This window comes from Pocillopora verrucosa, chromosome 3 (assembly GCF_036669915.1).
Source record: "Pocillopora verrucosa isolate sample1 chromosome 3, ASM3666991v2, whole genome shotgun sequence".
NCBI lineage: Eukaryota > Metazoa > Cnidaria > Anthozoa > Scleractinia > Pocilloporidae > Pocillopora > Pocillopora verrucosa.
The window spans coordinates 17,428,488-17,572,666 of NC_089314.1; the positions used below are offsets into that span (position 1 = coordinate 17,428,488).

General features: G+C 37.7%; 9 protein-coding genes and 1 long non-coding RNA gene across 13 annotated transcripts in view; 8 read left to right on the forward strand and 2 right to left on the reverse strand.

Annotated features, from left to right (window-relative positions):
• The first annotated feature begins 3,385 nt into the window (after positions 1–3,385).
• On the forward strand, positions 3,386–4,066 carry LOC136279614 (NLR family CARD domain-containing protein 4-like). Its single transcript, XM_066163556.1, has one exon. It carries the CDS (start codon positions 3,386–3,388, stop codon positions 4,064–4,066), a length of 681 nt encoding a protein of 226 aa, XP_066019653.1.
• Positions 4,067–4,448: 382 nt separating this feature from the next.
• On the forward strand, positions 4,449–6,062 carry LOC131775444 (NLR family CARD domain-containing protein 3-like). Its single transcript, XM_066163557.1, has one exon. The coding sequence runs from the start codon at positions 4,449–4,451 to the stop codon at positions 6,060–6,062; it is 1,614 nt and encodes a 537-aa protein (XP_066019654.1).
• Positions 6,063–13,674: 7,612 nt separating this feature from the next.
• LOC131771713 (mitochondrial import inner membrane translocase subunit Tim21-like) lies at positions 13,675–17,844 on the reverse strand. Of its 2 annotated transcripts, none has more exons than XM_066164578.1 (6): positions 17,515–17,844; positions 16,522–16,584; positions 15,888–15,907; positions 15,383–15,456; positions 14,593–14,692; positions 13,675–13,828 (listed from the first exon to the last, which is right to left on the reverse strand). In XM_066164578.1, exons 1-6 carry the CDS (start codon positions 17,798–17,800, stop codon positions 13,739–13,741), a joined length of 633 nt encoding a protein of 210 aa, XP_066020675.1. In that variant the 5' UTR covers positions 17,801–17,844; the 3' UTR covers positions 13,675–13,738. The 2 variants fall into 2 exon arrangements, with proteins under 2 accessions (XP_066020675.1, XP_058943544.2); XM_059087561.2 differs by having other exon boundaries at positions 15,810–15,907.
• Positions 17,845–23,972: 6,128 nt separating this feature from the next.
• Positions 23,973–32,282, forward strand: LOC131771712 (uncharacterized). The gene is made up of 4 exons (XM_059087560.2): positions 23,973–24,095; positions 28,236–28,668; positions 29,417–29,651; positions 30,437–32,282. Exons 2-4 carry the CDS (start codon positions 28,255–28,257, stop codon positions 30,721–30,723), a joined length of 936 nt encoding a protein of 311 aa, XP_058943543.1. The 5' UTR covers positions 23,973–24,095; positions 28,236–28,254; the 3' UTR covers positions 30,724–32,282.
• A 3,137-nt stretch (positions 32,283–35,419) lies between these two features.
• LOC131775441 (uncharacterized) lies at positions 35,420–50,751 on the forward strand. Its single transcript, XM_066164182.1, has 4 exons — positions 35,420–35,630; positions 35,729–35,771; positions 49,383–49,752; positions 50,280–50,751. Exons 1-4 carry the CDS (start codon positions 35,486–35,488, stop codon positions 50,613–50,615), a joined length of 894 nt encoding a protein of 297 aa, XP_066020279.1. The 5' UTR covers positions 35,420–35,485; the 3' UTR covers positions 50,616–50,751.
• Positions 50,752–65,064: 14,313 nt separating this feature from the next.
• Positions 65,065–67,871, forward strand: LOC131780052 (uncharacterized). Its single transcript, XM_059096671.2, has 3 exons — positions 65,065–65,430; positions 66,228–66,438; positions 66,897–67,871. Exons 1-3 carry the CDS (start codon positions 65,092–65,094, stop codon positions 67,160–67,162), a joined length of 816 nt encoding a protein of 271 aa, XP_058952654.2. The 5' UTR covers positions 65,065–65,091; the 3' UTR covers positions 67,163–67,871.
• Positions 67,872–87,951: 20,080 nt separating this feature from the next.
• Positions 87,952–97,703, forward strand: LOC136279815 (uncharacterized). Of its 3 annotated transcripts, XM_066164102.1 has the most exons (7): positions 87,952–88,094; positions 88,664–88,786; positions 92,497–92,653; positions 93,581–93,988; positions 94,129–94,348; positions 94,968–95,077; positions 96,252–97,703. In XM_066164102.1, exons 4-7 carry the CDS (start codon positions 93,593–93,595, stop codon positions 96,435–96,437), a joined length of 912 nt encoding a protein of 303 aa, XP_066020199.1. In that variant the 5' UTR covers positions 87,952–88,094; positions 88,664–88,786; positions 92,497–92,653; positions 93,581–93,592; the 3' UTR covers positions 96,438–97,703. The 3 variants fall into 3 exon arrangements, with proteins under 3 accessions (XP_066020199.1, XP_066020197.1, XP_066020198.1); XM_066164100.1 differs by having other exon boundaries at positions 94,968–96,388; XM_066164101.1 differs by lacking the exon at positions 92,497–92,653 and having other exon boundaries at positions 94,968–96,388.
• Positions 97,704–106,307: 8,604 nt separating this feature from the next.
• On the forward strand, positions 106,308–117,699 carry LOC131777118 (uncharacterized). The gene is made up of 5 exons (XM_066164463.1): positions 106,308–106,443; positions 113,474–113,875; positions 114,148–114,370; positions 114,942–115,037; positions 116,192–117,699. Exons 2-5 carry the CDS (start codon positions 113,492–113,494, stop codon positions 116,353–116,355), a joined length of 867 nt encoding a protein of 288 aa, XP_066020560.1. The 5' UTR covers positions 106,308–106,443; positions 113,474–113,491; the 3' UTR covers positions 116,356–117,699.
• A 22,282-nt stretch (positions 117,700–139,981) lies between these two features.
• LOC136279884 (uncharacterized) overlaps positions 139,982–144,179 on the reverse strand; it is a 5,633-nt gene continuing 1,435 nt past the window's right edge. The window contains exon 3 of the long non-coding RNA XR_010717043.1: positions 139,982–140,099. This is a non-coding gene — a long non-coding RNA (uncharacterized lncRNA). The remainder of the gene's footprint in view (positions 140,100–144,179) is intronic.
• The window catches only part of LOC131781906 (uncharacterized), a 7,383-nt gene continuing 4,478 nt past the window's right edge, over positions 141,275–144,179 (forward strand). The window contains exon 1 of the mRNA XM_066164301.1: positions 141,275–141,422. The gene's annotated coding sequence lies outside the window, so the exon portion shown is untranslated. The remainder of the gene's footprint in view (positions 141,423–144,179) is intronic.

Below are 144,179 nucleotides of genomic sequence, written 5' to 3' on the forward strand. Positions count from 1 at the left end.
AAGGATTATTTTTTTTCTTGACGGAATGGTACTCTTTCTTTTTTCTATTGCCTGCCTTTGGCATGCTGGATTTTGTGAAGCCCTAAGTGAAGTACCGTTTGGTGCCTCTTGCGTCATTGATTCCGAAGATTCCAAGGTATGGGCAGAAGCGATCAAGAACGTCTGGAGGAAAAAAAGAAAGACCTGACTTTTGGAGGCTAAAGACCTACGTAGCTCCTACGACGAGAAATACAGTTGGTCCACACAATGTAAAGCTCTTATTAAGAAGATGATCCACATTGTGAATGGTATGCAGTAAAACATCCCACCTTTTACATAATAAATTGTTCACGTCATTTAAAATGATGATGATGATGATGATGATAATAATGATAATAATGGTAATAATAATAATAATAATGATAATAATAATGTTGACAATGATAATAATTGTTATAATCAAAGCGCTTATAAAAGTGTCAATAATAAAGGGTAAATTTTTTTTGGATCAAGGAGGGTACATTGTGAATTACGCGTAAACATTAGCATTGATTGACTGAAAAGTACGGAAACGAAAATAGAACTAACTTTAATTTTCAAACAGTTACAATTCTGCTTCCTTAAACGAAGAATTTAAAGTAAGAATTTCGATTTCGAAATTTGAGATTATACTATTTATGTAATTGTTTTATCAAAATAGGATATCATTTTATATTTTTATGTTTAGATTTGGTGTACCGAATAACACTGTGTTTTGTAGTGGACACGGGGGTACCTCATTACAATAACCACTTTTTTTTTATAAGAACCTTTTTTAATAAGAGCGTACAGGCTGAAATAAACCAATTTTTTGAGAACATACTGAGAACATACCCAGGCTGAGAGTCAGTCGACAACGTCCTTATTTTTCTTAATTTTATTTTTTGAGAAGTATTTTTAAAGGTAAAACAAATGTAAAATTTGATTTTAAGACGCTGCAGGAAGGTCTAGGAGTGAGGCGCTCCCCGCGGCGCGCTAACCTGTTAATTATTTTCTCACTTTTTTTTTATACTATACCACACAGCTTTAAGAACGTGTTAAGAACGTTTTCAGGCTCAAATCTGAAAAAAAAATTTGAGATCTTTCGGCCTCGGCCCCCATAATAAGGAGATTGTATGAAAAAAAAAGAAAGAAAAAAGAGTGCAGTCCGCAAGGAGGCAGGAAGCAGTCTATGCCAAAAGAGATTGTATAAGTAGTGCCTCTGACAAGTTTTGCTCCTACGATCATTTGAAATGCTCCTTAAGATTTTGCACTTCAGTTGTAAAAATACTCAGCGAGACCACACTTAATAGGATAAAATTGACATGGTTGCGATCGTCACTTGTTATTTCTACCTGTGGTCCGTTGATTGAAAAAGCAAAACTGTGTTCTCGGAATGCGCGCGTGCTCATTTCTCTGATTACGTGATTTTTATGCACAATAGAACGTGCGTGGTGCAAAACTAAGGAATCACCCTAAGATAATGATATTAAAAATGATAATAATAACATTAATAATAATGCCAGTAATGATGATAATTGCTATGATCATAGATAATTATAATATTATCAATGATAATGAGTAAATGTATTTGGATCTAGGAGAGTAAATTGTAATTTGGAAGCGAATTACGCCTAAACAGTAACATTGATTAAATGAATGACAAGTAAAGAAACTAAAATGGAACTAACTTGAATTTTCAAGCAACAAAGTAACAAGCCCGACTGCGATATCGAAATTTGACATTATGATATTTATTTAATTGAAATAGGATGTCACAATTTGAGTTTTTGTATAGGTTTGGTATACCGAATAACATTTTGTATTGTGCAGTGGACAAGAAGGGTACTTTATAGGATTTAGGGTTAGGGCTAAGGTGTAGTAATTTCTTAGGGTTGGGGTTAGGGTAAGTGGACTTTTTTATAAGAGCATTCAGCCCGACATTAACCAATATTTTAATAGTATTCTAAGAACATACCCGGGCTGAGAGTCAGTCAAGAACGTCTTTTTATTTTGCTCTTTTTTTTTGAGAAGTGTAAATAAAGGCAAAAGAAATCGTCGTGAAAATTTGGTGTAACAGGACAATTACCTCAATACTTATGTATATGTTTTAACATTAGGAATGTGGTTTTCCAAGAGAATTTAAACTGCAGTTTATATTCTCGAGGGTTTACTTATTGCGATAGATTACGAGCAGTCCCTCCTTTCCGGCGAAGTCCGGCGCGCGCTGAAAAGGAAGTACTATTCGTTGTCTAATGGCACGATTCACTAAAGAACATGTTAGTTTGTAGTCGACGTTAGTCTGGTCACATTCGAATCGATTTATTGAAATACTAACAATAAAAAACATTTAAAAAAATAGTAACAAAAGAGAGACAGAGAGCGTGTAGTCCGCGGGGTGACAGGAAGCAGTTTATACTGAGAAGAAATTTATGTATCAAGTGACTCTGACAAGTTTTGTTCCAACGATCACCTGAAATACTCATTAAAATACAGCATACCAGTCTTAAAATATGCAGCGCTATCACACATCAAAGGATAAAATTCTCATGGTTGCGACCGTTGCATTTTATCTCTGCACTTTTCATTACTTCAGTTGGATAATAATAGTAACGAGCTTGAATATGCCAATTTTTATCACTGAGTAATTGCATTGACAAAGTAAAGTTCGTTATTCTCCTCTTGTAAATTCGTCTTTTCTCCAGGAGAGAAAGAGAAACAGAGAATCATCCTTTTCATCCAATACTCAAGCAACAAAGAAGATGAAATCCACACATAGTAAGATACTCACCTTTCAGGTACTTCAGGTCTAAAACAGTAATCACACAGCGGGTTAATAAACGTTCTTTATCGGACTTCAAAGCTCAAGCCCCCCTCCCCCCCCCCCCCACAAAAAAAAAAAAAGGAAAAAGAAAAAGAAACTTGGAAGTGCTATGAAGTAGCGGAACTCCAACAGAGGGGTTCTTTTGTGTGTGCAGTATTCTTATATCACTGTCTAACAAAAACCGATTGCAGCATCGCTTTGTCTTTTAAATACTCTTACAGATTCTACTATACTTGCTCTTACTATATCAGCTTAGTAATGATAGAACCGTAAAATTGTGTTAAAAGATGAATCCAATTCCACCATTTTGGAAAATGTAGAAATTATATTCTTTAGTAACGAAAATGTCAAATCTCCACATTAAAGAAGTATCTTTTCGTAGATATTTGTGAGCCAACCAATGTGATTGAGAGGATTCGGCAGCTGCACAAAACCCACGAAGACCGACTCCGGCCAGTTCCTTGGTGTGAAGAATTCAGTTTCAACCTGAATGAGATTTTCACCAGGCTCCGAATTGTAGGAAAAGATAAAACCAGAGGAGAAATGAAAAACGAGATCTTCAACATGACAGCTGTCTTCAAACCACATGAAGAATGCGAAAAGCCACGAACCGTTTTTATCGAGGGGGACCCAAGTATGGGTAAAACAACATATTGTCAAAAGTTGGCATATGACTGGGCAACTACTCAAGAAAACTTGGACAAGTCATTTCCAATGATTGTTCTGCTGCTAGTGCTAAGATGTCAAGATATCAAATCTGACATTTGGGAAGTCATCAGTGACCAACTTCTTCATGATGAAATGGATGAAAAATCGAAGTCAAACTTTTATGAGTTTATTCTTGAAAACCAGTTCAAGGTTTTGTTGGTGCTCGATGGCTTGGATGAAGCAGACCAAAGCAAACAAGAATTGTTCGTAAGACTCGCTCAAAGTAAACTGCTTCCAAATTGCCTTGTTCTTTTCACATCTCGACATGAGTCTGGTAAGGAAGTTAGGCGCCTCTGCGATACTCTGTGGGAGATAGTAGGATTCGCCAAAAACGACGCAGAAAGTTTCATTGGCAAGTACTTTGGCAAGGACGAAGACCTGGCTGAGAAACTTGTCACAGAGATTCGGTCAAGATCAGATTTGTGCAAACTGATATCCAATCCAAAACTTTGCTTTGCATTCTGTGTGAGGATTTTAGAGAAGATTTTCCAACCAGCAGGGAAAATTTGTACATTGAAATTACGCAGTGTGTTTTGAGGAGATAACAAGGAAAGAAAGGATCTCTAAGTCCCTACGAAAGTGAGGATTTAATACAAGTGTACGAAGAAGATCTTTTGTGCTTGGGGAAGCTGGCGTTAACATCTCTTCTTAAAGGCGAGCCATATATTGAAGGAAGTGCAGTTACGGGAAGCAATACAATGGTTCTAACCAAGCTTGGGTTTCTTTCTGTCCAGGCCGGAGGTAGCAGACGGAAGCCTTGCTTCCGTTATGGATTTCCGCACAAAAGTTTTCAAGAATTTTTCGCCGGTTTCTACCTTGCTTCTAAATTCGTACCTGGAGACACTGATTTGGACATTGATGTAACTGACTCAAGATTTTTGCGAGAACTGAGGCATGTTTTCCTTTTCATGGGTGGATTATGGTCTCAAAGTCTGAGGAGAGCGCAATATATCTTTTGCGTTCTATAACTAAACATGCTAACTCGCTAAGCCTCGATACTTCTTCTGATGGATTCAAAGAAGTCAATAGAAGAGTGGAGTCGGCATGTTCTTTCATAAGGGAATGTGCCAAGTACAAGAAAAGCCTCCAGCCCCTGTTGCTGCGTGAAGTTGGGTCTCACTTTGAAATCGTACCTTCATCTTTGAAGAGGTCTCGTCACTTGAATCTTATTCTTGAAAATCTCTCAGGCAATACCACCCTGACAACCTTAAACCTATGCAACTTTGTAATTTGTGACACCGGTGCCGAGTCCTTGCCTAAGTCTCTCTTAGACAACTCAGGTATAACCAATTTAAACCTGAGTCTTAATAACATTGGTCATGATGGTGCTAAGTTCCTCTCTGTAGGTCTTAGAGCCAAAACCACTTTGAATATTTTGAACCTGAGAGGTAACGAAATAAGTGATCCTGGTGCTGCTTCCCTCGCTGAGGCTATTTCAGGCAATAGGACATTAACCAATCTAAACTTAGGTTTCAATTGTATTTCTGACTCTGGTGCTACTTCCCTTTCTAAAGCTCTTTCAAACAATTCAACTTTGACGAATTTAGACTTGAGTGCCGATGACATTGGGATTACTGGTGCTACTTCCCTTTCCGAAGCTCTTTCAAACAACTTAACTTTGACTGATTTGAACTTGAGTGTCAATAAAATTGGGAATACTGGTGCTACTTCCCTTTCTAAAGCTCTTTCAAACTACTCAACTTTGACTGATTTGAACTTGAGTGCCAATAAAATTGGGATTACTGGTGCTACTTCCCTTTCTAAAGCTCTTTCAAACTACTCAACTTTGACTGATTTGAACTTGAGTGCCAATAAAATTGGGAATACTGGTGCTACTTCCCTTTCTAAAGCTCTTTCAAACAACTCATTTTTGACTGATTTGAACTTGAGTGACAATGACATTGGGAATACTGGTGCTAATTCTCTCTCTAAGGCCCTTAGAAAAAACACCACATTGACAAACTTGGACTTAGGGGATAGTGCGATTGATAATTCTGGAGTTGTTTCACTCACTGGGGCTCTTTCGGTGAATATCTCATTGAACTTGAACTTGTCTGGAATTACCTTCAATTATTCTCATGTACTTCCTCATGTTCAAAGCCGTCTTTCTATTACAAGGCATCAGGAAAATGACGGTTGTGCCGATCGTGATGATGGAGATGAGATATTTGATGACGATTCCAATTCCGGGAATAGCATTTATTCTGGTGGAAACGAGTCTTGCAGTGATGAATCCACGGGTGAAACTTGTTCTAGTTGTGACACGTCATCTAATGACGATGAGTCACCAAATAGTGGAGACGAGCAGTTTATTAATGACGCTGATGACGATGATGACTATGATGAAGTTTCTGGTGAGGCTTCCGGGAGTGACGCGTCTCAGACGTCTCAGAGTTACGACTATTTTTCCAGGAGTGACACGTGTTCCAATGTTGACCCGTCTTCCGGTGATAACAAGTCTCACAGTGATAATGAGGAGGACGAACAGCCTATTGGTGATGCTCCTTCTGGAGAAACGTCAGATTCATCTTGATAATAGCCTCTGTAATATTTCCACTGTGATGTAGATTTTCTTTTATTAATTCGAAGTTCTGTAGGAATGGAGATGCTAGTTTTAAACTTTCAAACTTTAATTATTATGGCGCGCAATTGCTGTACAATATTCACTTGAGTTGTTGCACACAAAGTTAGTATGGAACTATAACTGTATTCTGGGGAATGACTGTATCATAATGTCTGTTGGTAACTCTTAAGGCGTCCATAACAAATTCAATATGTTGTAACTAAGACAGGTTGATAGTCATGATCTGGTTGGATAATTCGACGTTGTGTCAATATATTCAGTGTGCACCATCCTGCCAATAAGAAGTTCTCACCTGAAAACTTTGGAGTTTAACGACTATATTTCTTTTCACGATTAAAAATATGTATTCAATTATTCATTTAACTGAGCACAGCGTCTGTTGATAATTGAAAAATGACTGCAACCGAAAATTTCAATTTAGGACGGTTTGTTTCAGAAATTACCAGAATTTCCCCGTTAAAATGTTTCAATGGTAAATGGAGTGACTGGTTTTCAAGATGTGTCAGATTTTTGAGAGAACATCTCCTTTGAGTTATTATCGTTTTCAATCAAACGCGCGGCAAGACGAGGGTGTGATATTTTACTCACAAGTCTCACAATGAAGAAGTTGCGAATATTTTTTTTTTGGTTTGTTTTATATTCTCTTTCGGAGAAAAAAAAAACAGGTCTTGCTTGAACTTCCATAGTTTTACGACGGATTCTAACAGTCTATTAAAATTATAAAGCTATCAACAGTTTTCCCAAATATTCCCTTTGTAGAAAGCGGACGTTAGGACTTTATGTTTGTTCTCAATCAAGCGGGGCGGCATTTAATGACTCAAGGGGTGTGATTTTTTCGCGTGTTAAGTTTTTGCTGGGCTTATGCATTTACGCTACGGTAAACAATTAATAATAATAATAATAATAATAATAATAATAAACTTTATTTACGTGTCAAATAAGATAGCAGTTTCCCACTAAGTAAGGACACCTAAACTAAACTAATCTAATCTCTATAAAACTATGCATTAAAAATTTATTGGAATATGATAAAAGAGCTCTTCCCATATAAAACTACCCTACCCCGAAATAGTAGACCCCATGTTTATAATACCCTACCCTGTATAATAAGATAATAACCTTAATATAATGAGATAATAAGATAATAATAATTACAATAATATGATCTTGATAATATTTAAAATATTTAAGATTTACATAAAATACAGTTCTTGCAATTATTCGAAGAGATTAAACTTTGTATATCTACTTTATGTAAAGCGTTTTCAAATTTTTGCAGCGTTCTTAGTGCTCTTATTTTTCCATCTAACTTAGACCAGATTACTGGACCTAAGTACCTAAGAGAGTGCTTACCATAGCGCGTAGTACTAACTTTAGGGATAATGAAATCATTGTTTCTTAAATTATATTTGTTGTTATTAATAACAAACAGGTTCTTGATATTATTAGGGCACAGATCATTTTTAACTTTAAACATTAACACAGCTATGTCATGTAATCGCCTATTACGTAAGGTTTTTAAATTAGCCCTCTTAAGGAGGTCGCTATATGATGATGTGCTATCACAATAAACAGCTCTAAGGGCCCATTCTTGTACCCTCTCTAATTTTCTAGAATCACTAGCTTTGCAACAATTCCATACAATACTACAGTAAGTTAAATAAGGCAGAATAGCAGCCTTAAAAAGTTGTAATTTAACCTTGGCTGGGATTAACTTCCTTAATCTATTAATTACACCCACCCTTTGACTGCTTTTTTTACAGATGTTACTTATGTGATCAGAAAAATTTAAATTATCATCAATATTTACACCCAATAACTTAATAGAATTATATGATTTAATGGCTGTTCCGTTAACATTTAGCTCTAACTGTTCATCATTTAGTCTACCTCCTTTCAATATCATTGATCCATATTTATCAAAGTTCCCTTTGAGAAAGTTCGTATCGTACCAATTTGTAGCTCTTTGTGCAGTATCCTGTAGTTTTGTTTGTAAAGTATTGATATCCTTGTTGATTTCGTAGAACTGATGGTCATCAGCATATATCCCAATTTTTGAAGGAATTCCGAACGTCAAGTCATTTTGGAAAAGATTCCATAAAAGAGGTCCAAACGAGGACCCTTGAGGGCATCCTTTCTTGACCCTTTTCCAGGAGCTTGCAATTCCACCAATTCTTAGCCTATTATAGCGATCCATAAAATATGATTTCATTAGCTTGATGCTCTCGATTTTAAAGCCATATGCCTCCAGTTTAGCAAGTAATAGAGAATGATGAAGACAATCAAACGCTTTACTCATGTCAGTACTTAACAGGCCAACGCTCATTCGATTATCCAGAGCATTTTTCCAGTCTTCCGTCAATGCTAGTAGTGCCGTTTCACAACTGTATCTCTTCCTGTATGCTGTCAGGCTATCGCTCAAACGTTCATTAAATTCTGCTGTAATCTGATTTGTAAGAAGTTTTTCAAAGGTCTTATTTACCATGATCGCTATACTTACAGGACGGTAATTTTCCATGTTCAAACGATCGTCCTTTTTATAAACAGGCACCCACTCGCTTTTCTTCCAGTTCCTTGGCCAATGACAGCTGGCGATACATTGATTATAAAGAGCGCATAACGGTGTAGCAAGCTCCGAAGAGCCTATCTTAAAAGCAATGGGTGGAATATTATCCCATCCCGAGGCTTTCCTGGGATTTGTGTCTTTCAAGATTTTCTGAACCTCCGGCACTGTTATAATCTTTGAATTGAAATGGTTAGAAATCACCCTTAAATATGCGTTGGTTTACGATAGCTTGAATACTTCGGTGATTTGACAGGTCAGAATCTGAAATATCGCTGGTAGGACCAATGTTATCTGCAATGGTTGAGAAATAATCAGCCATGGTCTCTGCGATATCCAACTTGTTGCTGATTATTGAATCATTGACCTTCAGATTCATGTCCGATGATTCCCTAACCTTTTTTGATCCAAGAAAAGGCATGAATGTTTTATAGAATTCATGTGGCTTACTTCCAAGGTCCTTGGACTTCTTCTCCCAAAAGTCTTTAATTGACTTACGTCTAAGTCGTGTGGCTTCATTCCGTAACTTTTTGTGAAGTTCCCAGTCCTCTTGAGCTTTAGTTTTGTGAAATCTTCCAAGTGCTTTCCTCCTTCTTCTAATTGCCTCCTTCCATTCTGTAGTCATGTAAGCTACGTCCCCATCTCCCCCATGGACCTCGACCATATACCACCTGTTGGGTGGTCATAGCGAGCCTTCCGTACCACTACATATTTCACCTAAGTTATTGCAGTAAACATGCACATGCTGCGTTGTCTCTACCAGAGGAAGCTGTATTTCTTCCTCAACAGAACTAAGGGGAATAACAATTTCCTCTCCTTGTACGTTTAACTTGATCTGAAACAGATCAAAGGATGTGTTAATAAACTGTACTGAGAGGGAATTTTACAAGTTAAAAACTGTCTTGCGCACTTATTCCATACACTCAAATGATAAGTTTAGATCAAGTACTTATAAATTAACTATTAACAATCCTGCACGGAGTTTAGATTTTCAGATATCCGTCGTCATCCGTGTGCACTCTACTGCGGTTTCAAGTCTCAAATAATCGGTTTTCAATACTTTCTCTACTCCAAACGTTTATATGTTTTACTCCAAAAGAATATGAAATATGGTAAAAACGAACATACCTCGATGGGAACAAACTCTTTGAGTCCTTTTAGCGATTGCACCACAAGGTTTTTTATCCTCCTCTTTTTGTTGTCTCTGGCTGCCTTTGTCAACTCGAAGAATCGCATTTGCTAGGCATGAAACGATGCCTTTTTGCGTTCTTGGGATAGGGCGTCATTTAGCTGGACGACCAAGGAGTTGTTCTGATGTCTTAAAAACTCATTTTCGCCTCTCAGTCTCCTGATTTCAGCTTCGTAAACTTCAATAAGTGGTAAGAGCGTTGTAAACGCGCTGGACACGGACGTAACCTTAAACTTTGAGAACATTTCTCTCGCCTAGATAAACGTGAACTAGTCATCTGTTCTTCTGTTAGGTCTTTTATAGGATTGTCGCAATGCTTAGTCAACCAAATCCCTAATGTAAGGCTGCACTTATGTTATGTTAATGTAACCAAACCAAAGTTGATGAAGCGAGAATAAATCTAGAAACTTTTGTTGAACAAAGCGTTGTTGTCGTCATTCATTTAAGTACTTTGAGCCTGCTTGAAGTTGGAGTGACCGTTCTACTTTTAAAAAAGGAAAAGCAGATCTTGCTCGTACAAGACTTTTCTAAAAACTGTCAAAACTGAATTCTAGAAATGTTGTTAAAATGAAATACTGCTGAAAGTAAGTTCTTCGAGGCTTTCGCAGAGCGTGTTTGTTATCACTTTTTATTTGTTCCTTTTGTCTTTTACCTCACGCGTGGCATCTAACGAAGGTGTGATTTTTTTTCATCGCTTTAAGAAGATGTGAAAAGAGTGGGAGAGTATAGCAGGTAATTTAAGCAATTGGCGAAGGGCTAACACTCGAAACGTCAGCTTTTTTACTCTTTACGATGGCCAGTTTACATTTTTAACTCAGTTGTTAACACTTAATTAATTACCTGTTTTTAATTTTGTCTAGTGTTTTCAAAGCACCTCAACGTCACATTGTCACGATAGGATTTCAATCGAGTTTCTGTTAGAAGGCGGTTTATAGCGCGGAAGAAAATTATGGGAGGCGATTGCGCAGCGCTTTATGCAAACTAAGAAAATAGGATAACTTTCGTAGCGCGAAATTTGATTGCCCTAAAATTTGGTAGATGAATCTGACAACGTCAGTGAAGTGATTGAATACACGTAACCTGTTGAGCAAAAAAAAGAGAAAGAAACTAGCAGAACATGACTATGCGAAAAAATCTCACCTCCTGCTATCACACAAAAGGATGAATAGGTATCAATTAGATGTCGGTTTGTGTAAACACAAAAAAATTGTGGGAGGAAATTATTCAGTTTTTCTTGCTTACGAAGCGCGAAATTTAAATATGCTCGGATTGAACAGTCGAGTCGAATGGGAGAAATTGACTTTTTCCACTCGCCATTGTTTTTTTTAACTCCTTTCGTTGAATTGAAATACCGAAAGGGAAAGATACCCGTAAAACTACATGAATAAATGACGCGCGAGGCTTCGGACGTTATTACCAGGTTTAAATCACACGCTAGAGGAAGGAGAATATGAACCTTTTTGTGCACATCAGGAACAAAATCGAGCAAATGACGATAGTCTTCTACATGATTCAACGGCGTGGTAGGCTTTGGACGTTAATACCAGGTTACACATGCTCTCATCACCTTTGTATCGCACAGTGAGCCTCTAATTGAATATGTCTTTGGCAAGTTTTAAGCAATATAGAGGAAAAAACGGTGACATCTCTTTACTTCAGATACGAAAGCTACAGTCGCCCCACCATCCACCCCACCGTAACTATTTGCATTCTAAAAAATCTACCAGAATCACCCCCACGGGGAGGATTTGTCTCATCATCAGCTTTGCCGATGGTTTAAATCTGCCGCTCGTATGATAATCGGAAATTTTGAAAATCTCGCGTATATTTTAAAGCTGTTTCCGCCATTGTTCCAAAGTAGCCATATACGGTCATTGTTAGTCGTTAAACAAAGCCTGCTGGACTTTAAGCTGATCCGGCGAGTGAAAAGCAACGGAGTCAGGAAAAGAAAAAATGTGAGGCGAATGTTCTTCGGCGCGGAGGCTGTCCAGTGCGCTGCACGATCGTCCTTATGCTCTTCTTTTCTCTTATACGAAAAAGGAAAGACAAGACAACAAAAGCGAAAACACGCTGTTGACAACGTTCAGTTTTGCAGCCGTTTTCCTAAAAAGCGAAACTGCCTTTTAATTCGACTAAAACTAAGCCGGGAACTGAAGCTATCGCAATTTGGACAAGCGATTTTTATCATTGTTGTAGGGTTCTCGTATTGCTGAAATTGTACATATTTACAGAGCACCTTCGGGGTATGATTTCGTTGCTCTTCACCAACTAATTATCTCAGTCGTTTACACCAACCTTAGACTTTATTTCATTATCAGTTCATCTGGGACTTAACCGACGAAAGGTTTGCATCGATACTGTAAAGCTTGGCATACAAAGAATATCCTGTTTGATTTCTCTCACCAGGAAGCTTGTATTCCTCTTGCTTAAAAAGGATTCGTTCACCAAGGAAAAGAATAATTCATTACGCTCTAAACTGTGGCTGTTCCACCACCTCGGAGATATGTCCAGAAATGCATGCATCAAAGAAAATGGCGAAAATTCGTCAAAATCGTCACATCCGCCGAGCTGATTTTGCTTCGACGAATTCGACTGGAATTCGTCAAAATAGTCAATTCCGCCATACTGATTTCGCTTTGACGAATTTGATTAAAATCGTGGAAAAGTCTAGAAAAGATACTCTGATCTGCGAGTAATTAACTATCCTATTTGTAAAAACCAATCCCCCCTAGCCCCAGGCCGCGCAGCCATCTATTTAGCTTTGAATTTTCGCGCGGATCTTGCAAATAAGAGAAGTGTGAACTCGCGTCAAAGTATTCGCAAGTACCTTTTTCAGCCGTATTTCAAAAATTGTCTGGTAAATTGCTCTTTCGTCGAGTTTCCCGTGTTCCTTGTGTTATTAGTATTGCCTTTGAACATATTTCTTGTTATTTGTATTTCCTATGTTACTTCCGATCTTGTAATTAGTCGTTCGGATCTTGATGTACTATGTTTGTAATACTTGATTTAGAAACCACCGGTAATGGCGTGGAAATAAACTCCTTTTAAATTTATCGCCGGTGCGTTGGTTATACTATTGATCTAAAAAAGTAATCATCGGTGAAGAAAAAATAACAGCGACAAGAACATAAACAAGTGCTCCAGTCAGTTAAGTCGTTTCGTACCCAGCTCGGTCGTTTCATACCCAAACTAATAAAGTATGTTTTTCATGTTGACAACTGGAGAAAAAATATTAGACATATACGAGTATAAAAAATAAATGTACGAATCAATCAGCGGTTTGTGTACGAACCGACTTAAATTTGGGTTCGAATCGACTGAGTTTGGGTACGAGACCAATGGGCAGGAAACAACCGTGAGCACGAAGCGACCGGATACAAATATAATTAGTCTGAGAGCCGGACTTCAGCTTGGTGTTGAGAGAAATACTAACACGGAAAGGACAAGTGCAATTCACCAGAAACGAAAGGAGACTGGTAATAAACTGGTGGAGATGGTTGATCTCTTGATGGCCGTTCTAGGCTTGCTACCTGTCCCACTTTGCTCACACTTTCATTCGTTTATTTATTTATTTATTTGTTTGCTTTGTTTTTTATTTCGGCGTTTATAACTAATTTAAAAGGGAAAAACGCTTATCGTTTTTTCATGTTTATCCAATTTTGCTATTCGTGGACGTCATACAAAAATAAATGAAAGAAACCAGCACGTCTAATAAGACTGTAAGCCTGTTTAGTTCCATGACGTTGACCAACATTACATACGTCACGGCCCACGTATCACTCAGCCGGCTAAAGATGATTTACTATAAGTTGCTCAATTTGTTGGTTGTCATCACACACTTGGATATGTTGGTTTTTTTTTGCAGGGAACACCTCATCGATTATCCAACACTATGATAGTCTCAGCAGGTGATCCAGAGAGTTCAACGAAGATGAATCGATAGTCAAAGCCCCCTCGTGATCCCTGGAACCGAAAAAGATGAAAATGAACACTTATATCCGTTCTCGTGCAAACTTAAACTGTGCCAGGATCTCAGTCAGCAGAAATAAGCCAGAAAGCAAGCGCGCGAAAAATGTCGAGGATCACGCAAAGAAGAAGTAACCGCTGTTTGTCGCTTGCCACTCTTTCGCATCTCTCCGCTGACTGAGTGCCCAGTGGAACAAGCCAGTGCTAACTACATGTTGAGTGCATTTTACAAGCTCAGGTTACAAGGGAAGGGGGCAGACGATGAGTTGATGCGTGTCACTGATTCTGATGGTCAGAATCAGCCATTTAAAACTGCTATTATTGCTTGAGCGCTCTCTACTTGAGGATTGTAAACCCAACACCAAAAGTTAGAACATTGGCCAATCCGGTTAACATTACTCTGGTTTCATGAGCATCAAACGACTTGGATTACGGCAAATAAACCTAAAAAAGGATGTTAGTTCTTCGCCGCAGGTAACCTCTTGGAAATGTATTACTTTTCCCTGGAAGTTTTCTATTACTCACTTACACCCCTGGATGGAGAGAGGTATCGGGAGAGGAAACACTATTCCTCAAGAACACCACAAAATAACACACTAGGGTTTAAACCCAGACCTATGATATGGAGTCCGCCACAGCACCTGCCAGGACACTGTGACTCCTTGACCAATCACAGAGTATGACCTAACAGAAGCAAGAGTTCTGCAATTCTGCTTTCAACACTCTGCCACCTGCTTCTCAAAACTAGAAATTCAAGTTACCTCTTTCACATCAACATGAACAGTTCCTTTCCGTTTGGGTCCCGACACATAAAACTTGACTCTCATGTAGTTCTCACCATCCACTAAATATTCTTGGTAGCTGTAAGAATTAAAAAAAACTCAATGTGAAAGTATAAAAAGAGTAAAACTGACTGACTCACAAAACTTCCAGAGTATTCCCCTGTGCCTGCAGCTTACAGAAACTCGAAGTATTGCAACTAGGCATGGATGGGTGGGTGAATATGAGTCCATCTCAAATTACCCATTGCAAGTAATTTTTAAGGTTTTCCAGACCGTTTACAAACATCTTGTAATACTCCTGAGTGGATAGAGGAAGTAGGACCATAAAGTGCCATGCCCTTGAACTTGAAAAAATTACCCCTGCCACGGCTTAAACTTAGAAGTTTTGAAACAGAATCCAGTGTGCTAATGCCAAGGCCACTGTACAGTATTTCCTACTGTTACGAAGGAAAATCAGTCAACAAACCCAAAATCAGAGTGAAAGAGAGGTATAAGAGTTCAAGAAAGAACCATGTTTTAGTCTTGACCAGTTTCTACTTACGTGAACATGCACACAATACATGGGCAAGGTGGATAAAAGCTACCAGTGAGTGGTCACTGGTTACCTGATGCTCCAGCAAATGCACATTGCTGCTTATGAAAATACTATCTTCCTGAAAAACCACACTGGAAATATTTTTGTGAATCTCCTGCTGATTCAAATCCCATTTCAAAATTTTGTATTTTCATCATTCTGAGCTCAAAGTATCTGACAGAATACAATAAGTACCTAACATGTCTTCTTCTTCCTCTTGAACTTGTCTCTCCATGTCCCATTATTGGTTCTCCAATTGCTTCAATTACCTGTATTGAGAGGCCATAAGATCAGTAATTATCTGAAAATTAGGACCCATGAACCTACAGAACTAAAAAAGCTAGCCAACAGTTCTAAGTTGTCTGGAGTCCTGATTTAATAGTGGGTTGACAGGAATGACCATCAATTTACCTGAACTCCTGAATGGAGGAAAATAACTAGTATTTTTGTGAGTGGTTATGCCCTAAACGTTAAACCCTCTTAGAATAACATGGTGACATAACAATTGTTCTAACTGAGAAATGTAACAAAGATTTTAAGATGCTGATAAAGGGTCTATGCTTCTTAGTGGTGGTTTTTAAGTTATGTACAGTTCACTCAAGCCAAGTTTTTCATTCCTCACCTCTGCACTTGCTTTGACCTTTTTAAGAGCTTTAGCGTAAACTTTATTTGCACTGAAGCCAAAAAACAACTCACTCACCACGAACCAAATTAAAATACCTGAAAAAAGAATATGCACTGTGTTTCAGCTCCCCACAGCACAAACCCAACTTTTTAACCCTTTCCACCCTAACATCAGTATGCATATCCTCTTTAACATTCTCTAAACATTTCCTAAGGTGCTGAAAAGGAGAATTTGTTGAACAATCAAGAGCTTTTTTCACACATGATCAGTTCCTTTATTCTCCTGACCCTAGTATTTGATTCAGGGGTGATATGGTAAGGAGAAATTAGATGCCAGTCACTCTTAGGGGTTAAAGGGTTAAAAGGACAATAACTGAGGATGAAGGTATTTTTCATAAGTCTCCCCCCCTTTCACTCCCTCCTGAATTTTGCCCACTCGCTTGGAGAAATGTTGTTGTCGATTAGGATTCAGTCATAAAGCTTGCATCTTAACCTTGAAGACCAGCTGATGTATTCTACTGAATACAAATTAAGAATGGGAAAAGTTCTAGCAAGTTTGATAAGATAGGAAGAGCATAAGCAAAAGGCACAATCCTCAAGTCTAGATGCTCAACTATTAATTCCACAGCAGCAGCTTTACCCTTTATATTTCCCTTAGGTCTGGATAAACTAATGAGTAAAAGTGATAATCAGATTATACTGACAGCTACCTGTGATGGCAAATCCAATGAGAATAATACCAAAGTAGCTGACATCTTTTCCAGCCTGTACAACTGGAGCAAAAGAGAAGAAAGAACATTATATAAATAATAAATAAAGTAATTCTAATTTTACTATCAACACAGGAACGCAAAGGAATGTAGAATGAAGGAGAGAAGAGAGTGCAGTTTCCTACTAGAGACATTTTAGCCAACTAATTTTTCGGAAAAAATTTCACTGGTAAGAGTACACATTCCATTCAAATAGGCAGACCCCCTTCCCCCAAATACTTGTCTTTTCTCTTAAACATGCATCCTCTTCCTCTTTCCCCTCTACAGGGTGCAGCTCAAAAGCCAGTTATGAGGATTATTTCTTCTGTTTCTCTACAGTTAAATTGTATGTTTATTGTTGCATAATTGTAATTTTCAAAATAGACTTAGAAAAGCTTCTGACTGTTCAAAAGATGGCAACTTCTTGACATCTGAGATCAGGGGGTATTTAATTTTGATCCCCTTATCCTCACCTAAATTTTTTTTTAGACTGCCTAAGTCTTCTGGAGTAACTGGTGTAAAAGTGAACTATTTTTCAGGAAAGGATGATCAAATTTACTTCCCTTTGGGAGATTTTATGACCTAGACAGGAGATTGAGAGATTTCTCTTGTATTTAGAGACCCGTGGATTGTCCCTAGTAGTGGTTAAACTTTTTAACAGAGAAGTATGGATTTCTATAACTGTTATTTTTATCCTGACTACCAAGGCAATACTACAGAATTATGTTATGACGATATGATATTGAGAGCCTCTAGGCCAAGGTACTCCGCCAAAAGCCAAAATCCAGCCTCAAAAATGGAATTAATGGATTCCTTTGAAATCCTTTTTCTGAATTAAAGATTATTACCTTGATCGCTCCTTTTAGACGAGGGGGTTGGGAAAGAGGTGCGGAATGGAGAGAATTATATTTCAAGGCAACAACATTTTGACGTTGATTAAAATTTTTAGCTAACCTTTAGCACCAACTGTCAGCTGTGTTTGCGGCTGCTCTTGTGATTCGACTAACTCTTGAAAAACGGAACTTTCTTTCTTATCTTGCGATGATTTCGCGGAGAAGAATCTAAGTCGAGGTCTTGGAAATGCACTAGAGCACGTGAACATGTCTTCTCGTCCGACTCCATATTTGCTGAGATCCTGCTTCCGAAAGACTAGAGGAGCAGAAGAGCTCTGTCTTAAGATGATAACTCTTAAGGGAATACCTTTTGGTAAAATGGTGTATACGTTTTTCCATGGAAACATCTTCGAAGCTCAACTTTCAAAAATTCTCCAATATAGACGCCATATTGATTTCTGATTACAATGTATCATGGGAGGCCTCGTCCCAGACTCCTGCAGAGCAAAAACTCAGGACTAACAAATTTGATTTTTTAAAGAACTTGAATGTAAATTGCTGTTTCTGGTGTTTTGTTTGAACGTGGCTTGCATTCATAGGAAAAATTTTAGCTCTCATAAGAGTAAGAATTATTTTGCAATCTACCTCAACAACTGTTAATTCCCAAATTACTGAAATTACTTGCCACCTCTAACTTTTGATAATTTCACGTTGTTGTTTTGTAGAGGACAGCCAAGGAATGTACAAAGTTTTAAAACGCACGTGCTGAGCTATTGTTCTGCCCATTAGATCTTTTGTTTAGTCACGTCTTCGTTGCCGTCGTCGTCGTGATTTGCCCAAGTCCCTATTAATCGGGCGCTACTTTCAACTGAACTAGGAAGCCAATGGTTGAGAGCGATCACCTAGATCACCTCGTTACAGAGATCAATGAAAAGCTTGTGGTGCCACTACCAGGTTTCCAGGCTCAGCTACTTATCCCAGGTAAATGACATTGTATTGGCTACAATAATTTTTGGATCAGGTTCATTTGACCACTCAGTGGTTTAGCACATAAATCACAGATTACTGTTATAGGAAAGCTTGGCCAGTTGACGGAGGAAAAATTGAAGCCGATCCATATGCACTACGGTGGTGATATGGCCATCGATTAGGAAGAGTTCACACTCGAAGTGAACAGATGAAGGTACCGCTAGTATATCAGGGAGCCAACCGATCCTCTCCCACAGACGTTGGTAGAAACTCTAGATGTAGCTAATGCTGCATTCTACCCAGGAATCTATGTATCAGTAAACACGCTCTTGACGTATCCTGTGTCGGCATGCGCTGCTGAGCGCAGCTTTAGTTCGATGAAAAGGTTGGAGACTCCACTACGAAACACGATGGCCGACCATCGCTTTTCATCGTTAGAAATATTTCACATCCACAGGAAAAAGAAATCGGTGTTGAGAGTGTGCTTGACCAGTGTGCACAGCACAAAGAAAGACGCCTCGCTCTTTACTTATAACGAAAAGCGCTGCTGAGCGCATGCTCGAGGATCCACAGCCAAAACAATGTTGTGTTTGCGCCAAGTTTGCTCAAAATAAGGGCGAGACGCTTTGTTCTTTTCTTGTATTCACACAACTATTTTGAACAAGAAATAAAGAACGCAGTATTTTTCGCTCAGTTTACTCAGGTTTCTAGATCATATGTACTTGTGCGCACTTGAAAAAATGACCACGCTACGCGCCTGCGAACAACTGGCTTCCCCATAATATTTCATTAGATGAGAAAAATTATGTCTTTAGAGAACCAATCAAGCTTTTGTTGTTCAATTAACGAAAGGTCTCCAGGTAAATCTATTTTGCACTTTCTCTGTTGACCTCTAACTTTTGAAGAGCTCAACTTCTTTCTCAGTTCGGTTGGCTACTTCCAAATCCTCGTCGTCTGCCGACTGTATCGGTCGTTTTTATACTTCTGAATAATTTTCTTCTGGTAGGGCCTGAATCGTTGGTACAGCACCAGGAAGAAAAATGACTACCACAAACAACAGAATGTTCGCACGGCTCGACGAAATCGGCTATTTTCACTTGAACAAATTTCACAAATTGTCGCCTCAAATATGCGTCATTTGGAAATCTTTGCATTGTATGCCCAGTTTTGTTTTAATCAGTACAAAACTGGACGACACAGCTCTTCACCATAATGAAAAAATTGAATATATTCAAGCAAACTGTAAGTAAAAAAATCATGACAAGACCGGCAAACAACGACTGTGGAGAAGACTCCTATGTGTCTCACACGATTATGAAACGAAACTTTGGAGGTTCCACCCGTAACGTCACAGGAAAGATGGCGAATGTTTCGAATTTGGAAGAGATTTTACGAAGTGAAAATGGACTTTTGAGAAAAAACGAATGGTATCTTTGGTGTACTTGATATATTTACTAAACATCTATGTGAAAAGAAAATGAACGTTTTATGGGTTTACATGCCCTTTAAAACCATCCGCTCCCTCAGCTGCAGTATTGTGTAGACCCCGCAATGATTTCCTCTGTGTGGCCCCTTGAACTTCTAGCACTCTCCACATCGTAGATTTACTTATCGGTTGAAATCCAGTTTCTTTTCGATGATCCATTTATTGATTAATGATGATGCTCTCGGCCACTGTTCGCACCACGTTAGGTATGACAAACTCTTCACCGTTCTCAAGTTTTATGGTGCGAGTATCGTAGGCTACGTCTTGATAGTAATATAGCCTCATAGTGAACTCTTAGAAGTGATTTAGCTGACGCTGTTGTATATGGATTCTATGACGCGGGATTTTTTCAATAGGCGCTCCAGGCCCCTCACTCTTCGCCTGTGCTCTTGCCTTCTTTATTTGTCTATCAGAGAGGTTTTCAAATTGCTGATGTATGCGTTTACGCTCGTTGGCTGAGAATCTATCAGCATAAATACTCATTATTTGAGTCTTAAGTGATTTTGTGGGAGTGTTCTGATAGGCGAATATAAGGGTTTGAAGGCCAATATCAATAGCTGTCTTGCACTTCTGTTCATGGTCTACGACCGCTTGGAATAACGCTTTACCATCTCTTGGAGGCATGACATCGCACACCAGCTGGTACGCTTCCTCAGCTTTTTGAAAAAATTCAGATTTTTTAGGAAAGGAGCATTTTTCCCAAAAATCTACTTGGGATTCCAAATGTGTAATCCTGGGCTTCTTTTACAGCATCAGCGAGGCTATCAATGCACGCACTGAAGACTTGAATTGGATCTTGGACACTTCCTCTCGCTGGTCTGAAATCCTGTATTTCTACGCTTTCGTCAAGCGCCAACACGGCTGAAGGAGTCCACATTTCATCATTGATACTGTGGGATAGCCTGGAAGAACTTGGTAATAGGTGAGCTCATGGCTAGTTTGAACTTCTCTAGAGCAGTATCTTTGCTTGGCCTTCGATAAAAGATATGAAGTTTTAGATGAATGTTTACACTTAACTTGGTAACATGCTTTCAAAGTCAAGTGGGCGCGAGTGATTAAACCTAGCACGCACAAGTGAGAAGTCACGCGAGAGAAAGACATGGCGTCTGTTCTCTCAGATGCTTGCTACAGGCTTTTCGCCGAGAGCCTTGTACGCAGGTTAACTATTTTAGCACTAGGAACATCTCTTTTGTAGTTTACAAAATATCTACAAAAACTGAATCGATACAAACAGAGGTATCTTTCAGTGTGTTTTGCAATTAACGTAACCAAAAGGCAACTACCTTGAGATCCTTGATACAGACAAGGCTCTAGTAAGCCTTGATAAATTACTTAAGTTATTTATTAACAATTACCGTCCGTAGAGCATTTTCATATTGGAAAAAGGTTATGTATCTCAGCTTATGTACACAACAGCATGCATCAATATCAAACGCTATTTATTCGCACAAACTCTTTTACCTCACATAAACGCAGGAATCACTGGCTTCTTTCTCTGTGGATTCCAAAGAGACCCAAGCCTTTTTTTTTGCACAGGAGCATTGTGCTTGTTGCGGCAGTTGATACAAATAACTGGACGTAGGAAAAAGTGGATTAATATACGAACGAGCGATTGGGGAAAAAACGGGAGAGATTGGTTGAAATCAGCCACTTATTTTAAATCACTTGTTCCTACCTGAACCTACGTGAACGAGAACGACATATATCTTAGAAATGGCCTTTGCCCCCTTGGAATCGCTACCAGGGTGTGTCGGATACTGGCACGCTGATCTTTGGCGCCAGAACTTCCCATAGGTGTGCCTATGCTTTGCGCAGACCAACATTTTTGCCATAACTGAGTCTTGTACATCGAACAGGCCAGCCCTTGCTAGGATAAGCTCTCCTTCCGCGACACTCTCTTTTAACAAATGGATTAAGGAGAGATGACTTTCTACTGAGTCAGTACACTGAAGTAAGTTAAACAAACCGGAAACTCATCGTGAGTCTCCGCACGAGCTTTCTAAAGGAATGCGACAGAAAGCTGAACATCTTATTGCGAATACTACTTCATGAATTTAGTGTTGTTAATCAGAGCAAACCAGTACCGAAAGAGGTAATTGGATTACAGCTAATGAGATTACTCACTTTACAACATAGATATGGCTAATTGTTGGAAAAATGAGGTGACACGTTACGAAATGATTTATTTTCGTTAAAAACGCGGGGTCCCTTTCCCTAAAAACTCTCTAAATTTCTGAATAGAACTGTCATAGAGACAGGTGTGCGGACAAAATTTTCTCTTATTCCTGCCGACTAGAATTCTGAGCCAAAAGACGATGTTATCGCTGATTTATTTAGATAGTAGAAGTAATTAAAGATGATTACACAATTGAATTACGTGACAGAGTCACTGGTCACGGTGTATTTTAATGTGCGCTGTTATCGCCGGTTACACTCAATAAAGTCCTGTAGTTTGATTCTGGAATGTTCCTACAGGTTGAATAGCATAAGCTGTCAGAGGTCAAATGTGAAATAGCAGAAGCCAATTATTTAAAAAAAAGAGATTACTATTAAAGGGGGTTGACTGAGCGCTAATCAAATTATGATATTCGATACGTTGTTGATGACGTCTTTCGTCACAAGATAGTGAAATTTGTCAAATTTTGGCCTTTTAAATTGCTAAAAGTATCAATCTGTGTGGTCTAAGAGCTCTGTCCTACTATATTTTCAACTTAAAATGGTCAAAATCTAAGATTTACTGGGCTACTTATGCGAGCTCCGCTTTTAGGCTTGGCTAAATCTATATATTAGAAAACGGTCGGAGTTTGCTCAATGAACTAATTTGCATAATCGGCTGTTACGCTAGCAAAATCGCTAAAAGTTTGAAGTCACCACGGCGAAGAAAATTAATAAGTGCAAGATGTTTTTATATTTTTTTGCTGCCAAACATCTTATTAGTAGAAATCAAGCGGAGTTTCCAATGGTCTGGTCTGGACTTGAGCAATATCAACCAAGAAAGGAGTACTTTTGACCAATTTCAGAAAGCTGTCTAACGAGTGTTTTTAAATAAATTATGACGAACCTCTGAATAAACAAATATCAAAATTAAAATGCTTTTTATTAACCTTACATATCACACAGTTTAATGATATAAGAGACATTTTGCTGCATGCGGTGTGATACGAGGACCGGGCTTTTTAACTTTTGAAATTTTCGATGTCGTAAGCGGTCAAAAAAGGGCCTTTTGCAGCTTTGACTATTGAGAGCTCTAAAAATTTTATTTTAACCTATTTCGAGAAACCAATGTGGTTTAATTTACTTGCTACCAACGATAGATTATTGGGCAAAGTTTGAGGGAAAACTTTGTTCCGACGCGAAATGCCCTGGACCGTTCTTACAGAGATCGCCACTTAAGTGTTTCATAAGCTTCCAGCAACATTTCTTAGATAATAGCAAATAGACATAACAACGCAGCAATGTTTTACTCCATGAATACTACACTCTTTTCGGCAGCGAGTCATTAGTTTACATCACGTCATGAATTTTTTCTTTCCTTTAATCGAGGCTGTTTAAATAACAGTGATGGTCAACAAAGAACATCAACAACAATGAACTGGAGACATTAATTGATTTTTTAAAACAAATTACGTTTCCTGGAAGAGACTGTTTTGCATGCGAGAGACGAGACGCCATTTTGATGTGCGTAAATAAACAGATATTCTACTAAGTGTTTCTGCTTTGAAATTCCGTTAGGACAGATAAGAAGTGATAATCACTTCGTTTGGTTTCGTTCTAAGGAAGAAAACATTTTAAACCTTCCCAGGCATTGGAGTTAGGTTTTTTGTTTTGTTTTGTTTTTTTTTAAAGCACGAAGCACGTTATGAATCACTTTATACTGAAACATTATTATTTTAACTTTGTTTGTTACTTTAAATGGAGTTAGGTTACTGACTCCATTATCTTGTTAATAAATAATGAATGATGTTTTTGAGAACCTGAACGCTAAGGAGTTAATGTTTACCTTTAGACCAATCTAATCTTTAGACATACCCTAATGGCCTTCTACAATTACACTGAGTCTTATTGGAAAAAGATTACCCTTACTGCTGGGTTCTGGGAGTCTTGAGACTGAGACAGCTGCGGGAGGAGAAGGCTTCCAAATAGAACAACAAAGCGTTTTTGGGTTGCTTTAAAGGTGGAAATTCATTTCCTAGCTGTTCAAACTTCATTCAGCTTTCCTTCGTCCTCCTGCTCTTACATTATTTCTGGTAAGTCATTCTATGTCTTCCAGAGTATCTAATCATTTAAGGCAGAGTTTTCGTTTGGTTGGCTTTCGGCACTACACATCGATTACTAGCTGGCACACCCAAGCTCTCTTCGTTATTCGAATTAAGTTTCTCTGCTGCTGACACGATTTAGATTGATCGCTTGTTTCGTTTTAAATGTAAAGATTTATAAAACATATTGTTTTAATGCTCAGCGTGAGGAAATTTCGCTAGGTTCCGACAGGTTTAGCGTATAAGTTATATCATTTCAAATACTATAATCACGCATCTACGCACGAAGATCACGACCACCATTATCATGGGTGGGTAAGAAATAGAACAAAAATCCTCATATCGAGTCAAGCACCTTCATGCGGACATGCTAAAAGGACTGACAAAGCTGAAAAGCACCAGAGGACTTTTAACAAGTTTTTTTTCTTGAAAATATTGAAAGAATTGTAGGGGTCTTGTCATTCAGTAAAAGATTTGAGAGTAAAAAATATGCATAAACTTTCAAAAGACATGTTTCATCGGTTTATTTCTTTTCCAAAAGTATAAGGAGTTATAAAAGAGCTTTCTCTTGTGGTGACAAACTTTGTTTCCTTCAAATGCAAGACTGAGTTGTTTCGCTCTTTATATTTATCGTTGGGTTGTTAGCAGTCAACTATCTTGACATTTATACATAGGAGACCACCATATGACCTGAATGGTATTTCTTTTGGCTAAGAACAAAGCACGTAAAATAACTTGTACTGAGGTAGTTTTCCGATGGGATAATTGCGGCAAAACTTTCTGCAAGTATCACTACGATAGTTATACTGATCAAGAACGTGACCTATTTCATAAGAACGAAACTTCTACGACTTTCAGAAACGTTTCTCAGAAAATAGCCAATAGACATGAAAATGCAACAGTGTTTTATTCCAGGAATACTGCACTCTTTTCACATTTTTATGCAGTCCTTTTCATTAACATGAAGTAACCCTTAGTTGCCATTTGTTGGTAAAACACTTTGATTAACATATAATCATAGCTTCGACGAGAAGAGTGGTTTTACGAAACGCACAATTGTTTTTATATCTTTATTTGCATGCACTCTGCAACTTAAATTTAAGTAGCAGAGCTGTTTTAAGAGCATTTTTACGGAGTTTCCAAGAAAACGATACATCATCACAGAGTGCTTGCAAATAAAGGTATCAAAACAATTATAAGAACTCTTTTCCCGATCGATCGCTTTTTCGGACTGAAACAGTGTGATATGAGTTGGATGTCTTTGAACAAATGCGCTAGCAAGGGAGTAGCGTAAATGTACAGAGACATTTCGTATTTCAAAATTTGCCCTGGTTCCGACAGGTTTAGCATACGATCATGTCATTATAATTGCGCATTTACACTCGAAACGAGCAGAATTAAGCAAAATCCAGATCTAGGTGATGAAGAAATAGAACAAAAATCGTGGTCCGAAAATGTTCAACCGATGTCGAGTTAAGCCTCTTCATATGAATATGCAAAATAGACTTAAAAAGCACCGGAAGATGACTCTTAACTAGATTTTTTCTCGGAAAAGATCTAAGGATGTTTTAATTAAGGCCAAAGCGAAAGCTGCTACTTTTTAAATTACAGGTAGATTTAAAACTCCGAGTTACTGACGGCAGATTGTAAGATCTACGGCTTTGGAACCTGGATCCTGGTCAGATTTGCTGAGTCTACTTAGATAATCTTAGGACGAATAATCAAGAAGAAAACACAACTGTAACTTAAAACTGAACTTTAAAAGCATCAAAGATGGGAAACTTGATATGTTTGTTCTCTGGGAAAACAACTTAAAAAGCTATTTCACTCTCATTGATTGATCGTCTCGAAAATGTTGGGGGAAGGTTGATTAATGTCATCTTTGGACCTTTCTCACGCAAGCCTCATCCTAATAACTCTCTACAACACACTATGATGACGTGCGCGGCCCTCTAAATCGAAGTAACAAAGAGTCTTATTGGAAGAAAATTATCCTTTATAAGTTGCCCGGCTTTTAACTAATGAAAATGCCTTACATTATGAAGATTCGATAGAAAATTGGAAAACTAGAACCAAAACTGGAAATAAATACGAGAATTATTGATGCCTGAATATTCCGAGGGCGCCATTTTGTGTTGCACCAGTGTATGACGCACTACATTAGCCATGATCATAATCAACCAATAGCTCTTTGACATTCAATGGTTTTAGCCCAGGAGTAAGCTCTGATCGTGTAGTTTGATCGTCGGAATGTGAATAATCCTGTTTTACTCAGGTCACAATGAAATTTGTAAACCATCATGTGGTGAAAAATGTCTGGCTTTCTCTCTCTCTCAGATGTTGATTTCATTTGCGCGATACAAATACTTAAAGGAATCAAAGTGAAAGCTGGTCAGCAATGATAGATTGTGATCTTCTTTGGCTATTTCCCATATAAAATTTCTCGTGGAAATAGAGTTTCTATCTGAATCACACGCCAATTTGTTAAACTTTTCTTGGGAGAATGTCCACTTTCAGAGCACCATTTTAAACCCGCCTGTCGCTTGATGTCCGTTAGTCTTTCTTTGAATTGAGCTTTATTGGGTTTATTAGAAATGTTCTTTATATGATATAGATACCTACATAATCATTTTCAAAAACGTTGCAATATCAAAATACGCAGTAAATATATAACCTTACACCTTTAAGTGTCTCTTTTTGATGACAAAAGAAAAGGTTTATATATTCAATATATGTTTTCAACTTTGCAACGTTTTTGAAAACGAAAATAAAAATATATGTATGTATGTATATATACATACCATAAAATTCCGAAAATAAGCCCCGGGGCTCATATTTTTCAAAGGACCTTTTCGGGGGGCTTAGTTTTGGAAGGGGCTTATTATAGGAGGGAAATTTGTGTTTCAAAATTGGTTGGGCCTATAATTGGAGGGAAATTTGTGTCAAAATTTTTTAATGTGCAACTAGTAATACTAGGGTTTTGGCTAGAAATTCGTAACAAATTAATCACACTGAAAATGCCAAGTTCAAACACAACGGCAATAAACTTTATTAAGACGTAAATACAGTAAAAACGGTAACGTAGTTCAGACTCAAAGTTCATGATAACTATGAAAGCTCATATTGTTTGAGGAGCATCAGAGAGAGTTAAGGTGCAGGGTAGCGGGATCGAACTCCCTTGTAAATACTTTGTCTACGAACCCAAGAAATTCAACGCGCGAGTGAAGAACGAACTGCGTAAAAGACAATAAACTTTAGCATGCAATTTATAAGTTGGTGCAAGTTATCATTCTTATGTGTGGTTTGCTTTGGTTTGTTTAATTGAGGATAATTTCTAAATACAAGCCCGCGGGGGCTTATGTTCGGCGGGGCTTATTACAGGAGGTATTTTTGCGTTTCAGATTTGGGGGGCTTCTATACGGAAGGGCTTATACATGAAGGGGCTTATTTCCGGAATTTTACGGTATCATCCTACATACGAATATATTGTGTACTTATTGACTGAGTGGAAGGGCCGGATGGGAACATATTTGGCTCGAGGTCGTGACGCACGGACCGGGTGCAGCGAGATTCGTGCATCATGACCTCGAGCCAAATATGTTCCCTTCCGACCCGACCTTAACCACTTGAGTCAATATGCATTTTATCATATGACCACTGACTAATTTTTGAACGATTCGCAAACTTTTTTTTACTTAAGTAGGACGCGATAGACTGACGGGCGCGGAAAAACCAGATTCTACATCAAAAACCTTTTGTTTGTTTTTTCGAGTCGGAACAAGAAAACACAACTTATCGAAAAACGTGAATTATTTTCTAATTTTTGCTTACCGCCGTCACTCAACAGAAGCGAAAAAATTTTCCTTTTTCTTTTTTCTCTTTTTTGCAACAAAGCAGCACAAGCCCGGCGGGGCCGGACAGGTCATATGATAAACATCCTTATCATCCTATATATTTCTATCACCAAGAGATTCTATATATGTTATAGATTTACTTTGTGTACTTGAGATGTAATTGAGCGGTGTAATTGAGAGCTTTAAGTTGACTAGTATTTCGGCGAAATGGGCTGCAACTTTACTTCAAGGAAGGGACTTGTTATTTACCTTAGCTTGCTTTATGGTCTCTCGATAGGTCGTGAAGTTTTGATACGATGGATACCTTCTTAAATACTTGCCAGATCAGTTTGGAATCTGTAAGACGGTTTATGGAAGAAGCTAACGCTGGCACTCCAGAAGTCGATCAGCGACTGAAAAACTTTAACGAAGTCGTGCTAATTTTATCCAGCTTGATCCAAGATGCAGTCGTAGGCGTCGACCAGGAGTGGCCAGAGCTTGCGAGAAACCTTTGCAAAACACTTCTTTTTGGTGATTGGATGAGGCTGACAATGACAATGGCTTGTCACTCAAGTTTTTTCAATGAGGTAGAAACCCAACAGAAAGCAGATGAAACAAGTAAACTTCCATCACACATGCAAACAAAGGTCGACGAGATAACTGAATACTTGAAAAAATGCCAAGATATTTTGAAGGGGACCGACAAAATAATACATTCCCTAATAGAAAAGGTGAGAATTCACTTAATTACCGTTGGGATCATATTCAATAATCATGTTTGTCGTCTCTGAATATTTTATACTATCGGGCCTCATTCCTATCTCCTCATTCCTCTCAGAATGTAACCAGTTTACTCAATTAATGATTTCTATTTTTGGTTTATTTCACCTACTCTTGGATCCATGGGGTACACCTTAAAAGTCAACTTCAATTCGGCTGACTCGGGAACGCTTGTACATTGTGAGCTCCAAATCTAGGAATATATAGCTTAACCCACGAAGGTTCCTATCTTAAGAAATCCATTATCTGTGTTGAACTGAAATCAATAGCATCTGGAGGCATAAAAGAAGAATTGAAGGACCAGTTGTGTAAATATTTTTTATGCATATTCATATGCAACTCCATAATGTGCTATTATTTTAGGCCAGAATGTACGAATCAACGTTCACGTTGCCTTGGTAACAGCTGATAATAGCACCTGATATACAATTACATTCTTCCGATCTTGTCAAGCAACGAAACCGCAATCATCTCACTTGTGTTATAAATTTGTGATAATTTGAACTTTTGTAGGCAGGGCAGAGTGTGATTCAATGATATGGCTATGAACACAAAAAATTCTCACCCACACGGCTGACGCTCATGGGTATAACATATGGTTCCTATAGAGCGGACTTTGAAATTATCCTCAGGTAATTTAAACTACGTTTTCGGTATGGGATTACTTGTGAATATTGACAGTTTTTAACTATCCTACAGGTACGTGAGGCAAAACGCGCAAATTTCAAGGGAATCCCTGATGAAGATATTCGTACTTTGCAAATGGATGTTGAAGATATGGGATACAACCTGGAGATGAGTAAGAAATACTTGGACAGTGCTTATCAGGCTTTCAACCAGCTCAAGGCAGATATAGACGCAGAAAGGTGGAGCCATCAAGTTAGTGTTGCTGCCATTTCAACTGGATGTCTTGCCATTTTAACGATTGGTGGAGGTTAGTACATGCATAATTTCTGGTGACCAACGTACTGAGCTTAAAATCTTTTGTTTTTCTTAACCTGAACGTGGTGCCATTCATCTCACCAAGGTTTAGAGTTTCCTCAAGATCTTATGGCCGTTTTGAAATTAGTCTTGGCAGCTAGAATTGTGAAATGACATTGGGGGCCCGAATTTGCCAGAAAAACACAAGTCCTTCAGGAAAAATGGCTTCTGTTCGGCCTCATTGTGTAGAGCTCGAGCGAATAAAATTTCAGAAGGAACCAAAGCCTTGTCACTCCAAAAGATTTCCCATAATAAATGTGTATGTTTCATGATAGACAGGTCGCCTAAAAAAATTTTTTAAAACAGTAATTCATGAAGACATTAAATATGCTTTGCAGGTCACCTGTATGTATAATTTATTTACTTATTTATATTTTATTCGCTTTTCGTGTTTCGTTTCTAGAGGTTTTATTGGCTGTCTTTTTGTTGTAACTTGGAATCTGCTTCACCGCGCTGCAAACCATTAACATTACTTTATATAATAGGCTAAATTAGATGCACATTTTGTTTGGCCCTTCCTTACCATCCATTGGAGGACAGACACATTGATGATGTCATCATTAACTGTTTTTTTGCTTCTAAAACAACAAAACAGACGCCCGCCAACATGGAATCTATTTGTTAATCACAGAAATGATTTTGAGTATCCCTTGCTCAGATTTCCCCTTCATTTTTGGCATTCTACGTAATTTCTGGAATATTTCCAGATTGATTTAACTTCATTTTAATACATCCTAGTTGCGTTGAATGTGAATTTTCCAACTGCCAACCAAACCGGAGCCGTTAAGAACTTTAGTGAACGTCTAGGTGAGTTGGAAACAGCGAATCTCGCTTTACTTGGGATCGGAGGTGCGTTTGGAGCGGCGAGTTTAACCCTTTTCATTTATACCTACATAAATTCCTTTGGCAAAAGGCTCGATGAACAGCTTGCAAGGGTCCAGAGTGATTTGCAGAGGGCACAGACAGAGTATGACGTCCAAGAAATTCAATTCAATAAGAAATTGAAAGAACGAATGAAGCGTTAGAGTTCTTACCAATTTACCAATTGAAAGCAATATAGCTAATTTCACTGTTTTTTGGTTACGTTCTCATATTTCCTTGATAAAATACTGGATCGACAAGTTAACTGATATTACATGTAAGGACCAACGGTCATTTTTGTAATTCTCACTATAGACTCCAGTTTCTTTGATCTTTCTTCACTGTGTCACAAATGATCTTATTTCCCTGCAGACTCCTTTTTTGTACAGATAAAAAATGAAACTGAAAAATTTGTTGTCATTTCATTAAAACAAACGAGCCCACAAGGATGCTTTATCATCAAATTGAAAGTTCCAGGTTTTTAATTGAGAGAGAACCTTATAAATCTCCTTTACATGAGTGTTACACAGAACATAAGAGGATTAAAATGTAAAGAGCATCTCCCCTCATTCCAGAAGAGGAATTCTCTGGTGCTCAGCTCTTTAATTTATGACGCTAAAGTTATCTCCCGAGACTGTTTCGTTTTGGACTTTTTATTATTTGTGACAATAGGGTAACAACTAGGATAAACTTTTCTGAAATTCAAAATTCTTTCTTGATGACACAGTCTAAATAACATAGAACAAGCAAACAGAAATTTCAAATCTGGAATTGGAAAAAGGTCAATTTTTTATCTAATAATTGTGTAATTTGTTTTCATAGTCCTACCATTTGGTCTTGCAGTGGTTACCGGAACTGCTTCCTTCTTGGTCTGGATAAAATCGGTTTCTGGAAGACAATATTTTCCGAAACTACATTTTGTTCTAAAAGAAAAAAGTTACTGGAATTTACTGACGGTCTTTCACAATTACTCGCAACTTATGCAAGAAAGGGATCGCGTACTTCTCGGAATAGAAAAATTAGCGAAAGAGTCGTTTTGATTTCTGGCATTATTTTGCTGAAATAAACTTATGATTCAGTTAGTTTGGGAGGTTGATTTGACAAGTATAGTCCTTTTATAGCACTCGTGGCCGAGTGTAAATATGTAATTAAGGATATATTCAAGCCCAATCTAAACGCAACAGGGTTTCATAACATCTCTCTGTTCACCAGGTCAAAAAACCTATCAGTTAGCGTAATGGCTGAACGTTTCATAAACTGGGGTTACTTTAGCACATGGTTTAGCGTTTTATAAATAATGGTAACGGGACCGAGTGAGTCCAATTCTTTCTGTAAACATTCTCGTAACTGACAAGTTTAGCTGGTTTTTTTGGAAGTTTTGAAGATGTAAGGTCTCTTAATTCTTGGTTTTTTTCAAACGAAGTATTTGAATAAGTGATGAAGGCATTAATAAAGTTTATCAGAATATTGTTGTAATATTAAACTAAGAGACTGGGTATAAACTCTGGGTCTTTGCATTGTATTATCGTATGTTTAAAAGAAGAGTGTAAAAAAATTCTTCTCAATTAATTAACGTTATATTTTTTTTCTTTAATTACATTTTTATTATCTTTCTTGCAATATCATATATGTATGTTTTTTTTTATTCCCTCATGATCAGCGCGTTCCCTCAGATTTGGAAGTAGGATAATGAAAAGTCAATATCGACCAGAACTAAAACTCTTTCGGCTACTAATTGTTTCAAAGAACACCTGTTATTTATAACTTTATTTCCCAAGAGAATGTGTTTTATTAATTACAATTAAAACTTGAAACTAGGTCCCAATAAGTTTTACGTTTCGTGACTCTCAAAAATGTGTTTAAAATAATCAAAAGGAATTACGCTCGAGAAATTCTCTTTTAGCCTTCTAGCCGCAGAAGGCAGATCCATGCAATGAAGCACTCTAAGACCTATGCAAAACTGGAGAGGTTACATAAACGAGTATGTAATGTATTGAGGGATCAGATATTTACACTTAATTTGTGACCCTCAAACAGATCACATACTCGTGCATGTAGTGTCCGAAAAATGTCACGCATATACAACACCTTAGGCACACCTGCTGAATTCTTTCTGCTTGCTTTAACCGAAAAGAGACAACTTATTTACTACTTGTATTTAAGCAAGCTTATTTCCCCTACCTCTCCCCCTTATTTCCCTTGTAAAACTCCTTGATGAAGTCTGCTATTGTCAGACAAAACATGTGGGAGATAAATACAAGTTTTTACTTTCTCAGTTCGTGCAGTGATGCTCACTAGTTTGTTTCGTCAAAAATAGTATCAATTAAGGACCATCATTACGCTTTGATCGTAGCAATGAAAATTATGCCTTTCCTCACGCCCTCGACACTTATTATTACATTTGGAAAATTATTTTAGTCAAGGACGAGGTCACTTAGCTTAACGCGTCATGACTCTGGCCGGCGATAATTGCCGACGATGCGGCGAGGTGACCTCCTGATTGAGCACCATGAAACTCTGAGGGGGGGGGGGGGGGTTTCAGTAGTTTTTCGTATCTGGCGTAACACAGGTTCGTTTTGTAGACCCTTAGTTTCAGGATGCACATGTTGAGGTTGTATCAGGATGCGTATACTAGTAGACTGACTGACTCATCCTAAATAAACTTTTCACATGGAATGTCTAGTGTAGTCAAAATAGCAAAATTGAAAGAACCGGCGTATCCGTCAAACTAATTTCAACTAAATGATTTTAGATATATGAAATTCATGTATTTGCACTGCGGTGTAGAAACGAATTTAAGAGATCCTCGCAGCTAAGAACACTACTAGTAGTTGAAAATAGGACCTGAAAAAAAATTCAGGCCCGTACGGGATTTGAACCCATGACCTTTGCGATACCAGTGCAGCGCTCTACCAACTGAGCTAACAAGCAAACTCGGAGCCAAATGCAAATATATGAATTTGATATATCTAAAATCACTACTCATCACTTGGATAGTTTATTTGGACCCAACATAAAATCTCTTAAATTCGTAATTTCAATTTATTCAGCAAGGAGTTGTAAGTTTAATTTTCCAAGTAAATTTAAGAGGGGGTTAAGTTTTTTGACAGCCAGAGATAGACAACTCTGAAAAGTCATGTAACTGTCAAAGAGTTTGCACTTCTGGTAATATTTTCCTCCCTCTCGCAACAAACTTTGTTGGTCCCATGTAATGTACGTCTATCGGTTTTATATGTATGTTATGTATGCCATATAAGTCTGCGAGCGTCTAAAAAGCCCCCAATTCAACCTACAACTTGAATAGAGAGTCAAGATGGTGCAATTATCTTGTTACTTTGCAACTAACTGTAAAACCAAATGTTACTTTTCTCGCGCTGGCCAGGACTGCAACAACTCTAAATTCGTGGGTGAACAGCATTAAAGAACACTTGAAGGACGTCAATGTATCCCAAACATGTGTTTTGACCGAGAAGAAGTTTATTCTAGCTCGTATTGGCTTAATTGAAGATTACGAAGGCCGCGATCCCACGATGTCCCTCAAATATCGTGCACGACTAGGCGTGAGATTCAGACCTTCCGGTTCGTAAATGCTAGTATCCTCCTCATAAAAATCGGACACGTAAAGTTCAGAGTCGATATTTCAGCTGACTATCTGCCCTAATTTGCGTATCTTATAATCTGAATGATAGTTTTCCATAAACAAAAGTAAAGAGTGCATGTCGGTTTTCAATTCCTGATGGATGCTACTGGGCTTTACTTTAACTGAGAAATTTGCAATCGCTTACCTCATCTCTGTGTGTCCCATGCCGTAAGAAGCACAAGAAGAAAGTTAATGGTAGTGAGTCTTGGCTGAGACAAGAAGAATCAGAGAAGAATCTACGGTCACCGGAAACGCCACTTTTAAACACGAGACAACTAAGGTCAATTGAATTAATTGGTATTTGTTTTATTGAAAACTATCATTCAGATTATAAGATACGCGAATTACTCTCTCCACCGATTTTTTCTTCCATTCCGTTAATCAAAAGTTTCAGTAATTATAAAGGCTTCCTTGTTGATCGTCTTAATAGTAACAGTTTCTAGGATCCATGGGGAACAAAAGAGGGAACAATTTTCTGTGTAGTTAGGTAAGGCAACGTGCCGGCTTTATACTTCTTTCGGCATGATAACGATAATGATGACAACAATGGGTAAAAAGCACCGTCCGCTAATAATAACGATTATTATAGTTATAAACAAATCTCATTTATAGTCCTGAAAAAAAAATCTTTGAACTATGCACTTCATCTTGCCAAAAGTCAAAGTTGCCTACACTCATTCTAAGGTTCGCGCGATTTTACGACGAATTTTCAATTCCAGTGTGTTGCGCGCGCGACTTTTGATAGAAAACACCTGCACGCGCCATAACATAAAAGAACGTGTCAGCTGAATGAATAAAATCTCTATCATTTTCTGTTCATCTTGGGAACAGCAAAAATGACTTAGAACAAAAATTCTAAGTATAGTGTTCATTCCATGCAATGGGACATAAATAGAAGGTTCTGGTGGAAAAGACACCTTATTTTATACCACTGATGACAAGCGAAAAGGTCATATGGGTACCCCGGTTAAAAATATATTGATAACTCTATTAATTAATAACAGTTCTAATTTAAAGGAGAAAGTTATGAGAATAAAATAAAAGTTGACGGTACCACGAAGCATGCCTTCACTGTTTAGACTGAGAGTCCTAAAGCTTTTTAGCAATGTATTCGAATATGACGATAAGCCCCCCACCCACCCTACCCCGCGCTATACTGTTTTCACTCAGCGGCTGGTCAGCAGTCACGTTTATGAGGTAAACATGGCAATCACTGCCTGATCACCGTTCTTGTCGATCCGAAAATCAAAATACCAGCGTGATATTGCCTCGAAGATGAATCAGTGATGTTATTTGATTCGTACTTCACATTCGAGTCGAAACTTGAGTGGCACAGGTTATTTCTTACGGTAGAATCGACGAGGGGAATTCGAGCACTAGTTGTAGTGTTCGAATTGCTGGAAGAAATGGTCGCATGGGGATGTACGAATGGTAAGTTTAACGAACAATTTCAAATTTTGCCGCTTGAATTGAAAGTAAAGTTCATTTGAATTGCTTTCGTATGTATTTGTACGCTTCATGTTGACAAGTCCCTCAAAATGGCGGCCAAACTTGGAGATTGCCGAAAATTAGGTAAGTTCACGGAGTTATAAAGTTTTCGTAAAGGTCGGGCCGCAAAGTTTTTTTTCTGTAGTTACCTTTTCTATGGCACCTACTTCCTAGCTATGTTAGTTGGATCAGTTAAGAACGCCTCACTTTTTCGAAAATTTACTTTGAATTTGATCGGTTTTGGCGTGTGCGACTTAAGCGAACCGATAAGGTGTCATTCAAGTCTTCCTGTTTCCTTGATTGAAACGTGGTGTTTACAAAAGTCGCCTCGATAGGTAAGATAGAGTTAATATACATGGCTGTAGTATTTGTTTTTTGCTGAGTTCCGTAGTTTTTTGTAAACTGCCCTCCAAAGTTGTCTGAAATTAAAGTCTTGAAAAGTGTCACGACAAGCCTTCGTTCGAGTGAAATTTAATTTCCGTAAAACTCTGAAAAATAAAGAGATCCAATCAAACGGATTGTGGTTTTAGTTTAAGTATATGAATGTCTTATAACACACAAGAAAGAAGTGAATTCCGTGTCTCAAGCAAAATTGACCGGACCGCTCTTAGAGAGACACTCTCTTAAGGTATTTACCCTCGCTACCCGGCAACACAATATCTCAGCCGAACGCTCGCTGGAAATATCGCCCTCAAAGACACTGAAAACCCATACCAGCCATGTGCCGCCTGACGTAAATTATACTCACTTAGTTCTGAAGTTTTTCAATTTGAAATAAAATGTCTGGTTCACACACTACCTCACGAAACAGCCCAACTACGCAGCGATATCGATGTTACTGTTTGGTTTCACTGAAATGACGCCAAGTAGGTTCCTCTACTCCAGATGTCATTTTACGCCATATACAAATTATTTTTGTTTTAAAATTTATATTACAGAGCCGTTCCATTCATGCCAAGGATGTTGTTTTCTAGGAAAGCGAACGAGTGAAATTATACTCAGAGGTCAAATGGTTTTGTATTACCGTTTCCGTCAAGACTTTTCCTTCTTCACCTCGAATATTAAGCTCATCGATGGTCCTTAATTTATTACAGGCGAAAAATTTCCGATTTTCTTAACCCTAGACTAAACAACAAATCTAAGGATATATCTTACTTTTCGCTTAAAAGGTCTTCAGTGTAAGATGGAATGAGCAGCGAAGACAAATGAATAGGCACTTTTCATAATGCAGACTATGCAGTTGCATCTCCTAACTGATGCATTCAGTTTTTTGTACATTGAATTGCCCTGGAAATTTAATGATTGTGCTGGCAGTCGAGTAAAGCCGGAAAACACTGATATCCATGCTATCGCGTGAAACAGCCGTGAATATGCTGAGATGAGTTTGCATAGTTTGATGTCAGTCACTAAAATGAATTCAAAGTGCTTTTCTACCCTCACACCAGTCAGATACTCTGAGTTTGTCGACCTTTTTCTTGTTATTATGGAACCGATTCTTCGAAATGAACAAACGATAAAGATAAAACAACTTTCTTCGTTTGTGTGGAGCATACTGTTTTCTAGGAACTCAGACACGAGATTAAAAGGTCATATATCGCCTGGTATAAAGAACGTTGATTTCCATGAGGAATATTTACTATTCACAACAATTGCACAGCAAAAGAATAGTTAGTTCACAAGTGTTTACAATTCGTTTCTCGTTAGAACTCAAATGTAGTGGCCTTATTGACCCTTATTGAAGGTGGCGTTGGTCTCTGTGGATCGTTGTATCTCTCCGGTGCTCGTCTGTGTTATTTCGGGTTATTGTTTAGGTACAAATATCACCTATACCTGAGCTTTGACAAGTAAGTAAATTTAAGTACATTTTTTTCTCAATTTTACGTGTAAACCGATAGCTTAAGTAACGATACATTTGCTCAGCATCATGGTGAACAGCAGCATTTTGTCTTTCTAGTAAAATATCTCCTCAGTGAGGCGAGTTGAAACTTTTATGTATGCGGGTTGAGAGATTACGTACGCATTGTTCATTCAAAACGCAGCTTAATTCCATCCATTGTTATCATAACGAGCTTTTTTCTTAGCAAAAAGGAAACAGTCGTAACTTTCCTTCACCTCACTCGCTTTATCGTCAAATGTTGTGAATCTCGCCATGAATCGGCAACTTGACGATCATGAATTCCATGAAATTAATTCTCCCACATTGCACATGACATGTTTTCGGGTTTCCAGGAATCCCCTCTGAAAAGACTGAACCGAGGAGATTCACGATTAATTTTTTTTCTCATGTCATCGCATGCTTGATTCTTAGAAATTCCACTCAGATGTAGACAGCATAAAAGTTGCAAATGTCGTTACGTGTTAATGATATGTTTCGAAAATCTGTGTTATAAAATACCTAATAAAAATATGTGGGAATTCTTTCTGTTGAAGCTTTGCAAAAATTAGAGTTGGTGCATGACATCTGATGTGCAGGTTGAAATTATTGTTGTCTTCATTCTGTAGCTGTCATAGCTCAGTATGCCACTAGTGAATTTAATTAGGACAGACCAAAGGAATGAAACAAATCTTTGATAAACATCAAAGATAAAGAGTTGACTTGATTGAGGAGAATCATTCTATAGGAAATGATAAGCATGCGCCGGTTATTATATGTTTGGTTGTTTGGTTTTGTTTTGTATTTTACCTTTCAAGAGCTCTAAAGGACCTAAGTGTAGATGATTCATTGCCGCGGGTTGCCCATTTACGATAAATATCAATCATATCCTAAATGCACACACTTTAAGTGTGTCCGTAATTTGCTAATAATATGGTTTTGAGGGACTGACATAATGGAGAAATTTAGCTCAACATGCCTGCCTTCGTGGAAATTGTTTGCACATGAGAAAAAAGCCGACAATAAAAAAAAACACAAATTTTTATCGACTACTACTCGGCGCGTCTCCAATATTTTTCCAATGCCGCTTCCTTCCAAAACAGTAAACTACGCAGCGATATCAATGTTATTTATTGTAACACTGAAATGAAGTTATGTAGGCGCCGTTCTACTAGTTTTCCCTGTAAGTCGTACGTGCAGTCTGTTTCTTTAAAAATAGAGGTTATAGAGCCGTTCGTATGAAACAAAAGCTAAATACCAGAGAATTATTGTTTCTTGTTTTTTTTTTTTTTTTTGAAAAGGATACTTATCACTTGAAAGTCGGTCTATAATGCAAGACGGAATACATGGCGAATACAAGTGAAATAACAATTCTCATTATGTAATTGCATCTCCGAACGTTTGCAATCTTTGGACATCTCTTTGAATGTTGACTTGCCTTAGAATTTCATTCTCTTTAAAAGGGTGACCATTTTTCTGATCATGTACGATTTCATTGAATGAACTGATATCGAACTGTTATCCAAGATTGTCTCGTGAAATGGCTGCGGAGCTGGGAAATGGATTTGGTTAGACGTGACGTTTAAGTGACTTCAATCTAAGTTTTTCTTAACCTTTTTCTTTAACTATGGACGCGATTCGCCGAAATGAACATACAATAATCATGGCAACTGGTTTGCTTTGTGAAAAGAATGCTGTTTTCTAGGAATACAGACATAAGATTAAAAGGTCATTTAGCCTGTTATAAAGACTATGGATTCGTTTCTTGTTAGAACTCGACCTTCTGTAATATATTGGCCTTTACTTAGGGCGCGGTATTGGTCTCCGAGATTGCTATATCTCACCGGTGCTCCTCTGTGTTATTTTGGGTTAGTATCACGGTATATGAAGCTTTGCCAATTAAGTGAGTTAAGGTTCGTGTGTCTTTCTTCTTCTTACTTGTAAACCGATTGCTCAAATAATGAAGTATTTGCTCTGCATTCCAGTGAACAACACACATTAGGAGACATTGATATTTCTTAATTGCTTATCTTGTGAAAGATCGCCTGCAGGTATAGAGTATGCATACATAGTTCGTTTACAATCCAATTCAAATCCTCTGGTTTCATGAGCTTTGTTGTCGACAGAAAAGAAACAAAATTCAGTTACCTTCTCTGCACTCGCTTGATACTTGAAATGGTCGATAGAAGTTTGCCACGAATCATGGTAGGTTGACGATGTCAATCTTGTGCGAGTGAATTTCATTGAAAAGGATTCTGCCATGTGCTTTAGCATTTGAAAGATATCTTTGAATTTCTAGGAATTTCACAGGAAAGGTTAAGCTGAGGAGATTCACGGTTAATTTTTGCGAGTGTTATCGCCTACCTGATTCTTAAAAATTCAACTTAGATGTAAATAGCATAAACTTGAAGTCACAAATGATGCTGCGTATATATAAATGACATATATTAGAAATTTTTGTACTCAATAACGTCTACAAATGCATGGCTGACATGTTATAATTGCTGTCGAATAAGATAAGATAAACAAAAGGGCCCAATTTTCTGACGGCCGGATAAGGCTACACAAAAGATAAACTGCAACTAAGTGTTAAAGAGTATCGTACTATCCCTCAGATAGTTTCTGTTTCTAGTGAAAGTAAACCAGTGAAGTACATTTGAGGTCAAAAGTTTTGGCATTTTTAATCCTATCAATAATTTTCTCTGCTCATTACAAATATGTAGCTCACATTTGGTCCTAAGTTGGCTGTAGGAAAGATTTTCGAATTGATTATTTTCGGGGATGTCCTTTCTTCGTAACTGTTATACTGATAAAAGTTCATTATGGGGTATAAAATATGTTTGCATCTGAGTTCGTTACAACCCAGTTCAAATACATTGCTAGCATGAGCTTCGTTCTTGGCAAAAAAACACATATACTGGTATATACATACTGTCGTCTTCGTCAATCGGCGACTTGAATTTTGCAATGAATCGTGGCGACATGACGACGATGTATTCCATGAAATTTACTTTTCTACATTCCTTAACATTTGGCACGTCTTCGAATTTCTAACAAGTCTCGCCATGATGGTTGAACTGGGGAGATTCGCGGTTGGTTTTCCGGCGTAGTTGATACCTGAACTTCCACTCACGTCAAGAAAGCGTAAAATTTAAAATGTTTCTCGAAGTCGATGATATAATGATGTTTCGAGACTAAATGAGCCATAAAATACCTAGCAAATACAATTAAGAATTCTTTCTTGTCGAAGTTTTGTAAAACGTTAAGTATGTACATCTGACATGCAAGTTGAAATTATTGTTGTCTTCATTCTTTAAGTATTACAGGATTGTAATACTACTTACAATTCACTAAATAGTGTATCGAAGGTAGACCATAGGCGTAAAAAGAAACGTAGAAAACATCATAGACGTATATGTCACTTGAGTGTAAAATGATTTATTACGACTGGTAGATGAGGAAGAAATCGCTTCTCGACAAATATCAATAATATCAGAAATCAATACATTTCGAGTTTTCCTCTAGTTTGCTGATAGTGGTTAAATCGAGAAATAAAATCTACCTTGCATGTCTTCTTGGTAAATGGCTTGAAGATGAGAAAAAATCTGACGATCAAAGGCGTACCTATAGAGAGTGAAACACCCATTCTCAACAACTAAAACCGAACACTTCTCCAATATTTCACCATTGTGGCCTGACGTGCATCAAATTTCGGGTTATTGTTATGGGACAAATACCACGCTTATACTGTGAATTGCCAACTAAGAAAATTAAAACACGTGTTGTACTTTTCATTTTTATTTGTAAACCGACAGCTTACTAGTAAGTAATGAATTGTTTCCTCTGCATCGCAGCAAACAACAACACATTTGGAGACGTTGCTATTTCTTACTGTTATTCTAATATGTGTGCATCTGGCTTTGTTAGCAACCTGGTTCAAATCCACTGTCAAATTAATCATGAGCTTTGTTCTCGGCGAGAGGAAACACTATTGAGTCCCCTTCGTTTCACTCGCTCGGTCCTTCAATTTCGCCATGAATCGTGGCAATAAGACGATGATCAGGTGAATTCCATGAAATTGATTCTGTTATGTGATTTAGCGTTTGGCGTATCCTCGTATTTCTAGGAATTCTCACTAAAATGGCTAAGCCCGAGGAGCTTTTTGGTTTAGTTTTTGAGAAGAAATTCCACTCAGATGTACATAGCATAAAAGCTGCAAATGATGCTGCATATTGATTATATGTCTCGAAAACTTTGTGCTGTATAATGCATAACAAATGCATGAAAGAATTCTTTCCAATCAAAATTTCATAAAAATTAAAAGTTTATTAATACTGAGGTGCAAGTCAAAATTGTTGTCTTCATTCTGATTGCATAACCTCACTGTAATGTCCTTTGGAGGGTTCACTAGTCAGTGTAGTAAAGACATAAACACCAACGATGAAGATTTCCCTTTGTTTGATCCGTAAGATTCAGTTTACAGGAAAGGACCCTGAAGCTTGCGCCGGATGTCGTATGGTTTCTTTTGTTTTTGTTTAATTTTTTTTCTGTTTTTTTTTTTCGTGGGCCTTTTCGAAAACTTTTAAGCGTCGTGATCGCTTGAGGTCCCTAATAACAACTGAAAACGCATTTTCTGGACGAGACAGTGTCGTCGATCTGAATGCAGCTAAACGAGCCAATGTTTTGCTCAATTACTTTTAATTGCTGGGGCTCATTCATGCTAATATATCTGGGATCGAAAATTGGCGCGTTTCTTATGACCTTTCTAGTACAAGAAGAAACCGATTTTCGATGCCAAACCACATCAGATTTCAAAATTTTTAATATTTCAACTTGTCATGGCCTCAATCAATTAGAGGGGGCTGATTGCATACCATGATAGAAGTATTATTTTATACCCAACCATCTTGCTTTGTAAGAATAGCCCAAAAACTGGTTTGACAGGTTCCGATAATTCTGTTTTGATTGACTAATGGGTTGGTTTTTTTTTATCCATACTTAAGGTGCAGTTCCAAAAAGTCCGTGGTGCGTAGGGCTTACTCGAAAGTCTAGAGACGGGGAATCGTTTTGCCGGTGAACCGTTTTGCCGGTGAACAACAAAAAAATTACAACACCGCGCAGCGCTTCTCTACTGAGTTAATAGAAAGATACTTAATTTGTGCAATAATAAAAACGAATAACGAGACGAGATCCAGAGTGCAAAAGTCGACTTTTCCGTTTAACTATTTATGAGCCAGGAATTCGTGATAATTGATCCGTCTTGAAGAAGTCACCAGATTCTCTGCTGACGAATCACATGATCCGTTTACTACACCTTTGCCAAGGAGTCTGAACGGTGGGGGAGGGGGAAGGTCCTCATAAGAATCTTGTTACTTTGCCGGTAGTCAATTAACATCTTCGGTTTTAGTTTCAATCAATAAGAAGGGGCTGTTTGCATACCATAATAGAGGTATTATTTAATGCTCAACCCACTTGTTTCATAAGAATAGCCCAAAAACTGGTTTTACAGCTTCCGATAATTCTGTTTTGATTGGCTAAAGGGATGGTTCTTTATCCATAATTAAGATGCGGTTCCAGAGTCGATAGTGCATTTGTTGGCTAGCGAAGGTGGGGCGCGCTCGAAAATCTGGAGACGAGGCATCGCTTTTCCTTCATCGCAGGGAACAACATCAAATTATTAAGAGATTCATATTCATTTGGAGTAACTCTGCTTGGCCTTCAGGTGAGTTCACGTGTACAATTTGATCGTATAGTTCAGAACACAAATCAGGTTTCCAACAGCGCTAGTGAGTGCTGGTGTCAAAGGGATGTCGTGATGGCAGTGTCAAAGATACTTCTCCGCCGATTTTGAATTCTGTATGTTCGATCGTATGACAAATGATTTTATTCGCCGGCTGCGATTTCAGACTAAACATCCATATATCACCTTAACGAAAGTGATCAGTTTAATCCAAACGGACACAGTGCGTAACAAGATGCATTCCTTGCATAACACAATCATGGATCATCAAACTGTGACTTCGTTTTCGTGGCTCTTTTCTTGCAAAGTTATCAAATGCAAGTTAGGAAAAGGTACGCAAATCTTACAATACAATTTGGCAGCTTAAGATCGTTCTCCTTCTTTTAACAGCGGCTGATTGTATGTCTGGTACACCGCGCAACGCTTCGCCAGTCGATATAAAGATCCTCAATTCGTGAAATGTTGAATACGAACATACGAAAATTAAGAGACATGAACGAGACGAAATCCATTATGCAGAAACCGACTTTTCCGTGCTACTATTTATGAGCAAGAATTCGTGAGAATTGATCCGTCATGAAGAGGTCACCAGATTCTCTGCGGACGAATCGCATGATCCATTTACTAAAGCTTTGACGGTTTTCGATAGAATTTCATCGCAGGCTTTGTGGGTAGTCAATTAAAATCTTCGATTTTGGTCGACAGTCGGTAAACCTTAATTTAAAATGAAAGGGTATTATTCGGATTTGTTAGGCAATTCTGAAAATGAGCCCGCGCTCCTAGGTAAGCTTAATGACAGGAGATTCTGTAATTAACTGAATTTTAATTGCTACCTCTTAAGCTAGAAAGCTCTTCTTTCTGAATACAAATATCGTCGATGTCAGACCATGTCGCTAGTCGGTTCACCTTAATGCCAGTACAAAGTTACAATTACGATAGCACCCAAACAGACGCAAAACTCAACAAGTAAGTTTGCAAATGGCTATCAATTGATCACAAATAACTATTTGAATTAAAGTCGGCAAAATATTGTTCAATTAACTTCCTTTTGCGGCTGAATAGAATCGATAGTAAAAGGTCGTACCCTTCAAAAGAAATGGAGTACGTTGATTACCGATTTCTCTGTGGTTCAGCTCTAAAATTACACGTCTGTAATAATCCAATAAGACCAACGCTAAGCACCAGACCATCCTTGTCAAAGATGTTGTTTTTTAGGAAAGCGAACGAGTGAAATTATATTCAGAGGTCAAATGCTTTAGTATTAGCATTTCCGTCAAGACTTCTCCTTCTTCACCTCGAGGATTTAGCTCATACTTGGTCCTTAATTTCTAAGCCATAAATTTAAGGATGTACTTTAATATCTCGCTTTTCGCTTAAAAAGTCTACATTGTAAGATGGAATAAGTGGCGAAGACAAACAACTATGCGGTTGCATCTCCTAATTGATGCATTTTTTGTGTACATTGAATTGCCTTAACATTTTTACAATTTTCTCGTGAGGGCCGACTATTTCTTGTAGCTTTGATAATTGTACTGGCTCTCGAGTAAAGGAAAATACTGATATTCATTCTATCGCGTGGAACGGCCGTGAAGCTGCTGAAATGGGTTTGTTTTGAAGTCAGTCACAATGAATAAATTCAGAGTGCTTTTCTACCCTTACACTGCCGAGATGCCCTGAGTTTGTCGACCTTTTTCTTGTTACTTTGGAACAGATTCTTCGAAATCAACAAATGATAAACATAAAGGAATTTTCTTGGTTTATGTGGAGCATGCTGTTTTCTAGGAACTCAGACACGAGATTAAAAGGTCATATATCGCCTGGTATAAAGAACTTCGATTTCCATGAGTAATAATCACTATTCACAACAATTGCACAGCAAAAGAATTGTTAGTTCACAAGTATTTACAATTCGTTTCTCGTTAGAACTCAAACATCCGCAATGTATTGGCCTTATTGACCCTTATTGAAGGTGGCGTTGGTCTCTGTGGATCGTTGTATCTCTCCGGTGCTCGTCTGTGTTATTTCGGGTTATTGTTTAGGTACAAATATCACCTATACTGAGTATTAACAGGTTAGTAAATTAAAGTGCATTTTTTCTCAGTTTTACTCATAAACCGATAGCTTAAATAACGATATATTTGCTCAGCATCAAGGTGAACAGCAGCATTTTGTCTTTCTAGTGAAAGATCTCCTCAGTGAGGTGCGTTGAGACGTTCTGTACGAGAGTTGAGAGATTATGTACGCATAGTTCATTTAAAACCCATGCAGCCTAACCGAATCCATTGGTATCATAACGAGCTTTTGTCTTGGCAAAAAGGAAACAATCGTAACTTTCCTTCACCTCACTTCGTCAAATGTCGTGGATCTCGCCATGAATCGGCAACTTGATGACTATGAATTCCATAAAATCAATTCTCCCATGTGCTCTTACATATGGCATCATCAGCGTTCTCGGGTTTCTAGGAATTCCCTCTGAAAATACTGAACCGAGGAGATTCACGGTTAATTTTTTTTCTCATGTCATTGCATGATTCTTAGAAATTCCACTCAGATGTAGACAGCATAAAAGTATCAAATACTGTTACGTTTTAATTAAATACTTAACAGAAATACGTGTGGGAATTCTTTCATGTTGAAGCTTTGCAAAAATTAGAGTTAGTATATCTGATGTGCAAGTTGAAATTATTGTTGTCTTCATTCTTTAGGTATTATACCTTAGTTAAGCCACTTGAAGGGTTCACTAGTAAATTAAATGAGGACAGACTAAAGGAATGAAACAAATCTTTGATAAACATCAGAGATCGACTTGATTGAGAAGAATCTGTCTACAGGGAAGAATAAGCATGCGCCGGTTATTATATGTTTGTTTTTGTTTTGTATTTTACCTTTAAAGAGCTCTAAAGGACCTAAGTGTAAATGATTCATTGCGAGTGGTAGATTAAGGATAAATAAGAATCCCAAATCAATTCAACTTGGTTCTTGCTTTTCACTTGTAAGTTTGAAGACGAGATAGTTCCCACGTCGAAGACAAACTAAGTAGTCACTTAGCATTAATGCCGTTGAATCGTTTAATTGTCGCAACCTTTGGGCACAATAACTTGCTTTAGAGTATAATCTCTTGTAAAAGGCCACAGTTCCTTTGAACACGGGAAATTTATAATCGAGTAAAGGAAAACACTTAGATCCATGCTACCTCGAGGAACGGCCGTGAAGTTGCTGAGATGGGTTTGGTTCAATGTGTTGCAGAAAAGGCCTCAAAGTGCATTTCTACTCGTTCTAGTCTGATGGGATAATCTGAGTCTGTCAACCTTTTCCTGCAAATGGGAACCGATTTGATAAAGTGAACAAAACATATTCATGAAACCTTTTTTAATTGTGTGGAGAAGACTATTTTCTGGAAATTTAATCATGTGATAAAAAGGTCCAAATAGACTGATATAAACACATTGTTCCACGATGAGTTTTCACTATTCACGACAATTGAACAACAATAGAACTGTTACTTCACAAATTTTTGCAGTTCGTTTCTCTTTAGAAGAACTTAACCCTCTATATTATATTGGTCTTTGTTGAAGGAGGAGTTAGTCTGCGGATCGCTCTTTCTCTTCGCTTCATCGTTCTTCTGTGTTATTTCGGGTTATTGGTTAATGAAAAATATCACGCTTAAACTGAGAATTGCCAAATCAGAAACTAGAGCACAGTTGTATTATTCATCCTGAATTGTTTGCTCTGCATCGCAGCCAACAACAACACGTTTGGAGACGTTACCATTTTCAAATCCTCTGAAAAATAAATCGTGAGCTTTGTTCTCGGCGAGAGGAAACATTATCAAGTCTCCTTCATTTCACTCGCTCGGTCCTTCAAATCTTTTGATTGGAATTTCGCCGTGGACCATGGCAACTTGACGATGATCTGATGAATTCTTTGAAATTGATTCTTTTATGTGCTTTAGCATTTCACGTATGCTCGTATTTCCAGGAATTCTCACTGAAATGGCCGAGCCTGAGGAGCTTTTTGGTTTAGTTTTTTTAGCATCATACTCAGAAATTCCACTTAGATGTACATAGTATAAAATTTGCAAATGATGCTGCATATTGATTGCATGTTTCGAAAACTTTTTGCTATATAATACAGAACAAATGCATGAAAGAATTCTTTCCTGTTGAAGTTTCGTAAAATTATAAGTTAATTAATTCTAAGATGCAAGTCAAAATTGTTGTCTTCATTCTCATTGCATAATATCACTGTAATGTCCTTTGGAGGGTTCACTAGTCAGTGTAGTGAGGACAGACCAAATTTTAAAAAATGAAAAAAATCCAAGATAAACATTAGCGATGAAGATTTCTCTTAGTCTAATTCGAGAGATTCGGTTTACAGGAAAGGACCATGAAGCTTGCGCCGGATGTCGCATGTTTTCTTTTGTTTTTGTTTCATTTTGTCTTTTCTCGTTTAGTCTTCAACTTTTGAAGAGCTTTTGAGGGCTCAAGTGTTAAATTAAATAACGCGACTGATAGAGGAGGGACAATTGTGATTCTGCCATCAAGCTGGCTCGCAATTTACCATAAATATCACCGTATCGATCCGAAATCCACACATTTCACGTTTACCTTTAGTTTGCTATTAGTGGTATTGACTTGTTCAAACGCCAAAATAATATTTATCATGCATAGATTCTTGGTGAAAGGCCTTAATATGAGAGACACGCCGACAATCAATGGCGTCCAAACGACTAAGAGCTAATGCTGCTCTATTTTCATTTTCATTATCTAAAAATGCCACTTGACTTGAATCAGACACTCAGGCATTGAAATCCTTTATTTTGAAATACTAAGCAAAACCAAGTTCGCACTGCCTTCCCAAACAGCCCTGCTAAGCAGCGAGGCTGCTCAAAAGTGTCACTGAGATAACATCAAATGGGAACATCCCCGTAAGTTGTACGTCATATATTATTTCTTAAAAACATCATAAAACACTGAAAGCTGAATTCAAAGTCGTTTTTGTTTCGCGTAATTTCGACGTCGTGACCGCCTAAGGTCCTTAATAACAACTAAAATGCATTTTCTGGACGAGGCGAAGTCATCGATTTAATGCAGCTGAACAAACCAATCTTTCGCTCAATTACTTTTAATTGCTGGGGCTCGTTAACGTTCATGCTAAAATATCTGGGATCGAAATTTGGCGTGTTCCTTATAACCTTTCTAATACGAGAAGAAACCAATTTCCGATGCTAAACCACAGCAGGTTTCAAAATTTTGAATATTTCAACTTGTCATGGCCTCAATCAATTAGAGGGGGCTGTTTGCATACCATAATAGAGGTATTATTTCATGCCTATCCCGCTTGTTTCATAAGAATAGCCCAAAAACCGGTTTTACAGGTTCCGATAATTCTGTGTTGATTGGCCATTGGATTGGTCGTTTATCCATAATTAAGTCCATAGCGCATTTGTTGGCTAACGAAGGTGGGGCGCACTCAAAAATCTAAAAACGAGGCATCTTTTGCCTTCATTGCAGTAAACAACAACAAATTACTGAGAGGTTCATACTCATTTGCAATAACTCTGATTGGCCTTAAGGTGAGTTCGCGTTTACAATTTGATCGCAGAGTTCGGAACGCAGTTCAGGTTTCCTACAGTGGGCCAGTGCTGGTGTGAAAGGAGTGTCATGATGGCAATTTCAAAGATACTTCCCCGCCAAATTTGAATTCTGTGGTGGATCGCATGACTAATGATTTTATTCGCCGGCTGCGATTTAAGATCTTTTTCTTTTTTTTTTAATAGTAGCTGACTATATGTCCGGTGCATTGCGCAGACATAGAATGTCCTTAATTCTGTTTCTGCGCCTGTGATACACAATTGTATTAAAAATAATCTGTTGAGTACCCTCTATTTGACACAGTGTGAACCCACCCCCCCCCCCCCGCCCTTTGAAAAAAAATTGAAGTTGTATTTAAGGCTTTACACACGGCAAGTACGCCTCAGAGGGTCCCGAAGGGCCTACATTTAATTTATTGGGTCAAATTATATGAGTCTTAATTTCAACAGAATGGCCTTGATTAAAAGTTTCTTTAAAATATGTTGTAGGACGCATATAATGGCAGAAGAAACCCTATTACAAAAAATTATAAGCGGCATTGTGGCACAACTCAGCAGATTCGGCATAACCATCAGAAGAGAGGACCTGCGAGTGATTTCCCAACTGACGGCATACTTGCGTAGTACGAACACGGGTGAAGGAGAAAATGTAATCGATAGAGAACGTTTACCAGGAGAAGCAGGAATCGACGAAGACATAGAATCAATCAGTCAAATGATTTCCCTTCATAACGCATTCCTTTCCGGTGAGGCTGAGGGAGCAGAAGTAACGCCTTCAATACAGGAGCCTGGAGAATTAGAGTCAGTTATCCGCCAGTTTCAGTTCTATATCAATATTGCCCAACAAATGAGACGCGAGGTACAGGAAGTTCATTTAGTTATCCTCACAGAACTTAAAACGTCTGCGTATGTCACAAATACTCCCATTAATCCATAGCAACAGTATATATTAATTAAAACGGCGGTAGTTTTACACTTGTTGAAAGCCTCGACACTCATTATCCATCCATCAACCGCTATTTAGGGAACTTAAACAGACTATTGTTGAGGACCGCCCAACACATCAAAAGTGCAAGGCCGCTAAATTTCAGCAAGTTTTCAAGGACAAAGGGATGGTGTGCCAAGGCCGATTTCGTCCCCTTATTAGAGGGCAGTCTTCCGAACGTTTTAAGTTTAACCTAGGGAGAAAACCGCGCTGCCTTTCAATTTCTCAAAAACTTGTCCATATTGGTCTAATGTTGATATCGCTTTAAGTGTGAGCCCGTGGTAATTACTAACATGCTTAGACCTTTATCTCGCTCTGTCAGTCATCCTCACATATTGTTATACATCCAGCTAATAGACTCATCTTCGTGCAATCTTCATTTTTTATTACTATTCTCGTAGATCCCTGAAACAAGGGTGCAACAGCTTGGATCTTTGTTGGATACGGATACAGAACGAATAAGACAGCAAGCAATGGGATTGAATAAAGCGCTGGAGATGTGGAAATCCTTCATTGATAAGGCAAACGATATCCTTACCCAGATTTCAGCAATCATCAATAGGAGTGATGTGATAGGAAATGAAGAGAGAGGGCTGTTAGCTAGGTACGATGACTATAATAATGAACTTCAAGCAATAAAGCGCGAGTACGAGCGAATAAATGCCATATGGGAAGGTATTAGACGAGATCCTTCATTCATTCAGTCGAACTTATGGATGAGGTGCATTTTGATTTAGTATGCCTTACACCTTGCCTGGCTTTTGGAAATGATATAATAGTAGATGAAGTTATTTGACTGTTTTTCTGCTATGTCCTGTTGTTTGCCTTTTATTGGCTTGCATATAATGCTTAATAAAACTACAATGCTTTGTACATTTTTTGTAGCAGGCTTGTTGTTGTTGTATGATATCTTTTTTGACTTCTTGGCTTTTCAGTCCACAAGGGCATTATATTTATCATTCTGAGATGACTGCCTTGTCTTTTCATGCTGTACTAGGGGTTGTTTCTTGCACTTTCCCAAGCTTTCCAAACTTCCATACTCATTCTTTATTTCATCAAAATTAGACATGGAAAAAATAACGTTAATTTCTCTCAAAGCAACTTGAAAAAATCATAGAAATTCTCCCCCATCGCAACATCTCTATACCTGCAAATATGAACGTAGCCGATTCGATAAATTTCCTGCTACAGCACTGTAACAAAACTACGACAACGCCTGTAATAGCTTTTGTAACATTGAAAATTACACTGTGGCTCTCAAGAGGGAAAAATCTAACAATTATGATCAAAACAGATTTGTGCCAGTAACTTTTATCGATGATGAAATGCCCAATTCAACAAAAACAGAGGAACAAAAGGATGGCAAATATCCTGAAACAAAAGGAGCAAAGCGGGCTGATTTGACTTCTATTAAGAGGGGATATACACCAGAGAGGCATCCAACAAAGAAACATAAAGTTGCCACCCCCTCACAGTGCAACGAAATCAAGCGGTAGAGACAGAGATGACATTTAACAAGCATTTAAACATTAATAAGTCTCTCTTTGTTTGTCCTTAATGATTGGCTATTAGGACTCCCGATTCGTGGTAGTACGATTTTGTTAATTACTCGTATGATTACAGAGCGAATTGGACTCCGCTTGTTCCTATTATCATTGCAACTACCACGTTTACATTTTCGCATGACTTGTAAGTGGTTGTCATCAAATGTCCCCAACAAAACCTTAAGAATTGATTGTCGCACAAACTCCATTCAGTAAGCAATGACAAAGACGGTCTTTCAATTTAACGTGTTTATTCGTATTAATTTTATATTTCTCTTTGATGTGGAAATTTACCCTCGATTCATAAATTGCAGAAGAATAAGTGTTATCATCCAATTTCTTCCATTTTCCTGAGCAGATAAATTTAGAGATACAGTATATTAAACAAGTATGTGGGTAAGATTCATGAATGCAGATTCACTTCTATAAATCTTAATTAAGCACTAGACCCTGTTTTATCAGGGATCAGCCGTAGATTTGAGACCAAAGCCTCACAATAACAGTGCAATAATGTACAGACAAAGGAGTAAACCAGTTTTGGTCTTTTTTTATGTTTCCTTCATTTCAACAATTACAAACCTTTCTAATGATTACAAAGAGGAGATAAGCCAGAGAGGGGCAAATTATAGTTAGCTGATTAGATGCCCTTTAATTTAAATTAATTTTTTCCATATATCAACTCTTTACACTCTAAGATCAGTATTAATATTCTCAACACTCTCCTCTTAACATTTCCTTTGGTGCTGACCAAAAGGATTTGTTTTGCAATGAAAGCTTTTCGGGTTTGCAATTATTTCCCTTATTTTCATGATTTTAATGAATGATTCGACAATATTACTGTAAGGAGAAACTAGTTGCTGGTCATGCAATCTTACGGTTTAAAGGTTACAACAAAGCAAGACAAATTTTAGAGAGGAAAAGAGAAATCACATCAGATAAATGGATAGCTCAAGATCAATGTAAGACAGTAATCAATACTTAGAAAAGTAATACATGAAAAGTACTTCATCAGTAGGTTTTTCATAAGATTCTTCCTTATCGATACAGGAATATCATTCCAATTGTGGCATCAACAATTGTCGGACATAATCTCTTCATATTTACTCTGGAAACTTTGTATTGTAGCTTAAACAACTGAGACAATGGGTCTTTGTAATTATTACCCCACAATACAGAGCCATATGTTGGAACTAAATAGTGCATGCATCGAGATCTTAAGCCAGATAAAGTAAAAACTAATCGTAGAAAAAAATCAGAATTCGAAAGCAAGATTGATTTTTTATCCAAATGAAACATGTTGACTCTTCGAGAAACTGTTTTTTTTTTCTGAAAACAATATTATACCTTTTGTATGCCTCGAAAGTGCAAGTAAGCCAAAAAATACATATAAAACTTAATGCTGTTGACCGCTGATGCTAACCAGCCAAAGAGACACCCCCTCTCTCTAGGCCGGAACTTACACCTCCCGACAAAGACATTAGAGTGGTTTAGCAAGAGGACGGGAACGTCATTTCAGAACGGCGCGCGCAGCAAAAATGTCAATAAGAAACTGGTCGAGAACACCTTCGCGTTGTGTTGAAAAGGGATTTAGCAGTCGTTGCAACGAGAATCCTCACCTCGGCTTTTTTGAAAATCACTATCACCTTTGAATTTTCGGTTTCATAGACCACTCTAAGGACAACGAAATTATCTTCTTTGAGAGTTATATAACAAGAGCAAACAGAGGATAGTTATAGATACAACAAGTAAGTTGTTAATATGAATCCACATGGGCGATTAAACTTTGAAACTATTCCATTCCAGTTTAGTCTCGAGTCTGCTGATTCATCTATCAAAGTTTGAAGCCCACTGAATAATTTTTTTTCTATGATTTGTGTCGCTGTCATTTCGTTTTGTGCTACTAGATTTCAGCACTACTCGTTTTTTTTCATAATTTTGTAAAGGATAATTTGGAAATCGTCGTCATTTTTCCCCTTGTTTACTGAATATTCTTCTCAGTTATGACAGTACATCTCTTTTGAGCACCACCTTCTTAGAGTTGAAATGCATTTTGAACGGAATTATCAGGAGTTATGGCGAAACCATGTAGAAACCAAGCGACCCAACGATGGAGTTGTTTACGATGAGTTCCTATTTATCCGTGAAATAATGAAATTAACTCAAGCTAGTCACCAAACTAGTCACCAACGTTAGACTTAGGAATAAGACTTCGTTCCTGTTTTTTTTTTTTTTCGTTTTTATTTAATTTAATTTTTTTTAAACGAATGAATTCGTTCAAGACTGAATCAAATTAATAGATTTATAAACTCGTGCCGAAATCAAGTTGATTGTCAATTTATTTCGAAGCGAGATATGACTTTCTTGTCTTAGTTTTCACCGGCGCTGATAAAAAATTTAAAACATAAAAAAGTGCATAACTGTGAGCTATTCTCAATTTTTTTTCATCTCCAACTTCAATTCGCAGAAAAGTTTTCAATCACGGTAAAAAAGACAATAACAACAAATAACACTGAATAATACAGTAGGTAAGCGTCGTGATATTTCATTTTGGTAAACTTCAACATGAAGCAAGTTTAATTTGTTGATGAATTGATTCATGATAAAATTAACAGCGTCCCATTCTGAGAGTTTTCATACAGGGTTAAAGAAATGTATCAAAGAACAGCTCTTTCGCTGTTTTAAGCCTTGTTCAATTACAAGTGTACTGAGCCCTAAAATCTTAGATCCGGTGCTTGCCAACGATTGTGTTTCCTTTCGGGAATTCGGCATAAATGAAGCGGTAAATTTTCCCAAAATACACCGAATAGACCAAAGGAGGGGACCAGGTTATCCTGGAAATGGGTTCTGAAATAATTTCAAACAGCATTATCTCGTTTATAAGCGCAAAATTTACGCAACGTTTTGATCACGACGGGAAAACCAGCGTAATGACGTCCTGAACTTAGAAATTTCTAAAAGTTCTATTACGAAATAGAGTCGTGTCCAGACCATCCGCGCGCTTTCCCGTTCTGAAATGACGTTACCGTCCTCTTGCTAAATCACTCTATTTCCCACCTAAACTCGGATATATTTTTTTAAAGTTTCTCCCATCCTCGAACGAGTTTCGCCAAAGCATAGTCAACAAACAGGCAAAAAAAAGGAGTGTACCTATGATGACCCGCTAACAAGTTGTGAGATCATTGTTTCTCGGAATGTAAAAAGCCAACAGTTTCTCTGTTTAACTCAAGCGAATTCAACTTTTATTTCGAGGAGGCTTATTTCACAAACGGGTTCAGTTTTAAATCAACTGGTTATCAAAGCAATTACTTTTTCCAGCGGGAAGTAAATGAACAATAACCGTAGAACCTATTTTTGTTTTCTGTACTGGTGGATTACTGAGTGCCAATTCATTCATCTACTTACAAAACAAATCCTAGCGTTATGCGTTCACAATGACGGAAATCTTGCGATTATTTCCACTCAAAAACGTTTTAAAACTGCTAATGAGCGTTGGCTCTTATTGTAAACGCCTCACCCGCAGTTCTTGTCGTATGGCTGGACTTTACTCCGCAGACTTTCCTCCCTTAGGGTTAACGGACAATTTTATGGGAAATACTTTGTTATGTGATTGTCCCTTTTATCTTAAATTTTTTTGAACGGACAATTCCTTCCGCTAGAGAATATGGTGGCTCCTCTTTATGGACATGTCTCAGGGAAAAAGACCACGCTTAAATATGTCCTCTTGTCTGAGGGAAGCCTAAGATCGACCGTCAACACTATGGACAATCGAAAAATAGAGCTTCGACCTTTACAACTAAACCAAACTTTGGAGGCTACTGCCGGAAAGGTAATCATTGATAGATGTTACAATTTTGATTTGTTGCATTTAGGCCCCCCGCGATTATAGTTTACCAAGTTTAAATGAGAGTAGAATGGATTAAAACTGATTATTGAAATTGCTTCTATTAAGAAGTTCTCTCTCTCTGGCATTTGAAAGATGAAAGTGATTAGTGACTCTAGTTACATCATTCAGCTAAGAAGATCGAACCCCTTGACAAATTCTATGAATTAACGACGCAACTTTTAAATATAAAACTTTTGCCATGAATTGTGATTACCTTGCAGAGATGGATTCTGTTACCGCTTAGCACTGAATGTGAGTTTTGGTGCCTGCTTCTAATACCTCGTTCGGACAATGTTGATGATTGGGAAATGCACTGCTGCTTTGTTTCTAAAGGTTGCAAAACATTATTCATGATCAGGAAGCATAAATGGCATATTTTGAACTGTTTATTTACTACAAGCGATATCATCCAGTTGGCTTTTATCTTACAAGGAATTAGCAATCGTGAAAAACTTGGAGTCAAAACAATTACGTTAGGAGTTTTCTCTAAACGTCCAATTTCCTCTATTGAAAATGTCTGTCTCTCTAGAATTTGAAAGATAGAGGCAATTGGAGTCTTAAGTCAAGAAACGGTCGGAAGGCTCAATTAAACTTTGCAAATATTTTTCTTTTTCCCGGAAAATTCTTAAACGGGGTGGAACAGCGCACATATTGAAATGCTTCTTGATTACTCTGGACCCTTCTGAAAACTACTCGAATGCTTTTTTGTTCTGTAACAGTGTGGAATTATGAGATGGGTGTCTTTTACAAATGAGAAAGCAAGAGAAAGTTATGTCCACAATCATACCATTGATCATTGACTTTCTCATTTCTATTGGCTGTTTTAATTTCAAGTTGAGTGCGGTTTAAGACTAGGGGGTTCCAGGTTTAGAATGAAAGATCTAAATGTTTCTATTCTTCTTCCCAGTGCTAAGTAGAAAGAAAACTCACCAAAGTAAAAGCTCAGAAAAAATTTTGAATTAAGTAGATTTTTTACCAGTGTTTCTAAGAAAAAGACAGAAACTAACACACTAAGTTTCTTATATTACATATCTGACACGACAAATTCTAGTCTCTCTTCAATAAAATCATTATAGTTAAGCTATGGTAAAGTTGTAAGTATTCATAATAAAGAAGTAACAGGTATATATAAAATATTTTGGTGGTAAACAGGATTAATCAGGCAACGTTGCTTGTTTTTAAGTTGTATCAAGATTCTTTGTCTTTGTCTTTTATTCTTTGTCGCCAGCGTCGTCCGGTTTTTCACGGAAATCACTGACAGAAATCCAAGTTATTAAAGGTTTACTGTTTTTCTTTAGCGATGACATTTTCGAAATCTCTAGCCAGAGAAGCAGTCAACAAATTAGTCGACAGAGAAAGACTTAGATTTGTCCAAACAAAGAATATATTCAATTGAATCAGAGATTGATGTAAATGGTAAATCGACTTTTTCCTTTCTTGGGGTGAATAAATAAGCATTTGGTTTTCTGTTATTCAATTTTTCAGTTGGGTGAAAGGGAACATGTGTCAGTACCAGATGTTGGGAAGTATATTATGCTCTTCAGTTTCATGATACGAAAAAAATCCTCCTAGTTCTTTATGGCTAAACCAAGGTTGAGGATTAGGGCCTATCTACGTCACGTGGCAAGCTCTGGCAGTCATGTGACGATCGGAAAAATAACAGCAAAGCATTTTCAATTTCGGTATTCAGTCCTAGCCTTCTCAGTGTGTCATCTAGTTTTTCACAACGCATTTCGTGCGAACAAGAAACGGTAGGTAAGGTGTAGAGAACTATTTGATAATTTTTCTGTAGAACTGATAACTGTTCTGTAGGTCTTTGTTCCGGTAGGTTTGGTATGCTATAGTAAAACTTACTTGTCTTCCGCTCATGGCTCATAGTCCTTCATCTCTCTAGAACAAATAGAAAGCAAGAATAATTATGTTCTTGAACTGCGCTAATTTCTAAATAAGAAATGGCGATGAGAACTGAGCGAGGACCTTGAAAGTTATTTTTCTTAAGAATAGAGTTCTAATGGAAATTAATCTACTTCAGAGACCGTAGCCAACAAATCACGATGGCAAGAATTTTTTTAAAGGCCTGGAGATCGAATATCGAAGAGGTAGATTTTCGATGTCTATAAAAGCCCAAACCATTAACGGACCGGAGTCGCAACCCACGGCACTGACAGGCACACTATATTACAGTTGTGTCCAAGATTATCAGTTTCTGCACTATTGTGACTAGTGTATAGAAATTAAGGATGCATTAAGGGATTGAAAGTTTTGGATTCTGGCTATCATCGTCCAATATCAACAGTTGTGTGCTTTTACTTTCGAAAACTGAATACGATCGACGATTTTAGCTCATCGATCATCAGAAAAAATTGTGAAATTTTACAACGTGAATTGTTGATGTGTCTTTACGATGCAAACCTTCTACCATTTTTAAAATGTTTTTTCCTTAACAAGAGGTTTTAAGATTATGTTGCCGTTTAGTACATCGCGATCGAGTGGAACGACTCACAACATTTTATTCGCTTGAAGCTCTTAAGAACTAGAATACCAAGAGACAATCACTAAATTCATTGTTTACAAGATTTTTCGGGAAAATGTACTTTTAAAGGTTTCCAATGAAGACTTACGCTGAATACGGCAGGGGGCAGGCATCGTACCTCACAGAAATACTGTGTTTACTCCATGAAGTAACTTTTAGTTATCCTTTATTGCACTTCAGTTGAATGAATAGCCGGGAAACAACTTATCAGAAAAATATTCTGACTAATTGATGAATTGCAGTTTCTTCGATGAGGACAGTGGTTTTCGCAAAACGTGTTCTTTTATCTCTATTACCTAGTTATGGTACCTAAGCATGCTCTGCAATTGTTTTGGTTTCCCGGAAACTCTTTAAAATGTGCCCAAACAGTTCAAATAATGCTATTTAAAATTCTAGATCTTTCTGTAAGTTACTCGATCGTTTTCCTGTTCTAAATAAAAAATGACGAATAGGGCTACTGTATATCTTGAGCGCAATGTTTACATGAGCCCCTCCTCGAGAAGTAGTGGTAGTTGACATAACATCACCGAACAAACCGATACTTTCCCGAAACTTATAGCTCGATAAATAAATATACAGATTAGAATATAAAATAGGGGCAAGAGCAACATCTATTTATAAACGAAATACTCGAAATATTTTCCTTTACGGTTGGGGAACGTTCTGCGACTGGATCTGAACGGCCGAGAAAAAAATTAAAAATGACAACATTTCAAGACATCATGCCTATGATTTCGTTCGTCGAATTCCCTTCACATTACGTTCTCGTTTTCTAAGAAAAAAAAATATATGGCAGAAATCACTCAGCGTTCAGCTTACTGTTCTCAATTTCCTCGTAGAGGAATTTTATTTGACTTCTTGGTACAACTCAGTTCACAGCTTCTACCCGAGTTCAGGTAACTGCCATCTGTTCCTTCGGGGAGAAATTGTTGTTTACTTTTCGCTTCAGTTGGGTTTGAGCTGAAGAAACCAAGTGCAAGAACATTTCTCGAAGTCGCAGCGTGTAAGGATGTCCAAAATTGACAACATCATCACATATTTGACAAAAACTGCTTAAAGACTTGAAGCCTGACAATGAGTCGGGATGCAGAGCGTATTATCAGATTGATTGACCACGAACCAAAAACGAAAAAATTTTCCCTTTATTTTTGTGACCATAAGATATTACAAACCACAAGCTACGGCTGCTGTTTTTTCTAGGAAACAAAGTTTCCAAACCAACCTTTTCAACATCACACAAAAATTAATAGTTTTACCTTAACTGTACAACTTTCCTTCCCTTCTTTGGTGAATTGTTGCATTTTCAACTTGCAGCGTTAGCTGTAAAAGACAAAAAAAGGAACAGATTTGCCATGGTAGAAAAGGAAATTGCTATGACTTTCAGCAAGTATGTATTTTTCTTGGAATGAAAACGGAAATGGGCTCTAAATGACTATTATTCATTCCGCTAACAATTCCATGAATCGTTCTGTCTACAACCCACTGAAAATAATCGTTCACATTCAACAATGCGTTGAAGAAAACAAAACCTTAGACCTAATCTAATATATATGAAGTTGAAAAATTTCTCAAATGCCAGAAATAATATAATAAAATATACAAAGGCATTATTTAAGAGAAGCTAAGTTGGTTTGCATGTCTGCATCTTTTCGTGCAAAAACCAAAACATAATCATGTAATACACGATAATTGCGAACATTTTAAAAGCGGAATATTGAGCAAAAAAGTTAGATGTTATGATAAGTATCTTTGTAGTTGCCAACTTTTTAAAAGGTGAGGAATGTGGTGGTCATTGTTGCTTCGTTCACCCGAGAAAGCGGTAAGCGAAAAATTTGTGATTGCATTATGAGGGAAATGATATGCTCTCAAATGATAAGCTACGGTATTTCGATTTTACAACTCACCATTCTCGATTTACAACGACAAAGTCTTCAGTTCAGTGCCATTTTGACTTCAACGACGTAGCAGTATTTTTTTGTCTGTATATAGCATGGAATTCTTTAATTTTAAACACGGACAAGAAAATACATTCACCCTTCCATCGTTTCGTTCTTGGAAAATGGATGTCACGATTATTCAGGATTCCAAGAATTTCAACACACATCACAACTTTTCATTCTCTTTTCAAGAGGTCAGATTTCTACTAATTATTCTTCTAGCTCTTTTTATTTTTCTTTCCGATGTGTAGAGATTATCAGCATTGATTGAAAAAATTTGTCAAACACAACTTTGGCCGATGAGTGACAATATTTTATTCAAAGTGGCCCTGTCACGCGAGTTAAAAGTTATCTGAAGAGTTAGGTCACGAAAGCTATTCAAACAAAATGAGACTAAGCATATTTCTGTCTTCCCCTATATATTCCAATTAAAAAAAAAAAGGTACCGCATATTTCTTTTTGTCCTTGAGAATCAAATCTCAAAGTAATGACCCAGAGTATCACGAACATGATTGTACATTTGCATATATTCACATGTAACACTGGATATCTTGTTGTGTTCGTTGATACTGATCAGTTTCTAAGAATTTGACAGAAAACTCGCTTTTAAAGCATGGGATTTCAAAACACTACTAACACTCTATTATTTAAAAAAAATGCTTTAGCTCAGGGGAAGTTCGGATGCATCTGAAGGAAATCTAATCTTTACAAAGGCCGCAGTTCACGGCAACAGGCTGTGCGATTGTGGTTAGTGCATCAACTAGAAAGTTCCATCCATGGAGAAAAATTAGAAATACTGAAAAGAATCGTCTCAAGTCAACAGTAATGTATTTGTAGCTTTCGATATTCAAAGAAGATCGAAGATTTTAGTCACTTCGATCGCCCAATTAAGAAAATGACGACTCTTTCGTTTTATAGATTAATGTGACTGCAACGTGCAAAACGTTAAAGTGTTCTTACCTTTTCTGTTGCCTTCCAGTGCATTGTAATTGAGTGGACTGAAATCATTTCGCTTTTCGTTCCCTTTAACCTTAATTTTTTCAGAAGGTACAATTTTGAAATAATCACACTGAGATAGACAACGAATTAACGTTATTCAGGATTTTCTAGGAAAATGATCATGCAATCGTTTGAGGATTTCGACACTTCCGGTGTAATCAGATACGGAAACAAAAATTCCAGCCCCAAAATACTATATTTACTATAAGTAGAATTCGCTTGTTGCCCTTTAGCACATATTGGATCAATATCGTGAAAAGTTTAGTTGCAAAATACTTTGATTGATTCATAAATGTAAATTGCAAGCTTTAAGATAACAACAAAGATTTTCTTCGAAACGTACTCGATCATTACCATACTTCCTTGTCACGGTAGCTAAGCATGCACATTGTGGTTATGTTTCGTTTTTCCGGGAAACTTCTTAAAATGCGAAAAAACATTTATCAGAATGCTGCTTAAAACTTCTGAGCATTTCCAGAGGTTCCAATAAAAGGCCCGATTATTAGCGGTCTACCATCGGCTATAAGGTCCTGTAAGACCTCATACCGCCGTTTGATTAGCCAGGTTCCGTTTAGCAGTTCCAGTTTAGTAGGTTCTTGTGTTTGGATTTCACGTTACGGCCTCTCATACTTTCGGCAGCCGTTCAAGGAAAAAAAATTATGGAATCCCCTGTATTTCTGCGAACTACCGATCAAAATAGTGCTTTAAAAAGTGCGGAAATATGAGATGAATGCTTCTGTTAAAAAGCGTTGGTTAAAGAAAGTTAAACTTACGTTATGCTATGCCGAGAGGGACTCGTAGGTATGGATCGTCACTTGAAATTAGTACTAGCTAGTGAAACTAGTATCAGAACTAGAACATACATGTAATCTCGGGAGGAAACTGAGAAATAATTTTAAACTTGATTATAGAATGCTGGGATTGGAGACGCATAAATACGGTTCAATCATTAAATTTATGCTAATTTTCTTGAAGAATTACGAACGACTTTTTCGTTCCTGTCGGCTTTTTCAATCATGATCCTTAATTGTGATTTAGATTGGAGGTTATACGTCCAGAATAGAAGTTTTGCGCCTTTCTCTCCTTCATCCCTCTATATGTTTGCAGTGAAATAAACTCAATCAAAAAGCTCTGAAAACATCGCAGTGGAGGTATATATGTATATATGTTAGCGGTCTTTCTAAGAAAAAAGGCAGAACGGTGATATAACTCGACTCCTTCTTTCTTAAGGGGTCAGGGAATCAACATGTTACAGAAGAAGTTACTTAGGTGTAAGGGAACAAGTATTGATTTCAGGAAATGTACCTTAGCACGAGCTGTTTGGAAGTATTTAAAGATCATTTTATTAAATGATAAAAAGTGCTCTTAGCTGCCGTTGACCGACCTAAGACTGGCAAAGGCTACTAGCGTGGGCTGTTTAGGTCGCGTGACAGGCTCATGAAACGATCGGCAAAACAACCAGCAAAGTATTTTCAGTTTCATTTTTAAGCAGACATAAAAGTTAGGCATTAACCCCTAGCTTCCTCATTGTGGTAAATAGTTTTTCACAGTTCATTCTGTGCAACCAAAAAAGGTAAGAAAGGTTGAGAGAACTAGTTAATCATTATTCTGTAAATCAGTGTTCCAAGCGACCGATTTGCTTCGCTGCGGCTTATTTATCATCCGGTTATGGTTACCAAAGTTCCTATTCTTTCAAATAGAAATGAAAAACAAGATTAATTTCCCTAACTTAGCTTATTTCTTTATAGAAAACGAGGGAAAGATCTATCGATTTCCTGGGCGTAATGTTTTTGTGAGCTGTCCATCGAGAAGTGGTAGTGGACAAAACATTGAACAAACTGAAAGATTTCCGTAATACCTCTTCGCTCGACAAACAAATATACGGATAAGAATAAAAAAAAAATAAGAGGGCAAGAAAAATAAATATTTGAGAGAAATCCTTTCCTTTACGGTCAGGAGACGCTATGCAGTTAGATCAGAACGGCTAAAAAGCAATTTAAATGACAAAATTTCAAGACATCGTGGCTATGATTTTCTTCATCGAATTCCCGTTAGTATCATGCACATTTTCGTTTTCAACTGTAAGAATCTTCCAAGAAAACATTGCCCGTTGGTTGTTTCTCTCTTCGATGTCGACCGGTGTGGGCGAGTTAAACTGATTATGAGCTGATGGACCAAATTGCGAGAACATTTCCAAAAGCCGTAGCATGTGAACATAGGCCAAATTGACATCATCATCACGTACTTAACAAAACCTTCTCGAAGACTTGAAGCATGCAATAAGTCGGGATGCTGAGTTTAAAACTAGTGAGACTGAGTACGAAATAAAAATTAAAAGATGTTTCGCATCATTCCTGTGATCAGAAGAGACTCTAACAAGTTATGGTTTTCATTGTTTCGAGGAAACTATAAGTCTTCAATCTGACCTTTTCGACATCACTCAAAGTTTAATGGTTTTACCTTAACGGTTAGCTTTTCTTACCTTCTTCGCTAATTGGTTTTATCTTCAAACTTGCGGTGTTCACTGTAAAGGTTGCAGAGGAAGTTAAAACAGGTTGTCATGATCTTCAACACGTATCTCTTTTTCTTGGAATGAATACTGAATTTGGCTTAAATGACAATTATTCACTTCGATAGAAATTCAATCGATCGTTCCACTTACGATTGACTCAAAGTAATTTTTCACATCTTACAACGGCTTTAAAATGGGAAAACATAGACCTAAACTAATATATTTGAAGTGAAAAAAATTACAAAATATCGGAAATAAATAATTTTACAAGCACATTCCAAGAGCAGCTAACTTGGTTTATACGTCTGCATGTTTTCGTGGAAACCAAAAAACATACTCATGTAATACGCCAGAATTGTGAATATTTTAAAAACAGATTCGATCGATCAAATAAATTGTATTGTAAATTTATATGTAGTTGCTGCGTCATATGGTTCAACTTCAACATACATCAACTTTGTAAAGGGTAAGAAATTTGTTTTACATTGTAGCTACGTCCGTCCGAGAAAGCGAAGAAAATTTCGATTACGATTTTCTCTCAAGTGAAAAACTACGATATTTCGACTTCAGAACTCGCCTTCATCGACTTGCGACGACAAATTCCTCAGTTCTATGCCATTTTGGTTCCAACAACGGAGGAGTATATATTTTCGTGTTTAAATGTACCGTGAGATTTCAAACTCGGACAAGAAAATACGTTCATCGTTTCTTAGAAAATGTGTGTCATGATTGTTCAGGATTCCGAGAATTTTATCACACATCACAGCTTTTCATTCTCTTGTCAAGTGGTCAGACTTCTACTCATCCCTCCTCCTGCCTTTTGCTTTCTTTTGGATATGTGAAAATGATCAAATAAATTTTCATAAAAAGTGTCGGACGAGAAGCGAGAATATTTCTTTCAAAGTGGACCCGTCACGCGAATGAAAAGTTTCCTATGGAGTTGGGTCACGAAAGCTATTCAAACACAGTGAGACTAGGCATGTTTCTCTCTTTCCCCATATATTCCAACTTGAGAGCAAAAAGGTACCGCAAATGGTTTTTGCCCCTGGGAGAAGTTTTTGGTTGATTCCTGGTTCTTGAACCCGAAGTAAATTATCTAGTGCATCACGAATATGATTGCACATTTGCATATATCCAGATGTGTCTGAGTTTGTTGATACTAGTCGGGTTCTAAGAATTACACAGAAAGCTCACCAAGTTTAAGGCACTCTTAAAGAAAAAAAAAAACCTCAATGCTATAGCTCAGGAAATGTTCGGAAAGATTGACGAATTGCATTTAACAAGACTGTTGTTATCAGTTAAACGAGTAGTATAGCTCGCGATCGATGTCATTCGACAGGTTTTTCAAAGAAATGTCATCCAATTACGCTATCATTCGGCGAGGATAATTGAGTTCTCTTAGTATTTAGAGGTAAAATTGAAAACAACGTCCTAGGTGTTTTTTAGATAACTTACCCACGAGTCAGGAACGTACGATTCTACTTATCAATCATTCTTAAAAGAAAGAAAAAAATTATGTTAACTTACATGCCATTTGTCGCGGTTTATTTATCGGGGAATCTTCTCTGCAATGCAAAAGTAAGTTTAGGGAATTTGGCGCTAAAACACCTAAGTTATTATTAACCTTAAATAATGTTGATCTAGTATAAATAAATAAAGTGTTATAGGCACTTTGAATAAAGATTTCTGGCTGAAAATCGCGAGTTATAAAGAATATGCATGAACCAGAATACTAGAACGTAGGTCTTATTCAAAGCTCTGCTCCATCTAGCAGGTCCTGCCTGCTTTGAAGAAATCGAGCCAAAATGGCGGATAATGGAGATTCTTTAAAGGGGTCCGTTCAAGAAACTGGTATTAGACAAGTTTCGGAGCTGGTCCTTCATCGTCACCCAAGTGGAACTGATGCTGAAATTTCACCAGTGACAAAAAGGCTGGCTGAGTTCATAGCAGCCCTGCTTGTACTTTTGTATAACTTGCCAAGGGGATTCTTAGCCATTGTTCCCACCACAGCGTGTACAGTGGTTCAATATATGCAAACACCACCAATAGACATCGAAGGAAGAGACAAAATGAAACATGACGGAGAACAAATTAAAGTTAGTCTGAAGGAAATATGCCATGAGGAAAGCAAATTGTGGGAAAAGGTAAATGTCCACTTTCAAGATACTCACAGCCTTATTTTACTTAACTTAAATAACGACCGTGCTGTATTTGCATTTTATTCAAATTTTCTTCAGTGTGTTCTCTGTTTAGATCATACAGAAGATGCTTAATCAAGAGCAGATCCTAGGATATGTATCCTGTAGAGCTGTTTATCAAAAATATTTCGAAATTCCCAGAAAAAAAAATGGCATCACGAACTTCAAACGCCAGAACAATAAATATATAATATAATAATATACAACATAATAATAAACCCCAAAAGTGTGACACAACAGATACAACAGTTATGAATGTCACTGATTCCACCCACCCCACGATCTTCATGTACTATTACTACTATCAACACCCCATCTACCATCATTACCATTACACGGCAACCAATGCCAACTATAATAATAATTGCCAACATCAGCAAAACTAACTCCTAAACTGCCTCATCGAAAGCGCAACAATGAAATAATGAGCTCGAGATTTCTATTGCGTGATAGTTGATAAGGGAGAAGCTCGAAAAACCATTATGCATAGAAATCGAGAGCGATTATCCGAATGTTTTAGTGGAAATGTACAAGTACCTAAAAAGTTACCAACAGGACAGGCTCGAGTTTCATAAAATTTTGTTTATAACGGCACACTGTTGGGATAATCACTGTACCCGCTCTCTATCAGGGAATAGATGGCGAGTAGCGTAGCCAATCAGATTGTAACAATTAAACTAAAGGAATAGCAAAGTTACCGAGTATACTAACAGTAAATCTCAAGTGTCAAAATCTTTTTGCAGTTTGGCAACTTCCCTTATCATTCAACCATCGGCTTGAAAAAATGGGAATGGGATTTGAGAATCCTAAGGGATCGTTTAGCCAAACGTGGAGTCGACATACACATTTTACAAGGATTGGTGACTAAACTGGAATCAGAAGCGCACACTGCAATCAAGTGGACGATTTCCCAAGTAATCACAGAGCTTCTCCTCGCAAGTGCAGTGTTTGGACGTAAGTTGGTCTTTCTTTTGTTTGCAATAGCGTGTTTGTTTAGTTGCATCTGACATTGGCCAAAAATAAATAAAAATGACAGCATCAGGATACAAATGTCATACGAGTGGGAAAGGGTGTGTTTAGCTTGACTGCTTTCCCTTAAGACCCTGCACGAAGTCAAACCTTATTCATAAAAGGAAATAATTCCCAAGGCAAGATAGTGAGCTCGTAAATACCTCTTACTACTCGAGTTCGATGTCCGAAAAGCAAGATACAGCCTCCTTCAACGAGTGGAAAACAGCCGATGAAAACGAGTCAATCAAAGCTATGCATTATGCTTCATAAGGTGACGTGTAACGTTGTCGGCTTTATCAATCAAATCAAATTCTGAAGGAGTGCGAAGTCGAAATGTCGTTATCCACATCGCGAGTGACTACATCTCTTCTTTCCATTGCCCAATTTTGATCGTTCTTTAGATTGCTATTATTGGGATTCCATGCCAGGCGTTTGGGAAGGTGGTTCTTTGATCCTGGTGCTGATTTTCCTCGTGCGCAAGGCTCAAGAGTATTACATCATTTATCAGATGCTCCGTGAGGGCAAACAAGTCAAACGCGAATTGGAAGAGTCCAGGTGCCGTTATATGAAGTGCAAAATTACCTTAGAGGAGACCTTGCCCTCTTTAAAAGAGATGGTTGATAAGTTTGATGGTGGGTCTTCCTCACCAAAGATTAAGAGTGAATGATTAGATTTGCAAAAGGCCCCAAGAGGCTTATTCAGGGAATTATAGGTAACCTCATTCGAAACAAGTGGTCGCACAATGAACTAATTGTTGGCAGTAATAGCTTGGTCGACTACTACAGTTTTGTCACAGAAGATGATTTGAAATCTTCCTCATATAATACGCAACGATTGTTTTGCCAACAATGAGGTAGTTGTTCTTCCAATTTAAATTTAGTGTTCACAGTCAACGAAAACAATTAGAATTCTCCCAAGTACCTCGAAAAGGCCTCTTGAAGCTAAATGAAGGACTCGAATCATCACACTTAATCAAGTAAACCTAGAACATAAGTCATAAAGTTAATTCTTATCTTATAGAGCTTGAGATAACTCTCATTCGGGGATGGTGAGTAGAAGCACATGGTTATAGCCAAATAGCTAATTCACAGACTTTGAAATTAATAAGGAGTTAAGTTGGATAGCCTTATGAACCGTGACATAGCTTGATGAAAGAACAAAAAATTTATGAAAGAGCCACAAAATGTTAGTTGCCTTCTCTCACCTTTGTTCGCGCAACAAAGTGAAAATACGAAGTGACCATTACGAGTATCAAACAACTGAAGTCAGACTCAAACAAAGTATTTTGATCTTCAATGGTGTAGCTTATTTTATTATGATGAGCTGTTTCTACATGACTCGATTAAAATTAATATTTATGGTAGACACGAGGCACAGAAGGCTTACAACATTGTAGTTTTAAGTTTTGTATTGATTTATGTATTTGTTTTAAAGTTCCCTTTATTGTCGTAAAATCTAAATCATGTTTAACAGGTAAGTATTACTCTCTAGGTTAAAATGTAGGTAAATAATGTTAAACGATAAAAATTGTTAACGATGGATACCGTATGTCGTTTAGGTATCTTTTTGTAATTTACTCTATTGGTGTTGGGAAATAAAGGGAAATGTATATTTAAAGGATCGGATTGAAGTTTTTAGTCTGCTTCGTTGGTGCATTAGTAATATAACTAAGAGACCTTAAAATCTTATCAATTCGGTTCAAAATCTTTAAACGGAGAAAAAAAAGCTTTCCCTGGGACGAGCCAACGTTGCGAAGGAGTACATGCCATATGGGCGTAGGCATACTCCGTTTGATACCTTTTGACAGCGACGACGACTTTAAAAGACGTGTCTGATAAACGGCTGGAAAGGGTCTAGGAACAGCTTGTGTAGACATCGAGCCGGTGCAAAAGCACAATGAACATTTATTCGCAGGAAAGGGGCATCGACCGAACACTGTTTAAAGGTTCGATTATAGAATGGGCTAGAAATGTGTTCAGAAATGACATATCACACCGAGATATTTTATTTGCAAAGCACTGAAGTTCGTTCTTAAAACGTTATTGTCGATTATTGTTGCGAAAATTGTTTTTAGATTTTTGGAACATGCTTCTTATTGTTATGTGTGATTAATTTATTTCCACTTTTGTATTGTAATTAGTTTCTAATTCGTTTGGTGATGTTTTCAAAACTGGGATGTTCATAGACGTGAGAGGGAAAACATTATAGTTTTTTTTAAGTTTAACGAAGATATATGAAGTTTTGCATTCTAAAGTGAACTTGTTCTCGTTTTTTACCGTTAACCCCACATATAGACCGGTTTCATCTAACATCTACGAACACGCAACAAAGGAATTGACTGATGTTTTGACAACCTCAGCAGAAGAGACGATCAGAGGCAGATTAAGTGTTACTTTTCAGTCGACTGTTATGACAAAATGAGCAAAAGTCACCATCAAATAAGAGAGGAAAACAATCTCCTACTTGATTCTGATGACCTCCATTCAGGATGCCGAAAAAGTCCGTTAGTTACCCCAAAAATTTACTGTTCAAGCAAATCATCACCCGGAAGATCACAATGACACGAATGATTGTTACTCCAGGATTCAATTCCTTCAATGCACCACAAATTATCTGGTTTCCCAGAGATAAATTGTAAATAGTGGAAAAGGTAGAATCTGCACTCAGACAAGTGACCATTCAGCCGGACCTTGTCCAGGTTTCTGTGGCATGAAGTGACTGGGAGTTTTGCCACTCCCCCTGGATGAGATGTTTGTCCATAGCAAAGGTACTCTCTGGCATTTCGTCAGGCTTCCCCAAACGTTGGCCGCAACTTATTCATGATCCTTGGTGGAAAAGAGGAACTATGTGGAAAGTGTCCCGCCCAAGATCTCAAGTCTCACAGGAAAACCTGGGAGAAAAGCTTATTACTTTCTCTGACGGTAAGAGTGAAAAACGATCACATTGGGTACGATGGCAAATAGAGAAATAAGACTTGGGGTCTTTATGTATTCCAGAAAATACAGTAGAAAACAGGTCATTGTCCATTAATCATCAAGAATTATGGTCAGTCATTTGTTGAAAAACCTATTTGGCCTTTAACAGGTAACACAGCAAATAAACGGCATGCGCGAGGGGGTCAATTTTGGCCGCTCGCGCTCTAACTTCCCACGCGCTAACCTCCCGCCCAAAATGCAACCGCTGTCCCAAAAACAAGCGAATAATCTGTAAAAGGAAACAAAGTAGTCAAAAAGAAAACTCGAGACTTTTCGAGCTAAATGCTTATTCAAGTACGAGTATCCTGTTTATTTACCATTCTGTTTCGAGCTTTACCAAACAGGTTTTACGCTTCTAAATCACCGTGACTTACCGGTCGGCTTTTTTTTTTGTTACTCGTGTGAGACAACTCAGTTCTGCCAGCCTGAACGCTTAAAATCCAATCTAAATTTACCCCACAATCGTGCAATATTCAGGGAATATCGACTTCAAAGATAACTGAAGAGTGAATTAATATCAATGGATAAAGGCATATATTTCATACCGAGGGAATTTTGGCCCAACTATTTTTTTTACCTCCAAACCACCTCCACCTCCACCCAGATCTGATTTCTATAGAAAGACTGTTATTTCCTACATCTTATTTTATTTACTTAAAGTACCGTACTATAACAATTAAAAATAAAAATAAAAACATTCTTACGATAAAGTTGCTTTCCATAAAGATGGTAAAGCTTGGATTCAAAAAGAAATACAGTAGCTCAAGGCCTAAATCGAACCGACCATTTTTAGATTGTCCTTTTAAATTGTCCATTTTAAGTTGTCCTTCCGTAGCATGTTGCTTAAAAGCAACATGCTACGAAAGGACAACCTGAAATGCCTACGTAATAGTTAGAGGAAAAAGGGAAATAGGATAACATAGCGTTGATATTGAGCAAAATAAAACTAACATAGAGCTCTTTGCTCTTTAATTATACAACTGAGTGATGCTTGATTTCCTTGTCGGCTTTTTACATATAGATATAGGAATGTCCTTCCAATAATGAAATTAAAAAAGTGTCAGCTTTTGCTGATTGAAATAAATAAAACTGTTCAAACTGCCTGTTTATCTTGATATGAGTAATCAACAGAATTGTAACAAAATATGTGCATACTTTCTTTCTTGACAGAATTTACAACAGAATTCAAAAGAACCTGTGCAATTATACTAAAAGAATCACTAGCCTCAGTCTCAGTGAACACTGTTGAATAATCACCTCGACTTCGTCGGTTCCGGAAACTACTAAACAATATTCACTCTGTCTTCCGCACATAATTTTTAATTACAATATGATAACTACAGAAATACTACCATAATAATTATAATCTCACAATTCTAAAACAAAGGTAGTCGGTTTAGAGACTCGCCTGCTACAACTTTGAGGGCTTAGGGTTCAAAGAAATATACATGGTAAACAGTTACAGTTAATACAAAAGTTGAAAGTTTGAAAGCTGAAAGAGATATATTGCAGTCATTAAACCCTCGTATCCCAGCGAAAATAAGGTCAATTAGCGCCATAAATTTCCCAATTTATTTATGTTAGCGGGAAATCATTAACTTTTGTCACTAAGTGCCTGTCAGCTAATACTTGCAGTAGTTCTGCCGAGCAAAAATACATTTTTTCAGTTATCTCAGGTAACATGGAGGGGAAGACCATAGGGAGGTGCCTGAAAAAGTCGACCTAGTGTCACTCCCACTTCACAAAAGGTTTGACGTCGGATCATGAACTCCTGGTACCTAAAGGTCATCGCTACGCCAGTCATAGCCACATGTTCTGAAAGTACCAACATTTATATGATCAGTAAACATTCAGCAATACATCCGGAACAACTCAACCCAATAAAATAATATTTGTAGGAGTGATGTGACATAGACAGATGCTTAACGTAGGAGAAGAATTAATTAAAGCAGGAGTCAATGGGCTCCAATAAGAGCTCCCGATCGCAAGAAGGTTGTTGATCATTACTTGAGTCACTGAGCTCTGATGAGGGTTCACGATCGCAAACAAATTCGTTGTTCAATCAGGGAGTCAATGAGCTCAGATAAGAGCTCCCAATCAAAAAAAGTTTGTTGCTCGATCAGGGACTCAATAAGCTCAAAAAAGAGCTCCTGATCGCAAGAAGTCTGTTGATTAACCAGAGATTAAATGTCCACTAAATGAGCTTCCAATAACAAGAGGATATGTTTTTTGACCGGGGTGTCAATGAGCTCTGATAAGAGCTCCGGATCACAACGGTCGATCAAGGAGTCAATAAGCTCTGATATGACCTCCTGATAGCAAGAATTCTTTAATGAACCAGAGATACAATGCGCTCTAAGAGGATCTCCCAATCGCAAGAAGCTTGACTGTCAATTTGGGTGTCAGTAACTTCTCCTGTAACCTCCTCAAATAGCCAATGAGCTCTGGTAAAAGCTACCGATCGCAAGAAGGTTGTTGATGAATTCTTGAGTCACTGAGCTCTGATACGAGCTCGAAATCGCAAGGAGATTCTGATCAATCGGGGAGTTAATAAGCTCTGATAAGAGCCCTCAATAACAACAAGTTTGTTGGTCGATCAGGGAGTCAATGAGCTCCCATAAGGGCTCCTGATCGCAAGAAGTTTTTGATTGATCGGGGAGTCAATGAGCTCTGATAAGAGCTTCCGATCGCAAGACATGCATTGCTTTATCAGAGACTGAATGAGCTCTGATAAGAGCTCCTGATTTGCAAAACGTTTGTTGGTCAATCAGAGATTCAATGTTTGTCGATCGGGGTGACAATGCTTTATCAGAGACTGAATGAGCTCTGATAAGAGCTCCTGATCGCAAGAAGTTTGCTAGTCAATCAGAGATTCAATGTTTGTCGATCAGGGTGACAATGAGCTCTAATAAGAGCTCCTGATCGCAAGGAGTTTGTTGGTTGATGAGGGAGTCAATGAGTTCTCATAAGAGCTCCTGATCGGAAAAAAGGTTTTTGCTGGATCAGGGAGTCAATGAGCTCTGATAAGAGCTTCCGATTGCAAAAAGTTTTTCGGCCAATCAGAGAGTCAATGAAGAGCTCCTGATCGCAAGAAGGTTAACGAGATTCAAATTATCACGCAATCTCGTGAATGTCACAGAAAGCTCGGCTTAATACTGATTTATTTACCGCTACATTTGCCTAGTCTACGATCTAAAAGTTGGCCTGCCCTTCTCTGACCATAACTCGATCTCTATGTTATTATCGAGAAAATCATCTCTGGAAGGAAATCGCAGAAGTTGAGCTATTCAATTAAGAAGGCGGATTGGAATCACCTCAGGAATCTTTTATATTACACTCCATGGCATTGTGCCTTTATGGATACTAACATTGATTGTATTTGGGCTGCATGGTCTGATATGTTTTTATCTGCTGTCAACGAGTGTATCCCAAGGCGGACAGCGAAGAGAACTTCAAATGCACCATGGATAAGCAGGGATCTAATTAAGTTGTGTAGAAGAAAGAAAGTGCTTTATAAAAGGGCAAAAAAAAAACCTGTGCTCTGTCTGATTGGAACAAATATCGTAAATTCAACAACTATGTGAAGAAGGAGTGCAACTCTGCACGTAGGCAATTTGTAAACAATCTGGCAGATGAACTAAAGACCGGAAACAGTTCAAAGCCTTTTTGGAACTTTGTTCAATCAAAGAGAAAAGTTAAATGTGATTTAGCGTCCTTAAAGGTGAACGATTCGTATCTTAACGACGACCTGAGCACTGCCAATTGTATGAATTCTTATTTCTCATCGGCGTTTCCTGTTGAGGGTCATGAAAATTTTCCCGACCTCGAATATATTACCGATGAGAAATTATGTAACATCTTTTGTTCTACCAAGGAAGTTGAGAAATTGCTAAGAAATAAGTCTATATTATAAGTCCCCTGGGCCCGACTACATATCACCTCGCATCCTAAGAGAATGTGCTCAAATGTTGTCATCTTCACTGGCTTCATTTTTGAATACAAGGTCAACCACCAAGTATATGGAAGTCGGCCCACATCACTCCAGTCTATAAGAAAGGGAGCAAAAATCTCATGGAGAACTACCGCCAAATATCACTGACTTGTGTTGTTTGCAAGATTGCAGAAGCTGTGGTAAAGTCCCGTGTGGTCGAATTTTGGTCAGACCTCAATCTTTTTAATCCAGACTAATTTGCGTATCTAAGGGGTAAATGGACGTTGGCACAATTACTTACATGTTACAATGACTGGGCAAAGGCTAGGAATTGCTCGCAACAAACGGATGTCATCTTCTTAGATCTCTCTAAGGCTTTCGACAGCGTGCCACACGAGCGTTTGCTGCTGAAACTACAACGGTATGGGATAGACGGCTCTCTACTACTGTGGATTAGAAATTTTTTGACGAATAGAAGACAGCGTGTCGTGTTAAGGGGCAATTGTTCAGACTAGTCACCCGTGATTTCAGGTGTGCCTCAAGGAACAGTACTCGGCCCAATCCTATTCGTTATTTATATAAATGATATTTCGGCAAACATTACATCAACCGTGAAAATCTACGCTGATGATACTAAAATCAATGGCAAGATCATGGAGCCTGATAAGGATATACCAGCCTTACAGCTGGACTTGAACAAATTAAGCGATTGGGCTAACAAGTGGCAGTTGCGCTTTAATCCTGAAAAATGTGAAGTTATGCGTGTAACGCCCAGTAGAGACAGATCCAAGCCAAGTTATTCCCTTGGTACGCAACTAAAATCTGTCGACCGTGCCGAGGACCTAGGGGTCACAATAAACTACGATCTATCTTGGGGTAAACACGTTTCCTACATAGTAAACAAGGCGAACAAAGTGTTAGGTATAATTAGGCGAGCACTTTGAAACGATAATCGCTATGCGTTTTACTGCCTCTCTAAGTCGTTAGTACGACCTATACTGGAATACGCTGTCCCCGTCTGGAGCCCCTACCAAAAAAAGGATATCGAATCCTTGGAAAAAGTCCAAAGATGGGCATCTCGGTCGGTGTTAAAGCAAAAACGCGGAGGAATGAGCTATGAAGACCGCTGCCGCATGCTGAATTGGCAAACTTTGGCAATCCTTGGAAAAAGTCCAAAGATGGGCATCTCGGTCGGTGTTAAAGCAAAAACGCGGAGAAATGAGCTATGAAGACCGCTGCCGCCTGCTGAATTGGCAAACTTTGGAGAAACGAAGAGAGTTTTTATCTCTGATCCAGTACTACAAGATAGTTCTGGGAATAGATAGTCTTCCTTTTTCGGACTTTTTCGAACTTACTAAATGTAATCGCACTAGAGCCAATCACGATTATAAGCTCTACGTAAAAATATCTATCGTAAATTGCTATAAATTTTCTTTTTTTGTACGGATCGTTAATATGTGGAAAAATTTGCCTAAAGATATTGTACACGCAGGATCATTGACTTTATTTCGTAACAGACTAAAGATTTAAATGAATATTGATTGAGATGATGATAAACAGTTTTTAATTATCTGTATATAATGTTTTGGTCTTTTTATTCGGGGAATCTTTTGTATAGGGTTAACTTCTAGAATATCCCCTTTCGAGAGATACTTTTACAATTTTTCATTTTCCATCTCTTGAATAAAGTAATGTCATTGTCATTGTCATTCATCTGCGCCTTACTCAGAAATTGAGCTTTCGTTGTCGTTATGACTAGTTTTTATTTTAGCAAAATCCGGACCCTTTCAAGTTTATTGCGAGGTAATCCGCACTCATACTTATGGGTCGGTTTTACGAGTATTACTTCCACCTCGCTATGACACTGCGACCACTGAAATTTTATGGGCATGGGTTTCCAAACTTTGTAGGCTTTTGTGCAAATCAGTCTACGCGCGCGCAACGGTGCGCTGCAGGCTCTGCTGTTATCACTGAAATGAAATGCCCTCACAACTGGAAATGGCTGCAGAAAGAAAAAAACTGCACTTCCTAAATTTTTTCTCGTATCATTTTGAAAATTCAAGGGTTGGTATTATTTTTAAATGGTTTCATTACAGTTACTGTGATCGAAACGCGAGGTTAGCTCCAGTGACTGAAGTAGGGGAAGTACAGTTTAACTGGATGGCATGGATTTAGAACTGCTAATTAATCTTAATTTATAATTCGGTTCACAAGCTGCAGAGAACGCACAATGATTGGCCAACGTGGCTTAACGCCTATTTCTTCTATTTGCACCCACAGTTTGAGAAACAAAAGGACGTCTTGCGTAATGGGCCCCCCGTTGCAGATCTGTGAAAGTAAAAAATATGTATGGAATCTCATCTGTGATCTGATGATTTGGTTTCTTTATTCTTCGCTCTCTCAACGGCAGTTAGATGATCCACCACTTCTTGAATAGGTTCAAGTAATCTCGGCACTTTTTGGAGAACTTCTGACTTCTTCATTTTTGTGACCTTGCTTTATAAGATTGCACTTTTCGTCATAAGAAAAATGTAGTTGGTTGCAGTGATTAAATGACACAATACTTTCTCAATAAAGTTACTTCCTTTACTGGAATTTGCCTTTAGCACTTCACGAAACGACTCTTGCAGCCGAGAAACGATTTCCAGGTCCTCGGCCAAGATCTTACCACCTGCTTCCGACATTAACTTCTTGATTACCCCCAAAGTCCTATGCAAACAAATTTCATTTGCAGCCAGAATGATTGACGGTAGGTACTGAAAAAAAGGAAACATCTGGATTTTATAAGGATCCCTTTGTTTTGAAAATATGTTGTGAAGCTTAGGTCTCTAATTTGTTTTTATTTTTGCGAAGACATAGTCTGGAAACGAACTGATGCCGTACTGTTCTTGAAAGAGAATCCGTAAAATTGAGCATGCATTTGTGGTTCCAAGCTATTTAGAAGTTGGTATCCAGGACAGAAAAGTTGTTTTGATATCAGATCCGTAAGTTCATGACTTTTATCCTTCTTTCATGCATTCAGAGATTTATCTAGGACTGTATCACACGATCTCTCATATGAATAAAAGTGACCTCTACTCAATAGACCTTAGCTGACCAGAAAACCTCAATGGCTTCAAAGACGCATCTAGGATATTTTCAGAGAAATTCCGTCAGCTAATGTTGCCCGGGTCCATTTATCGAATATTTCATATCTTTTCGTGGAAAAGGTTGTGGTTATTTATCGTGGCGAATAACAATAAAAAGCTAAGTATTTCTTTTGTCTCTCTATGAAGTCACGTGTGATGTAGATCACGACGTTTCGACTGCATACTGCTAGTCTTCTTCAGGCGATGAGGTCGACTGGTCATGCGTGATCTTATAGAGCATGATGCTCTGCTGTGATTAGTTTTTTTTCAACAGCTCTGATTGGTGCATTTCGATCCTTGCTGTTCACTCAGTGATTTGCTCCCTCGGCGGTCCGCTGTCGCACGGCTCTCCTGTTGTTGTGTTTCTTGATCGTGGGCATCCACGCTTCTGGAATTTCTATTCCACTATCCCCGTTGTTGTTGTTAGGGTGAAGTCTTATATGAATAGCCTCTTTGACCCTGCGCGTGTAGTAATGAGGGTCACGATCAATAAACTTTACTTCGTTCCAGAGTGGCTTGTGTCCGGTGTTGTGGGCATGTTCTGAAACGGCGGAGGTCTCAGTACGGGCGAGTCGAATGTCTCGATCGTGCTCCTTAATTCTGTCTTGCATAGGTCTTCCAGTCTCTCCGATGTACACATTGCCGCATTCACATGGAATCCTGTAAACTACACCATCTTTTTTAGCCGGGTCGACAGCGTCTTTTGGTCATACTAACTGAGATCTTAGCGTAGTCTCCGACTTGAAAAGAGCGCGTACGCCTTGTTGTTGTAGGCAATAGCGAAGCTGTTCGGATAGACCTTTAACATAAAGTAAAACCGCAGTGGCTTTGAACTCGGTGGCGGGTTCGGCACTGTTGTTTGGTTTTCCGGTCTTGGTAAGTTTCTGCAATAAAGAAAAAGGATAACCATTAGAAACCAGAACAGATGACAGATGTTTTTTCTCCTCGGATCTCATCGAGTTAATACTTTTTAATTTTCTTTCTCTTCGTATCTTCTGATCATTTTATAAATTTAAAGTCATTTGATGGCAGTAACTCAGGAAAACGGCTGCAGAAACTGCTGCCGAAGCTCTGCGCAACGCACTGGGCAAGTAGTCTGCGGTTATCTATTAGCCAAATAACATCTTATAAAACATTGCCCCAGAAAATTGCCTTTTAAAGAGTGTGTAATTGACAACTTGGATAATTCTTCAAAGAGAGAGCGGCTTTGAAAACAATGCTGTCTTTGATGATCCATGGCTGAGATACCTAAGGTCGGCAGCTTGTTAACTATTGCATTAATTTGGTCAAAATCGATTAAGCTTAGCTTCACACAAGACTGTCAGTGATAAACTTGTAGCGCATGTAGAGCTTTTTCTTGCGATCAAACCGCCGGAATACAAATTCTGCGGATATGTTGCAGTCTTGGAATTGCAATCATGACGTGACGCTCCTTTTGTAAGACACCTGCATTGTGCTGCGAGATATGCGAACATATTCTGTATGCACTTCTATTTCGGATAAAAAAAACAACTCGCTAAACAATCAAAAAGGAATTTGAACTCGTCAAACCGGTTCTTGAGTTATTTTGGTTGAAAAGTGGGTGGGGGCATGGAGTAATCACTATATCAGGATATGCTGACACCCCCCTTCAATTGCTTGAAGCTATGGCTCCGCATCGCATCAAAATTTTTTGCGCAAAAAGGTTATTAGAAACACGCCAAAAATTGAATCCAGAAAACTTTGTCTGGAGAGGCCTCGTTAGTAAAAATTAGCAAACCATTAGTTTGGCCGCATTCAAATCGATGACATCTTGTCGACCAGGAATACACAATATACACAATATTTCACTTTTTGTTAGGATAGTTGAAGTCACGCGTTATAAACCATGGTTATATACTGTGGGATAATTATACGATGCTTTGTTTTGTTTTTTTTTTCCTTCCTAACGATTCCAGACGAGTGCAGCGTGAGGAAAATAGCACAAACTCAATTTAAGAGCGGTAAAAAGTGTATCTCCGCTCATACCTGGCGCAAGTGAATTGAAATCATACCACTGTTTAATCGATCACTACCGCTTTTGTGGTAATATTGCTTCTGGGATGAGTAAGTAACGCTCGTGGGGTTTTCGAATTCCCAGAAAATAGCTTTTTTCAGACAATTCAAAATACGTCTCATGACTGATTATTTGTTCATTTCAGCGAAACGGTTCCATCGTCAAAATATCGACAAAATAAAATCATCTTACTAGGATATAAGAACACTTTCATTCATTTCATTAACTCGTCAAACCGATCTCGCAGCTTCGGGGCCGTTCCACGAGAAAGCTTGCATATCAGTGTGTTTCTTTACTCGGTTAACTTTTCCCTGCTCGAAAGAATTCCATCGTCGTCCCCTTCGCGAAAATTATTCTCTAAAGCAAGTTATTGTGCACAAAGATTTGTCCTTCAGTAGTTTCAGGTGAATAATTCTAAGTGATTATTTCATTTGTCTTCGCTGTGAAAACGTTATTGTGTCCTTAGATTTTATGGGTGGAGGGCATGAAATAAAAGCTTGATCTCAATATCTATGACAATATCTATGAAACTTTTCATGAAAATCTTGTCACTTATTGATACCAACTTCAGGATCTAATACGAGCTAAATATTTGCAGTGAATAAAACAAAACATGACAATAGGCGTATACAAATACTTTTCTTCAAAATTGAACCTCTTCAATTCACGCGAGTCAAATCTGCACTTCTGTTGTTTATCTTAGCCTTGGTTATTTCGACTCTAGATCTATCTGTACATCTATTTTGTTACATATAAACGAACTATGCCAGTCTAACGGCCGAAATCCATTTTGAAGTCATTTCAGAAAGGCATCAAACCAAACTCATCTCAGCAGCTCCACGGCTGTTCCACGAGGAAGCGTGGATATCAACGTTTTTTCTTTAGTTGTTTAAAATTTCTCAAGCTCTAGAGCTGAGAATGGTCCCTCTTTGCAAGAAAGTTATACTTTGCAGCAGGTCATTGTGCAAAAAGATGGAGAAAATCAGTAGATTCAACATCAAAAAGCTGTGAGTACTAAATTCATTTGTCTTCGACGTGAAAACCATATTAGTCATCAGACTTCCTGTTGAGACGCAGGTGCGCAGTTAAAGTGCGGTCCCAAACTTAAGACTGTCTAAGAATATACATCAAACGATTCGAAAATCTTGACACTTAATAAGTTCAGGACCGAATATGAGCTGAATATTTCAAGTAAATAGAGAAAATTAATGCTGAACGTTTTGGCCTTTAAATACTCTTTACTCGTTCGCTTTCTTACAAAACAGCATCTATCCAATGGATAGTGCAGTACATTTTTTCAGCACTAATCCGTTGGACAACGATTTATCGATTTGGTTTCTATTTTTATCTTGTTCAAAAGGAATTCTTTTCTTGCAAACATTTTTTGGTGTCATTTAGTACTCAAAGTTTCGACTGAAATTTATCGTTACTGCCTAACATCATTTGCAACTTTCTATTCTAAGTGCGGATGGAATTTCTGAGAATCAAGCAAGTGATTAAGCTCACGAGATTTCATAGAAATATGAAAATATATTTCTAATGCTAAAGCACGTGACTGAATCAATTTCAGGGAATTCAGAAGATGATCGTCAAGTTGCTGCCATTCATGGCGAGCTTAGCTTCCAGTCAACGATTTGAAGCATCACTAAAGCGAAACGAAGTTGACTGAGTATTGTTTCCTTTTTTACCGGGAATAAAAAAACTAGTGGATGTTGAATTGGGTTGTAAACGAACCATGTGTACATATTTTATACCTACAGGCGATCTTTCACATGAAGAACAATTAACAAATATCAATGTCTCCTAATGTGTGTTGTTTATTGGAATACAGAGCAAATACTTCATTACTTGAGCATGCGGTGTACAAGATACATATACCTTAATTTACTTACTTGGCAAAGCTTTATGTAACCGCGATATAACCCGAAATAACAATCGCGTGAGATACAGTGACCAGCGCAGAGACCAAAGCTGCCCTCGGTAAAGGCAAATATACCAGAGAAGGTCGAGTTGTAACGAGTAACGAATTCAAGCGAACCAACAGATCTTTTGTCGTTCTGTAGTCGTGAATAGTTAATATTACCCAAGGAAATCCACAGTCTTTATACCAGGCTGTATGACCTTTTAATCTCATGTCTGTATTCCTGGAAAACAGCATTCTTTACACAAAGGAAAGCCATTCTCGTGATTATCGTTAGGGTCACCCTATTCGAGAGAATTAAATTCTGAAGCAAGTCATTTTACAAATAGATGTCAAAAGATTGCGTTAGGAGATGTAGTCCTTACCAAGGTTAAATTTATAGTCATCAAGTTTTAGGTCTTGGAATTCGCAATTATAGTTTCAAGAAGCTCGACACAAAGAAGCGTACCCCTCTGTTACACTTTACACAACTTATCAATTTTCAATTTTGTGTCTCGGTCTGAAATCAGTACCTGTAACCCTGGTAAGAACTGATTTCGCAATAAAAAAATTGTATTGTAGGCCATACAAAAATTATGTTTGTTTCTAAATTATCACAGAGCTGTTCTAATGAAACAAACGCTAAGCACCAGACCATTCTTGCCAAGGATGTCGTTTTCTAGGAAAGCGAACGAGTGAAATCATATTCAGAGGTCAAATGATCTAGTATTACCGTTTCCGTCAAGAAAGACGTCTCCTTCTTCACCTCAAAGATTTAGGTCATCTTTGGTCCATAATATATTAATTGTAAATAATTTCGGATTTTTTTAACCCTAAACTGAGCCAGAAATCCAAGGATGTACTTTAATGTATTACTTTTCGCTTTAAAAGTTTAGTGTGTAAGATAGAGTAAGCAGCGAAGCCAAATAAAGTAGCACTTCTCATGAAGCAGACTATACAGTTACATCTCCTAATTGATGTATTTTTTTGTTTTGATGTCAGAAACTGAAATGAATTCAAAGTGCATTTCCACTCTCAGACTGGTGAAATACTCTGAAATAGTTGTCAGCCTTTTTCTTGTTACTATGGAACGGATTCTTCGAAATGAACAAACGATATACATAAAAGAATTGCCTTGTGGAGCAGGCTGTTTTCTAGGAACTCAGACACGAGATTAAAAGGTCATATATCGCCTGGTAATAAATATCGTTGATTTCCATGAAGTATATTCAGTATTCACAACAATAACACTGGAAAAGAATTATTAGTTCACAAGTGTTTTGTATTCGCTTCTCGTTAGAATTCAAACGTCCGCAATAATTTTGCTTCATTGATCCTTATTGAAGGTGGCTTTGGTCTCTGTGGATTGCTGTATCTCCCCGATGCTTGTCTGTTTTATTTCGGGTTATTGCTTATTCTGAGCTTCGCCAAGTAAGTAAATTAAAGTGAATTTTTCACTTAATTGAACTTGTAAACCGATAACTTAAGTAACGATGTATTTGCTTAACATCATGGTGAGCAGCAGTAGTTTGTCTTTCTAGTGAAAGACCTCCTTAATGAGGCGAGTTTACACTTAATGTCAGGGTCGTAACGAGGTGTATGGGATCAGGGATCAAAGGCCTAAAAAAGGGTGGGATCAGGGATCACAGCCTCGGATCCGGGATCAAAGCCCTCGGGATCGGGATCAGCGTGTTTTCCATGGGCTCAAGGATCAGGCGTCTAGATAACAACAATAATTTACGATGCGCGCCTAAACATGGATTTTTAAAGCTTTTTGAAATTTTATGACCCATTTTATACAGTATTCCTTGGTATTTGGACTTATTGATTGATAGTTCACCGGAGACCAGAATCAAAGAGTACTAGTTGACTCAAACTTGACTGGTTAGGCATTGGGTCGTTAATTTGTTAATAACTTGCCAGGATTTTATTGTCTTACTCGCGCTGCATGACGTTCAATCATGTCATACAATATGCCAGGAATAGGTCATTTGAGCACGTTGGATTGCTTTCGACGGAGCACGGGCACTGAGTATACTTGGAGATTACTGGATCGTTTTTTAAAAAAGTCAACATTTCAGAAAGTTTTTTTCCATGGGGAAGCGAAAGAAGAGAAAAGACAATCACACACGTAGAAGGTAAATTGGAGTAAATGTTGATTTACGGTTTTCTTTCTGGTTCAAATCTGCAATCTTTTGGCAAAATTTAATTTCATAAACTCGACATTCTAGGTCACGTTCCTGGTCGCTCAGCAGAAAAGGCGATCAACGGCATGAGCGAAGCTCAAGGCGACGTTCAACAAGCAGGTAACTTAGAATAATGGGTGTTTGTGTGTTGTTACCAATTATAAGGACTAGAGTATACATAGAATTGCTTCTAAAACGGCGAAAAGACCAGACACAAAAACCATGATGTAACAACTGATAACACATTGAAAACTGATAGCACAAATGGACTATGAGATTTCGTCGTGTTGTAGGATTTAGCGTGGACCCGAGTAGTATTTATTCTAAAGGCAATTTATATGAAAGAAAAGTTTTCTTTTGATCAAGGAAAATAATAGATGGATTAATTTGAAGGATTTTTTTTATAAAATTAATGTCATCAGTTTTAGGTTTACTGGTAAATGTTATTACAGTAACTCTTGCCTTGCGGACACCCCGCGGCCAAAATTCAGATCCCCATCTAGAGGGTCTAACATAGGTTTGGCGGGATACGGGATGAGGCGTTTTTAGCTGCCGGGATGCGGGATGAAAGGAAATTTTAAGGCGGGATGCGGGATAGCGTGGAAGCGGGAAGTTGCTTATTTTTCTGGCGGGACGCGGGAATTTTTTATTATTTCCGGCGGGAAACGGGATTGAGGATGAGAAATTTATAAAAAGATCTATAAATTTCTGGTCTTTATCTGCAAGTCAATTTGCGGGCCGACATCCCTCTAAAAACGTGCGCCGGGTTTGTAAAACAATAGAGATTTTAAAAGTTAGTCACGTTTTCTCCCGATATAAACAATCAGCAACACCACACTTTTGACAAGAAGACCATTTTCAAAAGATCGCAGTTTGACTTTGACATTCAGCAGAAGCGTTACAAAGCCCAACTGGAGATTTATTTTGTGGTAAACCAGGGTCAACCGCTTTGCATTTATGACGCTCCGGAAGGGCTCCTGATCTCGATGCACAACCAAGGAATTGAATGTCTTTCTCGTGAAGAGGCCTCTGTCGAACTAACCAGTGTTGTTAAAAAGGACCCTTCAGTTATCCTTGGCATTACTAAAACAGCACAAAAGCTCGTCTTCTCTGATTCTCATGACCATTCAGTTAACTTTTGTATTGATGGCAAGGTAATTCACTCACTGGGAGGAAGCCAGCCGGGGATGCAAGACGGCTTTACAGTTAGGTTTCACTCGCCATCAGCGCTTGTGTCATATGGAGAATCTATGTTTGTCTGTGACACCAGCAATCAAGCTGTCAGACTAATTTCAAGCTTAAAAAGCTATAAACATCTCGGAGAGAAATTGGGGCTATTTATTGAACTCTCCCAACTTGAAGAAGAACTATCAAGGAAGCCAAGTTTCCAACCAAGTTTGGAAGACGGGTTGATTATTCTCAAAGAAGCGGCGGATTTCATGAAAGACGTAGAGAGGCAGGCGTATTTTCGAACAGGTCGGAGATGTCCCCAGGGTCCTGATCTAGCATTATCAAAACCTAAGAGGGACGCTTTTAAAATGCTTCATTCGTCATTTGAGAAAACGAATTCGTTCTTCTCTGAAAACGATTTGCAGCATATTGCAAAGGATATATGCTTTCCAAGTTTCACGACACTACATGTGGAACATTTCTTTGCGGGAATGAGAACCCCAAGTCGTCCAACGCCAGACATGCATGATTACGGCAGCCGCAGACCAAGCTGTATTGTTGAATCCGTACAGAAGGTGTATCACTCTTCCTTTTCAGTGTATACGGGACCCCAGAGCCACTACACCGAACGAACAATAAACAAGAGGGAGCCTGAGTGGCTTTATGATCGTGCAAAGCTTAGCGAAGAACATTTTAGGCAAGAAGATAGTGTTAAGGAGAAGGATGTTTTGCGTGAAGAATCAAGGGAACTTAGGCTGTTTGCTAAAGAATTTGGGCAAGGCGTACGGCAGCAAAGAGTAAGAGACAAAACGAAAGAAAAGGCTGGAACTCTCCCTCTATCTCTAAGCATGATCCGAAGAGTTCAAACAAACCAAACTCAAAATGTTGTTGACATGCTTGAAGAGCTTCAAGCCTTAGACGCAGGACAACCTGAAACAGCACAGATTGAAACTCGTCCAGTTCGTTTTTCAAAGGGAGATGTAGTCGCCCTAAAACACAACTGGAAACGTTATTTGGAGCCCTTTTCCCTTGCTATTCTTCAGGAGGACCTTCATTGCAGTAATGGTGGCATCCTTGAGCGTACCATGCGTATTAACTGGCTTGAGCCGTCAGAGGAACGTATCAAGAAAAGCGGATCAGCTGAAAGTTGAGCAGGCTTTGTTTAACGATTAACAATGACCGTATATGGCTACTTTGGAATAATGGCGGAAACAGCTTTAAAATACACGCGGGATTTTTCAAATGTCCGATTATCATACGAGCGGCAGATTTAAACCATCGGCAAAACTGATGATACGACAAATCCTCCCCGTGGGGGTGATTATGGTAGATTTTTTAGGATGTAAATAGTCACGGTGGGGTGGATGGTGGGGCGACTGTAGCTTTCGTATCTGAAGTAAAGAAATGTCACCGTTTTTTCCTTTACATTGCTTAAAACTGGCGAAAGATATATTCAATTAGAGGCTCACTGTGCGATACAAAAGTGCTGAGAGCATGTGTAACCGGTATTAACGTCCGAAGCCTACCACGCCGTTGAATTATGTAGAAGACTTTCGTCATTTGCTCGATTGTTTAATGTGCGGGTATTTAAATTTCGCGCTGCGTGAATGAGATTTTGTTCCTGATGTGTGCACAAAAAGGTTCATATGCTCCTTCCTCTAGCGTGTGATTTAAAACCTGGTAATAACGTCCGAAGCCTCGCGCGTCGTTAATTCATGTAGTTTTACGGGTATCTTTCTCTTTCCGTATTTCAATTCAACGAAAGGAGTTTAAAAAAACAATGGCGAGTGGAAATAGTCGCACACGCTCGTTAATTTCTTCCATTCGACTCGACTGTTCGATCCGAGTATATTTAAATTTCGCGCTTCGTAAGCTAGAAAAACTGAATAATCTCCTTCCACAATTTGTGTTTACACAAACCGACATCAAATTGATACCTATTCATCCTTTTGTGTGATAGCAGGAGGTGAGATTTTTTTCGCATAGTCATGTTGTGCTAGTTTCTTCCTTTTTTTTTTTTTGCTCAACAGGTTACGTCTATTCAATCACATCACTGATGCTGTCAGATTAATCTACCAAATTTTAGGGCAATCCAATTTCGCGCTACGAAAGTTATCCTATTTTCTTAGTTTGCATAAAGCGCTGCGCAATCGCCTCCCATAATTTGCTTACCGTAGCGTAAATGCATAAGCCCAGCAAAAACTTCACACGCGAAAAAAATCACACCCCTTGATTCGTTAAATGCCGCCTCGGTTGATTGAGAACAAACATAAAGTCCTAAGGTCCGCTTTCTACAAAAGGAATATTTGGGGAAACTGTTGATAGCTTTATAATTTTCATAACGACTGTTTGAATCCGTCGTAAAACTATGTAAGCTCAAGCAAGACCTGCTTTTTTTTTCTCCGAAAGAGAATATAGAACAAACGAAAAACAAAAAATTCGTAACTTCTCCATTGTGAGACTTGTGAGTAAAATATCACACTCTCGTCTTGCCGCGCGTTTGACTGAAAACGAGAATAACTCAAAATAGATGTCCTCTCAAAAACTAGAGATAATTTCCTCGATCAGTACATCTTGTGTCATCAACATCGTTGCAAGAATTCTGTGCTTTTGTAAAACAGGAATCCTCTTCTTAGGTCGACTTGTTGGTTCCAGAAAATAATTGCTTCGCTAGAAAACAGCTGTGCGTCAGCGCCTGCACTCTACGAAAATTTGGAGAAGCTGTTGACAGCTCCTTACTTTTAACAAAGATTGTTAAAATCCGCTGTAAAAATCTGATAGTTTTTAATGAGAGAGACTTACTTTTAAACAGGACCTGCTTTTTTTGCAAAAGATAAATAAAAAACTCGCACCTTCTTCATTGTGAGACTTGTGAGAGAAAAAATATCACACCCTCATCTTGCCACGCGTTTGATTGAAAACGAAAATAACTCAAATACATGCTCTCGCAAAAACTAGAAATCATTGCTTTGATCAGTATATCTTGTATCATCAACATACTTACATGAATTCGGCGCCTTTGCAAAGAAGGATCCTCGTGTCAGGTAAACATGCTGGTTCTAAAAACGATGAGCGCCTCGTTTGAAAACAGCTGTGCGCCAGAAACAAGGTTTTTAATGAAGAAAAAGTTTTTTGAAGAAAAGAAGAAAGGAGATTTGAATGGAGCATTTTGATGAAAGGAAAAATAACCCAACGTCCGTCATCGCAGACGGACGCAAACAGTCCCTTTACAATCGCACTAAACAACCCTAGAACGTATGTCTCTCAATGAAAACTTTATTAATAGATTGGTTGGAGTGACATAGTCCTCAAAATTTCAAGCCTAGCAAGTGCAGCTTATGGTCACGGCCATTTCAGCCCAATTTTTTAGCGAAAACGCAATGATTTTACTGCCTCTACACTAAGGAAAGAAGTTTCTATATCTGGATCTCACCTGCCCTGGTGTGTGCTTGGTCTCCCACAGCGTGGAGCCCCAGTCTCTAAGGGGTTTGTTTAACTATAACGCATCAGGCAATATTGTCTAAGAACACCTGTTTAACCAGACTTTAAACGCTGTACGCACACAGACAATGTTGATAATCACTTCTAGTGCATGGGCAGCCGTTCAAATCTTTATTATTTTATCTTTATATTATTTTATAAACTGATTGTAGAAAATAAGATAAAGAATCATACAAGGAAAATCAACACGTTTCAGAAAATTATGGATGACAGAAAGAAAACATATTTCTTTCCAGTCTTATTAACATAGATTAACTATATACACACTGTAATCAATTTAGTAAAATTCATCGAGCTAAGGAGTACGAAGTGCAAAATTTTCCTCTTTATCTATGTTTGTGTGAGTCTCAAAACCATTTTCGCTGGACTTGCCTTTAATTCTTATTAAAGTCTCTCGTTTCTTCTCTCAAATTCACCTGCATTGCGTTTGTTTGACATGAATTACCAAAGACGATCTATTATTATAATGCCTTTGCACCTAACGTGACGTGCGACACTTTCAAGGAATTAATAATGACATTTTGTTGTCCAAGACACATTACTCCAGTCAATCCGTACTAATTTAAATTCTTCACCGCGTATTATTCTACCAATTTAGCTTTTTGTGCAAAGAGCCCAAACAGGAAGAGGGAAGTTCATTTCTAATATTAATTTTCATCTTGGCTTGAAACCAACAGTTTCTATCGTAACCATAGCTACCAGACTAATAAAAGAAAACGCGTTTGGCTAAATAAGTCTAGTGTTGGGCACCAAAGAACGTTGGATCTTGAAAGGTAGGAGATGACTGTACTTAATGCATGATAAACTTGAGTTTGACTTTCACCCCATGATAAGATTTGATATTCAGCCTTAACTCCTATTTCTGTGTAGTTGAAATAAAACGAAAATGAAATTTACCGAGTTTCCAAATGTGGGTATCACAAACACTTGGCGAGAAAATATCTCCAGCTGCTTGAAAGAAACAAGATCATTATCCTTAAATTTTATTTTCGTGAACAAAACATTTACTATGTTAAATAATAGGGAGTTTTCAATCCAAAAAGGTTGTGGTTTAAAAACGTACAACTTAACGTCTAAGTATCTGCTTTTCCTAGCGTTTTTCGCCGTCAGTTGGACCTAAAAGAATTAATCGAAATTTTTACAATGTTGGTCAAAGGACTAATTTCGGTGTCTAATACGTATGTTAACTTGTGAAGATATTCCTAAGAGACCCACATCTCTCCATCGAGCGAAGCGGATAACATCCATTTGCGCCATTTGCATCAATTTCCGCATGGAACTGACAGCTGCAAGCATTTTTTTAAAATTTATTTTCATAAAAAGGTTTTGTTCATAACGACAGGTCGATTTGGGAAGCTTAATCCATTGCTTGGAGCTAGCGATCAACTTAAAACTTGTGTCATACGCGCGTGGTATAAACAGAAAACCTGGACTGCATTGTTGACTAACTTCACTTTTGGAAAAGGTGAGTCGCAGACGGCGAATCATTTTTTTATCCTTCGATTCACTTATAAGTACAACTTCATTTATATATCTCTCCTATTCTATTTTACTGATACAAAAAGAATTAAAGTTACAACAACTAGCAACGACTAAGTCAAAATCCGACATTCAACATCTACCCATGATTGGAACTCATTTTTGAAAAATTAAAGGGTATTTAACGAAAGTTTTTTTTAGCGTTTCTTATTCAGAAAATTGGATTTTAGATGCAAAATGACTAAAAACTTCGGCAAATACGAATTACTTCATTTAAAATAGTTACATTCCCATCTCTCCTCTCTCAATAACATTTAAGCATGACACTATGTTATGTTCAATATTCCCGCGTTTTACTAGGCGGAAATTTGATCTTTCTGCATCGTACGGAAGCACATTTTAACCGCTCTCAATCATATCTGAAAAATTATTTTTACAAGAGAACAGTACTGACATATGGCAAAGAATAGTTGCAATTTTTTGTTGTATATTCGTCCATAAACATAGCTTATCTATCAAAAGTTAAAATCGCGTATTGTGCAAGTCTAAGAGAAAGTTATTAGCACAAACATGTTCAATGATTAGTTTAAAGGTACTCACCTCAATAGCAGCTGGCATCTGTCGACCGTTAAATTGCCGATTATTTCGATATTTCTGGTTTGGGAAATATAGAGTTTGACATTTTTTAATCTAAGTTTACTATTTCCGGGAAAAAGTCGAATTGTCCAATGTATACTGAATTTATTCATACATCACCCCATGTATGAATCTGTTGCGTGATGCCAGAAAAAAGATGGCTTGTCTCAATTGAAATTAGCATAAATTTCCTCTTTCTATGATAATCGGTCTAAATAACCAAAGGCGATCGTGTAAACTCAAGTAGAAAAAATCTGAATTTTCAAGGACCTGTATAATGAAGGAAGAGAAAAAGGTTTATAAAGAAGAATGAAGTTTTTTTTATGACTTATCGATCATGAAATAGAAAAGGAACTTGAGAAAAATTTGCGTATAGCTTTTATTAATGGCTTTTGTTCTCTTCCCCAAAATAATATCGAAAATGCTCTCTACAAAAGACAAGTGATGCTCAATGCTACCAATTTTTGTTCTTGTTTCAACTTTTTTTTTTTTTTTTTACCGTTTTTGGGAGGGAGAGGGCTGGAGCTATTTATCTAGGGCCTTTTTATACAAAAAGTTAGGAATTTAAAATATAACAGCGGTAACAGCGACATCAACAAAAACAATTAAAAACTTTACTCAAATTTGTCTTGTCCCAAGCATTTTATGTGTTAACCTCCTTTATCTCAGCTGAAATCATGAGGAAATATCTGAGCGCGGAATTGAGACATAAAATTATCCTAAATTCCTGTTATCAGATAGGCAAAAATCCGCAAATGAAGGCAGTATTAATTTTCCTCCATTTTCCCTGGGCTGGTTAAGTTACGCGGAAATTATAATTTTCTTTTTTCTTTTTTTTTTTTTTTTTTTACAAGACAGCACACCAAAAGTATAGATTATAAGGAAAAAAGGATCTAGCAACCGTTTCCTCATAGACTCCTGTCCTTAAAAAGACCGTAAAAAATGAAATAGAGGCAATGCATAATTCAAGGCACGAATAAAATTTATTGGATGTCTTACCACCTTGATGTACTACGAGCCTGCTGCTTAATGTTCCTACATGATTTTAAAAACCTAAATGCTGTAATGTTTCCGTGATGGCTAAAAAATTCCAAGGATTCTGTTATCAATTATAAAACGACGATGTAATGCCACTTTCTGAGAGGCCTTGAGTTGTTTTCCATCATCGGAAGCAGTATTGCTATGGTTGTCAGCGTTTAACTTCCCGAACTGATTATTTCACGAATGCTTCAGTAAAAACCATGCAAATCCTAATTTACCCTTCGTTAAGTGTAAGATGAAAAGTTCAGGATGAAGACAAGTTTCACCACAATATTCTGTATTTCTAGTCTTGTATTTCCTTGATTGTTAATTCCATATTATACATATGCACGTACTTACTTCGTTTCAAGGCGCCAATAAAACACATTTAACGAAAGATGAGTCGTAATCGATAGAAAATAAGTCCACAGGAGCTTTACTCGAACAGTTTGGTCTCTACGTAATTGCAAAAAATAGCACGATTTAATTTATCGCCTGCCTAAATAAAGTACTCTCTACGTCGTTGAAAACGCGAATGAGACCAGTCGACAGTTAAAAGACAACTATCTGATAACAACTCGAATGGTAAACAGGGCCTTAAGAGCGACGCTGAATAAGTTCCCTGAAAAAAGCAAGCCTCTTTAACTTAGGCAAAACCCCATCTCTTGAAGCTTTTTTTGAAACAATTTCACTCTTCTTTACTGGAACTTTTTCTTGAATTTATGTTCAGTTCTTCGCCTCAGATACAAAACAAATAGGTAACGACTGTTAAAAAAAGTTCGTCCATGCATAAGTTCTAAAGATTGTTTGACAGTTTTCAAATTAAACCATCCGTGCATTAAGACTAATACAATTGCATACGTAAGCAATAGAGACTTAATGACTAGAAATGTGAATCACACAATTTTTCCGACGTTTTACTAAGCTGTTTTTCAGTGGCATATCACACCTAATGAGAACTTAAACAATTTCAAGTGTAACTTGAATTCAAAATTCGAGCAACTTGCGCCGAAGAATTAGACAAGCTGGAAAAATATAGGAGATGATTTATTAATGAAGTCATTTGGTGTCTTATAGAAAGACATAAACAGCTTCTGGTATCTGTCTTGTCTATCATCTTGATATTCTTGAAGCTTTTTTTGAAACAATTTCACTCTTCTTTACTGGAACTTTTTCTTGAATTTATGTTCAGTTCTTCGCCTCAGATACAAAACAAATAGGTAACGACTGTTGAAAAAAGTTCGTCCATGCATAAGTTCTAAAGATTGTTTGACAGTTTTCAAATTAAACCATCCGTGCATTAAGACTAATACAATTGCATACGTAAGCAATAGAGACTTAATGACTAGAAATGTGAATCACACAATTTTTCCGACGTTTTACTAAGCTGTTTTTCAGTGGCATATCACACCTAATGAGAACTTAAACAATTTCAAGTGTAACTTGAATTCAAAATTCGAGCAACTTGCGCCGAAGAATTAGACAAGCTGGAAAAATATAGGAGATGATTTATTAATGAAGTCATTTGGTGTCTTATAGAAAGACATAAACAGCTTCTGGTATCTGTCTTGTCTGTCATCTTGATATTAAAAAATATTTTACAATAAAAAAAGGGTTTGGTAAAACTCGAGACGTTGAAAACTTCGAGCTCTTTGCGTAATTTCATAAAAATACTGAAGTTCATCTTATAACGGGCCTTTTCCAAAACATTTAAGCGTCGAGACCGCTTGAGGTCCCTAATAACAACTAAAAACGCATCTTCTGGATGAGACAATGCCATCGATTGGAATGCAGCTAAACAAGCCAATGTTTCGCAAATTAATTTTAATTCCTGGGACTTATTAATGCAATTTTGAACACTTTGAAGTTGTCATGGCCTCAATCAATTAGAGGGGACTGTTTGCATACCATAATAGAGGTAATATTTCATGCCCAAGCCACTTGTTTCATAAAAATATTTATAGCCCAAAAACCGGTCTTACAGGTTCCGATCATTCTGTTTTGATTGGCTAAAGGGTTGGTTGTTTATCCATAATTAAGGTGCAGTTCCAGAGTCCATAGCGCATTTGTTGGCTAACGAAGTTGGGGCGCACTCGCGAATCTAGAGTCGAGGAATCGTTTTGCCTTCATCGCAGTGAAGAACAACAAATTGCTGAGAGATTCATATTCATTTGAAGTAACTCTGATTGGCGTTAAGGTGAGTTCACGTATACAATTTGATCGAATAGTTCGGAACGTAATTCAGGTTTCCGACAGCGCCCGTGGGCCAGTGCCGGTATGAAAGGAATGTCGTGATAGCAATTTTAAAGATATTTCTCCGCCGAATTTGAATTCCGTGTGTTCGATCGTATGATAAATTATCTAATTTACCGGCTGTTATTTAATCATAGACTAAACATCCGTGTATCAGTTTAAAAAAAGTGATCAGTTTAATCCAAATGGACGCAATGCGCAACAAGATGCATTCCTTGCATAACACAATCATGTATTATCAAACTGTGACTTCGTTTTCGTAGCTCTCTACTTGCAAAGTTATCAAATGCAAGTTAGGAAAAGGTAAGCAAATCCTCAATGGGATGCAATTCAGCAGCGTAAGATCTTTCTCTTTTTTTAATAGCGGCTTACTATATGTCCGGTTTACCGCGCAGCGCTTCGGCAGTCGTTCTAAAGATCCTTCATTCATGAAATGATTAAACGAACGAGACGAGATCCAGTGTGCAGAAACCGACTTTTCCGTTTTATTATTTATGAGCAAGGAATTCGTGAGAATTGATCCGTCATGATGAGGTCATCAGATTCTCTGCTGACGAATCACATGATCCATCACCAATAGCTTTTCCAAGGGGTATGAATGGTGGGAGGAGGATCCTCATTGGAATTTCATTACTTTGTCGGTAGTCAGCAAAAATCTTCGATTTTGGTCGGCAGTCGATAAATCTTAGTTAATGATTGAAAATAAAGGTTAATTTTTCACATTTGTTGGGTAATTCTGGAAATAAGCCCGCGCTCCTACCCCGTATAGGGTAAGTTTGATGACAGGAAATTCTGTAATTAACTGAATCTTAACCGCTTCCTACAGCGAATACTTGTCGATATTTAAGAGTTTTTTTTTATTATATTGCAGGATATCCACACAATGTTTGATGAAACTACATTTCAAACGTGTGTAAGGGCCGTGCAGGACCTCGTGTTCTTAAAAACTGGCACAGATATAAGCGTGGAGCTACAATCTGTTTTCAAACTAGATGAAACATTAAATGATCTAAGAAAATTGGTTAAAGAAGGAAATGGAACAGGTCGAGTCGTAGAAATGATCAGTGACATACTGTCTGCGATTGTAAATGGTTATGTTACTAACTTGGTGGAGACGACATACTTAAAGAGCCAGACTGACAATCTGGAAATTGATCAGTTGTCAAAAGGGTTGCCAGGAGAAATACAACCAGTAATCCAGCGATTAAAGTTTTTCATCAATCGAACCTGTCTTGCGAAGCAAGAGGTACACATGATGATGGAGGCCATAGATAAAATGGTAAGCTTTCAGATTTCAGTCATGCGCATGATACATTCCAGTTTGAAGGAAAGTAGTTTTTATATAATATATGATACATACATACATTAACAACTAACCATTAACAACTAAGCTTTCCACTTTTTATTTTCCACTTATAGATCAATGAAAGCATGGGATCACTTGCATCTTGTTCGGAGAGAGATCTTAAACCAATCAAAATGAAAAAGCTTGAATTGGATGCAGCCCTGAAGACATGGGAAAATCTCATAAACCAGGCAGAAAACGTCCTTTGTGACTTTGACAAAGACATCGGAGCTTTCAAGGCACGGGAAAGCAAAAGAATTGGATTCACATTAACTTGTGCTTGCGCCCTCATAGGTAAGCGGAAAACATTCTTCCATATTTTTCTCAGTTTGTTAGTGAAACGGTCAATTTTTGTTATGGAAGTCAAAAATCCTGGAGAAGAATTACTTTTGGGTCATTTACACGGATTCAAGCTTTACTCGTAGTTTCGCTTTTCTTTACAGCGCTGTTTTGCATATTGCGTTGAGATACTGGATAGGACAATACCTCTATAATTGATTACATGGCAAATTAATTCATCAAGCGCACCATAATTTCCAAACTTTGGCTCGACTTAACTTCACCTTCTCACCTTTTCGACAAAACGCGCTTGTATGAAGCTTACCTCTTAGGTGATGGAACCGAATATTTTATTAAACAGAACAAGGCATATCCATGTGAGGTCCAAGACGTATTCGTAGATTATTCGTTAGAGAGTTCAGAACCAGTTCAAATAGTGTAGCAGTTTTCACGGTTTATTATCACATATGTTATCTTGGGCGCTTTAAAGGCGTCTAGACTTGCTCAAGTTTGCTTTAGCTAGGCTCTCAACTCCCGCCCAGACTCACCGTCAAAAGCGCCGCAAATGAAAACCGCTCTAAATTGAAATTCTAATTGGAATTTGAACTTTTTTGTTTCATTGCTGTCTGCATAGGTCTCACTGGTGGAGCTGCAGCAATCGGTTATGGTCTTGGTGGAATACTTGGAGTGGGAATTGGACTGAAAGCAAGTGCTGCTGGGGCTACAGTTAGTGGTGGTGTTACTGTAAGTGGGTTATCTGCCTCTTTTCTTGGCAATAAAGTGAAAAACACATTCCGCTATGGGAAAGAGGAGAAAAAGCTTCACGAAATTTTTCAAAAATTCAAAACCGACCTTGAAGAAATCAAGTACGATTTCGAAGAGATGTCAATTAAGAGTAAAACGTATTCGGAAAAAATTAAGATACTGCAAGATTAAATTATTAGTCAAGCTTAGTGATATGAGTCCTTAATAGCCAGGCCAATTTCGACATTCGGAAATCAGCAAAAGAAGTAATAAAAACTTTAAGACTCAGGAAAATAACTGCACAATTTACATTTTAGTATCTTTTAGTATTTACATTTTAGTATAGTATACATTGACATCTATGGTGTAGCACCCAAATGTAAATCTAAATCCAAAAAGACTTTTGTTTGAGCATTAAGGCAATTGTTCCCCGAGGTTACTCAAATATCAGCAAAAATCTAATCCCTTAGCTCAAAGCGATGAAAACTAACTTTTCAGCCATATTACAAGGGGTTTTAATAATGTTTCAGCCCGGCTATAAAGTTAAGTTAAAAACTGGAGCCCATGGCTTCGGTTGTTTGACTTGTAATTGAGTACTCCTTATTAGATATCAGATATATTCAGGAATTCTATGTTAGCAGTTTTTGCAAAAGTAACGATTACTCAGTTGAACGCTCGCACGGCTTTCCTGTTTCGCAGCATTCGGTCTTTTCGTGATTTGCTCAGTGGCCCAGCTTTCAATTGTTTATACTGCATATTTTTTCTCTTTGTTGAAAATCTGTCTACCAGGTATAGGCTGGTGAACCATTTTGAAACATTACAAAGTGGCAGCAAGAGAACTTTGTATAAAGATTCTCGACAGTATTTCCTTCATGGAAGTTTTATAATGCGATGTAATCTGCCTTCAATTCTAGATTTCTCTTGAAACTTATCATTGTGGCTGGAGACTTTAGAGCCTCTCGTAAGCTTACAACGTTTAATTTCAACTTCCTGTTCAACTTTCTTGCGCCCAACTTTATTGTTGAATGCTATATATTTTAACCCATTCAAGTGATCTTTGCTAATCAGCGTATTGAGTACTTATATAGAGTACTAGGACAACTAATCAAGCACTATTGCTATCAGTGTTGCCTTAGCCAATCTGATTTATACTCTCTTACCTTTCATCACCCAGGGCGCTTATAAAGTCCTCCTCTGTGGAGGTGCAATCTCTGTTGCCGGCGTTTGCTTGGTGTTGAAAAGATGGTTAACCAAGACGAACCTTTGCGACAAATTATTATCGATTCATCGCAATTACGCATGTTTTACTCAGGAAAGTCGGCAAATTTCCTGTAGTTACAGAATGGAGAAGATCGATTGATTGTTTTTTTTTTGCTTTAAATCATAATCCATAGCTAAGAAATGAGAAGAAAAGGAATTTAGGCTGAATTGATGCAAAACCTCTCAAAACCAAGTCAAAAAATAAAATTGAATTTTTTTTGTCACTTTCTATGGCTACTTAGTAAATAAGTTTCTAAAACTAGCTGAATCTTTACCGTTCCCTCGTTTTCTAAATGAAGACAATTGATTTTCAAAAATCTTCCTTTGTTGTCCCTTTGTAAAAGCTGCCTCGATAAATAAGGATTAAAGATTCATGAAAGTGAGTGAACAATAATAGTAATGAATTGAACGAGAACTTATATTTTACGAAGATCAGCCGACTGAAGGACCTCCAAATACAAAAATGTCAGTGAAATATAACGAGGAAATTACATTGGAATAAAACGAAAAATGATACAAATGTCAATGAACCAGCTTATCATGATGTCAGAATGGGGAATATGGTAGAAAAAGAAATGTTGAAAATCGAGGATTTTATCGAATGTTTTCGGAAGCTCCACATAATGACTCCACATTTGGTCAAAGATTCCAGAATTACTGGCGGAAGAATTAGGTAGGTTCTAGTAGGACAGTTTCCCTTTCCCAACTGTTGCAAATAATGGAATGACAGGTGAAGTCATTCGCTGAATAGATCGCGTCCCGTTATCTGTCTTGAGTTTAGGAAAACGAAAACCTAGATTTGGATCAAGAATGTTCGTCTTGGTGTACACGTACATAGGGGTAACACAAAATGAGACTAACTTTTCCTCATCTACCTTAAAGGGCATAGTGTACTTATTACCAATATCGTAATCATTAGTCTACAAGAGAAGTTTAATTAGAATGAGTTCAGGTCTTCCAGCGAAGGGATCAGGGTTTATCTCAGTACTGTAAATATAACGTATATATATTCAAGTTACTAAGATGAAAGTATGGCGTATATCACGTTTATCATTACATTAACATAATAAAAGCTCACATTTTAGAGGATGGACACTTTTGCAGGTTTTTTTTGATATTCATGTAAACTCACATCTTATAGAGTTGGCACTTTTTTGTTAGTTTTTATGTTCGTATTCAATTTCTAGGATCACTTAGAAGCTTGATTTGATCATGCAAATTTTACTTCTCGAACTCTCAGTTCCCAGATGGATCAACATTTTTTCTCGGCCCCGATATAATATTTGCAAAAAAAGACAAATGAAGCGGAAATCAAATGCAAAACAAAGCAAAGACAAAGTAAACACATAAAAACGCAACAACAAAAACTGAGAAAGAGGGAGGGAGGGGGAGGGGGAGGGGGAGGGGGAGGGGGAGGAAATCACTCCTAAGATTTGACTTTTGCTTTAATGTATTAAAAACGGAGAATTGATGTTTCTCTCTTGGAACTGGTTTGAGAGGCGATTAAAATTTTTCAATACAAGAAGTTTCACTAGTTATGCCATATATATTAGTAACAGTAACATTGTTCAGTGTGACTAGATTTCACAAAAACAGGACTTAAGAAATTACTTCAATTTTCTTTTTGGACGATTTATTGTAACTTTGCTGAAGTCGATGATAATTTTAAGAGCACCTTTTGACGCTGGTAAGAAAATAATTTACCTTCTAAATCGATCAAAGACTGACGTATAGAACGTTGATAAATTTTTACTTTGTTATAATGATTTCAACGAAGATTGATTTTTATATCCAACTAAAGAAGCTATGTAATCACTATGTTTATCTGAAGTAAAACATTTCAAATGTCTTTGGTTTTTGTTATCAATTTTCACGCTTAGTTGATGGATTTTCTTGAGCGCCAACTCGTACTTTTCTTAGAAATGAAATTTTAGCGTTTAACTTGCGTTGGCAATTACGGAAATTGCACGATTATTTTCATTCTAAGCCATTTTACATTTACCAGTTAGCTTTGGTTCCCATTATAAACTCCTTATTCGCCTTGCATGTCTCGTCCTATGACTGACTTATTCAAACCGTATGTCTCCGCGGACAAGTCCTTTCGGATTATGTGCCACTTATCTGTATAATTTTACACATTTAGAAATAAATTATCAGTTCCACTTACTGTCGTGATAATTATTTTTTCGTTCAAAATGACATAAAAATCATTAGATTCGGTTTTTGTGATATCCATAATAATCAAGGTCGAGGTAGAGGATACACAAAAACTGAATCTAGTAATTTTTCTGTCATTATACATTGAACGAAAAAATAATTATCACGACAGTAAGTGGAACTGATAATTAATTTCTATACAAATCAGCGGCACATAATTCGATTGACAAAAAGTCTAAGCATTAGACAATATGTGAAAAATTGAGTAAAAAATAGTTGAGAAAATAAATAGCAATAAATAAGTTAAACTGAAGAAAATATCGAAGCAAACCTGGATGTCATGTTTTTGCTTCCTTACTGACGGCAAGCAACACAAAGCGCGCGAACTTAACATGATTATCCTTAAAAATCATGTTCCGCGGTCACACATGACACGATTACCCGTTTCCTTGAGTGATCTCGACATGATTGTTGTATAACCTGCAGCTAGATGATGTCGCAAGCGCTGATTTCGAAAATTCACTTTGCGCTTTCGGTAATCAGAAAAGAGATAGTGCGTTGACTGTCTAATAAAAATGCTTAACTGCCATGATTGAACATAAGCTCGTTCAAAGAAGGTCAGGTAATCGAAAATCAACCAAGAATGTCATCTCTAGTACATGCTAACACCAAATCAAACTTTGGAAGCTTCTGACGCAAAGCTGACCACAGCGAGAAAAATAGACAAAAAAAATAACGGTGAAAAGAATTACGAGTTTACAGTAAACACGATTTTCTTGGAAAATGTCCAGCTTCTAAGATTCCAAGAATTGCAAAACATTTTTTAGGAGATACGAATCGTACATTTTGAATTTTTGTTTTATTACATGCGATATCATCCAGTTGTCTTTTGGCTTTGATAGAATTTATAATCGTACAAAAACTTCAAATCAAAACAATGAGGTAAAGAGTTTACTTAAAAAGTGCTAAACCATCCCTTCGGTTCAGGTCATGGTCAGAAGGCACAATCAAATTCGTGACAATAATTCGTGTCAACCGGAACATTCCTAAAATGCACAGAAACAACGCTTTGGCTCAATAACTCTGTGTTTGGAAAAATCCAATTCTTTCCCATCGACTATTTTCGTCGATTTCTCTCAAGGTTATTAATACAGGTTGGAGATTTAATTTCAAATTACAGCGTCGAAGAAAAAGAATAATCCTGTAATGGCCGGCGTCTTAGTTATTCCAAGAAAGACCGAAAGACACATACAACAAAGAATACGCATGTAACATGAAATACAAGCAACGTTGCCACTAAAATATTTTTCGGTGTTACTTGTTTTTTTTAAATTTACAGCTTTACCATAGCTAAATCACTGCGACTTTTAGGAAGAAAATTAGAACTTTAACTGTCAGTATAAGACATATTCCATCAGAAGTTTAGTGTCCTTATTAAATCAGTTAAACGAGTTTCTTTCTTTTTCTTAGAAACACCAATGAAACTTGAATTTACGTACTTCTAGGTTATCTGTTTTCTGAACTGTTTCTTTTGTGAGTTTATTTAGCTATTTACTCGGAAGAAGAATTAAAAGATACAAAGTTTCCATTCTGAACCCAGAACCCTCCAATCCAAACCACAAAGCCAAAAAGGAATGAAAAAGTCGCTCGTTTAACATGGAAGAGCCGTGAGCTCGGCAACAAGATCGATTATGATAAATGAATATATAAAAGAGATTTTCGCAGTAATAAATACTACTCTGATCATGTAAGCACAAACGCCCATTTTTAGAAGATTTATTACGGAGGCCGAGCTGAAGTCTAGGCGCTCCTAAAAGGCCTGAAGTTCGCCACTTAATCAAGCTCTGAATAGCAAGGGAGGAGAACTTATTCAGCTGGTTATCTATCATGTAAACTATTTGGGTACACGTCGCTAAAGGCAAGGGAAACAAAGGGGTGAGACTTTTTGCTTCGATCGCATTCTTTTGTTTTAGTTTTAACTGTCAGTAGTCTTTTTCAGCCAGTCTTTTTCAACTAGCTCCCAGTTGGCTTGTTAGTTCAGTTGATAGAGCGCTGCACCGGTATCGCAGAGGTCATGGGTTCAAATCCTGTACAGGCCTGAATTTTTTTCAGGCCTTATTTTCACTACTGCCCAAGTAGTGCACATTACTGCGAGGATCACTTTCATTCACGTCTTTATCCGCAGTTCAAATATATGACTTTCATATATTCTTAACCAGTAGTCTTTTTTGTTTACGAACGCGACCATCTTACGTTGTTGCCGATGAGTTTTTTATTTCACAACAGGGTTCAAAAGGTGAAGCCAGCAAAGGTAAAAGTGAAAAGAGCAAAACAGAAGCCCTTTTCGTTATCAGTTAAAAAGGTAAATCACCGAATTAATAGACTGTGGTGTAGGTTCTATGTGGAGTTCGGTTTAAAGAGATTGGTCCCTCGGAACCATTACTTCGGTCTCTATAAGGGTTATAAGTGTTATAGGTGGACGTGTGTTAGCGTGGATAAAAACTGAAACACAAATAGTGGAGCCAGATCGCATTGAGCTAGATAGCGCAACAACATGAACTTAAGCGAACTGAACGACTTCGAACGGGACCTCCATTAAATGTGATACAATGGCTTCAAAGATGCTATTTACTACCCGATCCTCTACGATGTGCACAGTGCAATTGCGAAATGGAATCGACAGAGAGGACTGGTAACCATGTAGATGGATTTCTATGGTAAGTTAAGCGTTGTCGTTTGCTTATTTCAACGCAAGAATGAGTCGAGTCTAATTATTAGTTGATGTAATGGTGACCCTCTTGCTCGAAAAAAAATTACGCACAGCCCGAATGCGTGACTGTTGAAATCAAATTTCGTAAAAAACAGAACTTGAAAAAAATTTCATTTCGAAAACCTGCTCACAGAAAAGATGTTAAGGTCTGATCGGTTCTTCCCAAACTAATACCAAATTGAAAATTCTGCTGATTCTGTCGTTTGATTTGTAAGCGTAAAACATCTTCCTTGATAACACTTAACATCTATTTTCTACAGGCAATGCAGTGGTTGCAGAAAAAGGCGGAGTTTACGATCAAACAGTTTCTTCGCCGAATTTCCAAAGGTGCCTCTTCTTACGCTACTTAAGATCATCTACTACTTCGTTCAGGATGACTCGCAGCGAAGAATTTTGCGAACCCTGAATTTGAATGCAAGTTTGGTGTCACAAATATGCAGACGCCTACAAGATGTGTGCTTTCTGGACTTGCAGACGCGTCCAGTAATACCATTTGGTGGCCCGGGTGCTGTGGTGAAATGTGATGAAAGTAAATTTAATCACAAAGCAAAGGTTAACGTTATGATTGTATGTTGTTTGAGCGGGAACTTAAATCGCGAAAATCGAATAGGGGGTACTGAAGGGTATCGGAATCCCAGCTCATTTTCAGAAGAGGAAAGTTTCGCCCAAATTCTAATACTTTTATCTTTTTTTCAATGATACTCTCCCGTACGAGCCTTCATCTCAAGCTAGTTCCAGTCCAATACCGAGAATACGAATATGGTCTATCAAATCAAATTCCTGAGAATACTCCAGGAAGGACGTTTGCGATGTGCGCGCGCACAAAACTGCAATGAGAGTTAAATCACGCACATGTATGACAGCTAATAGGGTCGCAGATTTTACGGTTGAAGGCCAAATATTCCAGTTGATATATTTTCCGAAAGTGGCCTTATTTTCGTTACAAGTTACATCATTTTTATGGTCTATACACTTAACCACTCGCGAAGATGAAGTCCCACAAAAAATATATTTCACAGTTTACTAATAAGAATACATAAAAAATGAAAGCTATGGTGTTCTTTTCTGCCTCATTGACTATGCTACCTTTTGCAATGTCGCCCTAATAAGAAAAAAAATCTTGAGTAACATTTCTGACTTGGATGGTTTATTTGGACCCAACATATTGACGAGCTCCCAGTTGGCTTGTTAGCCCAGTTGGTAGAGTGCTGCACCGGTATCGCAAAGGTCGTGGGTTCAAATCCCTTACGGGCCTGAATTTTTTTCAGGTCCTATTTTCAACTACTCGTTTCAGTAGTGTTCTTAGCTCCGAGGATCTTTTAATTTCATCTCTTCACCGCAGTGCAAATATATGAATTTCATATATCTAAAATCATCAATAATTGGTTGTGTTAGCATGTTTCGTCGAGATACGAAGCACGAAAATATCTTTTTTACATTTCAAAGCATTGTCCTCGATCCACTAAGAAACACAAGCACTCAAAGGAAAAGCGAAAATACTGAACGATAAGAAGGCAAAGACGGGAAACAAAACTTACCAATGCAAAATGACGCGAGAAACGAAGCTCATAACTGCTACGACGAGGAAAACAAACTAACAAAGAATCGAGGCAAAATGACAGCGAAAGCAAACAAACGGTCTTAAGGAGCCGGATTTGCATACAGCGCGGAATAATGCGTGCAAAGTTCACATCACTGACATGTGGGGTAACGTAACAAACACAATATCAATGAACAAGTGACGTCACATGGCATTTGTTTACAGCAATTCTGGTCTCTCTACTTGCTACTAATTTGGATTTCCATAATAAAGTTATTTACACACGTGATTTGACATACCTGCATAATGATTTGCAAATGTTTCGAGTATACCACGACGAGGCCCTAGTCACATTAAAAAAAATAGATGAAAATGAATCAAATTTAGAAACCTATGAAAACCACGCAAGTGAAGAAAGATGTGGAATTGTGAACATTATGCAGGGTTTTGATGAGTTCAAAATTAAAAAAGCATTTGTTGACTCGTGAAAACGGAATTTTTATCCCTCCCTTTCAGGTCATCCAAATGTCAAGGTTTTGATGAGCCATATGTAATTAAAATTTGGTTGAACTTCTTGAGGTTCAATGACACTCAGCCAGGTTGGATTAAAATATTTTGTTTCAAAGGCGCGCTAAAAAAGGGATAAATGCCTCAGAACAAATTTTTGTACCGCAATGAAAACTTGCCGAGTGTAACTCGAAGGTTTTTCAGTTACTAGATAGTGTTGCAGTTACGCTTGCTCTATAGCCAATCCACTAGAGCCTAGGTTTTCGCATATTGATCTAACTTTGCTGAACGAAAACACTTCCAAATGAGTGCCAAAAACTTGTATAATGCATTTCCGTACTTCACTTTGAGATGGGTTTTTGGCAACCCCTTTTCACTCTGACATCTATGGTGCATCACCGGAAATGCGCATAAAAAGCGCAAAAAAAAACTCATAATACCTAGCAATCTTGACCTCACGCTCGGTCAATAACGCATAATTATGTAATCATTGATTGGTAAAGTGTGTTCGTTCTGTATTAACACCTTGTGGGGTGCTCTCAGGAAGTATCACAAACCAGTGGTAAAATTGAACACTTCAATAGGGTCTAACAGCTCAACGAGTTGGTAAAGGACTTGATACAAAGACAATGGTCAATTTTGAAGAGCAGAACAAAATTGAACAGTTACATTGTTCTCCCTTGTATGTCACTGTAGTTCATTCGGTTCCAACTCACGGGACCTCATTTAGCCAACGGGATTCAAGGCTCTCGCATAAAATCAAGGCAATTGTTCGTCAGCCAGTCTATGATGGCGCCCAAAGCCTAGAAGCGCACGGCATCCAGAAAGAATTGAAACGAATAGAATGCGTTCTCTTGGCGTTAGACACAATATTTGTTCTTTCTTACCAGGAAATTCATTTTTCGGAGAATTGTTATTTGGGAACAAACAAAGCAGTCGGTTCAGTTTCATTTCATAACATGGTAGTACGATTTCTTGAACATTGTAGGACTACACTGAATACCATGGTGACTAATGGGCTCATAAACTTGGTAAGCGATCAAATTCTGGTCCAGCATGAAAACACTTAAGATATTTGTGCCCTTAGCTGCGAATTTATGAGAAGGCGAAGACATCAATAGTTCTTGTTCCTAACTGCTGCGAACGCAGTCTTATTTCTGTCATTTCTTGGGAACCTGTTTCACAAACGACTCAGTTTGAACCGCCTGGTTAACTCAGCAAATAATCCTTAGTTTCGTTTCCAATAAACCCGACATTTATGCCCATGCAAACCTCTTAAAAACGATGTTGATGATGCAAACGTTTACCCTTTCGTAAAAAAACCTGAGCTTTCTGATGGTCTTGACGGAAATCGCTCAAAAAAAATTTTCATCTAAGAACATCCTCATTGCAGATAATGCCCTCATCAAAATGACTTGTCCTACAACGAATCTCTTCAAACCGAGCATTTCCATGGACAATTCCCTTCAAGTAGACTAACAAAAGCTTTTCATTGGTAGATTTTTTTATTCTCCGAACTACTCTGGTACCTTTCAGTTGAGGTTAACTTCGTTCTTTGGTGTGGAACCATGAAGAGACTGTCTCTGGAATAGATTGCGTTCGAACCTGTCCGCTCCTGTTTGAGCAACTTGACAGTTGATTTTCGGGTTTTGAACGCTTCAAAACAAATTCTATAGACACTCCTAACACAGTGGTCAGAACACGAGTTCCCGAGTGATTTAATGAGCGTCTAGCAATTGAACCTGTCCGCTCCTGTTTGAGCAACTTGACAGTTGATTTTCGGGTTTTGAACGCTTCAAAACAAATTCTATAGACACTCCTGACACAGTGGTCAGAACACGAGTTCCCGAGTGATTTAATGAGCGTCTAGCAATTGAATATCAAATTAGCGGTGTAAATGTCGACTTTTCAATTAAACCAAACTTAGGTTAATCAATGCAAGCGCTGCAGCTCATGACAACAGGCATATTATTATACAGTCCTTGTCTTTATCCTGAAAAAACCCTCAGTTGTCCTTTATTCGTAAAATATTTTGATTAATTCATAATCACAGTCGATTCGATAAGAACAGTGGTTTTCCACGAAACGTGTAATTGTTTTGATATCTCTATTTGTCTGGTCACGGTAGCTTAGCATGCACTCTGTGATTATGCAACGTTTTTCCCGAAAACTCCGAAAAATGCTCTAAACAGAGCATTATATACATACCGAGATTTATGCGCCAAAAAGCATCGAGATAAAAATAGTCTCTTCGCGCTAGAGAAGCCAGCTGTTTGGTCATACGATTCTTTCATCAGTGAAAACCGACGTATCGGCGTTCTGATTGGCTACATGATTACTTTTACTGGTGAACAAAACCGTGCCGCTCGCTTGCTCACCGCCCCTCTTGACTGACAAATGGCACATTTCTAAGAGCTAAGGTGCATTTTTCTCTAGAAAGATGGCTTGAAATCAGACTAATCGTTTTCAGAGCCTAGATTCATCAGTAGAAGAATTTATAGACGGACAGGAAAATGAAAGCGCCAAGAAAAAGATCAAACAGGAAGTTTCTTTGTTCCACGAATTTCTTGTTTTGAAAGGCGAGACGAGACAAATGAACAAATAACTAGGTCTGCATTTTACTTTAAAGCATTTTACTTGATAATTTAAATGTAAAGTATTTTACAAGGAAGCCATTTCAGTGCAACTCTCGAACCGTGAGGCGGCTTGACCGCGCGTTGTTTTCCTTTGAAAGAAAATAAAGATATTCCTAGCTTTGAGTTCTGTTAGCTTATGAATCTCAGTATGTATAAAATAAATAAGTTATTTCACAGTTTGTTCGCTTGTACGATTTTAATTTACTCTTTGTTTACCTTTAGAACTTTCCCACGCATGCCACTCCTGATGGCTTTCAACGATGACACCGCGATCACGTGCGTGGCGCTAATTAGTCACCAAGAGTCTGATTGTAATAAAATTACTCTTACCGCTGGATTCTGGGAGTCTTCAGACTGAGACAGCTGCGGATGGAGAAGGCTTTCAAATAGAACAACGAAGCATTTTTGGTTCGCTTTAAAGGTGGACATTTATTTCGTAGCTGTTCAAAGTTTATTCAGCTTTCCCTCGAATTCACCTGCCTTTAGGCTATTTCTGGTAAGTCATTCTACGTCCTCTAGAGTATCCAATCTTTAAGGCCGAGTTTACGTGTCGTTGGCTTTCAGCACTACACGTAGAATATTAGCTGGCACAACCTAGCTCTCTTCGGTGTTCGACTTAGGTTTCTCTTTCGCTGACACGATTTAAATCGGTCGCTTGCCTCGTTTTAAATGTAAAGATTTATACAACATATTTTTTTAATGTTCAGTGTGAGGAAATTTTGCCTGGTTCCAACAGGTTTAGCATATGTATTATATAATTTCAAATATTATCATTGCGCATCTACGCTCGACGCGAGCACAATTTAGCAAAATCCATGTCATGAATGGCCAAGAAATAAAACAAAATCTTCATATCGAGTCAGGCACCTTCATATGAACATGCTGAAAGGACTGAAAAGCTAAAAAGCACCAGAAGATGACTTTTAACCAAGTTTTGTTTCTCAAGAAAATTGAAAGCACTGTAGGCGTCTTGTCAATAAAAGATTTGAGGGTAAAAATTATGTATTGACTTTCAATAAAGATGTTTCCTCGGTTTCTTTTTCTTTTTAAAAAGTATAAAGAGTTAAACCAGAACTTTCTCTTGAGGTGACAAACTTTGTAGCCGTCAAATGGAAGACTGAGTTGTTTCGCTCTTTACATTTATCGTTGGGTTGTAACCGGTCAACTTTCTTCAAATTTATACATCGAGATATATGACCTGAACAGCGTTCCTTTTGCCTAAAACCAAAGCACATTAAATAAGTAGTACTGATGTATTTTCAAATAGCATAATTGCGGCAAAACTTTATTCGAGTAATACTGCTAGAGCTATACTGATCAAGACCGTGATCTGTTTTCGTACAAACGAAACCTCTGCGGCTCGGTGCATAATTACCTCCGTCTTGCTTGAATTCGAGATAGCTAAACCAAGTAGCTTTGTTCTTGCAAGCCATATAATGTATTCTTCAAAGGAAAAACGAAGCGAAATATTTTCTTCAATGATTGAACTCAAGTTCGAAGTGTGGACTTTGATCTGGTTTCTTGCTGCGCAGTTGCCCATTCTCGAATCAAAGGCACTCAACATTGACTACAGTGCATGTTGTTTACCCAAGCTCAGGCGGCGTTACCAAACGGCACAGCTTAGCAGAAGCCCAGCACTTTGAGCAACCTGTAAAACGGCAGTCAAATAGTGCTATACATTAGCTTGAATTCCGAAAGGAATAAAAATGGTCAAACAACGACACCGGATCTGTAAAATTTTACGAGCATTTCTTTGTGCGAGACTTTTACTTGTCACTCATTTGTTTTATTTCTCAGTGGTACCAAGGCATTGAAGTGTTTAAGTCTTTCGTAAACTTCCTGTTATGTTTCTCGGAAAAGAGATAATAGACAAAAATGCGGCAGCGTTATATTTTTGGCATGAATGCTGCACTTTTCTCTCTCCTTGATTGATGTTTACCTTTGGACCTTTCTCATGCAAGCCAACACCTTGATGGCTTACTAAAATCACACTGCGATCACGTGCGTGGCCTCTAAATAGAAGTGACATAGAGTCTTATTGGAAGAAAATGACCCTTACTGATGCGTCATGGAAATCATGTGACTAAGACAATTGCGGAAGGAGAAGGCTTCCAAATAGAACAACGAAGCATTTTTGCTTTGCTTTAAAGGTAAAAATTTAATTCCCAGCTGTTCAAAGTTTATTCAGCTTTCCTTCGAATTCACCCGCTTTTACGTTATTTCTGGTAAGTCATTCTATGTCCTCCAGAGTATCCGAATATTTAAGGCTAAGTTGTTATGTCGTTGGCTTTCAGCTCTACACATCGATTACTAGCTGGCACACGCTAGCTCTCTTCGCTGTTTGATTTAAGTTTCTCTGCTGCTGACACGATTTAAATCGATCCCTTGTTTCGTTTTAAATATAAAGATTTATAAAACATATTCTTTCAATGCTCAGTGCGAGGAAATTTCGCTAGGTTCCGAAAGGTTTAGCATCTGTGTTATATCATTTCAAATATGATCATCGCATATCTACTCTCGACGCGAGCACAATTTAGCAAATTCCATGTCATGGATGGCCAAGAAATAGAACAAAAATTCTCATATCGAGTCAAGCATCTTTAGATGAACGTGCAAAAAGAAATAAAAAAGCTAAAAAGCACCAGGAGATGACTTTTAAACAAGTTTTGTGTCTCGAAAATATTGAAAGCATCGCCGGTAGGCGTCTCGTCATTCAGTAAAAAGATTTGAGGGTAAAAATTATGTATGAACTTTTAATAGAGAGGTTTCATCGGTTTTTTTTTTTTTGAAAGTGTAAGGAGTTCCACCAGAGTTTGCTCTTGAGGTGACAAACTTTATTTCCGTCAAATACAAGACTGAGTTGTTTCGCTCTTTACATTTATTGTTGGGTTGTAAGCGTTCAACTTTCTTCACGTTTATACTTGGGAGATATATGATTCGAATGACGTTTCTTTTCCTAAAATAATAGCATATTAGATAAGTAGTATTGAGGTATTTTTCCGATAGCATAATTGTGGCAAAACTTTATTCGAGTAACACTACGAGATTTATACTGATCAAGAAAGGGAGAGAAACGATCAAACAACAACACTGAGATCTGTTGAATTTAACAAAAATTTATCTTCGCGAGACTTTTACTTTTTGGAGCCTTTCCCACCTAAATTGTTTATACGTTTGGATGATATCTCGGCAAGTGGAAAAGTAGAGCATTCGCATCCAACAAGGTTTCTAGGAAAATAGAACATATACATAACATTTCGTCAGTTTTTGGATTCGACGACTACTGCTTGCTTTTCTCTCGGTAAAACAGCTTTTGCGCAAAGTTGATGCAAGTTTGCAACCAAGTGAGGGATAAATTCTTCGTAAAAGGAAACATTACACAATTTTTTGTCTCGTTTTTGTCGCGCAAATATACATAACATTTCATAATTTTTTCGAGTCCACTACTACTGCTTGCTTTTCTCTCGGTAAAACAGCTCTTGCGCAAAGTTTATGTAGGTTTGCAACCAGGTGAGGAATTAAATTCTTTGCAAAAGGAAACATTGCACTAATTTTTGTCTAGTTTTCAGCTCCCTTCAAGAAAGGTTTTACTCTAGACTGAGCAGAAGAAGAAGCCAAATCAAAGCCAAATATGTATTGGCTGATATGCCCCTCTAAAGACCATTGAACAGTTATACCAGTAACATCGAACAAATGCATCTAAATACTTTCAGTGTATCACTCATTTCTTTGGCTAAATCTTTTTTTATGAAAGCTCGACAGCTCCAGATGCAATTTCATAAATTATTGCACCTGACTTCAACTCATTACACCTTTGAAAAAATATCAATTTTTCTACCAAGATCATGCAGGGTCATCTTTCAAGAAAGACCAAATCAAGCCGTGAACTTTTTTCTGTCCTTCAATCAGACGTTTTTTCAGTAACAGTGGTGATCAGAAAGAATGTCTTCATTAGTGAACTGAGGAAATTAATTGAATTATTAAAACACAAACCATTTCTTAGAAAAGGGTGCTTGCGAATCAGTTTCAAGTGACTGAGATACCATTTTGATGAGATCGAATAAGATTTTTTGCATTACATGTGGTTGAATCAGATATGAAGTGATAATCACATCGCTTGGTTTCGTTCTGAGCAAGAGAACATCAGGCAACTTCCTAAATATTGGAATTAGGACTTGGACTTTTTCTATGAACAATTAATTACGTTTTTGCGAATATATTTAAAGTGAGATCAAAGCGATGGGAAAAAGAGTTTTTGCGTCATGGTTGGATATATTTTTGAACGATCTGAGTTAGTGGGGTTTAAAATCTTGGTAAAGAAAATAATATTCGACGTCTTGAATTTTTGTCTTTTCTTCAGATAGTTACTAGGAACTTTTTTACTAAAAACCGAGTATATTTTTTTAAAGACAGAATTTTCTCGGAAAAAAGCTGTTTTCAGTTTTCATAATTTGTTAAGACGTTAACATAGTTCGTTAACACAGTTCGTTGACACGCTAACATTGAGACATTTATGCAAAATAACTTTGACTCCGAGAAAGGAGGAATAATCAAATGAATTTGATCACAACCTATAAAGGTGGACTTAACAATTCACATCAGTAAGTGCCGTTCAAAACAAGTGTGCGACTTATCGGGACGCGCTAAGTTCTGCAAGTTCAATTCAAATAGCTCAAGAACCAGTTTGACGGGTTTCAGATAATTCTGATTTGATTCGTTAGCTGGTTCTTTCTTTATCCATATTAAGGAATAGTTCTAAAATCCATGCTAGTTGTTGTTGACTGACGAAGGCGAGGCTCACACGCGGAGATCTCTGAACGAGGTAGCGCTTTCTCTCTACAGTAGTGAAGAGTAAAAAATTGCGAGAGTTTCCTATCCCTTTACGGTAACTTTAATTAACCTTGAGGTAAGTTGCGGTGTAGAATTTGTGCGCATAGTTCAAAACGCGATTTCGGTTTCCGCACAATGCTGCTGCAAAGGGAGTGAGGTGAATACCAAAATAGCTGCAGGCCTTGCGTAACTCAGTCATGGATGATAAAAAGACAAATTCTTTTGCGTTGCTCTCTCCTAGGAAACTTATCAAAAGTTGTATTTCCATTGCTTTTGTTACTCTATTTGCAGTTAAAGAGGCAATCCAAGGGTCACTTTTATTTGCTAATTAACAAACGGCTGATTCCATGCTTACTTCGACAATAGTTTCTGTAGCCGTTGCGCTGCATTTCCGTCACCAATTCAGAGATCTCTATTCTATGCAATAATTCAAAGAAGCTAACCAAAAGTCGAGATCCAGTGTGCGGAAGGGCTTTTCCGTTTTATTATTCATGGAATTCGTGAGAATTGATCATGAAGAAATCACATGATCCTCTGCTTATGAATCACGTGATCCCTATGCTACAGCTTTTCCAACAGAGAACACAGGTTATGGAATTTTAATTAGCTTTGTGACAAATTTTAAGCATAACTGAGATCGAGTGGTTTTCATTTAAAGATTTCAACCTTACACCTCATACGTAAACACTTTATGATACACTTTGGCGCCGTTTGTTCTACTGACGTGCTTAACCTTTAGCAAAGAGTAAATTCCAAAAAGTCTTGTGTGACAAATTCGTTAGGGAAACAATAAGTCTACAGTTGCTCCAGTGTCTCAAACACCTTACTTACAGACACAAAGGTCTATCGCTTGATCGTAAATGAGGGTTCAACTTTAAATCAGTTCAATTTTTTCAATTCGTTCCTTTTGCAGCCGGGAAAAATTCCTCGTAATACAGTTCTCTAGAAACGAGTAGTTCTGTTACAAGACCTTTTCGTCGTTTTCATGGATCGATTTACATTTACCTTTACTAAACAACACGGTGGTACCAATTTTTACCAACATGTTTCCAAAGCTGCTTAACGTAAATCAGACTATTTAATCAGGCGCTGGAATTCCTTGTTTTGAAGAACTTGTTATTTTAGCAAATTTAGTTCATAATACGCGGCAAAACAGCCCAGCTACGCAGCGAGGCTTATTTCAATATTCGCAGAAAAAATTATGCCAACTAGGGGTATCACTTCTAACTTTTGTGGTAATTTATGCATCAATTAATTTGTCTTCGAAAGTGAAGGTTATGAAGTCAATTGAATTAAACGAAGGATAATTTCCGGCCCTTTTTCCCGAAAAAGGCTGCTGTCAAGGAAATAGAATGAGTATAATCATGTCAAGGGATCACATGGTGTTGTAGTACTATTTTCTTCGACAATTCTCCTTATTCGACACAAATATTCAGCTCACTTGAGCTGCTCGATGGTTTTTAACTAAGTTTTTAAGTTTCATTGCGCATAGTCCACATAATGTAAGGATTGTTCCCAGAGTATAATAATTGTTTTCCAGGATCACGCATAAGGCTGTCTCAACACAATTACAACGGTACAAGTCAGTTAGGCAATTGAGTTTCCGCTTGTTTCTCAAGCTCGATCAATAGATTTGTCGCCTAATACACCCTGCGAGAGAAAGTTAAACACCATTTTATACCATCACGCTTGACATTCGAGGCGGGGGAAAAGGAGCAAAGATTGGACGGATATCGAGTGTGGTGAATAAGCAGAATTACATTCGTACGGCGACCATCTGCAACGCACAGAGCCCTAAGACATAAAAAAAATATTCGGTAAACGGACCCAGGCAACACTAGCCGACGAAATTTCCCTGAAAATATCCTAGTTGTTTCTTTGAGGCCATTGGAGGTTTTCTGTTTATCCAAGGTCTATTAAGTGGAGTTAGTTTTTATTGAGAGAGCGTGAGATATAGTCCTAGATAAATCTGTGAATGCCTAAAAGCAGGATAATTAGCATAATTTATGGCAATTACTTGACAATAACTGCGGCAAGTTCAGTTCGAGGATTAGGATTACGCTTTACGGTAACAAACGTAATCAGTGGTAGAGAGGAGAAGTGCATTTGACTTTAACTTCGTCCAGCTTTAATGGTTGTGTTTTGTCCCTTTTTTGCCGCACAATTGGATACCTTAAGTTGCTATGGGCCTAAATAAATCGTTTGGAGACATATCACCTATTTGAAGTAGTATTTACTGTGCAGCAATTTTCTCCAATATTTGGAAAGCTTTTTTGAAAGCAGAACATTCTCCAACCGCATTTGATCAGGGTAAAGCTTAAAGCACATTTCATCACTTTTAAAATTCGATGACCAGTACTCTGGAGCGCTAGGAAATTAATGTTGACGTCATCAGTGATCTATTAATGAACAGACGCACGACTTCCTGGAAGTATGTAAACTCGCAGTGTAAAAGTCATGAACTTACGGATCTGATATCACAACAATTTTTCTGTCCTGGATATCAATTTCCAAATAGCTTGGAACCCCAAATGCCCGAGGACAGAAATTTAATAATTTTTTTTAAGAACAATACGTCATCAGTTCATTTCCAGACTATGTCTTAAAAATAAAAACACAATAGAGACCTAAGCTTCACAACATATTTTCAAAAACAAAGGTCACCTAAGAAAATCCAGACATTTCCTTTTTTTCAGAACCTACCGGCAATCATCATGGCTGCGGATGAAATTTGTTGGCATAGGACTTTGGAGGGAATCACGAAGTTAATGTCGGAAGTAGGTGGCAAGTCCGAGGACCTGGAAATCATTGCTCAGCTGCAAGAGTCGTTTCGTAAAGTGGCAAAGGCAAATTCCAGTAAAGGAAGTGACTTTATTAAGAATGTGTTGCATGATTTGATCACTAAAACTGACTACATTTTTCTTACGGCGAAAAGTGCAATCTTAGCAAGCGAGGCCACAAGCATGAAGAAGTCAGAAGCTCCCCAAAAAGTGCCGAGGTTATTTGAACCTATAATCCAAAATCTAGAGGATCATCTAAATGCCGTCGAGAGAGCGCAGAAGAAAGTGGCGAATTTATACCAATTCATTAAATCAAAGGTGAGATTTCATACATAAGTTTCACTTTTAGGAAATCAGATCACGTGCCAACTTTATTCAACTTTAATTTAAAAACATTCACGGTCCTGCGACGGGGGCCATCATGTAAGACGTCCTTTTGTTTCTCAAAGTGTGGGTGCAAATAGAAGAAAAAGTCTCGTTGGCCCATCATTGTGCGTTCTTTGCAGCTTGTGAACCGAATTGTTAATTCAGGTTAATTAGCAGTTAAACTTTCCTTCCGCTAACTGATGCGTCGTCCTGACTGCTTATAGATTGATGAAGCACACCAAGTGGATTACAAGCTGTCGAGAGAATATGTACTGTCGTTGGAGCTTAAGAAATATGAATTGGATGGGGAGTTGAAAACATGGAAGTGCTATATGGAAAACACCGAGGGAGTCCTTACAGAGTTTGACAAAGAAATAAAAGATTACTTGAGTCGGGAAAGCTACAAAATGAAGTGGATGGTCGGTTTGTTCGTGGTGGGTACCACAGGTAATTTCAGGAGTAGCATGCTCCAGAAAACCTTTTTTTTTCAGCCACTAGAAAGTACACCGTTAGTGCTTTGAAATTTCTAACACTTACGTCGCGTTTCGATCACAGTAACTGTAATGAAACCATTTAAAAAATAACACCAATCCTTGAATTTTGCAAAATGATACAAGAAAAACTTTAAGAAGTGCAATTGTTTTCTTTCTGCAGCCCTTTCCAGTTATAGTTGTTAAGTAGTTAGTTATAAGAGCGGAGCCCGCGGTACACCGAAGAGCGCGCGCAGACTAATTTGAAGTTTGGTAACCCATGCAGCTGATATCATTTGGTCGGGGCGTCATGGCGAAGTGAAAGTAATACTCGTAAAACCGACGCATAAATATGAGTGCAGATTTCCTCGCGATAAACTTGAAAGGGTCCTGATTCTGCTAAAATAAAAACTAGTCGTATAGAAAACTAAAGCTTAATTTTTTAGCAAGGTTCAGATAAATACATGTGATATGACGGTCCTACGCTTCCAATAGCGCCGTAAGCGGTCATTCCTAGAGAAATTTAATTCTTTTGTTGTTCCTTTCAGTATTTACCGGTGGAGCTGGAGCAATCGCATCTGGCGCCAGTGCAATTGTAGCGGCGGGAATTGGTGCTACTCCTTTGATCGGGGGCGGAGCCGCAGGTGGGTTTGTTGCTTCATTAGGTTCTGGTGGAATTTACGGCTACTTCAAAGGGAAATCGAACGACAAGTTGCGCCTACAAAATTCCAAATTTAGGGCCAGGCTCATGGAACTTAAGAGGAAATTTGTGGAAGAACAAAATCACAGCAAAACCCTGGAGTTTTGTATCTATGCCCTATGGACGGAAGAGGCAAAACGCTCTAGCAATATCTAAGCAGCATATCAAGGATTGTTCACTTCTTTTTTTTTTTTTGCCATTTATTATTTGATACACGACTAGTTATGTTTTTATTTTTTTCATAATGACCTAATTCTTCGATAGATTCTGAGCTTTGATTTTGCCTCACTTCCTTTCAGTACAAAAACGTACGATTGCTTTAATGAAGACTTCAGTATTAAACCAATTTTACCTGTCGACCTAGGAAAATGGCCTCATACTACTAATACGCGGTATGGAAACTTAATAACAGTCTCGTGAATTGGTAGTGGACAGCCGACTGATCGAAAAAGGTTAAAAAAGGAAGAATAAATACATTTAAAAAAAAACAAAAAACAAACAAAACATGATAGAATTTTAAAAAAAATGTATACACCGCAATGGATGTACGAGGTTTCCTTTGCCATCCGAAATAATAGGTACTTTGTAGCAACATCACTTGCAACCTATCTTTTCTCATAATTTAAAAACTTCACCGTTATGCTCATTAAATAAGAATGCTCTCAGTTCGTCGATTTTGTTTTTTAGAATTTGAACCTTTTTCCCTCATTGTAACGCGGGTGGGCGAGGGGGTGAGTCGAAGCTCACAATCCATCGCGAAATTGTATGTCTTTGATAAATTATATTAAAGGTCGATTAATGTTTTTGAGAGGCTAAAAAATTGCTCCTGTAAAAGTGATTGATCCGTAAGTATCACCTAGGGGTTGAAAGAGTCGTGGTTGAACTTGTCTCGTTTCATTGGTTTGGATTGTGATTCCCAACAATTTCACCAAGTGTAACTTTCGACCCTCAGGTGAATCGCCATTGAGTTTGACTTCGACACTCCTTTAGATTTATTGGCTCGCTACGTACACATATGCATCATTTTTGACAGGGCTAATCTTTATTATGTTTCCGTATGTCTCATTTCAATTCATGGTCACTTTTCCTCCTTTACAGCCCTTCTCTTTGGGGCTGCAGTCTCTGTTACCGGCATCTGCTTGGTGTTGAGAGGATGGTTAGCCAAGAGGAACTTTTGCAACAAACTATTATCAATTCACCAAAATTACTCAGAACTAGTTGCTGAAAACCAGAGAATTGCTTACTCGAACTGGTTCAATTAGGCGTGTAAAATAATTTTCTTCTTTATTAAATAATCTTAGATGAAACGAATGCGAACTGAAAGTCTGAAACCAGCCGATGCATATCCTACTTGTGCGGAGGCTCAGGCTGGCGTCTCTCTCAGCAAAAGGTGTATGTCAAAATTAAAAAAAAAAACTCACTTTCTTTCAGATAAGGTAACATGCATTAAACTCTAGGGAAAAAAATTATTTTTGGTTTCATTAGGACGAACTTGAATAAGCTAAAATGCAGCGCAGGTATGAATCATGCTAATCGATTACTAGTCATATGTGCAATCCTCTCGATTGTAACATGAGAACAGACAACGATATCTCGCTTTTTTTGCCAGTGCATATTGAGATCAATATTATTTACGAATATGACCACATATACTTTTCATGTATAGCACAAACTATTATATATACTCATAAACTACTTTATTCTTCATTTGATTTTTACTACTTGCCCTGAGAAGTGAAATTTAAAAGGCAGCGAAGGTGGATAACTCAAACCACTGGATAATCGGTTACCTAGTTATCAATAATTTGAGTTTTAGTTGTCTTCAATTTCAGTGTCCATTAAGCTAGGAATCATTGATATCCTGGGCTTTCTAAGCAATTGAGGCCTATGATTAGGCTGGTTGTGTAAGCATTTAAAAAGAAGATAAAGCGATCGCCTCCTTCTCCAAACAAGAAGTAGAAATTGAGTGGCACTTTACCTGACTACATCGTGTAGTCAGGTAAAGTGGCTAAAAGTAAAGTCCGATTGAAGCCAGCACCTCTTGTTAAAAATTACAGTGTTATCAGTTAATAGAAGTTATATCATCGAGCTAAGGGATTCAGTACACATGCATCTTTCAAGAAGTAGGCTTATATGTTAGTTAACCATATCTTACGTTTAATTTGAAATTAAAATTAAGTAGAATAAAGAGGTTTCTTTTAGCGATTTAGCGTTATAGATTGATTTGGATAGTGGCCATAGTTTTTACCTGAGCAGTGATCGCATGCGACTTTTGAACTCAGTGTTGCTCAGTGTTATTCGGTGCTTCGGTTCATAATGAAAAATATGCTGAATCTTTCATCAGTGTAAAATTATTTCGCAATTTTGATTGATCAAAAGGGCACCAAACGTGCATCAATACCTCACAAAATTTTTGTGTGCGACTGTAGTAAAGTTTTCCGAGAAAAAAGGATGCATTGAGTTTGGTCGTGTGCTGATCAAGCAAGTTTCATTAGTGACAATTATATAACAGTTTTAGAGACTTTGGGTAAAATGTAATGTTTTCGTAAATTGTTTGTATGGCTGACATTATACTTATCGTTTAATAAAATATGCAGAGCAGCTTACCTCCGAGTCCGTCAATTTTCTAAGCATGGATTATCCGCCTCTAATGCATGAGCATTAGTTGCTGAGTTCCTGTTCGATGTCACACAATTCATCGTCTACCGTCTAACGTCTGTCGTTGACAATTTTTTGTCCTCCTTTAGTCCATGTCAGAAGTAGTTTAAGCAAGATTTTGCAAATTTAGTGGCCAAAAATGACAAATTTTGTTTTTTAATTTCCATCCTTTCGTTTTTCTATTCTGTGAAATCAGTATTAGCGGTCACCCACGAGACGTCCCGCGAAAGACAGATTTATGTGAAATTCAGACGATTGCGTGACAATTTTGAATTTCGGAACGCAAAGTCGACCTAAAATTGTTGGTGCGTCTTAGTCTGATATATTATGTTAACACATCGAAGTGTCTTAGTTTTTGCTTTTCCGAGCCGTCGAAATTCCCTTACCCTTGAATCAGTTTCGTACGTTGGCATCATTTACAAAAGGAGGAAACCAAGACTGGAAAATAGACGCCACGTGGCCGCGAAGTCTTGACTTAGAACTGAACTGAACGCGAAGCTATTGATAATCCTTCCACCTAGCTACAGTGGCCTGGTAACGAGATGCTCATAATTGAGCTTAATCTTATTAATCGCTCTGCCAGTCATGCTTACTGCTCCTTGGCCATGATTGCTTGAAAATTCTGCGACCAGAAGAATTCGATTACAATCCATTCCCCGGACTTCTCTTTAGTTTTTTTTTTTCGTTGATTGAAAGTGAAATTTCGGAAAAAGCGAGCCCGTGAGTTGAAACAGAAGAACCAGAAATAGGTTTTTAATCATACCAAGAGTCGTACTTTACGTTATTATAACGTGAGCAGAGACGAAAATTCTCAAAGAGGAAACGAAATGGACCGTCCGAGTCTCGAGGGTTTTCATGCTCAGTTAGATTGCAAGCTTACGAAAGGTAACAAAAATCACAGCTAACACTCGTATGGTATATAAACAAAACAGAAAAAAACAGGAATGATGAAAAACACAGCCTAAGTGGAATAACTGTTAAAATTCATGCTAATCATGACGGTGTCAGAGCGACTACGTCTCATATTTCTCTCTACATTTCTTTCGTGCTCTAGCCGCTTCCTGCGTGATTTACAACAAAACAGAGCACAGTCAAGACTTCTCTATTTATCAAATGGTAGCTGCTCTTTAAAATCACAGCAGAAAACTACCCGTGATGTTTTATTGCAAAACAATTCATTAAATCTTCCTTAAAAGCAAAAGTCCTTAAAAATAGGTAGGTTGAAACTGTCAATCTGAACTTCGCTGAACTTGGCAACGATACTCAAGTTCACCTTTCATATGAGGGCGATTACTGCCGATGTTTAAGGTATCTGGTGTATAACTTTCAGTTAGCAGAAAAAGAAACGATCGGAGAACAAGTCATTCAACTTGAGAGATATTATGCACGGCTTAACTTGGGTTAAACTGAAAATGGTCCAGTTATAACGCAATACTATTCACATTTTCTCAGTTGGCTTGCCAACAACCTCTAAGTCTTAAAAGTTCTACTTTGTACTGAAAATGAGGCGAAATTTAGATTCGAGTGAGTAATATACTACAAGATAAAAGTTGTATTATCTCTCATCCGGTCACCGGTAATAAAATAAACAATATATATATATATACATATATCTTCGAGGATAATCCTTACCTAATTAATAGACCTTTGGACCTTTCATACATCTACATGGTTTTAAATTGAAGTCTCATTGAGTCTTATTTGCAAAATGGGTATGAGGCTTGCCACATAATAGCAGGTAATTTAGTGTTAACAACTGGGTTGAAAACGTAAATTAGCCACCATAAAGGGTAAAAAAGCTGACGTTTCGAGCGTTAGCCCTTCGTCAGAGCGATTAGAGGAATTGTGGGTTGTGTGTGGATTTATATGTAGAAAGTGGAGCTACGCCATTGGTGGGAATATGGTGACGAGAAAACAGGAATAAATTAGTTGAATGAAAAGCGCTCGTTGATTCCGTGGGGATTAAGGGTGTCGATTTGGGATATAAATTTTTGTTCTAGTGTTTTACGGCTTTCCGAACTGCCTAGATGTAAGGAAAGGCCGCAAACTGCCATATGCTGTTTAGAATGATAAGGAAGATTAAAGTGTCTAGCGTCTGGTTTGGATGCGTCTTTGTCATTTCTTTCCACATCGCGAAGGTGTTCTCGGAATCGGTCACCCAGTCGTCTTCCTGTTTCGCCGATGTATAACTTATTGCAATAAGTGCAAGTTATGCAGTAAATAACATTGGCGGAGGTACACGTAAAGTGATCAATGATCTTAATGGATCTTTTGGGTCCCGATATTTTCTCTACGTTATGAATGAAAGGACAAGTTTTGCATCGTGAGCGAGCACATTTAAAAGTTCCAGATTGGTCATTGGTTTGAAATGAACTCCTGACTAAAAAGTTGCCTATGTTTTTGTCACGTTTGAATGAAATAAGTGGGGGTTGCGAAAAGATAGTGCCAGTCTCTGAATCGTTTTGGAGTAATTTAAAATTTTTAAGAATGATAGATTTAACTGCGTGGTTGTGAGGGTGAAATGTAAGAGTAAATAGAATGCGGTCAGTGTTCTCCTTCTCGGCCGTTTGTAGTACTGCCTGTCGATCGATTTGTTGGGCACGGTGGTAGCCCGCTTGAACGACAGAAACAGGATAGCCACGTTTATCGAAAAACTGGCACATTGCCTCTGATTTTTCGGAAAAATCAGAGTCGTCACTACATAAACGACGAAGTCTGAGAAACTGTGAAAAAGGTATGAAGTTCTTGACGTGTGATGCATGTGAGGATGAATACAACAAGTAACTATGTGAATCTGTAGGTTTGTAGTAAACACTAGTACATAAGCCGTTGCCTTCAATTGAAATTTTGATGTCTAGAAAAGCCAAAGGAGTGTCGGAAATTTCCCAGGTATATTTAAGAGCCGGATGAAAGGAATCATTGACGGCGGTTATAAATTGAGTGAGCTCCTCTTTGGTAGAGGAGGTAGCGCCGATGCAATCGTCAATGTAGCGGCCACAGAGTTAAGGTTTTGGGCCGTGGTATTGGCTAAAAAATTGATGTTCGATAAAACCTACAAAAAGATTGGCGTAGCTGGGTCCCATTTTAGTACCCATGGCCACGCGGAACGAAAAACCATAAAGCTGATCAGACAGTATTACTCTGCTAACACTGCCAAGCATTGGATTGGGTTTTAATCATTAATCGATTTGCTGAAATAAAGAATTAAGTAATGGAACATTTTGCTCCGTCAATGGATTAATTTGAAGTTAACGTTCCCACGTGAATTTTATGAACGCAGTTATAATGATTTCTTCCCAACTCAGGCACCCTTCCGCATCGTAGTCTTTGTCTGATGCCATATTATTTTCTCAATAATTGCTGTCCTTTCTCTTGGAAAAATTCAATATTTAGACCAATGTTTTTCTAAGGCAAAAAATAAGTGTGGCTCAGCTTCATTTCACAATTAAACTATTCAAGAAATCGCATTAAAATACTGTTGTTTTAGAAACAGGACTTCTAATTACTACAAATCTGTAAGCGTTTTAATTACATAAGAAGACAAAATGCCAATGATTCATGTCGTTAATTGGTGTGAACACATTCTTATTTCGTGTTAACCCATGTCACAAATGTCTCAGTTTTGAATTACTGGTGAGCAAATTATACAAGTTATCCTTTGGTTTTGGTAAATCCGACAAATATGCCCTTACAAACAGGTTATCGTTGATTAAAGTGATATCGATGACGAAGACTTTTTTCCCTTTCGTAGGAAACCTAGGCCTTTGTGATCGTTTTGGCAGAAATCCTGCATTCGGGTGTACAACTAAAAGTTTTCTGCGGTAAATATTTTATCCCTCGTTTTCCCTGCGAAGTAGAATTTTATCGGAACATCTTACAAGAACAAACCGGCACTGGTTGAAGTCATGTTCGTTTTTTAGTGAAGGGAGTGTCCCTGAGAATAGATCAAGTTGCATATGACCTCTCCGTTCCTGTATGAGGAACATAACAGCTAACTTTCATAAGAGAGCAGTTAATCTACTTCAGAGAAGGTAGCAAACATATCAAGATTACGAGCAATTTATTGAAAACCTGGAGATCGAAGTTTAAATAAGTAGAGTTTCGATCTTTAGAAGTGAACCATCAATAACCAGAGTCGCAGTTCACGTCAACGGGCACGCTTTCTTACTGTCGTGTCCAAGATTATCATTTTTAGTTTCAGTTGTGATTAATGTGTCAAAATCAGGGTTGCATTTAAGGACTGAAATTTTTAGGTGTTGCGTATCATCGTTTTAAGTCAACAGTTGCCGGCTTTTAGCTTTCGAAAACTGAATACGATCGACGATTTTAGCAACATAGGTCACCGGCAGAAATCGTGAAATTTTACAAATAATTCGAATTATTGACGTGTCTTTACGATGCAAAACTTCTGCCAATTTTTAAAATGTTCTTACCTTTGTATGAGGTTCTAAGATTATGCTGCCTTTTGGTGCATCACGATCGAGTGAAATGAACCACAACATTTCATTCGCCTGAACCTATTAAGAACTAAACTTTAACGAACGGTATAGCGGACGGACATTCACGTTATTACAAGCAGAAACCATTAACTGTTTTAATGCAATCGTTGATCAACCTTTATACACACGGTCGTAATTATTCTGACACAGAGGTGAAACATACCACGAAGAGTCAAAGTCTAATGATGGTATTAGATATATGCAGGAGCATTCGTCACATAAACTTTTTCGGCAAATGCAATGGTTTAAAATATAACTGAGAGACAAACGCTAACTTGACCGTTCACAAGATTTTCTCGGAAAATGTAGTAATTCCAATGAAGAGTTACACCGCACACGGCAGGGGGGCAGGCATCGTGCCCTAGAGAAATACTGTTTTTACTCCATGAAGTAACTTTTAGCTATCCTTTATTGCACTTTGAATAAAAAATCAGGCATAAACTTAGCAATAAAACACTTTGAATAATTTATAAATCTCAGCTTCTTCTATGAGGACAGTGGTTTTTCGCGAAACTTGTTTATCTCTATTACCTTGTTAAGCGGTCAATGAAATACATATCAAACAACGTTGCTTCTTTTTAATGGTAGAGGTGTAATTTTTTGTTGTAAATGTAGTCCTATCTTTGTTGGAAATCACAGAAATAAAAGACACCACAAGTCTATTCTTTTTCTAGCGAGAAAATTGATAAAATCTTCAGCCTGGCTCTATAACGTTAAGAGCAATCGACAAAAATAGTCGTTGATGGAAGATTTGGATATGTACAACATGTTCTTTTGACGCAAAGGTCGATGTAAATGGTAAATCGACTCTCTCTCTCCATGGGGTTGATGAATTAGCACTTGGTTTTCTGTTATTCAATTTATCAGTTGGATGAAAGGGAACATATACCTGCTGTTGGGAAGTATTTGTTGTTCATCAGATTCGTATATTGTTCTTCACATCTCCTTAGTCCACATTGGCCAAAGACAGGCTCTATCGGTCATGTGACGATCAGCAAAAGAAAACAGCAAAGTACTTTCAGTTTCATTTGTCCATTAAAGCAGAAATAAGTTAGGTTTTCAATTCTAGCTCACTCGGTATATCAAATAGTTCTTCACAGCTAATTCTGTACGAACAAGAAACGGTAAGTAAGGTTGAGAGAACAATGAATTATTGTTCGGTTATTGTGCCTATATGATACGGTATGCCGGAGTAAAATTTACTTGTCTTTCGCTCATGGATCACGGTTCCTCATGGCTCATGTCTCACACTTTCTCGTCTCTCAAGGAGATAGCTGCTCTCTAAATAAAAAATGACGAAGATAGCTACTGTATGTCCTTGGCGCAATGCTTACGTGAGCTACCTCGAGAAGGCGTGGTAGCTGGCATAACATTACCGAACAAACCGAAACCATTCCAAAACTTATAGCTCGACAAATAAATATACGGATTAAAATATGAAAAAGGGGCAAGAGCAGCACCTATTTGAACGAATTATTTTCCTTTATGGTTAGGGAGCGCTCTGTTGCTGGATCTGAACGGCTGAGAAAAAATTAGAAATGACAACATTTCAAGAAATCATACCTATGATTTCGTTCATCAACATTACGCTCTCGTTTTCAAACGTGATCATCGTCTTATAACAAAATCTTTCGCAGAAATCACTCAGAGTTCAGCTAATTGTTCTCAACTTCTTCGTAGAGGAATTTTATTTTACTTCATGGTACAATTCAGTTCACAGTTTGTACCCGAGTTCAGGTAACTGTTATCCGTTCCTTCGGGGAGAAATTGTTGTTTATATTTCGCTTCAGTGGGGTTTGAGCTGACGAGATCAAGTGACAACAACGTTTCTCAAAGCCGTAGCGTGTAAGGATGTCCAAAATCGACAGCATCATCACGTATTTGACAAAAACTGCTTAAAGACTTAAAGCCTGACAATGAGTCGGGATACAGAGCGTAAAATTAGTGTGACTGAGCACGAACCAGAAACGGAAAGATGTTTCGCTTCATTTCTGTAATCATAACAAAATATAAACTGACAAGCTATGGTTGCTGTTCTTTTTCTAGGAAACTAAGTTTCCAAACTAATCTTTTCAACATCACACAAAAGTCAATAGTTTTACCTTGACTGTCAGCTTTCCTTCCCTTCTTCAGTAAATTGTTGCATTTTCAGCTCGCAGCGTTAGGTGTAAAAGACAAAAAAAGGAACAGATTTGCTTTAGTGGTCAAAGGAAATTGCTATGACCTTCAAAAAGCATCTCTTTTTCTTGGAACGAAAACGGAAATGGGCTCTAAATGTCTATTATTCATCCTGATAACAATTCCATGAATCGTTCTGTCTACGTCCGACTGAAAATAATCGTTCACATTCAACAACGCGCGGAACAAAAAAAAAACTGAGACCTAATCTAAAATATATATGAAATTGAAAGTTTTTTTAAATGCCAGAAATAAAATAATAAAATATATAAATGCATTATTTAAGAGCAGCTAAGTTGGTTTGCATGTCTGCATCTTTTCGTGCAAAAACCAAAACATAATCATGTAACACACGGGAATTGCGAACATTTGAAAAGCGGAATATTGAGCAAAGAAGTTAGATGTTATGATAAGTATCTTTGTAGTTGCCAATTTTGTAAAAGGTGAGGAATTTGGTGATCATTGTTGCTTCATTCACTCGAGAAAGCGGAAAGCGAAAAATTTGCGATTACACTATGAGGGAAACGATATGCTCTCAAGTGATAAGCTACGGTACTTCGATTTTACAACTCACAAAATGAGACTGGGTATGTTTCTGTCTCTCCCCATATAATCCAATTTTAAAGGAAAAAGTACCGCATATTTCTTTTTTTCCTTGAGAGAAGTTCTTGATTGATTCCTTGCTCTGGAATCCGAAATTAATGACCCAGAGTATCACGAACATGATTGCATGATGGCATATTTCCACATGTAACACTGGGTATCAACTCTGGGTTGAGTTCGTTGATACTGATCAGTTTCTAAGAATTGGACAGAAATATCACCAGGTTTAAAGCATGGGATTTCAAAACATTACTAACACTCTCTTATGAAAAAAAAAAACAATTCTTTAGCTCAGGGAAGTTCGGATGCATCTGAAGGAAATCTAATCTTTACAAAGGCCGCAGTTCACGGCAACAGGCTGCGCGATTGTGGTTAGTACATCGACTTGAAAGTTCCATTAATTTATGGATAAAAATTGGAAATACTGCAAAGAGTCGTCTCAAGTCAACAGTAGTGTATATAGCTTTCGATATTCAAAGACGCTTCGATTACTTATTAACAAAATGGCGACTGATTCGTATTATAGATTAATGTGATTGTAACATGCAAAACTGTGAAGTGTTCTTTCCTTTTCTGTTGCCTCTCAGTGCATTGTGATCGGTGGACTGAAATCATTTCGCTTTTCGTTTCCCTAAACCTTAATATGTTCAAAAAGTGCACTTTAGAAATAATCACAGTAAGATAAACGACAAATTAACTTTATTCAGAATTTTCACGGAAAATGTTCATGTAATCGTTTAAGGATTTCGACTCTTGGTGTAATCAGATACGGAAGCATAAATTCTAATCACAAAATACTGTATTTACTGCAAGAAGAATACGTTTGTTATCCTTTGGCATATATTGGATCAATATCGAAAAAAATGTAAAATTTCAAAATGCTTTGACTGTTTCATAAATGTAAATTGCAACTTTTAAGATAGCGACAAATATTTTCTTCGAAACGTACTCGATCATCACCATACTTCCTTGTCACAGTAGTTGAACATGCAAACTGTGATTATGTTTTGTTTTTCCGGGAAACTCCTTAAAATGAGTAAAAACAGTTTTCAAAATGCTGCTTACGACTTTTGGGCATTTCCAGAGGTTGCAATACGAACTAAGGCCCGGTTATTAGCGGTTTACCATCGTCTATAAGATCCTGTAAGACCTCATACCGCCGTTTGAATAGCAAGGTTCTGTTTAGCAGTTTCAGTTTATTAGATTCTTGTGTTTGGATTTCACGTTACGGCCTCCTTTGAGGACCCAGCCGCCTACTACACCATCGGCTTTAAAAAGTGTGGAAAGATGAGATGAATGCAGAGAAGAGAACTAGTTAATCAACATTCTCTTGGTCAGCGACCGATTTGGTTTGCTGCGGCTCATTTATCATCTGCCCATGGTTACCAAAGTTCCTCTTTTTTCAAATAGAAATGAAAAACAAGATTAATTTCCCTAACTAAGCTTATTTCTCTATAGAAAACGAGGGAGAGATCTATTGATTTCCTGGGCGTAACGTTTTTGTGAGCTGTCCACTGAGAAGTGGTAGTGGACAAAACATTGAACAAATCGAAACATTTTCGTAATACCTCTTCGCTCGACAAATAGATACACGGATCAGAATACAAAAAATAAGAGGGCAAGAACAATAAAAATTTGAGATAAATCCTTTCTTTTACGGTCAGGAGACGCTATGCAGTTAGATCAGAACGGCTATAAAGCAATTTAAATGAAAAAATTTGAGACATCGTGGCTATGATTTTGTTCATCTAATTCTCGTTTAATATCATGCACATTTTCGTTTTCAACTGTAAGAATCGTCCAAGGAAACATTGCCCGTTAGTTGTTTCCTTCTTCAATATCGACCTGGGTGAGCAAGTTGAACTAATTACGAGCTGATGAGACTAAATTGCGAGAACATTTCTCAAAGCCGTAGCATGTGAACATAGGCCAAAATTGATATCATCGTCACGTACTTAACAAAAGCTTCTTAAAGACTTGAAGCATACAATGAGTCGGGATGCTGAGTTTAAAATTAGTGAGACTGAGTACGAACCAAAAATTAAAAGATGTTTCGCAACATTCCTGCGATCAGAAGATACTCTGAACAAGTTATGGTTGTTACTGTTTCGAGGAAACTATAGGTCTTCAACCTGACCTTGTCGACATCACTCAAAGTTTAATGGTTTTACCTTAAATGGAAGCTTTTCTTACCTTCATCGTTAATTGGTTTTATCTTCAACTTGCGATGTTAACTTTACTTTCTCTGTTACTGGCACGATTTAAATCGATCGCTTGTTTTTGTTTTCAAATGTAAAGATTTATAAAACATATTCTTTTAATGCTCAGTGCGAAGAAATTTCGCTAGGTTCCGACAGGTTTAGCATCTCTGTTACATCATTTCAAATACTATCATCGCGCATCTGCGCAAGACGTGAGCATAATTTGGCAAAATCCATGTCATGGATGGCCAAGAAATAGAACAAAATCCCCATATCGAGTCAAGCATCTTCAGATGAACGTGCTAAAAGGACTGAAAAAGCTAAAAAGCACCAGAAAATGACTCTTAACCAAGGTTTGTTTCTCGGATATATTAAAAGCATTGTAGGCGTCTTGTCATTCAGAAAAAGATTTGAGGGTAAAAATTATGTATCGACTTTCAATTGAGATGTTTCATCGATTTATTTCTTTTTTATTGAAAGTATGAGAAGTTCTACCAGAGCTTTCTCTTGAGATGACAAATGTTTTTCCCGTCAAATGCAAGACTGAGTTGTTTCGCTCTTTACATTTATCATTGCGTTGTATGCTGTCAAAATTCTCGACATTTTTACGCAGGAGATATTTGACTTGAATCGCGTTTCTTTTGCCTAAAAATCAAGCACATTAAAGGGGTAGTATTGAGGTATTTTTCCGATAGCATAATTAATGCAAAAATGTGATCTTTTTCGTTAAAACGAAAATTCTGCTGCTCGTTGCATAAATACCTCTTCTTGCTTGAATTCGAGAGAGCAAAATAAGTAGCTTTATTCTTGCATGCCACATAATTTATTCTTCAAAGGACAGTTCGGGCCATAACCATTTCTGGATATCGGTTTCGAGCTTTGCGATTGGGTGAGATCAAAACCAAAACAAAGCAAATTTGGCCGAGAGGTACTGGAAGCAAGAAGAACCTGATTTTTTTTAATGGCGGCCTTGTTGTAATGCGGTAGTAAGCCGAAACAAAATTCGCTGATAAAGACTGGACGTAAGATACCACTAAAAGTATTCATTTATTCCAAATATTCAAAATGCATGTCCTCGATATTCTCGCATTCTGGAAGAGTAAAGCGGATTCTTTCCAGCACAAATTCTTTGTAACACTGCGGTCCTTCCACCAAGAGCGTCACAGGAATAAAAGCTCCTCCGCCAGCCTGTTTGTATCTGGAGAGCTTCTGGATAGAGCTTGGCCTCGATGTTACTGTCGGTTCTCCGTTGATTTCCCTATTTCGGGTTACAAGAAAACCAATTGGGTTAGGTTGGACCAAATAATGCGCACTGATAGCAACAGGGACGAGAGAGGTGTGAGATCGCGGAATCGGGATAATTTCATTTCTAGTCTCTCCGACTTTTAAAAAGGCATGTATCAATTTCAGTCCATCAGGCCTTTACAAAATAGTAACTGTAAAGCAAAAAACAGTAACTTACCTTTCAATCCTAGTTATTTTGCCACATCAGAGCAAACATGCAGCGTATGTTTAGGAAGTGCTGAACCCTGCCGATCTGCTGCCCTTTGACATCTTCTAAAGTGTATGTCTTTCTCTGCGATTTGCTGAAAAATCTGGACTTCTCGTAGAGCCTCTGGAATGCGTTCCATTTCTCGTGGAAGAAGACAAGCCAGTGCATGCAGTCACACGTGTTTTCATCTTCACTTTGAAGAACATGCGGTGTTCCACGTGAAACTCTGATCTTGAAATGATAATACCTGGAAAATAAACGCCAATGAACACATGAGTGGGATAAAATAAAAGCAAGTAGTCACAATCTATTTTAAGACGAATACACATGATCGAATTCAATGCAAGAGAATCATACAAGGTATTTTGCGCGCTATTGATCGATTCGCGGGAGAATCTAGGTCTCAGGACACTATAAATTCGGCCCTATAGCTTTTAGTTAGCAATAATATATCCTTTACACTTACTCTTTGATTTGAACACTATGTATAGAAATTTTGTATAGGTCCATCACTGCAAAATGTGAAAGCACGTACGGTGTTTTTAAACGAGTTTCGCAATTACAGTCAAGTCCCTCGTGGTTGTAAACGAAAATTTCACTCTCATCAGTTCTTGTAGTTAATTCACCTTTGTTTCCAGAATGAGGTCAATAGAGACACTTGGGCAAGGCTTTCCACAAATGTTATTTCTTTATTTTCATCTTTATGCCGCTCTTATCGCACATTTCCCGTATACGATACCTGAAGATGTGAGAGCCCAGTGAACAAATACCTCTTTGTTTTATGTTCACCCGAAAGAGAACTTACTCGCTGGTTAACCACGTTTACGTGTAAGATCCGTGATTTCCTGGAATTATTTTTTTTGTGTGCATCCGTGAACTCTATATAGAAATCGCTTGCACCCCGAGCAGATTGAAGATGGATGAATCTCTCTGCTGTCAAGATCGACATTTATTCGAAATTTTATCCAGAGCTCCGATTTAAAAGATTCTTTGTTTGCAGCACTGACCTTGGTCCGCGGCAGATTTGTGCCACAAAGACGACAGTGTCTCAAGATATTGTGTTTATCCATGCTATCGGCCTGATCTGAAATTCACAATGTAAACTTATATTTTAAAGGTCTGATAAATAATTGTCCTTTTATTTTAAATTGCCCGGCCACATCGTCTGGTTAAAATTTATGGTTTATACGATACTCCGATGGATGAGAACAAAGGAATATGCTCAGTAGTTTGCACACTAACAGACTTTACACATCCGTGCACTCAAGGAAAAACCTCGTACACTCGATTGGAATATTAACAAATTGAAAGCAAATTTATTCTATTTTTTTAAAAGATTTTTTCTTGGAATTTTTTCTCCTTGATTCAACCCTCGAAGGTTGGAAGTCAGGTTCGAAGTGTGGACTTAGATCTGGTTCCTTGCTATGCTGTTGTCCATTCTCGGATCAAAGGCAATCAACATTGACTGCAGTGCATGCTCTTTACTCAAGCTTAAGCAGCGTTACGAAACAGCACAGCGTAGCAGAAGTTCGGTACTTTGAGCAACCTGTAAAACGGCAGTCAGATAGTACTATACATTAGCTTAAATTCCGAGAGGAAGAGAAATAGTCAAACAACAACACTGAGATCTGTAAAATTTTACGAGCATTTCTTTGTGCGAGACTTTTACTTGTCACTCATTTGTTTTCAGTATTTTTCAGTGCTTTCAGGGCATTGAAGTGATTAATTCCTTCATAAGCTTCCAATAACGTTTCTCAGAAAATAGAAAATAGACAAAAATGCTGCAGTATTTTATTCAATGAATACTGCACTTTTCTCTCTCCTTGATTGATCTTCTCGACAATTTGAGGGCAAGCCTGATTAATATTTACCTTTGGACCTATCTCACGCAAGCCACTCCTTGATAGCTTACTACAATCACACTGCAATCACGTGCGTGGCCTCTAAATGGAAGTGACATTGAGTCTTATTGGGAGAAAATTACCCCTACTGATGCCGAGTTTTCGTGTCGTTGGCTTTCAGCACTACACATCAATTACTAGCTGGCACACCCTAGCTCTCTTCGTTGTTCGACTTAAGTTTTTTTGTTGCTGACGCGATTTAAATTGATCGCTTGTTTCGTTTGAAATGTAAAGATTTATAAAACATTTTCTTTAATGCTCAGGGCAAGGAAATTTCGCTAGTTTCCGACAGGTTCAGCATCTGTATTATATCATTTCAAATACTATCATTGCGCATCTACGCTCGACGCAAGCACAATTTATATAATTAGCAAAATCCATGTCATGGATGGCCAAGAAATAGAACAAAAATCCTCCAACCGAGTTAAGCATTTTCAGATGAACGTAAAAAGGACTGAAAAGGCTAAAAAGAACCAGAATAAGAGTTTTAACCAAGTTTTCTTTCTCAAAAATATTGAAAGCATTGTAGGCGATTTGTCATTCGGTAAAAGTTGTGAGGGTAAAAATTATCCATCGACTTTCATTTGAGATGTTTCATTAATTTTTTTTCTTTTTTTGAATGTATTAGGAGTTATAACATAAGTTTCTCCTAGGATGACAGAATTTGTTTCCTTCAAATGCAAGACTGAGTTGTTTCGCTATTTACATTGGTCGTTGGGTTGTGAGCGGTCAACTTTCCTGACATTTTTACATAGGAGATATATGACCTAAACAGCGTTTCTTCTGCCTAAAAGCAAAGTACATTAAATAAGTAGTACTGAGGTATTTTTCCGATGGCATAATTGCGGAAAAACTTTATTCGAGTAATACTACTAGTGTTCTACTGGTCAAGAACGTGATCTGTTTGGCAAAAAACGAAGCTTCCGCAGTGACTATCTTTGCTGTTTACTCAAGCTTGAGCAGTGTTACCTAACGGCACAGCTTAGCAGAAGCTCAGAACTTTCAGAAACCTTTTAAATAACGATCAATACAGCGGTAAGTACTACCTTGAATTCCGAGAGGAAGAGAAATGCTCAAACAACGATTTTGAGATCTGTAACATTTATTGAGCATTTTTCTGTGCGAGACTTTCATAATCACTTGCCACCTCATTTGTTTTATATATTCGAATATTACTGAGAAAGTTATACTGATCAAGAACGTAATCTGTTTCGTAAGAAGCATAAGTTCGAAACTTTGGGAACGCTGTTAAAAAATTAAAAACAGTGTTATGCAATAAGTTGAACTATAAAAGGGGGAGAAACGGTCAAACAACAACACTGAGAGCTGTCGAATTTAACAAAAGTTTAATTTTTGCGAGAATTTTTACATTTTGGGACCTTTGTCGCCTAAATTTTTCACACGTTTGGATGATATCACGGCAATGAAGTGGTAAAGTAGAGCATTGATATCTAACAACGTTTTTCGGAAAATAGCAAATGTAAATAAAATTTTATAATTTTTTTAATGCGACGACTACTGCTTGCTTTCTCCTGGCAAAATAACTCTTTCGCAAAGTTTATGTGGGTTTGCAACCTGGCGAGGGGTAAATTCTTCGTAAAAGGAAACATTACACTAATTTTGGTATTTTTTCTCGTTTTCAGCTCGCTTCAAGAAACTTTTAAACTGAGTAGATCTGAGTTTAAACAAAGGAATTTCTTCAAAAAAGCTTTTTTCTTTCCTATATAGTTCTATCACGTAGAGATTCTATTCTCACAGATTTACTTCTGCGCTATTTAGGTGTAATTGAGAGCCTTAAGTTGACTAGTATTTCGGCAAAATGAGCTGCAACTTTACTTCACGGAAGGGACTTGTTATTTACCTTAGCTTACTTTGTGGTCTCTCAATAGGTCGCGAAGTTTTGATACGATGGCCGACTTTTCAAAGACTTGCCAGAACAGTTTGAAATCTGTAAAACAGTTTCTGGAAAAAGCCAACGCCAATACCCCAGAAGTCGATCAGCGACTGAAAATCGTTGACGAAGTCTTGGTAGTTTTATCCAGTTTGATCCAAGATACAGTGGTAGGTACAGAAAGCAGATGAAACAAGTAAACTTCCATCACACATGCGAAAAAAAGGTCGAAGAGATAACGGAATACTTGAAAAAATGCCGAGATATTTTGAAGAGCAACGGCAAAATAATACATTCCCTGATAGAAAAGGTGAGAATTCACTTAATTAATGCTGGGGTCATATTCGATAATCATTTTTATCGTCTTTGAATGTTCTATACCATCGGGCCTAAATTCCTATTTTCCCATTCTTCTCAGAATGTAACCAGTTTACTCCATTAATGATTTCTATTCTTAGTTTATTTCACGTACTCTTGGTTCCATGGAGTTTACTTTAAAAATCAACTTGAATTCGGCTTATTCTGGGAGGCTTGTACATTGTGAGCTCCAAATCCTCGATGTGCATGTGGATATCTCATAAACCAGGAAGAAAACGTCCTCTGAGACATTGACAAAGACATCGAAGCTTACAAGGCACGGGAAAGCAAAAGAACTAGATTAACAATAGTCTGCGCCATCATATTATTATACATTACATTATTTAGGTATTTACCCCTGCTACCGACACAATATCTCAGCCGAACGCTCGCTGGCAATGTCGTCCTCAAAGACACTAAAACAACCACACCAGCCATGTACCGCTTGTCGTGAATCAGATTAACTTAGAACAGACTCATTTTAAAATAGAAAGTTTGTTTCGTTCACTTCCTCCTGAAACAGCCCAGCTACGCAGCGACATCGATGCTACTGTGTGGTTACACTGAAATGACGCCAAGTAGGTGCCTCTCTTCCCGGTGTCATTGCACGCCATATACAAATTATGTTTGTTTTAAAATTAAAGTAACAGAGCCGTTCCAATGAAACCAACGCTAGACCAATTTCGTCAAGGATGTTGTTTTCTAGGAAAGCAAAGGAGTGAAATTATATTCAGAGGTCAAATGGTTTAGTATTAGCGTTTCCGTCAAGACTTCTCCTTCTTAACCTCGAAGATTAAGCTCGTCTTTGCTCATTAATTTATTCCAGGTGAAGAATTTCAGATTGTTTTAACCCTAGACTAAACCTTACATCTAAGGATGTACTTTAATATATTACTTTTCGCTTAAAAGATCTACAATGTAAGGGAATAGGGGGCGAAGGCAAATAAAGTAGCACTTCCCATAATCCAGACTATGCAGTTGCATCTCCTAATTGATACATTTTGAAGTGCCTTAGAATTGCCTTAGAACAATTTTCTCGTGAAGGGCGACTATATCTTAAATCTTTCATGATTGTACTGGCAGACGAATTACGCCGGAAAACATTGATATCAATGCTATCCCGTATATAAAAGGTCCTATATCGCCTGGTATCAAGACCGTCGATTTCCATGAGGAGTATTTACTATTCACAACAATTGAACAGCTGAAGAATTGTTAGTTCACAAGTGTTTACAATTCGTTTCTCGTTAGAACTCAAACTTCCGTAATATATTGGCCTTATTGACTCTTATTGAAGATGCCGTTGGTCTTTGTGGATCGCTGTATCTCCTCGGTGCTCGTCTGTGTTATCAGTCAGGTTATTGTTTAAGTACAAATACAACCGATACGGAGCTTTGTCAAGAAAGTAAATTAAAGTACTTTTTTTTTCTCATACCTGTTTGTAAACCGATAGCTTGAGTAACGATTTATTTGTTCAGCATCATGGCAAACAGCAGTATTTTTTCTCTGAAGTAAAAGATCTCCTAAGTGAGGCGAGTTGAGATTTTATGTACGCGAGTTGAGACGTTATGTACGCGAGTTGAGAGATTGCATACGCATAGTTCATTTAAAGCCTAATGAATTCAGCCTAAATGACTTAGTTTCTTAATATTCTTCTTTTAACTATGAACGTGATTCGCCGCAATGAACAAACAATAATTATGAGAACTGGTTTGCTTCGTGAAAAGAACGCTGTTTTCAAGGAATACAGACATGAGATTAAAAGATCATCTCGCCCGTTATAAAGACTGTGGATTACCATGAGGAATATTCACTATTCACGATAATTGAACGACAAAAGATTTGTTGGTTCGCTTGAATTCGTTTCTCGTGAGAACTCGACCTTCTGTAATATATTGGCCTTTACTGAGGGCGGCGTTAGTCTCCGGGTTTGCTATATCTCACCGATGCTCGTCTGTGTTATTTCGGCTATTGTTACGGTTATAGGAAGCTTTGCCAAGTAAGTGAATTAAGGTATATATGTCTTTCTTCTTCTTACTTGTAAACCGATTGCTCAAGTAATGAAGTATTTGCTCTGTGTGCCAGTTAAAAGCACACAGAAGACATTGATATTTCTTAACTGTTCTTCTTGTGAAAGATCGCCTGCCAGTATAGAGTATGTACACTTAGTTCGTTTACAATGCAATTCAAATACTCCTGGTTTCATGGGCTTTGTTCTCAGTCATCTTCTCTGCGCTCGCAGGTAGAAGGTCGCCATGACTCACGAAAGGTTGACGATGAAAGTCTTGTGCGAGTAAATTCTTTGAAAAGGATTCTGTCATGTGCTTTAGAATTTGACAGATGTCTTTGAATTTCTAGGGATTTCACCAAAAAGGTTGAACTGAGCAGATTCACGGTTAATTTTGAGAGTGTTATCACCCGCCTGATTCTCAGAAATTCCATTTAGATGTAGATAGCATAAAAGTCGCAAATGATGTTGCGTATAAACGACATATTTAGACACTTTTTGTACCTAGTAACAGCTAAAATGCATGGCTGACATGTTATAATTGCTGTCAAACGAGATAAGATAAACAGCAGGGTCCAATTTTCTGAGGCCCGGATAAGGCTACACAAAGGATAAACTGCGAAAAAGTGTTAAATAGTTCCGCACTATCTTCAGATAGTTTCTGTTTCTGGTAAAAGCGAACGAGTGAAGTATATTTGAGGTCAGAAGTTTTAGTATTATTATTCCTATCAAGAATTTTCTCTACCCACTACAAATATATAGCTCACATTTGGTCCTGATGTTGGTTCGAGTCATTTATTTTCGGGGATGTCTTTTCTTAACAGTCTTAAAATCTGGGACTGCTTCAATTATGCTCTTGCTTTTCACTTGTAAGTCGAAGACAAATGAATGAGTCTTTCGCAAACTTTCGGCACAATGACCCGCTTTACAGCATAATTTTAATCATATGAAGAAAAACACTGACATATATCGTGGAACGGCTGTTAAGCTCCTGAGATGAATTTGGTTCGATGTGTTACTGAAAAAACGAAGAGCTACAATCTGTTTCCAAACTAGATGAAACATTAAATAATCTAGGAAAAATGGTTAAAGAAGGAAATGGAACAGGTCGAGTCGTAGAAATGATCAGGGACATAGCGTTTGCGATTGTAAAGGGCTATATTAGTCGTTTGGCGGAGACGACACACTTACAGAGCCACACAGAGCCAAAGGATCAGCCTTCATAAGGGTTGCCTGGAGAAATACAACCAGTAATAAACCGGTAATAAAAGCTTTGTATCAAACGCACCTATCATGCGAAGGAAGAGGTAGACAATATAATGAAAGTCATCGGTAACATGGCAAGATTTCAGATTTCTATCATGCGCATGACGCATTCCAATTTGAAAGAAAGTAGTGTGTATATAATATTATAATACATACATCCAGTATAACTAATAAAGCTTTACACTTTTCATTTTCCACTTATAGATCAATGAAAGAATGGAATCACTTGTATCTCGTTCGGAGAGAGGTCTTAAAAAACAATCAGAATGAAAAAGCTTGAATTGGATGCAGCCCCGAAGACGTGTGGATATCTCATAAACCAGGAAGAAAACGTCCTCTGAGACTTTGACAAAGACATCGAAGCTTACAAGGCACGGGGAAAGCAAAAGAACTAGATTAACAAAAGTCTGCGCCATCATAGGTAAGCAGAAAACATTCTTTCATGTTTTCCTTAATTTGCTAGTGAAAGTTAATTTTTGTTGCGGAAGACAAAAAACCCTGGAGAAGAATTCCTCTTGGATCATTGACACGGATTCAAGCTTTACTCTTAATTCCGCTTTTGTCTACAGCGCTGTGTTACGAATTGTTTTGATATATTTGATAAGAAAATTCCTCAGTAGTTAATTATATGGCGAATTAAGGAATCAAACGAACCATAATTCCAAACTTTGGCTCGACTTAACTTCACTGTTCTCACCTTCTTGAGAAACGTGCTTGTATGGAACCGAATCTTTTTACCATATAGGACCAGTTCAAATAGTGCAATAGTTTTCATTGTTTATTGTCACATATGTTATCTCGAGCGCTTTACAGGCGTCTAGGTTTGCTCAAGTTTGCATAAGCAAACCCATTAAAGTGAGTTATGAAAGCGCGGCAAATGAAAACCGCTCTAAATTGAAATTCTTAATAGAATTTGAAATTTTTCGTTTCATTGCTTTCTGCATAGGATTGACTGTTGGAACTATAGCAATCGGTCTTGGTCTTGGTGGAATACTTGGTGGAATACATGGGGATTGGACTGAACGCAAGCGCTGCTGGCGCTTCGATTGGAGGTGATGCTACTGTAAGTGTGTTGAGAAACAACATCCACTAAGGGAAAGAGGAGAAAGCGCTTGACAAAAAAAATTCAAGAATTTAAAACTAAATTGCAGGAATTAAGCACGATTACGAAAAGACGTCATTTAGGTGTAAAATGTTACTACAACAATTAAATGTACTGCAAGAATAAATTTTTAATGAACGCCTAGTGATGTGAATCATTAATAACCAAGCTAATTTCGACATTTTGAAACCCAGAATTGAAATAAACAAAATTTTTAAGTCTCAGAAAAATTAACTCTACAATTTACATTTCAGTATCTCTCCTTGACATCTATTGTGTAGCGCCCAAATGCAAATTTCAATCCAAAAAGCCTTTTGTTCGAGCATTAAGGCAATTGCTCCCCGAAGCTACTCAAATATCAGCAAAAATCTAGTCCCTTAGCTTGACCGATGAAAACTTATTTTTCAGCCATATTACAGGGGTATTTAATCATGTTTTAGCCTGGCTATAAATTTTAGTTGAAATGCTGGAGCCCGTGGCTTCGGTGGTTTGACTTGTAATAGAGTACTTCTTATTAGATATCAGATATACTAAGAAATTTTAAGATTGCAGTTCTTGTACAAGAAACGATTACTCAGTTGAACGCTCACACGGATCTACTGTTTCACAGCATTCAGTCTTTTCGTAATTTGCTCAGTGGCCCAGCTTTTAATTGTTTATACTACACACTTTTTTCTTCTGCTGAATATCTATCTACCAGGTATGGGCTGGTGAACCATTTTGAAACATTACAAAGTGGCCACGAGAGAACTTTGTATAGAGATTCTCGCAAGTATTTCTTTCATGAAAATTTTATACTGCGATTTAATCTGCCTTTAATTCTAGATTTCTCTTGAAACTTATTATTGTGGCTGCATACTTTGCAGCCTCTCGTAAGCTTACAACGTTTAATCTCAACTTCCCCCTCAACTTTCTTGCGCACAGCTTTTCTCTTGAATGCTATATATTTTAACCCATTCAGTTGATCTCTGCCAATCAGCGTATTGAGTACTTATGTATAATGTTAGGACAAATAAGCACTATCAAGCACTATTTCTATCAGTGTTGCCTAGGTCATTCTGATTTATACTCTCTTACCTTTCATCACCCAGGGCGCTTATAAAGCCCTCCTCTGTGGAAGTGCAGTCTCTGTACCGGCGTTTGGTTAGTGTTGAAAATACGGTTAACCAAGACGAACCTTTGCGACAAATTATTATCGATTCATCGCAGTTACTCATGTTTTACTCAGGAAAGTCGGCAAATTGCGTGTAATTACGGAATGGAGAAGACCGATTAATTGTTTTCTTTGCGTTAAATCGTAATCCAAAGTTAAGAAATGAGAAGAGGAATTTAGGCTGAATCAATTTAAAGCCTCTCAAAACCAAGTCAAAATATAAATTGAATTTTTTTTGTGACTTTGTATGGCTACTCAATGAATAAGTTTCTAAAACTTGCTGAATCTATACCATTCCCTCTTTCTCCCAATTAAGACAATTGACTTTCAACAAATCTTCCTTTGTTTACCCTTTGTAAGAGCTGCCTCGATAAATGAGGATTAAAGATTAATGAAAGTGATCGAACAATAATAATAATAATAAATCGAACGATAACTTATATTTCACGATGATCAGCCGCCTGAGGGTCCTCTAAATACAGAAATGCCAGTGACATATAACGAGGAAATTACATTGGAATAAAACGAAAAATGACACAAATGTCAATGAACCAGCTTATCGAGATATTATCAAAATGGGAAATAGGGTAGAAAAAGAAATGTTGAAAATTGAGTGTTGTCGGAGGTGAACGACTCATTTCATTTGGTCAGAGATTCGAGAATTCCCAGCTGTTGCAAATGATGTAATGTTAGGTGAAGCCATTCACCGAATAGATTGCCTCCCGTTATCTGTCGGGAGATTAGGACAACGAAAACCTAAATTTAGATCAAGAATGTTCGTCTTGGTTTACACGTACATAGAGGTAGCAGAAACTGAGACTAACTTTTCCTTATCCACCTCAAAAAGCGATATTGTACTTATAACCAATATCATAATCATTAGTCTGCAAAAGACGTTTAGCTAGATTGAGGTCTTCCAGCGAAGGGATCAGGGTTTATCGTAGTGTTGAAAATATAACTTATACATATTCAAGTTACTGAGATAAAAGTATGGCGTATATTACGTATATCATTCATATTTGCATAATACAAGCTCACATTCTAGAGGATGAAAACTTTTTTTTGATGTTCATATAAGCTCACATCTTATAGAATGGACACTATTTTTGCTATTTTTATGTTCATATTCTTCTTCTAAGAAAATGTAAACACGTATGTTTTACTTAGAACGGACGATTCTTTTCGCTCGGAAATATGTGCTCCTACCGTATGGAGTGCTGAAGGGACTTGGGCGAGCAATACAGCAAGCTTGGACTTGTCTCTTTGTCTAAGAGGAATTGAACACTTTTGAAAATAATTTAGTTTTAACCATAGAGAGACTCTGAAGCCGACATTTCAAGCGTTAGCCCGTCTCATAATCTCTTGCTCTTCGTCAGAGCGGATCCATTCGCTTTAACGAAGAGATTTGACGAAGAATTCAGTCCAACAAAGGGCTAAAACTCGAAATACCAACTTTAGAATCTCTTTCAGCTCAGTTGATGAAACCAAATTACCTTGTAATACCCCTTCGAAATTTCACTGTGCGCTTTCGGTCAATCAGGAGAGAGATAGTGAGTTGAATGTCTAATAAAAATGCTTAATTGCCATGATTGAACATCATCTCGTTCAAAGAGGGTCAGGCAATCGAAAATTAACCAAGAATGTCATCTCTAACACATGCTAACACCAGACCAACTTTGGAAGCTTCTGACGGAAAGCTGAGCGAGAAAAATAGACAAAAAAAAAACGGTGAAAAGTATTATGAGTTTACAGTAAACACGATTTTCTTGGAAAATGTGCTGCTTCTAAGATTCCAAGAATTGCAAAACATTTTAGGAGATGCAAATTGTATATTTTGAATTGTTGTTTTATCATCCAGTTGTCTTTTGGCTTTGATAGAATTAATAATCGTAAAAAAACTTCAAATGAAAACAATAATGTAAAGAGTTTATTTAAAAAGTGCTAAACCATCCTTTCGGTTCAGGTCAGTAGGCACAGTTAAATAACTTCGCGACAATAATTCGTTTCACCCGGAACATTCCTAAAATGCACAGAAACAATGCTTTGGCTCAATAACTCTATGTTTGGGAAAATCCAATTCTTCCCCCATCGACTATTTTTGTCGATTGCTCTCAACGTTATTGATACGGGCTGGAGATTGCATTTCAGATTACATTGCTGAAGAAAAATAATCCTGTGGTGGCTCGCGACTAGTGATTTCCAAGAAGGACCGGAAGACATCTACAACAAAGAATACGCATGTAACACAGTGAAATACAAGCAACGTTGCCACCAAAATATTTTACGGTGTTATTTCCTTTTTTGAAATTTACAGCTTTACCATAGCTAAATCATCGCGATATTTGGGAAGAAAATTAGAACTTTAACTATCAGTATAAGAAATGTTCCATCAGAAGCTTAGTAAATCAGTCTCTTTCTTTTTCTCAGAGACACAGATGAAACTTGAATTTACGTACTTTCAGGTTATCGGTTTTCTGAGCTGTTTCTTTAGTGAGTTTATTTCGCTATTTAATCGGAAGAATCGAGAGATATTAAGTTTCTATTCTGAACTCAGAACCTTCCAATCAAAACCACAAAGCCAAAAAGGAATGAAAAAGTCGCTCGTTTAACATGGAAAAGCCGTGAGCTTGGCAACAAGATCAATTATGATAAATGAATATGAAAGCAATTTTCGCAGTAATAAACACTACTTTAGCAAATAAGGCCCGAAAAAATTCAGGCCTATGCGGGATTGAACGCATGACCTCTGCGAGAACATGTTCCTTTAACTCTAAGGTGGATGTATAAATCTTTCTTTCCTTGGGGTGCATGAATTAGTGTTTGTTTTCCGTTATTCAATTTGTCATTTGGGTGAAAGGGAACAAGTACTATTACCAGCTGTTGGCAATTATTTAATATTCTTCAGTTATGTGATACAAAAAAAAGACCTCGAGCCATTTTGTATTCAAGTCGCGTGACAATCAGGTGACGAACAGCGAAAATACCAGCGAAGCATTTTCGTTTTAGTAAAGGAATTGAAGGTATGTATTTAGTCCTTTCTTCCTCAGTATATCAAATAGTTCTTCACAGCCAATTCTGTTCGAAAGTGAAGCGGTAAGTAAAGTTGAGAGAACTTTTTGATAATCGTGCTGTAGGTCAGTCATCTGATAGGATTCGATAAAAAGTTTACTTGTCTTCCGCTCATAGCTCACAGTTCTTCAACGTCTCTCGAGGAGAAAAATACCAGCAAAGCATTTTCAGTTTTGTACAGGAATAAAAGCTAGGTATTTACTTTTTTCTTTCTCAGTATATGAAATAGTTCTTCGTTCTATGGCTCAGTCTGAACGGCTAACATAAAAATCAAAACTGATTGACAAATTTCAAGACATCATGCCTGTGATCTTGTTTGTCGAACTGAATTCCGTTTACATCACGTTCTCGTTTTCAGTTGTAATCATCATCTTAAAGAACATCTTTTGCAAAATCAAATGGCGTTCAGTTAAGAGTTTCCTAAAGGAATTTTATGTCACATTTCGTTACAACTCGGTTTGTGCTGATGAGACAAAATCGTACGAACATTTCTCAAAGTTGATTCGTGTAGATAGAGGCCACATCCTGATTCGCTCTGACGAAGGGCTAACGCTAGAACTAGAAACGATCTGACAAAGGGCGACCGCTAGAAACGTAGGCCTCAGAAAGTCTTTATCACGTTATTTAAAAAAATCAGAGTATCCGAACCGGCAACAATCGACTGACCACAACTTTTCTTTCGACTTTAAAATGACTTCCGCTCAGGTTTTTGAAACATCAGTCGCTATTACCGATAACTGTTCCTCACCCGGACGATCAGACTACACGATCAATTAGGTGTAGTGCCGACCTCTTAAAGTAAACCAGACTTTGGATGATTTTGAATTCTAAGTGCAGTTCACGGCAACGATTGTGCGCGATTGTGATTAGTGCACCGACTTGGAAGTTCCATTTATGGATAAAATTTGAAGTACTGAATGCAATCGTCATAAGTCAACACATGTGTATTTGTAGCTATCGATCATCAAAGACGATCGAAGATTTTAGCCACATCGATTTCCCAAGAAAATGGCCACTCTTTCATATTAGATATTTAAGTGACTTTACAGCGCAAAACTTTGAAGTGTGCTTACTTTTTCTGTTGCCTCTCAGTGCATTGTGATTGAGTGGAATGAAATCATCTCATTTTCGTCCCCTTAAGGTTTATTTAAAGCTTAATTTGTTCAGAAGGTGCAATTTTTGAAATAATCACAGTGAGATAAACGAAAAATTCACCTTATTCCGGATTTTCTTGGAAAATGCTCATGTAATGGCTAAAGGATTTCAAGACTTCCTGTTAAATTCAGAGACAGAAACATACAATCTACCCCAGAAATATTGTATTTACTACAAGTAAAATTCGTTTGTTATCCTTTAGCACATATTGGATCAACATCCAGAAAATTTTAGTTTCAAAACACTTTGACTGATTTACAAATGTAAATTGCAACCTTTTAGGCGACAACAAAGATTTTCTTCGGAACGTACTCGACCTTGTCACGGTAGCTAAGCATGCACATTGCGATTTTGTTTTTTTTTTCCGGAAAACTTCTTAGAATGCGTAAAAACAATTCACAGAATGCTGCTTAAAACTTCAGGGCATTTCCAGAAGTTTCGATAAAAGCCGTCGTTTATAGCGGCCTACACCTGCTATAAAGTCCTATAAGACCGCTTACCGCTGTTTGTTTAGCCTGCAAGCTGAGTGTAGTGTTTGGGTCTCGCCTTATAGCCTTCTTTCTGGGCACAGCCGCCTTTTACACCATCAGCAGTCGCTTATGGGAAAAAAAATATTGAGACCCCTGCATCTCTGCGAAGTACCGATCAAAATAGTGCGTCGAAAAGCGTGGAAAATAAGATGGATGCTTCCGTACAAAAGCGTTGGTTAAAGAGAGTTAAACTTGCATTATGGCATGCCGAGAGGGACTCGAGGTTATGGACCTTCACTTGATATAATACGTGTTTACAACTAGAACATACATGTCATTGAATTTTAAAATGGGTTTGCTGATCTCGGGAGGAAAATGAAACGAAATTTGAAACATGATTAAAGAAAGCTGGAGTTTTGCATCTTTCTATCCTTCATCCCTATATATGTTTGCAGTGAAATAAACCCAATAAAAAAGCTCTGAAAACATCTCATTGGAAGTAAATAAATTTTTTAACGGCCTTTCTAAGAAAAGATGGAAAGATGATGTACCCCGACTCTTTCTAAGGGATCAGGCATTCAACATTGTGGTTACCGAAGATGTTACTTAGATGTAGGGGAATAAGAACAAGTGTTAACCTCAGGAAAAGAACCCTAGTACCAGCTATTTGGAAGTATTTGAAGTCCATTTTATTATATGATAAAAGTGCTCTTAGCTATCGTTGACCGACTTAAGAGTGACCAAGTTTTCTAGCGTGGGCTGTTTGGGTCGCGTGATAGGCTCATGACACGATTAGCAAAACAACCGAAGCATTTTCAGTTTCATTTTTAGGCAGACATAAAAGTTAGGCATTCGCCCCTAGCTCTCTCATTGTGGTAAATAGTTTTTCACAGTTCATTCTGTGTAATCAAAAAAAAGGTAAGTAAGGTTGAGAGAACTAGTTAATCATTATTCTGTTGGTCAGTGTTAACCGAGCGACCATTTTGGTTTGCTGCGGCTCATTTATCATTCGCTCATGGTTACCAAAGTTTCTCTTCTTTCAAATAGAATTGAAAAACAAGATTCATTTCCTTAACTAGGCTT

Bases quoted from the DNA above. Each gene is read 5' to 3' on its own strand.
- LOC136279614 (XM_066163556.1), top strand. From the start codon at position 3,386: ATGACAGCTGTCTTCAAACCACATGAAGAATGCGAAAAGCCACGAACC.
- LOC131777118 (XM_066164463.1), top strand. From the start codon at position 113,492: ATGGCTGCGGATGAAATTTGTTGGCATAGGACTTTGGAGGGAATCACG. The intron at 113,876-114,147 runs GTGAGATTTCAT...GACTGCTTATAG, and splicing joins ACCAATTCATTAAATCAAAG to ATTGATGAAGCACACCAAGT. The intron at 115,038-116,191 runs GTGGGTTTGTTG...CCTCCTTTACAG, and splicing joins GATCGGGGGCGGAGCCGCAG to CCCTTCTCTTTGGGGCTGCA.
- LOC131775444 (XM_066163557.1), top strand. From the start codon at position 4,449: ATGGTCTCAAAGTCTGAGGAGAGCGCAATATATCTTTTGCGTTCTATA.
- LOC131780052 (XM_059096671.2), top strand. From the start codon at position 65,092: ATGGCGGATAATGGAGATTCTTTAAAGGGGTCCGTTCAAGAAACTGGT. The intron at 65,431-66,227 runs GTAAATGTCCAC...ATCTTTTTGCAG, and splicing joins AAAGCAAATTGTGGGAAAAG to TTTGGCAACTTCCCTTATCA. The intron at 66,439-66,896 runs GTAAGTTGGTCT...ATCGTTCTTTAG, and splicing joins CGCAAGTGCAGTGTTTGGAC to ATTGCTATTATTGGGATTCC.
- LOC131775441 (XM_066164182.1), top strand. From the start codon at position 35,486: ATGTTATTTGATTCGTACTTCACATTCGAGTCGAAACTTGAGTGGCAC. The intron at 35,631-35,728 runs GTAAGTTTAACG...CATGTTGACAAG, and splicing joins CGCATGGGGATGTACGAATG to TCCCTCAAAATGGCGGCCAA. The intron at 49,753-50,279 runs GTACAGGAAGTT...CTATTCTCGTAG, and splicing joins CCCAACAAATGAGACGCGAG to ATCCCTGAAACAAGGGTGCA.
- LOC136279815 (XM_066164100.1), top strand. From the start codon at position 93,593: ATGTTTGATGAAACTACATTTCAAACGTGTGTAAGGGCCGTGCAGGAC. The intron at 93,989-94,128 runs GTAAGCTTTCAG...TTCCACTTATAG, and splicing joins TGGAGGCCATAGATAAAATG to ATCAATGAAAGCATGGGATC. The intron at 94,349-94,967 runs GTAAGCGGAAAA...CTGTCTGCATAG, and splicing joins TTGTGCTTGCGCCCTCATAG to GTCTCACTGGTGGAGCTGCA.
- LOC131771712 (XM_059087560.2), top strand. From the start codon at position 28,255: ATGGATACCTTCTTAAATACTTGCCAGATCAGTTTGGAATCTGTAAGA. The intron at 28,669-29,416 runs GTGAGAATTCAC...ACTATCCTACAG, and splicing joins TACATTCCCTAATAGAAAAG to GTACGTGAGGCAAAACGCGC. The intron at 29,652-30,436 runs GTTAGTACATGC...AATACATCCTAG, and splicing joins CATTTTAACGATTGGTGGAG to TTGCGTTGAATGTGAATTTT.
- LOC131771713 (XM_059087561.2), bottom strand. From the start codon at position 17,800: ATGTTTCCATGGAAAAACGTATACACCATTTTACCAAAAGGTATTCCC. The intron at 15,908-16,521 runs GTAGCTGTCAGT...TTCTTTTTTCAG, and splicing joins CATTGGATTTGCCATCACAG to GTATTTTAATTTGGTTCGTG. The intron at 14,693-15,382 runs GTACTTATTGTA...TAATTCTTACAG, and splicing joins GGAAGAAGAAGACATGTTAG to CTACCAAGAATATTTAGTGG.